Raw genomic sequence first — 112,384 nt, forward strand, 5'->3', positions numbered from 1 at the left:
GACCGGACAGAGTCGATGCGCTTAAAGCACTGAGCCGAGTGACTGAGGGCCCACGGCTCTCGGCAGACGCAGTCCGTTACCAATAATCAGCATCATCACCGCCATCGTATCGATGCACCGATTTATGCGGCCTGATGTCTTGTCCACCTTATTCACCGAAATGTAAACCCTGGGGGGGCAGAAACTGAATCCATTCTGTTGAAAAACAAAAGTAAAAAAAGGAAATCGGCACAGGGGCTAGACTATCTTAAGACTTCAATGCAAATTTGTGAAATGTGTGATTCCCGTGTACTGCGTGTAAAAAATAACCCCGTTTGCAGAGGACCAAGCGTCCCCGCCACCAGAAAACACAAGGCGTGCGGTCACAAGGTCCCACTGGCCTTTTCCACCCAGGGGCAGGATGACGAATCCAACCTCAGCAAATCCGGGATCAGCGACGATCTGGGCCTCTCTTACCTTCGCCTCCTGACCCCTCCCGTGCGTGAAGTCTCCACCGCCCACCCCACCCCCCCAGCGGGCGAGACGCCAGCCCCACGGTCTTGTGCAGCTCTGCCCTCCTCCTCGGGCCCCCACATCTGGCCAATACCATTCACACGAACAGCTATCAACATGGCCGGTGAGGGTGGGGGTGACGGCAGCCGGAAAAATATTTATTTTTCATAAATAAAAACCATCATCCTTCCTGACGCTAAGTTCTCCTTTAAACACCCCCAGGGAAGCCCGTCTGAAGGAACCATCCTGTGCTGAGACAAGAACAGAGGGAGCAGCATGGTGATTCGGGTATTTAAATCCCAACATTCATATTAATCATGCATTAATGGATTTTTAATGGTGATAATCTGTCACGCCATTTGTGTGTTACGAAAGGCAACCCCAGGCTTCTCCGTCCTTCTGGAGACTCGAATTTTGAACTTGACAAGGGACAAGTCGCACAGACAGACGTCTGCAGGGCCAAAAGGTCCTTGATCCCTAGGGTTTTCTGCATCATCAGAAACTTCCCAGCTTACTCTGGCTCTTCTATTTCTGTTACCGCTGAGGGAAAACAGAAACGATGTACTGAGTGAATCCCGCCTGCGGTAAGAGGGGAGAGCGGCCCTCACCAGGACATCAGGAGGGTGGGAAGAGGGGACGGGACAGAAAAAAGCATCGGGTCGTTGTGACACGATCAGCCTTCGCTGACCATCGAGGGGGACAGAAGTGGCTCCGGCAGATGGAGTCACGTCTGTGTAGGTGCAGCACGCAAGTTGTGTCTCTGACGCCTGGACCCTCCGTACCCTGGCCCTGAGGCCAGGATGTTTTTTCATTGGCGGAGGTGTGCAGGCGCTGGGAGCCTGGTGTCCGATGGGTCATGACATCAAGGGCGCGACCTACACCTTCAGCCTGGTTTATCCCAATTCAGTCCCAAAGCATACACCTCCCACGAGGCAAATGCTGTTCCTCTGCCCAGCCCCCAGGTCAATGACGCTGTGCCGCTTGTTTCCTATGTATTGTTGGCTAAATGTAGCTTTTCTAGTTCACCTGGGTGGCTCGGTCGGTTGAGCATCCGGCTTCAGTTCAGGCCATGACCTCCCGGTTCGTGGGTTTGAGCCCCGGGTCGGGCTCTGTGCTGACGGCTTGGAACCTGGAGCCTGCTTTGATTCTGTGTCTCCCTGTCTCTCTCAGCCCCTCCCCTGCTCTCTCTCTCTCTCTCTGTCAAATAAATAGACATTAAACATTTTTTAATAAAAGTAAATAAAAAAATAAAAGTAGCTGTTCTTCAGTTTATCTCCATTCTCAAGCTGGATTTTCGTCCATCATCCAACCCACTCCGTCTCTCTTCCCACCTCTTTCAGTCACAGAAAAGACAGCATCTTTCTTAAGAAAACCTGCTAAGGATTGTCACTCACATTCAAGATGGACCCGCTTTCCATAGCACCCTCTGGCCTGAGTGACCAGCTATTTCATCTAGGTGCTTACAAGTATATTTCAATCAATATTCCTAACGGCCGTGCAAAGTAAGCGATATTACTATCCCCGCTTTCTAGATGAGGTGATCGCGGTTTAGGTGACGTGAACAAGGTGGAAACGGGGTCTGATCTCCGGAGCACCTGCTGCTAAAGGTTACACAACACTGCCGCCCGGTGGCAGCGTGCAGAAGTACAACTCGACCCAACAGGAACCAACCTCCAGGAGGAGGTGGGAGACCCAGAGGTGGGTCTTGCTTAAAGAGGCCCCTCTTGGGGGTCGTGAGTCCAGCCCCGCTACATGCAGGTTTCCCTGCTCAGTCTCACTATCTGGCTCTCCCTTAAGAAGACACTTCCTGATTTCATCCCTTTGCGCTCAGGACAGCTAATGCAACCCAAACCACAGGGCCGCTCAGCTTGGTTATTCAAATCCTGCAGCAGCCTGGACGAAGGCATTTCCCTGAGCCTCTGAATCACCAGATCATGACGGGGACTGGCCGGAGGCTGCAGCCAGCCGGCTGCCGGAGCCCACGACCACAGCACTGGTTCTGGCTGCCCACGGGGGGAGCCAGAGGAAGCTGCCCTGTCCCCGCCCTGGAAGCCGCCGGCAGCCAGGGGTCTAGTGGAAACTCAAAGTCCCAGCCTCCCCGACTCCAGGGAACCCAGGGAGCTTGGCCGAGGCCCCTGACCCAGCTGCACCGCCGTCCACCTTCGCCCTCCGCCCGGTCTGCCCCCCGTGCCTCCTTCCAGGGGTCGCGAGCACACCTGCTGGAGATTTCCTCCAGCAAATCTTGTCTGCTTCTTGGGGAACCAGCCTGAGACAATATTCAGCTCTGGTTCCGCGGCGTTTACAGAAACCGCCTCCTAAAATAAAGCCAGGACCGCAGCAGGAAGGCGCTTACCACAAGGGCACGTGCCAGAAGGTGGAAATAACACGAGTCGCGGACGGCGGGGGATGAGCCCTTGTCCTGCAGCGCTAGAAGCGGGCGGTGGTTTCACATTCGATGACGTCGTAATGGCCTTCGTGCCACCTGACTTGGCTGACCTCCAGTTTTTTAATCTCTCAGTGAAAGGGTCTCGTTACATGTTTTCTGTGACCACCCCAGGCCGAGTCCAAAACTGTACTTAAATCTGCACGGGGAAAACTCTCACTGTCTTTCCTAGAAGGTTGTGTGAAGGTTGTGTGTTCGTTTTGTTTTGGCCTTGAGCTGCGGATCTGGCGTCCCCTGCTGTGATTAGGGACTCGGGGCTTTCTGCCAGTGCCAGCATGGGACACGGGTAAGGCAAGGCTCAACTCTAGGAAACCCCTGGGGCAGTGACTTTTGATCCTCCTTTGGGGGGAAGCTCTCTTTTCAACGGATACTAAACACGTTCGCCAGGAAACAGTCTATTCAACCACATAGGCATGAAGGGTCTCGGCCTCAAAGCCTCCAGCTCTTCTGGAATAGTTTCCCACTAACCTTCCTTCCTTCTAGTTTCTTCTTCAATTCGAAACGCAGGCTGTGAAAGCAGCAAAGACGAATTGGTTAAGTGAGACATCTCGTTCTGAATCTTAAGGTTTGTAGAACTCGGCTTGCGACGTCCTGAGCAAAGGGTGAACTTAGGAGGGAGGTGGGGGGGAAAAAAGTAAAAGATAAAGTAATGTAAGAAATACAGTAGAAAGAAATTATGAGATAAAAGTTAAATTTGCTACATTCGGCCAGTCTTGGCCTCACAGGTGCGAAGGACAGAAAAGCTGTTCTCCAAAGGGATTATTTCCGTGTGTGGCTGCGGGACCCCTGAAAAAAGCAGGGCGGAGTCAGTTCACGGTAATACCATGTTTCCATTTTCATGTGATAGGCTGGGTTCCTTCCCACTGTGCCCTCTGGGGAAGCGGAGGAGGAGGTCTCGTGATCCCTGAAGATTCCCAAGTTACAAGAGCGCCCTGTATGCTTGAGGGCAGATGGCAGGTCACCGAGGACAATGAATAAAACTATACACTTATAAGATACAATCATTGCACGTAACCTCATTATCTCTGTACGGGGAGCAATCTGTAGGAGAGTGTGAATCAAGGCAAACGGCCCAAGGTTTCCTCTCTGGATTGCCTTTTATTTGGAAAGTACCTTAGGAGGCCAAAATGTAAAGGAAGCGTTAACCAGTGGGGTGTGTGTGTGTGTGTGTGTGTGTGTGTGTGTATGTGTGTGTCTGTGTGTGTGTGTGCTGTTCATCGAAATGCCTATAATTTCCAAACCAAAAGAAGTGGCTTTGTCCCTCTCCATTGAAAAGTTCGTCTTAAAGAGGTGGACCTTTAAACCCATCTCACCTGTAAAAATGTTCTGTCACAAAGGGGACTTCTATGGGACACATAGAACAGAAAGTGAACGGTGTCCCTGGAGTTTTGCGATATGACAGAGGCAGCGGGAGCAAAGAGGGTGCTTTGTCCAAAGACACACACGTCCTAAAGACACCCTTGCTTCTAACTCACAAACTAAGGAAGGGAACGACTGATGTGAAACCCCCAGATTGGTCTGGGTCTTACAATGCATTAAAATAAAGATTGTCGAAAAGGGAGAGCAAATGATTATAGTCTGGCAATCCACTTGTCAGTATTTAGCTTAGGAAACCCACATGTGAGCTCATACTTGAATAAATGGGTCTTCATCCTAACGTAATTTTTTAAGGTTTATTTATTTTTTGAGAAAGAGAGAAATAGAGCATGAGCAGAGGAGAAGCAGAGAGGGAGACACAGAATCCGAAGCAGGGTCCAGGCTCCCAGCTGTCAGCACAGAGCCTGACCCGGGGCTCGAACCCACGAACCATGAGATCATGACCTGAGCCGAAGTCAGATGCTTAACCGACTGAGCCACCCAGGTGCCCCCTAATACAATTCCAACAGTAAAATATGAAAACATGCCTGAACCCACAGAACTAAGAGACTAGCCCCCAAAGTGGCCGTGGAAGAATGTGACACATGTGTCACACGACTGATTTACCGTGTTGTGTTATTACAAGGTGACCTAAGTGCCATGAATATATGGGCAGCAAAGCCTTGTTGCAGCTCATAGCAGTTTCAGCCCTAACAAAACACGCCCCATATGACGTACTTTAGAGACTGGACCCCATTCTCTGCAGCCCGTCACCATCAGACAGGAGCAGGCAGGCGTTCTCTTCCGGGGGGAGCAGAAGACGTGGGGGCTGGGGACACAGCCCATGTGGGGGATCTGAGAGAGAGGGGGTGCACCCTTATGCCATTTCGGGGATTCTCCAGGCCCAACCACATCCCCCCACGGATGGCAACAATTCTGGTGTCCATGTCTAGCTGGAGAAACTAAGATGTGAAGAGATGACGTTCCCTGCCCAAGGTCACAAAGGTCTAGTAGAGGAATAAGAACTTGATCCCAAGTAGTCCTTCTCCGGGACCTGAAATCTTAACCAAATACCAGTCTGCTTCTGCACAAATAAAATACTAGGAAGATGCTCAGACACACACACCCGCACACGCACCCCCCCCCCATGTCATTCACAAATGGAAAAAATATTCGTGGAAGCATGTCTGATTCCACAGAGCGAAGCAGGTGATTTCAGCTCTCCTCCTGGCTAGGGAACCGTCAAAGGCCCCTGAATTTCCTGAGGGTCAGTGGAGTGACGGAGCCAGGCACATCAGATTCTGGGGGGAGAACTAGACTTCATCTTTGCAACAGATGACCTAGAAGAAAGTCAGTTCGTAATACTGATTAGTGAACTTGCAGGTGCTTGAAAAGGTGCACCTCTAGAGTTTTGATTAGTGGAGAGAAATCCATTTGGAAGAACAATTTGCAGAGGCTTGCCGCCGGATTCTGTTCCGATCAAGCTGTTTGTGTTTCTCTTGGAGCCGCAGAAAATACTCAACACACATGTTTGAAAACACAAAGAAGGAAGGGAAGCTTGCCTGTGTTGGTTAGCACAGTAGAAGTCTCAAATAACCTAAAAGGACTAGAAAAAAAACCAGGCACCAGAAGTTGGCAAAATCCATTTTCATCAAGTGAAGTTATGGAACCTGATCTGTGTAAGTGCTTGTCTGACCGGAGGAACTGCGTTAACAGTTCGGTGCCTATTTCCATATGAAATAGGAAGTGACACGCATAAATCCGTTTCAAGTGGATTGAAAACTTAAGAAAGACAGAGCCATAACACTTTTAGGAGAAGACATAAACCAGTAGCTTCACGGCAGTTGGGCAGTGACGGATCCAGAATGAAAACCACGGAAAAAGAAGTTGATAAATTATATGGCATTAAAATTGGCACCGTCTGTTAATTAAAACATGTCAGAGAAAGTGGGAAGACCCAGCCAGAAACTGGAAGAAGGCGTGTGCAGGCCCGTAACGTACAGAGAGGTCCCATAAATCTCGAAGAAGGCGGCCACGCAGCTCAACAGACAAATGAGCCAGGGGTGTGGGCGGCACAGGAGAAAACACAGCTGTGAGACTCACACATGAGCAGTTGTTCGACCTCAGTACAGGTCATCAAGGACATGAACGCGTAAACCACGGTGGGGCCGTATTTCCCCATCGGCAGAGACGCGAATTCAGGTCTGACAAATCCAAATATGCTGAGGATGTGGCCACACGGAAAAGCTTATAACCGCAGGCTGTATGTAACACGTCCACACAGCGTGTTTGGAGCATATTGTGGTGTTATCTATGAATTTGGTTTTTTTTTTTTTCCAGTTTTACTAAAATATAACTGACAGAGCACCTGGGTGGCTCAGTTGGTGAAGCATCCAACTCTTGATTTCAGCTCAGGTCGTGATCTCACAGTTCATGAGTTCGAGTCCCGCATCGGGCTCTGCACTGACAGCATGGAGCCTGCCTGGGATTCTCTTTCTTCCTCTTTCTCTGTCCCTCCCCTGCTTTCTCTCTCTCTCTCTCTCTCCCTCAAAATAAATAAATACACTTAAAAAGATAAAATTGACATAGTATTTATAAGTTTAATGCATATGGCATGATGATTTGATAGTTGGATGTTTTGTGAAACGATCACCTCAATAGGTCTATAACATCCATCACCTCACATGGTTACGATTTTTTTGCTTGTGATGAGAACTCCTAAGCTCTCTCTTAGCAACTTTCAGATGTACAATAGAGTATTGCGACCCATTGTCACCACGCTGGACGCTACATGCTCAGGAGGTTTTTATCTTGTCACGGCAAGTTTGACCACCTTCACCCAGTCCCCCCACCCCTGACTCCCCGCCTCAGGCAACCACACATCTGACCTCTATTACTAGGAGTTTGGCTTTTTTCAGATTCCACATGTAAGTGGGGTCAGATAATATTTCTTTCTCCGACTTATTGCAGTTAGCATAACGTCCTCCGGGTCCATCCTCAAATGGTAGGATGTCCTTCCACCGTGCATCTACACCGCATGTTTATGCATTCATCTACTGACAGACACTTGGGTTGTCTTCACGTCTTTGCTTTTGTGAAGAATGCAGCGACGAACACGGGGGGTGAACGTACCTCTTCGGGACAGTGATTTCCTCTCCTTTGGGTTTATACCCAGAAGTAGAATCACTGACTCACGTGGTAGTCCTATTTTTAGTTTTTTGAGGACCCTCCGTACTGTTTTCCCCAGTGGCTGCACCAACTTACAAACCCACCAACAGTGTATGAGGGTTCTCTTTTCTCCACATCCTCACCAACACTTGTAACCTCTTGTCTTTTTGATGAGGCTAAGTACCTGTTCAGGTTCTTTGCCCATTTTGAAATTGGAGTATGTGTTCTTTTGCTATTGAGTTGTATGAGCTTCTTATTTATTTTGGATATTAACTCTTATCAGATGTGTGGTTTACAAATATTCATTACGTATTAATTTTAAAGATACACCTATCCTCTGACGCTGCACTCCAAGTCCTAGGGAAGCTTTTTAGCAGCACTGTTTGTTAAAGAAAAAAAAAGTAACCAATGGTGGAATGGAGAAATAAACTGTGGTATATCCATACAGTCACGTAGTGGAATATTATACAACTGTGAAAAGATCTGCAGTCACAATAATAACATGAATGAATCTTAGTGAGTTGTTGAAGAATATATGTAATATTATTCCATTTATTTAAAGTCTAAAAATGTACAAATTCAATAATATTTATTGGTACAAAACGTCAAAGAAAAGCAGAGGGATAAAAACACAGAAAATTCAGGATAGTAGTTATTTCAGGGGAGCAGGAGGTAGGTGGGACTGGAGGGGCAACCAGGGAGCTTCAGAAATCAAGGTAATACTGTATTTTTATAAATCGGGTGACAGGCACATAGATATTTATTGTGCCGATATACCTTTTGCATCTTAAGCAAGTGCTGTGTGTATCTATGCAGTATTTAACAATTTTGAAAAATCAAAGGTTTTGATACTTTTTTTTAGCATTGGTGGTATGGCACACCATAACACTCTCCTGCAGCTATTTAGAAAGGTTTTTGTTTTTGTTTTTGGTTTTTTTTAACGTTTTTTATTCATTTTTGAGAGACAGAGCATGAATGGGGGAGGTGCAGAGAAAGAGGGAGACACAGAATCCAAAACAGGTTCCAGGCTCCGAGCTGTCAGCACAGAGCCGGACGCGGGACTTGAACCCACGAACCCTGAGATCATGACCTGAGCCAAAGGCGGATGCTTAACCGACTGAGCCACCCAGGCACCCCAAGGTTTCAGTTTTTTAAATTTTTCCAAAATTAAAGATTTTGCTCTGCCTTTTTGTTTTGTAAGTCCAATTTATTTTCAGCCAGTTTATTCTTATTCTAGACTGTTTATGCTAGAAAACAAAAGTAAAACCACCTGAATATCAAAAAGTTATTTTATTATTTCTTTCATTAAGTGCACGCCATTTTCTTTCTGTTGTTATTACAAAAGCAATTTGAGTCTTGACTGAAAATCAAAAAATGTAGCCCAACAAAAGTAGCAAAAAACCAACACTCATAACCCACCGTCCAGAGAGAGACAAGCCCGTAACCCTTCTGTGGCAAGGCTTTCAGACCGTTTTCCTCACTGGCTATGAGTTCCTGTAGTCGTGGGAAGAGTGGTGTTTTGTCACACGTTTTCTAATCTAATGTAATGTATTTAGTCAATCTAATTCAAAGTGCAGAAAATTCTGGACTGCCCTCTGTCTTTTGCCTCCGCGACCTGAGGGATCTGTAAAATAATCCCGTTGTTTTACCAAACTAGGGCTGAGATGGAGAAGAGTTGCCCCTGTGAGGGTCCATGCCAATCGGATGGTGGTGGTTGCCTCACTCGGTGGGGACAGAGCTGAGCCACAAGCTCTGTCTGTGCCCAGGGCTCTGGAAGTCAGAGGACAGGACAAGAGGGCTCATGCCCAGTGCTGCCGTCCCAGCCTGCAGGCCTCTGTCCACGTGACAGCTCCCTCTGCTCCGTTTTCCCAGGCTCCACTCATGATAGCCTAACCCCATTTGTCCTCTTCCTTTACAGCCCATGTTGAACCTGGTTCCTCTGATACCCAAAGTGTCTGTAACTCGAGCTCTCTAAGTACCACACTTGCGTTGAAGTAGACAGACCTACTCTTAAAATGTCATAATGGGTGCCTGGAAATCTGTAATGGCTAGAAGCATTTAAAATTTTAATAACTTAATTGGCAACGTTGTACATTGCGTACTATCAAGAACTCCCTAAGAAGGAGGTAAGAACATCGAAAAGGAAAACATCACAGCCTGGATTTGTCCTTCATGTTGATGACTATAGACGTTCCTGTTCAAACCAGGGCTATTATGGTGATCGGAAGGGCCAACCTGAGAAGAAACTGCAGAGAATATAGAATTTGGACCAGGGTTTCACATATGAAATCTCAACAAACTCTGAGCCATCACATCACACCCGTGCGTTTTTAGAAACTCTCTGTCCGTTAGCATACACAAGACTGGAACTCCTCTTGGTGGAGTAGGCCTTGGCACTAAGAAGTCTCTACTACTGAAAGAGGGGGCTGGTCCCTGATATACCCTAAGCTGTCCTGTGAACCTGGTGAGTCATCTGCTGCTGTCCACCCACAGTGTTACTGCGTGCTAGAGATATCCCCCAGAACTGGTTACCCAAGGCTTCTCACCTGAGACTCAAGGCGGACAAGCAGGTGTAGAGCAAAGAGCAGGGACTCTACAACTCTTACATATCTTCACATCCTTCCAGGGGACACCCGGGTGGCTCAGTCGGTTAAGCATCCCACTCTTGATCTCAGCTCAGGTCTTAATCTCAGGGCGGTGAGTTCAAGCCCCACGTTGGGCTCCACGCTAAGCGTGAAACCTGCTTCAAACAAACAAAAACACATCCTTCCAGTCACCAGCTCTGGGCTTTGGGGATATCTCTTAGCCTGAGTCTGTCAAGGAAGATATAACGCCCACTTCGCAGCAATGTGGGGAAGAGGAGGAAGGTAACGTGCCAACATTCCGCAGCCCAAAGGCTAGCCCACCGTTTGAGCTTAACCATTGCCCGTTGTGTCACGTATAACCAGGGAATGATCCTCCAGGATCTGATAAATTGCCCTTTATTTCTCACTGCAAACATTTTTTTATGGGTTTTGATGCAGCTTATCCATAGTGTCCTTTTCCAGCTGTAAGGGACACTTTAAACTCATTGCTGGTAAGGCAGCCTCCCCACCCTCTGCGTATGTCCATGGCCTTCTAGCTCTTCCACGAGGTGTGACCACAACCACAACAGCATGGCGGCACACTCGGGGGACGCACGCAGGGCCCCTCACTCGGGTCGCAGCTGGAGACAGGCGCGACGAAGGCGTGGCGCCTCGGAGGTGTGGCAGCCACGCACACACGCGACACCCACCCGGGACCCAGGTGCCTTCGGTCTCAGGGACGGGCTCTGAGGGGCTGTGCCGGCCTGTGGTGACATAAACAAAGGGATCCCTTTCTTCTTGAATCGCTTTGTTGCTTGCGATCGGGGTCACAAACCAGACGTTTGGTTGCCCTGATATGAAGGCAACTCGAAGGCACAGGAAATCTGAAATTACAAGAAAGCCCTCAGGCCTCTCTTTCACGCTTGAGGGGGAGGAATCCTTGAGCTGCAGGATGTAAAAAATTCGGAACTGCGCCCAAATCTTAGGTAAACCACTAAGTCCTGTAACCGTGTCATCTCCGAGACGTCTGTGGCATCCCTTAATGGCCAGTGGACCAGTGTTCCGGATTCTTCAGGATCCATCCTACCGTATGTTTTGCAGAGCCCTTCTGCATGCATGTTTTATGAAATCTCAGTAGCCAAATGAAATAAGTAATATTTCCCAGCACCTCAGTAGTACGAAACCAGAGGCTCCAATTCCAAGGCCAATTCTCTCCCACTCGACGGCAGCACCGATGGCCCGTGCCTTGTTCTTCCAGCTCCTCGCCTGCCAGGCTGTGCACAAATCCACCGTCTTTGGGAGGCTCGCCCCGCATGCACACACACAGTGTCACAGCCACACACAGTGTCACAGCCACACACAGTGTCACAGCCACAGCAAACCCCCGAGAGGTGGACTCAGTAGAGCGAGAGGGAACCAGTGATTGTCCAGGCGACCGCGATGCCTGGGTTCAAGCCCCATTCCTGGGCTTGGCTGCGTCAGCTGCGACCTTGAGCAAGTCACTTAACCCATGTTTGAATTGCCTTACCTGGAAAATGGGATAATAGCGGAACTTGAGGGTCGCACAGATGAATGCATATAAATCACTCAGATCAGTGCCTGTTGTGTGGCTCAAACCCCACTGGTTCACATCGCTACCCTGGCAAATCCGTTTTCTGTCTCAGGAACCCTAGGCACAACAGCCACCCGATCACAAAAGGCCATCAGAAGACATGCCTTCTCCCTCTGAGGTAGCGTTCCACTCCGGGGAGGGACAGCCTTCTTTGTTTGTTTGTTTTTTATTTGACAGATCGTCAGACGATTCATGAAAGTCCATTTTAAAGAATGTCTCCTGGGGCGTCTGGGCGGCTCCGTCGGTTGAGCGTCCGACTTCCGCTCAGGTCACGATCTCGCGGTCTGTGAGTTCGAGCCCCACATGGGGCTCTGTGCTGCCAGCTCGGAGCCTGGAGCCTGCTTGGGATTCTGTGTCTCCCTCTCTCTCTGCCCCTCCCCCATTCGCTCGCGCTCTCTCTCTCTCTCTCTCTCTCTCAAAAAATAAATAAACATTAAAAACATTTTAATAAAAAAAAATAAAGAACGTCTCCTAATGTTCAGAGCAGAAGCAGAATGAGCATCTTCTATCAGGAACTCACCTACCTGGGGCCCTTGCAGCTTTGCCCGCTCACGTCTGAGGCTCTTCACACACGGTAGTGACTGCATTCTCTTGAGCTCCGGGCACAGATGCCCAAGTCCCGGGAAACAGAAGTTTCTCATATTCGGCCCCCATCTCACCACAGTAGGGCTCGACCACGTCCAGTTCGTGCGGGGTCTACAGCGGAAGAGGGGCCGCTGTCCCTCGTCTGTCCCTACGGACCTCTGTGTGCTCCCCAGCGTGGCGGCCCCGACCACATGTGGCTGTTGGAACTTACAACCGAGTGAGATCAAATCAGAGTAAAAGTACTTTCCTCAGTTGCATGAACCACCCTCCCAGTGCTGGACAGATCTCCCTTCTCTTCTCGTTCTCTGCCCTCTCGGCTGCAGAAAGGCAAGGACTTCCTCCCTGAACACCAGATCGGAAAGGTGCCGTTTCCCCTTTTCCATTTCTTGCCAGTCGTCTCCCTCTCCCCAGTTCACCCGCACCGACGACGCAGAGAGGCTGTGCAGGAGTTTCGGTCATCATCAAAGGAGCTATTTTGGACTCTCCTTAAGCAGAGGCTCTGACATGCAAACGAATCTAGCTATTATTTCCACCCCGGGGGCGGGGGTGGGTGAGAGATAGTCCTACCTTGTCCTGAATTCTCGCATATGTTAAGCAGAGCTAACAGGGAAAACCAACAGTCATTTTTTTCTTAGTTTTATGATGTTGTTCGGCCTTCTCCACCCATGATGTGGGCATCTGTGTAATTCAAGGCGTTTGATGTTAATGCTAAAAATAAAGATGGGGATTATGGGCCGAATGACGGAAGATCTGAAAAGCTCAGGAGGAGATCATAGGAGCTGCTGAGGGATGGGGAAGTCGGGGCTGAGCCACAGTGGGGGGGGGCAGGGGGCTCTCCCAGAAATCAGAGCAGTCTGGCGTCAGGGGTGCGGGCCTGGGAGCTGGTGGTCCCTGCACAGCAGCCACCAACCACAGGGGCAATGGGACCCTCCACGTGTGCAGTAGATGAACTGAACTTTACACTGTATTTAATTTTAATTTAAAAACTCGTACTTGGGGTGCCTGGGTGGCGCAGTCGGTTAAGCGTCCGACTTCAGCCAGGTCACGATCTCGCAGTCCGTGAGTTCGAGCCCCGCGTCAGGCTCTGGGCTGATGGCTCGGAGCCTGGAGCCTGTTTCCGATTCTGTGTCTCCCTCTCTCTCTGCCCCTCCCCCATTCATGCTCTGTCTCTCTCTGTCCCAAAAATAAATAAAAACGGAGAAAAAAAAATTTTTAAAAATAAAAATAAAAATAAACAAAAAACAAAAAACAAAAAAAAACCTCGTACTTGATCCGGTTACTGGAATACCTGGGGTACGATTGAAGTAACTTGAATATGTAAACCTACTTTTTCAACCAGACATTTAATGAAATCTAAATACAGATTACGGATTTCTGATTAAAATTTAGAATCCAGGCTGAGACGTGCTCTAGGAGTAAAATGCACACAATACTTCGAAGACTTAGGACCAAAATGTGAACGATCATGTGAATAATTTTTATGACTGTGCGTTGAAGTATTAATTTTTTGATATATTGGGTTAAATCGCACACTTTATTAAAATTGACTTCATTTGTTTCTTTGTACATTTGCTTATTTGTTAGTGCAGTACGATTGACACACAATGTCACATTAGTCTCAGGGGTACAACACACTGAATGCACATCTCTATCCATTATGTCACGTTCCCCACGAGCATAGTTGCCATCTGTCACCCTGCAGGCTATTACGGCACCATTGAATGTGTTCCCTCTGCTGTGCCTTTCATCCCCGTGACTTATTCCTTCCAGAGCTGGAAGCTGTACCTCCCGTTCCCCTCCCCCATTTTGCCCATCTCTTCCCATCCCCCCTCCTCTGGCCACCACCGGTTTGCCCTCTGTATCGATGGGCCTGCTTCTGCTTTTGTTTGCTTGCTTTTTAGATTCCGCCTAGGAGTGAAATCACACGGTATTTGTCTTTCTCTGACTTATTTCACTCAGCGTAAGACTCCCTAGGTACCTACATGGATGTTTCTTTTCCCTTTTTAATGTAACTACTAGAAAATTGAAAACCACACAGCGGTGGGCCGCCTGGGTGGCTCAGTCGGTGAAGCGTCCGACTTCGCTCAGGTCATGATCTCACGGTTCGTGAGTTCGAGCCCTGCGTCGGGCTCTGTGTTGCCAGCTTGGAGCCTGGAGCCTGCCTTGGATTCAGTGTCTCCCTGTCTCTCTCTGCCCCTCCCCTGCTTGCGCTCTGTCTCTTTGTCTCTCTCAAAAATAAATAAACATTAAAAAAAATTTTTTTTAAAGCCAAACATGCAGCTTGCATTATATTTCAATTGGACGGCAGGCGCTTTTCTGGAGCATGGGCCACGTGGGTTGAAATCCCCTGTCCACCAATTTCTAGCTGTGGCATGGGCTCAAATGTGCTTTTGGGACCTTTTGTGGGAAATGCGCTAATAATCATGCTACACAGAGTTGACGTAAGATGTAGGCGAATTAACAGGTGCAGTGCACTCAGAATAGTCCACAACACATAGTGCTTGTTACCTGGTAAGTCTCATTATTATTGTGTGTGCAGTTGTCATGGTCCTGAGGGTAGAAAGACACTAGGAGGGGACTGCAAAATGTCCCAAGAAAGAGTCTTTCTCTGTCTCTCATGAAAATCTTGCATAAAATGTCCATTTGCATCTGGGTAGGAAACGCCCATGGCCTTGCTCCCTTGGTGTCCATCCCGGAACTGGACGACATCCTCTCACACACTGTGGGTCGCGACATGCTCTGCGTCTTGTACACTTTCCCGAAGACCCCAAAAGGCACACGTAACGCAGAGGTGGCCTGACAGAAGTTACGAAGGGACCTCAGACAGTGTGGTGTAAAGTCCCTTCACACAGGTGTGTGAAGTCCCTTTGCCACTTCACCACTCTGCCATTGAACCAGCCATATATCATACAGGAAGTCATCGTTTTCTCTGCCTCTGTTTCCGCCTGAACTAAAGAGGGACAGCAGGAAGTGCTGCGATCAGGGTTCCGTTGGATAGTGGGATTGAGAGAGCTCCATAAACCGCATGGCATGATGCCAACGTTGATACTTTCTTTACTTCCAGAACCATTTCTGCTGGTTCAGCCTGTCTTTTAGGTAAAATAGAGAGTTGCTTCTGTGGGATCGTTTCTAGGGCTCTGAAAGATCTGCCTCTCTTCCGAATTTCCCCTAAATTGGTCTGTGAGAAAACAGCCAAGCCCTACGCCATGAAAAGGTGCAGCTCCCCTGGGAAATAAAAATGAAAAAGCTATATGCAGTTTAGGGAAACTAGTAAGTCGTCATCAGCTAGTAACGCCTTGGATCTTCACAGATAGACAGTCACCTGCCACGTCTTTGAGGAAACAGAACACAGACAACGTAAGTTTTCGTTCCTTCCTTCACTCATTCATTCACCAAATGTGTATTGATGCTCACTCTGTGTGAGGCATTCTGGGATCTTCTGTTACACTGGGGAACAGAACAACACGAGGTCCCTACCCTCACGGAGCCCATTTCCTAGCGGGAAGAGGAACAATAAACATGAGGTACATGTAAAGCTATAGAAACTTACTGAGGTAAGAAACACCAGAGTGGAATGAGGGGGTCAGTGATGTAGGAGGGAGGGTTGCGATTTTACATCAGGTGGTCAGACTACGTCTCGAGGAGAAGGTAAAATTTAAGACTTGAACGAATTGATTATGCAGATATCCATGGAAGAGGGTTCACAGAAATAGGAACAGGTCCTGTGAAGGGGTGGGGGGGAAACGCATCCAGAAGCTCAAGGAACAGTAGGGAGCTGAGTGTGGCCACAGCAGAGGAGGAAGGGGGGTGATATTAGGAGATACGGACAAAGAAGTACGTCAGGAGGGGTGGGTGGATCACGCAGAGCCTGAGAGGTGGAGGAGGCATAACTTCTTGTCCAAACTGGATCCACTCAAGAGTAAAAGAGGGACTTTAATAATTGCACTGGGACATGGGGAGCCTGGGGGACTCAGTCGGTTAAGCCTCTGACTTTGGCTCAGGTCATGACCTCAAGGTTCATCTGTTCGAGCCTTGCATAGGGCTGTGTACTGATAGCTCAGAGCCTGGACCCTGCTTCAGATTCCATCTCTCTCTCTCTCTCTCTCTCTCTCTCTCTGCCCCTCCCCTGCTCATGCTTTCTCTCTTCCTCTCTCTCTGTCTCTCTCTCTCCCTTTCTCTCTCAAAAATAAACTTTAAAAATTAAAAATAAAATAATTACACTGGGACAATAGTCACAAACCAGGCAAACCAGGATGACTGAGTGGCCCTACTAATAAACCAGTCTGGCCTCTGGCTTTTCATTTAAGGCAACTGGGAAGTCACATGTAGATGAACTTCTCCCTGGGCTCAGAAACCATACTGAATGGTCAGAAAAGTCCTCAGGAAAGGGTATGTGCACAAAAGCAGTGTGCCCTCAGGCTGAGACTGGGTAGACTTTAAAAAGCCTCTAAAAATGTGGCCTATTGGGGCACCTGGGTGGCTCAGTCAGTTAAGTGTCTTACTTCGGCTCAGGTCATGATCTCACGGTTCATGGGTTCGAGCCCCGCGTCAGGCTCTGTGCTGACAGCTCGGAGCCCGGAGCCTGCTTCGGATTCTGTGTCCCCCCCCCCCCCCCCCCGCCCCTCCCCTGCTCACACTCTGTCTCTTTCTCTCTCTCTCTCAAAAATAAACATTAACCAAAAACTGCTAAAAATGTAATGCTCCAGCCAATGCCAACTCCAAAGCCAGAAGCCGTTCCTCTGATATTGTGAGCCAGGAGCCTTGAGGTGTGGGCAGGGCTGACTCTGCCTGACACGCTCAGCAAGATGGCTCCTCATAGCAGGAGAGTGAGCCCAAGGCCAGCCAACGTAGAAGAGAGAACTCTTCCATTCTTCGGGAGAGGAGCAAGGGGGCCGGCCGTGGATGGGCGTCGGGCGTCCTGACAACCAGCTCTACGCCACTGCCACTCGAGTCACCCAAAGACCTGCCTTAATGCCACGGATATTGATTTTTGTCATCATTAACTTATTTTGCTGTGTTCTCAGCAATCGTGATACAGTTCAGAAAAAAGCAAACTTTTATTTCAGTGGGAGAAACAAATAGAAAAAAATATGTGTGAGGTGGTGATCAGATCCATGAAAAAAAACTCAATGAAGCGAAGTAAAATGACTGAGCTTATAAATGAAATTCAGGTCATTGGAGCTGCCTCTCTTGTTCGGTCGCTGCCATGGACCTGCGAATACACAGGGGGCTGTGGGTGATCCCCCCTGAGAAGGAAGGGAACAGTATTGCAGAAGCTGCGAAGAAGTGAGAATTTCCAGAACCCACGGTGTGTGTGTCCTCCCAGGGCGGCGGTGACCTTGCCAAGTCATGGGACATGGCTGTGCAGTGACTGGCCCACAGGACAGAGGACACGGCGGTGACTGGGGGTTCTCCCTTCAGTCTCTTCCTGATGTCCGACCAGGTGGCTGAGACTAAGACCATGACCCTTCCTCCGCATGAAACGTGTCTTCAGAGTCATCCTAGGACCCCTTATCCAATGGAGGCTTCGGGAACAAGAATCTGAGTGCCATCAAACGTTCAGGCACCATTTATTCATGAAAGGCCCCAATTCGACAATCTTCCAGACGGCCCCCACCAACCACCATGCTGTGCCCTTGGTACCTGGGTGTATGGGCCTCAGAGTATCATTTAACAACAACAACAGCAACAACTCTGCAGATTTCCTGATGTAGCCCTCCCAACTTTCCAGTGGATTAAAGAATTTATGACGAGAAAGCCAAATGCAAAAATTTGGGAAAATAAACAACCACAATCACAAGGCTCTCATGCCGGCAGTCAACCTGTTGCCAGAGTGGGAACGCCTGACTGGAACACCTCGGCAAGAGCAGTCAGAAGCCCTGGTGTATCCCACCCAAACCTGTCACCTACAATCAGAACGTTTGGAAGACGTTTTGTCCCTCCCCCGATTCCTGCCGCTCCAGATTAGAGAAGTGGGGTCTGCACCAAACAGAAAGAGGAAATCAGACCCTTCCCCTCCTGTGTGTCTGTATTTTAGTGGCCAAAGTGCCATCTGTTCACATGCCCCTCCTTTCTGCCTATGGGGATGTCTGGAGGGCAACGGGGACAAAGTGGGGGGAAGAGGGGAGGGTGCTGGATCCCCGCAGTGTCCCATCCCACGCGTGGGAATTACATACCCTCACTCTAAAGCACGCAGCTGGGGAGAGTCACTCAGTGCTCTAGCAACAACCCTTAGTGGGCATTGTGGTTTTCTTGGAATCCAGCACTCAGCATCTATAACAAGCAAGCAGTATTATTTATTTATTTGGGGAGAGAGAGAGCACAAGCAGGGGAGGGGCAGAGAGCAAGGGAGAGAGAGAATCCCAAGCAGGCTCCGCACCGTCAGCACAGAGCCCCAGACGGGGCTCGACCTCACGAACCGTGAGATCGTGACCTGGGCCGAAAGCAAAGGCAGATGCTCAACCAACTGAGTCACCCAGGCCCCCCAATCGTATGTCAATTTCGAAAAGCAAAAACAAATTAAAAAATAAAGTCAGTAGGACAGGACTCCTCTGAGTTAGAAGAAGCCACCCTAGTTAACCCTAGCTCAGGACAACGACCACAGCCAGATGAGGTAGGATTGGAGACATTCATCTGCGTTTTGACCTCAGCTGAGATGTATGGTTATTCTAACAGCAGAGTGGACGGGGACTGAGGGCAAGGGCAGCCACCCCTCCTCCAGAAGATACGGGGTGTGCATAGATCTTTTTGAACAAAATTAGAACTCAGAATGAGGCCTAATAAAATACAGATCTTCCTCGACTTACAGTGGGGTTACATCCTGGTACACCTGTTGTAAATGGAAAACATCATAAGCTGAAAATGCATTTATAACGCATAACCTACCGAGCATCACCGCTTAGCCTCACCAACCTTACGAGTACTCAGAACACTTACGTGAGCCGACAGCTGGGAAACACCATCCACCACGAAGCCTAGTTTGTAATAAAGTGTTGAATATCTCATGTGACCTCACTGAATCCTGTACTGAAAAAAACACAAGGGTTGTATGGAGACAGAATGGTTGACACTGTTGATTGTTGACCCAGGATATCACGTGGCTACCTGTGAGCCACGGTGCCGCCCAGCATCACGAGGGAGTGTCTCCAGCCTGGGAAACGATCCAAATTCAAAACTCGAGGTGCAGTTTCTATTCAATGTAAAGTGCTTTTGCACCATCATAAAGTCAAAGAAATTGCAAGTCAAACCACCGTAAGTTGGGGACCATCTGTACATCATAGAACAGAACAAGGGGAGAGCTTGTTATAACTTGGAATGAGACAGAGGTGGCTGCGACACCTGTGATTGTACGACATGCTGTAGAATCACTCCCTTCAAAATGGTTAATTTTATGGTGTGAATTTCACCTCGATTTACAAAAGAGAAAAAAAAACTTGTTGATAAACACGTAGACAGAAAGGCTGCATCTGGAAACAACTCGGTTGGACTTTAAGAAAATGGCACATCCCCACAGAATCTGTGACGTGAGATTTAGGAAGCGGGGATCAAGGGAAATATATGAATATTGATCCTAGGAGAGGATTTTTTAAATGAAGAAAGCAAAGCGGCACCTGCGTGGCTCAGTCAGTTACGCCTCCAGCTTTGGCTCAGGTCATGATCTCGAGGTTCGTGGGTTCGAGCCCCGCGTCGGGCTCTGTGCTGACAGCTAGGAGCCTGAAGCCTGCTTCAGATTCTGTGTTTCCCTCTCTCTCTGCCCCTCCCCCACTCGTGCTCGGTCTCTCTCTCTCTCTCTCTCTCTGTCTCTCTAAAAAATAATCATTAAAAAAAAGGTTAAAGTTACCCAAGCAATGTAACAATTCTAAACATGGATGCGCGTTATTAAATAGACTCAGTAGAGATACACGCAAAAAGTGATGGTCCCTGCAGGAATAAACTGACGAATCACTGTGATAGTAGATGACAGCACAACGCTCTCGATAAATCACGCGTCAAGCAGCCAAAAGCATTCGGCAAAGACACAGAAGGGTCGAACAACGCAATTAACAACTTTCATCTGACGGCACATTTAGAAATATTTATTATATTTTCAATAGGGCTCCAGAAGATGTCTCAGCAAATTTCAGAGGGTAGTTATCACATGAATCGAATTCGTTTCCCAAACGCTGGGAACATAGCCGTGGGAAAAATGGGGTCTGGTCTTACATGGGCTGCAATAAAATGCCATCGATAGACCACAGAAAATGGAAATTAAAATGTGTAACAGAAAGCATTTAAAAAGCCACACCCCTTGCCTGAGTTTGTGGCGTGAAAGTTCATCTACTCCATTTATTGCAGGAATAACGCATCGTTCAGCTTTGCACTCTAATGTTAACCTAGTAATAATTTTCTCACGCTGCTGTTCTCATCTTTTTTCCTGGGAACTACTCCCCAGCCCTTAAACTTCTCTCTCCTTCAGCCAGAAATCAAAAGGTTCCAAATATAAACTCTTGTCATTAAGACACCTGCAGACCAGCACACCCAGAAAACTCAGAATTCCTTTCAGACTCAGTCTGGGTCACCCCCTCCCCCGCCCCACAACATATTCTAATTCCCGCCTCAGCCAAATGCATTTCCTTTGTTAAGGTCTCCATTGTGGGAACATGAAAGGTGACATCTATTCTCCCAGTCAACTGAAGGTTTTAAAGTCAGACTACCCACGGCTTTTCCTTTTCTGGAACATAATTAATACCAGTTCTTCCTCCCACCACAGAGACCCGTAACTCATTTTCTGATTAGCAACTGCGCCCCCAGAGCTTTTTCCAGAAAGTCGCACCCAGGCGCCTTACTCAACTTGGATCTCGTTCTACAGCAGACTGGTCCTGGGGCCAAAGCTTGAGGGGTGATTATTTGTCTTGTGAGGGTGGAACGACAGACTCAGTAAAGCTTTGCATTATTAACAACGGGACACGAGGAAAACCGTTCTGAAGGACGACAAGGCCAAGGCCCCACCTGCTCGCTTCACTCGGAAACTTGATCGGTGCCTGCAGGGCAACCAGGTGCTAAGCCCCAGAAGAAAGGGCCCGGTTAACGCAGGAGTTCAGGGCCCCTCCCATCAGGTTCTTCTGTTTCCTGTTTCGGTCAAGCCTGAACTGCTTTTCTCCCATTAACTTGAGACCCCAGCCAAAGACATTTTAGGGGCAGGGGAACGAAAGCAGAGGGCTCTTGCTTCGTTTCCCCAGTGTCAAGGGAGTTCACCCTTTGGTGGTTCTCAAAGTGTGGTCCCTGGGCCAGCGGTGTCAGCCTCGCCTGGAACCGTATTAGAAATGCAACGCCCCAGACCTAATAAATCCCAGACTCTTGGCCCCCAGCAAGCTGAGGCCATGTGTGATGTTTGAAACCCACTGCTCAGAACATTCCAGTCTGTCTGCCACGTGGGCCAATAAATTCCGATAGCTTTGAATGAGGTCCAGGTTGCCATTACAGTTACCCGCACAGCCAGGCCGAGCAGAAAGCTAACTGTCCTGCCGGAAAAACGGGGCAGTGAGGTGGCAGGAAGAGACAGTGACATGGCCAGGTCTACTGGGAAATCGAGATAATCTCCCAGGCCCAGGGCCTGCGGCACATAAAGTAATGCCTTGGCTCTTCTGGAACCGTCCCCTGTACCAAATGTGGGGCCTGCACGTGGTACCGTCCATCATGGTATCGGCTCAGATATAAGGTACAGGATGATCTGACAGACCGTGTGAGGAGATAATGTCAGTAGCTTCCCAGGCTGATATATGGCAGAAATAGCAGACCTACAAATTGGCTCCTTTCATTCATTCTTTCATTCACTCATTCATTCATCTATGTATTTATTCAACAGGTGTTTGCTGAGCATCTATGTGCTCAGTCTCAGTTTTGGAAGGCTATAGAAAGCCTTCTGAGCTCTGCACTTCTCCTGGGAATGTCTTGGAAGGACTCACGGTTCCTTTCGATAGTGCTGAGCTAGCCAGTTCTTGGCATTGCCTCTGACTGAGTTCTATCAACACCAATGAACACAATAGGGTAGAAAGCTTGCTTACACCCCGGACACGGAGGACTAGAATTTGGATTGTCATACCACCATGGATTTAGACCTTTGGGCCACCCATTATGCATACGGTCTGGAATTCAAATCCCTACGAGAAAAGAGCTCATCACATCTGTCAGGAACGGAGTTGTTCTTGGCCACTACAGTGATCGTACCTCGGGATTTGTCGTGCAAACCCCATCAGGGTGGAGTCTCCATGCAAATGTAAAACTAAGCAGTTATTTCCTCCATTCTGGGCAAATGACCCCAGCAAACCCAAATGAGCAAGGAAGTTGGAGATCAGAGGTTTCCCAGACACATTTTCTTGAGACAGGATGGTCCCCACTATAGGGTGTGATCTCTATCTCCAGGCATTAGTGAGGCCACGCTGTGCTAGGATAGGCTAAGATGTGGGCAAGAGAAGGTTTCTTGGAAGAGAGCTGGGACTGTAGCCAAGTTTCAGGTAAAGTTGATCTTCCTTAAGGAAATTTGACAATAGGCAATGAGGCAGTTAGTTGGGGTATGATCTTCTAAGAGTGCCCTCAAACCCCAAAATGGGTTACATTCCTTTTAGCCTCAGAGGCTAAAACACAGCGTCCCAAGCAGCCTCCAGGCTCTGAGCTGTCAGCACAGAGACTGACGCGGGGCTCGAACTCACGAACCACGAGGTCATGACCTGAGCCAAGGTCAGACGCTAAACCGACTGAGCCACCCAGGTGGCCCCAAATAAATTATTTTTAAAATGGAGGCAACAGATGTGCGTGAGAGTCTGTGTATGTGCAAGTGTGCATGCGTGAATGTGTGTGTATGTGTAAGTGCATGTGTAAGCATGTGTGTGAGTGTATCTGTGTGTGCACATGTGTGTCTGAGTGTGTGAGCATGTGTGTGTGTGTATCTGCGTGAGTATGTGAGCACTGTGTGTGTGTCTACAGGAGTGTGTGAGCATGTGTGCATGAGTGTATCTGTGTGTGTGTGCATGTGTGTGTCTGTGTGAGCATATGAACATGAGTGTAAGTGTATCTGCATGACTGTGTGAGCATGTGTGTGTGTGCATGTATGTGTGAGTGTATCTGCGTGAGTTTGTGAACGTTGTGTGTGGTGAGCGTATGTGTATCTGCATGAGTGTGTGAGCGTGTGTGCATGAGTGTATCTGCGGGAGTATGTGTGCATGTGTAAGTGTATCTGCATGTGTGCATGTGTGTGGGTGTGTGTGAGAGCATGTGTGTAAGTGTATCTGCATGAGTGTGTGAGCATGTGTAACTGCGTGTGTGAGCATGTGTGTGTAACTTTGTGTGTGTGCATGTGTGTGGCTGTGTGCGTGTGTGTGAGCATGTGTGTGTGTGAGCATGTGTGTGTAACTGTGTGTGCGTGTCTGTGGGTGTGTGCACATATGTGTGTGTTGTGCTGAAGGCTGAGAGTCAAAAGAGACTACGTGAAGTCTGAGGGTAGCACAGGAGCAGATCAGAGCCGGCGGCATCAGGAAAGGATGTGGTCTGGAGCAGAGGTGAAATTAACCTTCAAGAAGCAAGAAATGCTCAGTCCCATGAGGCACAATAGGTGGGAATACAGGAAAAAGAATAACACATCAAGTTCAAGGACATGCATCATATGTATTTAATATCATGTTGCTCTTTCTAAAACTAAGAAGCAGCAGACAATCCAGTAAGATACGGTTCCTCCAGACGGGCTGTATGTCAAGTGAAGTGCGATTATTGATCTCTCTCCCTAATCGAGGGATGGCTCTTTGTAAAGAGAAAAAGATGGAGAATGAACAAGGTCAAGGGCAACCCTTCGGTCTCAGAATCCCTGAAATAAAATGGCCCAGAAGCAGGGAAGACAAAACAAGTCACGACTGCATTTACTTTGTGGACTTTTGGACCAGGGCAACATTCTGAGCACAGATTTGGATTTCACTGCCCTCTTCCCATCTTGCTTTGTTTTGTTTCCAGCTTTTATATTATGGAAACTTTCAAATATAAATTTGACAGAAGAAGATAATGAACACTTGTATACCCATCACTTAGATTCAAGAAATGTTAACATTTCCCCTCAACTGCAAATATTATATACGGGTCTGTGTTTACCTGTGTGAATTTACTGCTGAACCATTTGAAACTGGATTCGATATCATATTTAGCCACTAAATCCTTCAGCCTGCTCCTCCTAGAATAGGGGGAAAAAATCTCCAAATGGCCTTGATACTTTTTTCACACCTAGGAATATTATCAAAAATACCTGTTACCTCCCAACATCCAAGCTACAGTCAGATTTCCCAAACCAAGTAACAAATGCTTTTGTAGTTTCTTCAAACTAGAACCCAACCAAGGCGTAAGCATGACATTTACTGGTACCTTTTGTAACTTACGAAATTTTTGTAAAGTTTATTTATTTATTTTTGTGACAGAGAGAGGGAGCGGGGGAGGAGCAGAGAGAGAGTCACATCCAGGCTCTGCACGGTCAGGGTGAAGCCTGATGTGGGGCTCGAACTCATGAACTGTGAGATCATGAGCCAAACTGAAACCAGGAGTCGGACGCTTAACGGACTGAGCCACCCAGGCGCCCCTATTTATACCTTGTGTCACTTTTAAACCAGAATAGCGCCCCCCCCCATAAAGTGGCCACATTCCCGAGGTGCTGTTTCTCGTACCGGGGTTTACCACGCTGTGACCCCTGTACTCCTCACATACTGGCACTGTGGACCGGAGTCCTGATGAAACACGCATGAAACATTTCGCAAGGGTGCACTCAGCAGGCACACACGGCCGCCAGCCGTCCACTGTCAGCGGGGCTGACTTTGATGAGATCGGCTCTCTCTGCTTCAAAGCTACTCTTAACCCTTTGCAAAGAGCAAGGAGTCCGCCGTGCGTAGCCTCACCCGAATACCTGCTTCCTACAGCCTTCCACCTACGTGTGGGCTAGCAGCAGGTGCCATGGTGTTCACGACGCCTCCTTCGTTAAGAGGCCAGCAGCACGCGGGGCACTTGGGTGGCCTCTGACTCTTGGTTCTGGCTCAGGTCATGATCTCATGGTTCATGAGTAGAAGCCCCAAGTTGGGCTCTGCAATGATGATGTGAAGCCTGCTTGGGCTCCTCTCTCGCTCCCTCTCTCTCCGTCTCTCTCTCTCTCTCTCTCTCTCTCTCTCTCTCAAATAAATAAGTAAGCTTATTTTTTAAAAACAGGCGGTCAATGTGGAAGTCATTTGGGCTCTTCACCAACATTCTGTTTTCTTCTTCTTTCCGAGTCCTTGACAGGTGTATTAGTCAGTTTGGGCTTCAGTAACAAACAATCCAAGATCATGGGGGCTTATCACAACAAATTCAGTCAGCTCCCAGGACCGAGATTCAGCCACTGCTCTGCTGGGCTTGGCTCCGGGTTCTGGATCACTGACCCGTGTCGCCCAAACCAGGCGTCCAAAGGAAGGAGCCGTGGCTCCTGGGGGCCCACTCTTCTTTTGCTGGAGGGCAGGAGTGTAAAGGAGGAAGTGAAAGCCCGACACGCCTCTTAGAGCCTCTGCTTTGGGCCAGCGTGCTGTCACAGCCACCACAGTCCTCAGCCACAACAAGTCGTACAATCAGCTCCTCGGTCCCTGGCGGAGAGGAGAAAAGTACTTCCTACAAAAATTACAGGATCTGCCACAATGAGACGGAACTTTTCCACCCTCCTAAATTTGGACATGGCCGCATAACTCACGTGGACCGATGAAACATGAGCAGACGTGTGGGTGTACTTTCCAGCACCTTCCTTCCCACCGCCTCAGAGACCAGCGGTGTTCTAAATGACGGAGTTTCTGCCACTGGATCCCTGTGGATCAGAACACCTGCTAACCCAGAAGCAACACACAGTGAAGATGAAAAATACTCTCTAGTTTTTTTGTTGGTTGGTTTGGTTTTAATTTTTAATGTTTATTTATTTTTGAGAGAGAGAAAGAGACAGAGCGTGAGTGGGGCAGGGGCGGGGAGAGAGAGAGAGAGAAAGAGAGAGAAAGAGAGAGAGAGAGAGAGAGAGAGACACGGAATCTGAAGCAGGCTCCAGGCTCTGAGCCATCAGCACACAGCCCAATGCAGGGCTCGAACTTACGAGCCGTGAGATCATGACCGGAGCCGAAGTCGGACGCGTAACCGACTGAGCCACCCAGGCGCCCCTAACCAACACCCTATTTTGAGCTGAGCTCTTTATTACGGATCAACCATGAGCTCCCAGATTTGTCAGAATTACTCTACCAAGGTAGAGGCCGCCGTCCACACCTGGTCAACCTGCACCTGTGGGCCTCCTACACGTAGCTCTCTCTGGCCTTCCATTTCCACGTGATGATGTGGCTCTGGAAGGCGTGGGCCACTTCTGCAAGCTGGTGAGAAGAAGCACGTGGACACTAAGCGTCTCTTGAAGATGCAAAACCAGTGCGGCAGCCGCACCCGCTTCCAGGACGTGCAGGAGCCCTCGGAAGAGGAGTGAGGCCATGGAAGCCGCCCTGCTTCTGGAGAACGGCCTGAACCAGGCCCTTTTGCACCTACACACCCTGGGTTCTGCAGGCAGCCCCGGCTCTGTGACTTCCCGGAGAACCACTTCTTGGATGAGGAGGCGCAAGTCATCAAGAAGACGGGCGATGCCCTGACTCACCTCTGCAGGCTGCCTGGCCCCCAGGCTGGGCTGGGCGAGTATCTCTTCGAAAGGCTCCCTCTCAGGCATGACCGGGAGCCTCTGAAGCCCCCCTGACAGCCCCTTGATGCCAGGGCTGGTGCCTGGACCTCTCTCTGCAGACAATAGGCAGCTTTATAAGCATCCTGGAGCCCTCTCCTGAGCCACAGACCAAATGGAAAAAATAAAGCTTTTTGAGGAAAAACATATATACATATATGTATATCCAAGGTTTTATACGTGTGTGTATATATATAAATTTTATAAAATATATATATACATATACATATATATAATCTTGGATTCTAACATCACCAACAGCTTTGTGTATTTGCTTTATTCTGCAATATACATACAATAAGTTCAAAATTACAACATCTACAATAAAATGACTGAATGATTTCCTGGAGCTCCTCTTACCCTCGGAAAACATGCCACCAAAATATGTTCAAGAGTCCTGTGTGCAAAAGACACCTGAAATCATTCCTTTTGCTGGGTAGTTACTTCTCTATCACACACGCAATCCGTCTGCACTGGGAGCCGCCGGCCGCCTGCTCAGCCAGCTGGCCTCCAGCGTCATCACAGCCATTGTTCTGTCATTTGCTCCCAGACCAAACTGTCTGCTGCCACAGAGCTGGCTATGAAAAATGCTAGGTATTTAACATCCCCGCATCAATTTTATTTTTTTATTTATTTATTTATTTATTTATTTTTTAATTTTTTTTTTCAACATTTATTTATTTTTGGGACAGAGAGAGACAGAGCATGAACGGGGGAGGGGCAGAGAGAGAGGGAGACACAGAATCGGAAACAGGCTCCAGGCTCTGAGCCCTCAGCCCAGAGCCTGACGCGGGGCTTGAACTCACGGACCGCGAGATCGTGACCTGGCTGAAGTCGGACGCTCAACCGACTGCGCCACCCAGGCGCCCCTCCCGCATCAATTTTAAATTAAAAATCTTTTAGTTCATTTCTTTTGAGAGAGAAAGAGAGCATGAAAGCAGAGGGACAGAGCGAGAACCCCAAGCAGGCTCTGCGTGGCCAGTGTAGAGCCCAACCTGGGGCTTGATCTCACGAACCGTGAGATCGTGACCTGAACTGAAATCGACATTCAGACCCTTAACCGACTGAGCCACCCCCCCAACACCACTTGTAACGAACTCCTTCGTCGTTATAACTCTTTTTTCGATGACTCAGTAGTCGTATGTATTGTGCAATGATCATAAGAAGTCTAGTCACACAGCTACAGACTTGTCTCTTGTGACGAAAACTTTTACGGTCTACTCCCTTTTACTCTTTCAAATATACAATACCACCTTATTAACGATAGTCCGTACATGCTATCCACGGTTCTAAGTCCTGAACCAGATCTCCACGACTGGACTGGCAAATGCAAAACTTCCAGGGGGGTGAGGACGTGATTCCAGGGAAGACGGAAAGAGCTTCAGGAGAAAAGTCTGGAAGCTGGCTGTGGCTGCTGGAAGGGGAAAGGCTAGTAATGGACATCCAGTGCTGGGGATATGTTCTGGGTCAGAACCTTCAAATGTCTGAGGGTGTGACATTCGCAACAACACAGATGGACCCGGGGCATTATGCTAAGTGCAATGTGTCAGACAGAGAAAGACAAATACGGTTTGATTTCATTTACATGCGGGATCTCAAAAACAAAACAAATGAATAAACAGACAAAAAGCAGAGTCCGATTTATAAATACTGGGGGCAAACTGGTGGTGGCCAGAGGAGGGGTGGGGAGTGGGGAGATAGCAAATTGGGTGGAGGGGAAGGGAGGCTCCAGGCTTCTAGGTACGGAAGGAGTAAGTTAAGGGGATGAAAGGCACAGCAGAGGGAACACAGTCAATGGTGCCGTAATAGCCTGTAGGGTGACAGATGGCAGCTACACTCGTGGGGAGTGTGGCATAATGGACAGACTTGTAGAATCACTATGTTGTACGCCTGAAACCAGCCTAACATTGTACGTCAGCTATATTCAACTAAAAATGTCTGAGGGCACGATCAACTGTGTTCCAGCCCAACAAAAACTCAAAAAAGGAGGAAATGCGTTTAACCTACAACAGAAAAACAAGATAGCAATGGCCAGTTGTAATTTAGCAGTTATTGATCTGATGATTTACCCCTATTAGCTCATTTAATCCCTCCAATGACTCTATGTGGTAGGTCGCAGGACGACCCCCGTTGCTGATGGGGAAACTGAGGTAACTTGCCCAAAGTCATAGAGAGAGTCAGGCCAACCACGTCTTGTCAGAATCCAGTGCATCGAGTAAGAGGCTCGTCCCCCAAGAGCCAGGCGTTTGGCAGTGGGAAAGTGAAAGGATTATTCGAGACAGGCAGGATTCTCTATTTCCTGTACAAACTGGTCATAGGGGCTGTTGGGGGAGCCCTCACACCACATTTTCAATTCCAGTTAAGCCACATAATCACTTATGTGACTGTGGAGTGACTGTCTTGCTCAGAAACCGGGCTTACCAAATTCTACTACTCAAGTTACAACCATTCTAAGTACAAACCACTTGATATTCTGAGTGCACCTGTGAGCACATCCACTCAGGGGGGAAAATGATGAGGTCTCAGGGACAAGGTTGGTGTGCTTTCGTAAGCACCTGTTTTTGTTTGGTTTTGTTTTCTAGATTTTTATTTATTTGCCGTGTATGGGTGACTTGAGCCTCTTCCACACTTGGGCTCTCAGTTTCTCTTCTATCCAAGTATTTAAACCTGGGCTCCGGGCACACAGCACGGGTTTAGGTGGGAACAACGTTCTGATCATCCGGGGCCAATTTTATAAACCAGGTAACGACCACAGGGTGTTCCACCCACAGATCCTACGTGTCCAGGGCAGTCTGACAAATGGAACGTAAGAAATTAAAAAGAAGCAAATTCCGTGGGTATAAAGTGGTGACAAATACTCTGCTTCTTGGCTGTCAATATCAAATCCTACCACCGAAATTCATGGCCTTTCCTGCCATCCCAGCACAAGACGTTAAACCAGGTGCCTGTAAACACCTGTCCCGGGCTCCCATCCAACTCCTGGGCTACAACCATGCAGTCAGGCCATGCAGAGAAAAAAAAAAGTAAATGGATGAATAAATGAATGCATGAATGAAACAACCATTATTCTTCTGTTCTGTTTGCTCTTGGTGACTGTCGTTATTCAACCGAGGACAGGACTGCCAAGGAGGGTGGAAAAAATCTGGGGAGAGAAGGGAAAGGTCAAGTTCAACAGACAAGTCCAGCCGATCCCACTTGCAGAGAACAGAATAGTCTGAGAAGGTTTGCTAAGAGCAGCGGCCATATTAATCCAAGTGATAATAGTTGCTATCCCAGAAAGCCCCAAATCCCAGCAGAGCTTCTGCTCACATTTCTGTCCCATGTAAGTGTCTTGACCAGGCAGGTCTCCTCCAGGGACTCACATGCCCCATTTCCTTCCATTTTTGTGGCCATTTCACCTTCAAGATTTGGTTTCCAGCATCGCTGTTGATATCCATGTCTAGTAAGCAGCAGACAAGAGAAAAGAAAGTGGGCAAAATGTATTTGCTTTTTAACCGCCTTGGCCCCTAGAAGACACACATCAATCCACTCATGTGCCATTAGCACCCAGCCCCATCCAGATACAAGGCTGTCTGGAAAGGTGGCCCTTGGATGGGGAGCATGAATTTTTGGTGGAAACTTATCTATGTCATAGTAGCTTCAAGAGGATTTGTCAGGATCCTGTCCTAAGAATATGTGTTTGGGGAAACATGGCACGAGGAAGGAATCCAAAAGAAGAAAGGTCACAGACTGCCGTGTCTCAAAAACCCTACATCTGAGCAGAACAAATCAACCTCTGTCACAACTGTGAAGTCAGGAGCAGAAGACCTTCCTTGTCTCCCTGAATGCCTTGCTCTGCTCTGGCATTCTCTTGACAGGCATTTGCTGCTTCCACAGTGACCCCAAGCTCTCCGGATGCCTCTAGTGACAACTCTGCTTCATTCCCTGAAGACATGGCTGGGTGACCAGCTAATCAGGAGTGGGGATGCCCACAGGTGAGTTGGGTCCTGTCCTTGATACATTGGGTTTTAATGTTTCTTGTCTTCACAACCTGAGGACTGTAGAGACTTTGGATCCCACAAGATGATTTAATCATGCTGTCACAGTCCAAATCGGCAGCAATTTGACAAGCAGTCTTTGGGAAACCCTTCAATCACAGTACACAGCCTGCGATGTATGAGCAAAGTCAACCCCAATACTGAAGCACTAGTAAATAATAATAAAACACTGAAACTAATAATATCCCTGTCACAAGCATAGTTTTTAATACTTTACAAGGCCCTTTCATACCCACGTATGAATGCAAACAATGGCATGAAATAGGAAAAAACATATTATTCCTATTTTAATGATGAGGACACAGACTCAGATAAGCTAAATGGCTAGAAGTCACATCTAGTAAGGAGTCAGGAAAAGACAAAAGCCAAGGTAATTTAACTCCTGGTTCAGTGCTCTTCCAGAATTCTGGAGAAATGAGCCTTTCTTGTGAAGTCCGATTATTTCCAGGGTCTGTAGAAATCTTTCAAGTTACCTTCTAGCAAAAAGTAGCCTGTTGACCTGTTTTCCAACCTGGTCTTGCATTAGAGGTGCCCTCCCTTGTTTTCTCTTGGACACATATTACCTCTAGTTTATGTTCTGATTTTTCTCTTTCTCCACCTTGAATATTGCTGATGATCTGGGGGGAGAAAATGGTTTTCATTTTGATTAAAGTTACCTGGTTGGTATTCCTGCCTTTATTTCTCAATCCACAGACAGCTTCCCACAGTTGCTGCTGTCCTGCCCAGCCATCCCTGCCAACCTGCACCCCATGGCAATGATTCTCTCCTTCCCTTTCTCTCTCTCTGTCTCTCTTTTATCCTGAAAGCTGTGGGAGGCGCACTAAGCCAATGGTGTTGAACAGGGCAGGAAGGCGGAGTGAGGGCCCGTGACCTGATGTGGTTGAAAGGGGACTGTACCTACACCCACAAGAAGGGAGCAAATCCTTTGTTGCATTCCCATGCAACCCAGTGAGCCACACAGCAGGGCCCAAATGGATTTGCTCCGGAAACACTCTCTGCCTCACCCGCTCTCCTTCCCCAGATTCTCAAATGTGTTCCAGAGACTCTGTTCAACCCCATCCCGTGTCCTTCCTCTTTTCCACATCCTTAATTCTTTAAACAACTTTCCATCCATCTCTGTTCTTCCTTTCCTTTCCTTTCCTCATTCTGTTTTTCCAGAAGTTATTTCCTAACTGGTCATGCTTGATCCTGAGATTTATTTCTGTTCATTGCTTCCTCCGAAACCTAGCACATTACAATTCTAGAAATTTGTCCTATGATATTTTGTGGCTCCAAAATTGAAGGTGTCCCTGTGGTACAACTCTGTGAGGATCCCAAGCTAAGGACAGTTTTCATATTTCTTTAAAGGATTACAAATCCACATAATGATGTACGTTCCACAGAGACAGAAGAGCCCACAAAACCTAAAACATTTATCACCTGACCCTGTGCTGGAAACGTTTGCCAGCCCTTGTTCTAGACTCTGGAAAACTTCTCGTCTATTGCCATCCTCGGGCAACTTGATTATTTTCTGAGGTCCTCTCCCCAGTTTGAAAGCAGAGGATACAGGGCAACCAGTGTGCACCGGAGCTGGAGCCAGAGGCCCCTGATATTTTCCTCCATGCAGCACGACCATTATGAGAAGAGTTTAGGATTTCTTTTCATTTCAACTTACTGTCTGGGGGTTGGTCATAGAGAACAACGCCTCAGATCACGGCCTTTCCATTGCCAGTGTATCTGGGGTCCACTGGACAACCAGCAGAGGAAGAGAGAAAGAGTTGATATGGTTGTGCGGGAGAAAGGTCCAAGTAACTTCCTCCTGGCGCATCCCAGGTGGTGGGATCCCCGGAGCCTCACCAGGAGACACATCGATGTTCCTATTTTGCCATTCCAGTGATGCGTCCTCGCTCTGCCCAACCCTCTGTTAGCAGGCCGAGCTGTCCCTGGAGAAGTAAAGAGCCTGGGAGTTGTGATGGCAGCGTCTCCAGGGATGGGGATGTTGGTTATGCCAGGGGGCGTGCGAATTTGTAACAGCATATCCCGGGAAAGCCTTCACTAAGAACCCTGAGCCTTAGGAGGGGAACGTGCTCTCTGCCAAATAGGATGTGAGCAAAATGGCAGAGAACCAACAATACACGGAAGCAGGTTCTATAGCCAAGACCCACCTAACTGCAGGCACGTGCTAGCTGCAGAACAGGTAAGCCCACAGATGGCGAGAGGGGATTCAAGAGAGAAACATAAAAACAATGACAACAGGGGCGCCTGGGTGGCTCAGTCGGTGGAGGGTCCGACTCTTGATTTTGGCTCAGGTCATGATCTCACGGTTCGTGGGTTCAGCCCCGAGTAGGTGCTCTGCGTTGGCAGCACGGAGCCTGCTTGGGATTCTCCCGTTCTCCCTCTCTCTCTGCCCCTCCCCCATGTTCTCTCTCTTAAAATAAATAAACTTAAAAAAAAAAAAAAGAGAGAGAGACCATAATAATGTCAAGGGAGAATGACCCTATGTGGTCCAAATGTCACTCTTACTAGAATGTAAGAGACCCCTACAGTAATTTTCACCATTACGTGAATGGTTATTAAGCCTATGTGAACTGAAAATCTTAAGCAAGTTCCATGCTGAGCGCAGAGCCCGACATGGGGCTCGATCCCACGACCCTGGGATCATGACCTGAGCTGAAATCAAGAGTCAGACACTCAACCAACTGAGCCACCCAGACGTCCCTGTTCCTCTTTCGTCTAGAGCCCTTGTTGAGGGCCATATGGTGATAGAGGACCAGACGACAGAAGGACAGGGGCAGATACTGGGAGGAAGAGCACGGATGAAACACGGCAGGCAGAACTCTGATTCCGGGCAAGTTACCCACCTCTCTGTGTCTCACGTTTGTCATCGCCAAAGTCAGAGCAACCTCCACTTTTCAGGGATCTTGTGAGGACTGGAGACTCTTTTTCTGTTTCTTTTTTTTTTTTTTTTTCTATTCATTTATTTTTGGGAGAGTGCAAGCGGGAGAGGGGCAGAGAGAGAGGGGGAGACACAGAATCCAAAGCAGGCTCCGGGCTCCGAGCCGTCAGCACAGAGCCCATGCGGGGCCCGAACCCACAGACCGCGAGATCATGACCTGAGCTGAAGTCCGACGCTCAACCGACTGAGCCACCGAGCCTCAGTCTTTCCCTAACGTCCCTGGCTGGCAGCGGACGGTCTGGAGGAAAGGGGGAGGGTGTGCAGGTGCCAGGGGCTCGCGCCCCAGGAAGCACGGTGGACTGGACCTCGGCAGTGCAAACTTCCGTGTCCCTTGGGGACGAGAGATTCCCAAACCGGCACTTCTCCCATCAGTCCCACGGTGACTATGGCAGCGCCCGGCTGCAAAACCCTCCCACTCTGGGCCAGGAAGCACCAGCACAACACGTGCCAGTCAAACTCCCCCCTGCACTGCTTGCCAGGCACCCCCCGGCGCCCCCTGCCTCTCCTGCCCCTCGCTTCAGACCTCCTGCTTGCGACAGTCTCAGCCTCCGCGGAGCCTCCAAACTCCTCCACCCACGTGGCGGGAGACACTCGGGTCTGGGAATGGGAGTCGGTGAAGGAAGAAACAGAACGTCGGGGAAAACGTGCGGCCCAAACCGCGCTGGCCTGAGAGTGTCCCCCGTTTCCTGCCCCGTGGCTGGCTCTGTGGGGGTGACCACGCGGTAGGTCTGTCCCCACCTCTGCAAGGTCTCAGACCCCAAAATTGGTAGAATCACTGTGAAAGCAGTGCCGCACACCTGGGTGATAGGAGCCCCCCCCCCCCCCCAGGACAGAGCCATCTCGTTCCCAAGCACACAGTCTGAAGACCCTTGCACGAGGAGATACGAGAACCTTCCAGCAGCACGGTTCATAATAGAGGAAGCCTGGGAACGAAGCATGTGCCCCGCGGAGGCCGGATATATTAATAAATTGTGGTGTCTTCATACCATACATCCATGAGCGTAAACAAACTGTTGTGCCTCGAAGAACGTGGATAAATCTCAGAAAACAGTCATGAGGGAACAAAGAGAGTCATGAGGGAACTGTGTATATTCAGTTTAAAAATAAGCAAAACTAGGTAACTGATTATTTTGGGCTAGCTGCGTTTGAGATAAAACATACAGAAAGCTAAGGGGACGAGGGTCACCCGTGGGGGCTGGGGGCCAAAACCCCAGTTGTCAAAATAACTGGTTGGGACTTGAGTGTTTAGTTTATGATTGTAGGTACACATTTTAAACTGTTTCTATATTCTATATACATTTGGGGGTGTGAATGATTTATTTCACGGTAAAGAATTAATGTCACCCAGGGGGCGCCTCGGTGGCTCAGTCGGTTAAGCGCCCGGCTTCAGCTCAGGTCACGATCTCGTGGTCCGTGGGTCCGAGCCCCGCGTCGGGCTCTGTGCTGATGGCTCGGAGCCTGGAGCCTGCTTCCGATTCTGTGTCTCCCTCTCTCTCTCTGCCCCTCCCTCGCTCACTCTCTCTGTCTCTCAAAATAAAGAAATAAACATTTAACTTTTTCTTTTAATATTTTTTTAAATTCAAATCCCAGTCAATACGGATGCCTGGGTGGCTCAGTCGGTTAAGCCCCTGACTTCGGCTCAGGTCATGATCTCGCGGTCCGTGGGTTCCAGCCCCGCATCGGGCTCTGCTGACAGCTCGGGGCCTGGAACCTGCTTCGGATTCTGTGCCTCCCTCTCTCTCTGCCCCTCCCCACTCACACTCTGTCTCTCTCGCTCTCTCTCCTAAAAATAAACAAACATTAAAAAATAAAAAATAATAAAAAAAGAACTAATGTCACCCAAATGAGCACGGGCCACTTGGGCAGCCCCCACTCTCCTCCACACTGCCCTGAGCACAGCAGGGGCACCAGGGTGGCCTCTACAGAAGAGCCAATTCGACCAGAAGCCTGTGGCAGATGGCAACGATGTGCAAGATGCACTTTTTGTGCAACACACAGCAGAACTTGACCTCGGCCTGTACTCACTCCTCGGGCCTCCTTTTCTCTGCACGGCGCCTACATACGCTCTCTTTCTCCCATCTCCAGCTCCTCCGGAGCCTTCAGGAAGCCCCTCCGTCAACCCTGAGGATCCACTCTCCCACCTCGGGCGGCCCACCGACCTGCCCGCTCTCGCCCCCACACAGGACAGGCCGACACAGGGAGTGACACAGAATTTTATGTCTCATCCCCAAAACAAATAAATAAAAAACCCCAAACCGGTAAAGGTCACGACTAACACCTTCCAGAAAACAAAAGCACAGATGTGTAGGAACCCACTGGGGTCATAAAGAAGCAGAAACCCAAGAAGCACTGACACATGAAGCCGCTGAAGATCTCACTGAAGAACAGAAGCCACGGCATCCTTCCCTGGTTAATGGTCTCACCTCGTTGTTCAGGAAGAAACCAGAATGGCTGGGTGTGCAGCCCTGTGTCTTCCTTGTGAACCCACCTGTCAAGCCTGCCTTTCTCCAAATCTCCCCAAATCAGTGCACGGCAATCCGATGACTCCAGTCGGAGACGTGCCCGGTTCCCATTTTATCACCGTCCACACCCGCACACCGGCTCACATCCGCCGGTCTGGTCAATCTGTATCTTTAGAACATCTCCAACCCACATCCCATTATCCCCAGACAGCAGCGTCTCCCTCCCCGCCATGATGCCTCTGGGCCAGCCCGCGTCTCTCTGAACAACCTCACTGGCCTCCCCAGCCTCCCCAGCCGTGGTCCTTCATGTGGCCCTTTTACCCCACCCCGTGGCTGGGGGGCCCTGGTGCTCCCGCTGGAGAATTCCCAGTCCCCTCCCGCCTCACCAACTGGCAAAGACTTCCTGTTCATCCCAAACAGAGTGGGGACAGCTGTCAGTCTCTTCTTTATTCCCTTCATAACACACTAATTACCAAGGCAGCCGCCCCATTTCCTGTTTCTGCCGCTTTCCCGTCGGTCCTGTCAGTCTCTGCTACCTGCACACACGCCTCACAAGGGTCAGGACCTCGTGGGTCGTGGGGATCATTATTCTCCCGGTTGCCAGCACCGTGACTGGCATGAAAGAGCTGCTAGAGGTGGTGACAAGCGAGAAAGTGACAAACCCATCAGAAGCCACAATACAATCACTTCAGCCTCAATTAATCCTTCGCATCTTCTGTGTCAGTCGTTGTGTGGGGGACGGAGAGATAAGGGACACGCAATACCGCGCGGGGAACGCCATGTCAGGATCGCACAGGATGTGACGGAGGGAGGGCACCGGGTCCCCGCGGGCCGGGTGGGGAGGGAAGGTGGGAAAGGTGACACAGAGGAGTCCGGAGCTCGGAGGATGTTTTAAGTCACCAGGTGCAGAAATGGAGGACATTCCAAATGCCGAGAAGATAAAGTGTCCCGACCTGAGGAGACGTTGCCCCTCATGGCTCTTCTCATGGAACCCCACCCCAGCTGGACCTGCGTGCGCCAAGGACAGGGATGCTGCCCTGGGGACGCTCTCCTGTCCTTAAGCCCAAAGCAGACACAGGTGCCACATCTCAGCCCTTTGCCTCCAGGGGGTCCCATCTTTATCTCCGACAAACCCAAATGTAAGACACAGGCCACCCCTGTAACACACAGGCCACCCCCTCCCCCTATAGGACACAGGCCACCCCCTCCCCCTATAAGACACAGGCCACCCCCTCCCCCTATAGGACACAGGCCAACCCCTCCCCCTATAAGACACAGGCCACCCCCTGTAAGACACAGGCCACCCCCTGTAAGACACAGGCCACCCCTGTAAGACACAGGCCACCCCTGTAACACACAGGCCACCCACCTGTAAGACACAGGCCATCCCCTGTAAGACACAGGCCATCCCCTATAAGACACAGGCCACCCCCTATAAGACACAGGCCACCCCCTCCCCTATAAGACACAGGCCACCCCCTCCCCTGTAAGAAACAGGCCCCCCCCGTAACACAGGCCACCCCCTATAAGACACAGGCCACCCCCTGTAAGACACAGGCCACCCCTGTAAGACACAGACCACCCCCTGTAACACACAGGCCACCCCTGTAAGACACAGGCCATCCCCTGTAAGACACAGGCCACCCCTGTAAGACACAGGCCCCCCCCCCCGTAAGACACAGGCCACCCCCTGTAACACACAGGCCACCCACCTGTAAGACACAGGCCATCCCCTCCCCCTATAGGACACAGGCCACCCCCTATAAGACACAGGCCACCCCCTATAAGACACAGGCCACTCCCTGTAAGACACAGGCCACCCCCTGTAAGAAACAGGCCCGCCCTGTAAGACACAGGCCACCCCTGTAAGACACAGGCCACCCACCTGTAAGACATAGGCCACCCCTGTAAGACACAGGCCACCCACCTGTAAGACACAGGCCACCCCTGTAAGACACAGGCCACCCACCTGTAAGACACAGGCCACCCACCTGTAAGACACAGGCCACCCCTGTAAGACACAGGCCACCCACCTGTAAGACACAGGCCACCCCTGTAAGACACAGGCCACCCACCTGTAAGACACAGGCCACCCACCTGTAAGACACAGGCCACCCCTGTAAGACACAGGCCACCCACCTGTAAGACACAGGCCACCCACCTGTAAGACATAGGCCACCCCTGTAAGACACAGGCCACCCACCTGTAAGACACAGGCCACTCCCTGTAAGACACAGGCCACCCCCTGTAAGACAGAGGCCACCCCTGTAAGACACAGGCCACCCCCTGTAAGACACAGGCCACTCCCTGTAAGACACAGGCCACCCCTGTAAGACACAGGCCACCCACCTGTAAGACATAGGCCACCCCTGTAAGACACAGGCCACCCACCTGTAAGACACAGGCCACCCACCTATAAGACACAGGCCACCCCCGTAAGACACAGGCCACCCCCTGTAACACACAGGCCACCCACCTGTAACACACAGGCCATCCCCTCCCCCTATAGGACACAGGCCACCCCCTATAAGACACAGGCCACCCCCTGTAACACACAGGCCACCCCTGTAACACACAGGCCACCCCTGTAAGACACAGGCCACCCCCTGTAAGACATAGGCCACTCCCTGTAAGACATAGGCCACTCCCTGTAAGACACAGGCCACCCCTGTAAGACACAGGCCACCACCTGTAAGACACAGGCCACCCCTGTAAGACACAGGCCACCCACCTGTAAGACATAGGCCACCCCCTGTAAGACACAGGCCACCCCCTGTAAGACACAGGCCACTCCCTGTAAGACACAGGCCACCCCTGTAAGACACAGGCAACCCACCTGTAAGACACAGGCCACCCCTGTAAGACACAGGCCACCTACCTGTAAGACACAGGCCACCCCCTATAAGACACAGGCCACTCCCTGTAAGACACAGGCCACCCCCTGTAAGAAACAGGCCCCCCCTGTAAGACACAGGCCACCCCTGTAAGACACAGGCCACCCACCTGTAAGACATAGGCCACCCCTGTAAGACACAGGCCACCCACCTGTAAGACATAGGCCACCCCCTGTAAGACACAGGCCACCCCTGTAAGACACAGGCCACCCACCTGTAAGACACAGGCCACCCCTGTAAGACACAGGCCACCCACCTGTAAGACACAGGCCACCCACCTGTAAGACACAGGCCACCCCCTGTAACACACAGGCCACCCACCTGTAACACACAGGCCATCCCCTCCCCCTATAGGACACAGGCCACCCCCTATAAGACACAGGCCACCCCCTGTAACACACAGGCCACCCCTGTAACACACAGGCCACCCCTGTAAGACACAGGCCACCCCCTGTAAGACATAGGCCACTCCCTGTAAGACATAGGCCACTCCCTGTAAGACACAGGCCACCCCTGTAAGACACAGGCCACCACCTGTAAGACACAGGCCACCCCTGTAAGACACAGGCCACCCACCTGTAAGACACAGGCCACCCCTGTAAGACACAGGCCACCCCCTGTAACACACAGGCCACCCACCTGTAACACACAGGCCATCCCCTCCCCCTACAGGACACAGGCCACCCCCTATAAGACACAGGCCACCCCCTGTAACACACAGGCCACCCCTGTAACACACAGGCCACCCCTGTAAGACACAGGCCACCCCCGTAAGACATAGGCCACTCCCTGTAAGACATAGGCCACTCCCTGTAAGACACAGGCCACCCCTGTAAGACACAGGCCACCACCTGTAAGACACAGGCCACCCCTGTAAGACACAGGCCACCCACCTGTAAGACACAGGCCCCCCACCTGTAAGACACAGGCCACCCACCTGTAAGACACAGGCCACCCCTGTAAGACACAGGCCACCCACCTGTAAGACACAGGCCACTCCCTGTAAGACACAGGCCACCCCTGTAAGACACAGGCCACCCCCTGTAAGACACAGGCCCCCCCCTGTAAGACACAGGCCCCCCCATAAGACACAGGCCCCCCCTATAAGACACAGCCACCCGCCTGTATAAGGCAAAGACTTCAAGCATCAGGAGTGACCTGGAATGCGTTCCCTGAGTGCAAGTTTTCTACGTGAACCTGAATGAGAAACTCACCTCAGAGTTGACCTCTCCAGCGTCCCGGCTTCACCAGCGTTCAGTGAAGCAGAGCTGTCCAGGAACCTTCTGGAACTGTGTGTCAATGAGAGGCCTCTGTGGCTGTCCTTTTAAGGTTATTCTATTTAATCCTTTATGATTAGGTGGCGGGGCGGGGGGAGGCACAGAAGTAGAGAGTAATAGCCAGACCCTGAATATAACCATCAGTTTCGAAGATCTGTGGATTCACAGGTACCATTTCTGATTTACACTCAGTTAAGATGTTTTCCACACCAAGGGCTTGGAATTCAGCTTTGAAAACAAGCAAAAACAAATTATAATTAGAAGGACCTTTAGAAATATTACTGTTCACCCTTCATTGAGACTCAGACCCATATATTAAGACTAAACACGTAATCAAGACGCTTGTGATGGTTAATTTTATGGGTCAACTTGACCGAGTCATCGGTGCCCAGATATTTAGTCAAACATTATTCTGCTGTGTCTGGATGAGATTAACGTTTGAAAGGATGAGTTCAGGACAGCGCACCGCCCTCCCCAAGGTGGGCGGGCCTCACCGAATCCGTCAAAGACCTAAGCAGGACAAAAGGCAGACTAAGGCAGAATTATTCTTCTCTGCCTGACAGTCTTGGGGTCGGTACATCAGTCCCCTGCCTTTTGAATTTCTACTTGGGCTGGAACTTCCATCACTGACTCTTGATTCTCACACTTTCGGACTCAGACTAGCATCATACTCTCGGCTCTCCTTGGTCTGAACTCGGTCTCTATCACGGTGTGAGCCAATTCCTTCTAGTAAATCTCTTCTCCTCCCCCCCCTCCCTCCCTTGTCTCTCTCTTCCCCTCCCTCTCCCTCTCCCTTCCCTTCTCTCTCTCCCCCTCCCCCCTCCCCTCCTGTCCTCTCTCCCTTTCTTCCTCTCTCCCTCTCTCAGGCACACACACACAACACACACACCCCACTGGTTCTGTCTCCCTCGAGAGCCTACCCTGTTGAACGGCCTCCCAAGGGAACCACCACACCAGCCTCCACAGCCTGCGCCATCACCCAGCAGTTCTAGGGCTGGTCGGACAGCACGCCCTTGGCCGCCTTCTCCAGCCGGCCCTGCCATTGTCCCGTGGGGCTCTGGGTCCACCCGGGAGGCCTGTCCAGACTCCTGCCTTCTCCCTTCTTTGCCTTTGCCATCTCTCTCAACCTTCTCTTTCCTTCGGCTGCAGCCAGCGTCTTTCTTCATGTGAAACGATGCAGCCCAATACCGTGCTCGGAGAATAACCGCGTATTATTACAGCTAGTTCTCCGACTTAGCCCAGGGTTTTGTCGACTTCTGACCCAACCGTTCGCCCCTTCTGACCTCACTTCCATGCACATCTGGCTTCACATCTACGGCCATCTATAGAAAACCACCACTCGCCAATATGCTAACCCCCCTGAGCCTCTGCCCTTCCTTTGCATTCACGCCCCTCTCCCCAGATTGTAACTCAGACATGTCAACGGTCAGCGCTCCCCACTCTTGCCCAGGCTGCTGGAGAAGGTCACACAACTATCAGCCAATGAGAGCAGACTCGCTCTGCACAAACACGCGTTTCCTCCTCGGCTGACTCCAGATGTCAATAATAATTACGTCAAGATTTCTCCACTGTCCTCAGATATTTGATCCCTCTACATCTGAGTTCGGTCTCAGAAAATTACTTATATTCCTACTTCACGGAAGATACAGAATCTAATTTTCTAACTGCAGTGGGTCAAATAGTGGCCCCAGAGTAGACACCCAGATCTTCAAACCTGGGAACCGTGACTTTTATTCGGAAAAAAAAATCATCTTTGCAGGTGCAATTAAGATAAGCATCTCAAGGTGAGATCGTTCTGGATTTAGGGTGAGCCTTAAACCCAGTGGCGGGTGTCTCTGTAAGAGAAAGGCAGAGAGAGGTCTGGGACGCGGAGAAACCAGCCATGTGGAGACAGAGGCAGGGATTGGGGGTGTGCAGTCCCAAGCCAGGGAACTCCTTCGGGGAAAGTGACACCTTGATGATACGTTATCGACAGACTTCCAGCCTCCAAAACTGTGGGAGAATAAATCTCTGCGGTTCGTAAGCTATCCCATTTGGGGTAATTTGTTACGGCATTTCTAGGAAACTAGCAACACTGACCGACTTAACACCTGCCTCCAGGCCACCCTGTCCTCTCTCTCTTCAGTTACAAGGACAGAGGTGGAAACATCTGTTTAAGTCTCCAGCTGGGCTGCGGATCTCACAGCAAGACCTTGGGGTTAATGGCACAAGTCTCAAGACAGATGCCAGGCCCTGACTCCCAGCCCGCACTTACCGCAGGACCTTGGTTCCTCCCACAGCCCACCCGTGCCTCAGTTTCCTCATCTCAGAAAATGGGACGCTAGCAGCAGTCCCTCTCAGCGAGGCTTTGTAAATGAGACGATGCTCTTAGAATGGTTCCCGCATACGGAAGGGCACAATAACTTTCCTATTAACTCTGGCTGCCTCCTTAGGGACTCAACCACCTACTAACTACTGCCTCTTGATCCTTCTTTGCGTGAGAACTTCCATGAGCAGCGAAACATTCTCAACCACCCCCTTTCCAAAACTGACACCTCACTCCCTCATCACACCCGCCCCTTCAGCTCCCACCGCCCACACCCCCAGACTCCAATTCACGAGGGAGAGCTTGGCTTTATAAACTCCCTGCGTCCACGTCCTCACCTTTCCCCACTGTGAACTCCCAGAACCCCTCTGCCTCGCCACCAGGACTGCACCTGACGAGGCCGCCTATCACTAAATCCCACAGAAAACACCAGTCCTTTTTTGAGCAACATTTGCATGGTGCCACAGGCACCCTTTCGAGAAGCTTCTCTCACCCAGCTCCACAGCAGCCCTCCTGGTTTTCTTCCTCTCTGACGGGCCTCATTTGCTGGCTTCTGCCTCCTGTAACGATTCCTTAAGTGATGGGGTCTTCGGGGCTCCTTCTTGGCCATTCTTCCTTGTTCGCTCTACATTCCCCGAGCCCTTGGCCACACCCCACACATCCATTTACTCTCGACAGGTGGGTGACTCCTAACTTGTGCCTCTGGCCCGATTTCTCTGCAGAGTGCCAGGTCCTCGCTGGCATACCTGCCCCCCCACGTGACAGGTCTCAAATTCAGCACATCCAAAGGGGGAACACTCGCCCCCAGGCCCTTCTGAGAATCTGCGTCTTGTCCTGTACTCCATGTTTCACGAAGTGAAGCGTCCGTTCCCTCCTCTGCCCAACACAGAAAGCTGGGTGCCATCCTGGGCCGTTCTCCTTCCCATCCCCCTCTTACAACCAATTTCCAGCAAGCGTTCTCCACCCATGCAACCTCTCTCAGATCCATCAACTTCTCTCCGGTTCCACTGCCCTAATATAAGCCTGGCCCACATCACACATACTTTCGAACTCATGTCTGATCAGGCCTCCCCTCCATCCTGCTCCAAATATCAGCTAGAATAACCTTCCCAAAATAGAAATCTGAGTGTGGTCACCATCCCCTTACACATACACACTTAAAATCTTTCATCGGTTGGTATTTGCTCTATTTTTAAAAAAATTTTTTTAACATTTATTTGTTTTTTGAGAGGACAGACAGAGCATGGGCAGGGGAGGGGCAGAGAGAGAGAGGGAGACACAGAATCCGAAGCAGGCTCCAGGCTCTGAGCGGTCAGCACAGAGCCCGACCCGGGGCTGGAACCCGGGAACCACAAGATCATGATCTGAGCCGAAGTTGGACACCTGACAGAGGGAGCCACCCAGGCACTCCTGGTATTTGCTCTTAATATAAAATCTTGGAATAAAATCCAGAGGTGGGGGCCAGGGTGAGCGAAATGGGTGAAGGCAGTGCTGAGCATGTAATGTACAGCATGGTGAGTATAGTTAATAATTATTATATTGTATATTTGAAAGTTGCTACAAGAGTAGCTCTTAAAAGTTCTCATCACAAGAAAATAAAAATCCTAGGTATGTGTGGAAATGGAGGTCAACTAGACTCATTGTTAAGGGAAAAAAAAACCCAAACACTTTAAAAAGGTTTATCAGCCTCTCCACAATCTGACTCTCAGGCTTCTGCCCCATAGCCCACCCGGCATCTCTGTGTTCTCGCCTTCGGTCATGGGTTAATCCCTCTTCTTCCAGGAAGCCCTCCATAACTCTCTGGCTTCCAGGTAGTCCGTGACACCGTCTGGACTTCTCCTAGCAGAGAACTCAGCAGAAGTCGGGATGATAATCAGTGTTTTCCACACTATACAGCAAGCTCCGTCTGCCAAGACCAGTCATGACCGCCTCGTTGCCCCCAATGGCCCCCACCGGCTTCCAAAACTTCTGTCACAGAGCAGGCACTTAATGGAGACCAGCTGAGCAAATGAACGAGCACTGCTTTTCCTGTGAATGAGTCAGTACGTCGCTCTGACTGAATTCCCTATGAGTCATGACTGAATTTGTATATGTAAAATGACCATAATTAAGAGTTATTGACTGAATTAACGGAGAGGAAGCAATTAGAGCGATCTGTCCCAGAATTCTCCCATAGTGTCAGTTAATTTGAAGGAAAGAAATTACGGAATGAAAAGCTGGACACCAGGAGCAGTTTCGTCGTGGGACCTAAGCGCCCTGGAGAAAAAACGTTAACGGACACGGCATTCTGGGCCAGTTAGACTATAAAAAAGATCACTTACAGCCGACTAGAAGGGCCCTGAAGGGCCAGCTTGGACACCATGAAGAAATGCACATCTAGTCAAGGAAACGAGGAGGGAAGTTGGGCGTAGGAAGGGCTGGAGCACTAATCCCAGATCTGAGAAACTCCGAGAAGCACATCTCATAATCTGGACAAAGCTGGCCTCTGTAGCCTAGACTTCCCACACCTCTAACCAACACTCTTTTTCTTCCCCACGCTCTTTCCAGGTAAATCTGACATTTTACTTGTCGTCTTTCAAAGATGGATCACAGATGAGGTTTACAGACGACAAATGCCCTGAAACAGGGGACGTGTGGTCTTTGGCCAAAACCAAGGCAGAAAAGAACGCATTTTGGTGTTCCTGCTTTAACACAAAAAGGAAGGTAAAGGAGCATCTACGAAACACCACTCCCGAATCAGAGGGTGCATGCCCCGGGCGAGAACGTGGACTTCCCAGAGAAGGAAGGCTGGAAAAACCCGGCTGGCGACGTGGCGAGCGCTTTCCAGCAGGTGGCACCCTCAAACAACTCATGCAAAACACAGGCGCCCACGCCCGTGAGTCACATCTACATTGGAAGCATTAAAATCACCTCCCTTTTGAGATCTATACATTCTGATCACACGCTCGGGAGATTGTGGAGTCTGTGGCCTCCGTAAAGCGCACACACACACACACACGTGCGTAGACACATTCCCCCGCCAGGCAAAAGAGTGGCAACGATACTATATTACGAAAGCAAACACTAACAAGCCCGACGTACAAATGTGCACATAGAGGTACGTGAATGGAGTCTGTTTCTCCGGGCCAATCCGTCTCCTCCAAATGAGCTCTTAAAACCGTCCAGTAAACACTCCACCTCCCTGCTGCGTTCTCACTCTCTGTTCACAATGACTAACCCAACATCGTTCCACGCTCTCTTCAAACATCCACCGTCCTCCTGGTCCCACCTTCTCTGACAACTCAATTTAAAAGAAGGAGGAGGACTTGGGGGAGGATGGCGTGGACTGGCTCCGCCATCAGGTGAGATCTCTTACCTTCCTGACGTCTGATCTGCACACACGTCCCTTTTTCACCCTCTGTCTGTGCTGGAGCCGTAATAAAGGGGCACCTGCCAGCTTCCCAGAGGTGACCCCTTCCCGCGTGCACGACATCCATCCGCCTCCACCTTCTCACAGACCCTGGCGATCATCCGTGCCTCGCTTCTCTCTCTCTCCCGAATATTCAAACTCTCCCTCTCAACAGTTTCCTTCCCTGTGGATTTCAAGGGGCTCAAGTCTCTGCCACAAACTAAATGGGTGGGGGTCCAGATACAGGCTGGCCGTGAGCTGATCGCTGTCGAGATCAGGGACGGCCCCCTGATGCTCCATCAGTTTATTTATGAAAGCGTCCATAATCGGACACCTTAAAGTAGGAAAACAAAAAAGGTTTCCTTCTTTGGCTCCCCCCTGCCCCCCAGGTCACCAGCTTCTCGGCCAAACTTCTGAGAGTGGCCTGGACCTTCTGAGCTCATCCCTGCCGCGGTCGGCTGCGGTCTGGTTTCTTGTCTTGATGTTTCACAGACGCCGAGACGGCTCCCACCACCAACTGCCACGCCACTTGACCCAACGGTTATGTTAGTTATGACCGCTCTGGACACGTCAGTAACACGTGACACTCCCCCAGACGCCTCCGTGGGCACTGCCTCCCCGGGCTTTGGGAGTGGTGCTGTTCCCGGTTCCTCTCCTCTCCTCTGTTCCTCTTCTCGATGCTGGAGTCGTCTTAGCTCGACCCCGGCCCCTCTCACGCGGCACCTTCCCCAGCTGACCTCACTGGCGCTTTTGGCCCCAAGTCCATCAACATGCCGCCGACTCCCCAGATCAGATCAGCAGGTCAGACCCGACCTCATGCAGACCCGACATCTCTTGGTCATCTCGGAAGCACCTCAAAATGAGAAGCCCAAAACTGAGCTCGCCGTTTTCTACCCCAACGTGGCCTTCTTGCCGTGTTTCTTATCCTGGTCAATGGGACGAAAGCCAGAAATCGTAGAGCCGCCCTGGACAAGGCCTTCCTCTTTCTATCATTTCCAATCTGTCACCAAATCCTGCACATTTCAGCTCACACGTAGCTCCACAACCCATCTTCTTGCCTCTCTCTCCATCGTCGTCCCCGCCAGAGCTGCCCCAGCACTCGGCACTGCTCCTCGGTGCCGCCCCGGTGGTGACTCTCATCAGCTCCCCCTGTCTCCTGGCACCTTCCACGCTGTTCTCTGACCTGCAGCCGGAGCCCGCTTCCTAAAATGCAAGTCTAATCATGCGGTTCTTTAGCTTAAAACTCCCGGTGGTTTCCCCCTGTTTTTCAGAAAAGGACAAAACCCGCTGTAGTTCCTACCGGGTCCTGTGGGGTCAGCCCCCTGCCTCTCTCTCTGGCTCTCTGACTCCACGTCGCCTTCCTTCCACCTGCTCCTCCATGGCGTGACCGCCCTCGCCTCTCTTCATCCGCTCTCTGTCACCGCAAGACCCTGGCACCCCCTGTTCCTCTGCCTGGGAAGCTCCTTCCTGCATTCTCTGCCTCATTGTTTCCTACTGACCTTTGGGACTCAACTCCAGAGTCACTGCCTGGAAGCTTTCCTGGCCTCCAAGAAGAGGTCAGCTCCTCACTGCAGACTTGCTCTGCCCCAGGGATCACCCTTTCACTCACAGCCACAATTTTAAAAAAAATTTTTTTCATTGTATTTATTTTAGAGAGAGAGAGAGAACAGGGGAGAGGGGCAGAGGGAGAGAGAGACAGAGAGAGAGAGAGAGAGAGAGAGAGAGAGAGAGAAGGAATCCCAAGCAAGCTCGGTGCTCAGTTGCAGAGCCCAACGTGGGGCTCGATCCCACAACCACGGGATATTGACCTGAGCCAAAATCAAGACTCAGATGCTCGACTGACTGCACCACCCAGATGCCCCCTTAGCCTCAACTTCATGTGTGACAATGTGTCTCTTCTGCTCGGCAGAGTATCCCAGCACCTGGCTCAATGCTTGGCACAAAGTGGTTACTAAATACACATTTTTTGAATGAGAAAATGGATTAGTGTTTATTCCCCGTCAGGTTTCTAGCTCCTTAACCTGTCTCTAGATTCTCTTCCCCTTCATCTCTGAGTGGACGCTCAGTTCATAAGCTCATTTTTAATCTGAACGTATTTCTTTGCTTTTATAACTCAGGCACGCCAGGCATCACTTTTACTGTCAGAGTTAAGACCGGCTAGTTATCTTTCGCCCTTAACAAGTGCAGATCTAACAAAGTAGAACCCAAAGTTTGCACTAGAACGTAACACAAAGCAGAAGACTTGAAGGAAATGCCGAACTTGGCCAAAGCCACCGTAGGCTCCGCTCCCGACACCTGGGGGTAAGCCACCGCCCTCCTCCGCTGTCAGGAGCACACTTAGGGACAAGTGTTTTGAAAACACTGTTAGAAGTTTGCGCATCAATAGAAAAGAAAAAAAGTCTTGTATCCCTACAAGATACATGTACTTGGTTCCACGCCGTCTGCTGTCCTGGATGGTACTATTTCTCTCCTCAAAAGCGGCCTGCAGATGTAGCAAAAGAAAGAAAAGATAACGAGGGGCTGTGAGTGATTCCCAGGTGACGCTCCTCGGAGACCAGAGGTGGGTCTTCCACAGGGAATGATCCCAGGAAGGGCCCCAGCCAGGACCCCAGTGGCCACGTTCCGGTCTCTTCTCCCTGCACCACGGGGATGGACACACCTGCCTCATCCCAGGCTTCAAGGCCGTGCATCGCTCACAAGAGAGGCTTCACAGGTCTGTTCCCCGTGCTGCACAATGACTGCTACAAGGCAGGGTCCCCACAGTGACCACAGGGGAAGACGTGCTCTTGGAGGGCAACTCTATGCATTTCTCCCCTCCCTCCCCCCCACCCAGCAATCCACTATGCCCGGGCATCTCCAAGGGACAGCAACAGGTGGCCCATGGCCAAGCCCCCCACATCCTCACCACGGTCTCCAGGAAACAAGGCTGATGGCTGTCCACAAATAAAGGAAGCTGGCATGTGTTTTGACTCCTACCGTGTGCCTAATTATCCAGACACTTTTACATTTTCCCTCGTTTCATTCTAGGTGTTACTTGGCTGCTCTCCAGATGAGGAAGTCAGGGCTCGAGACGCCTAGTGCACACCCAGGGTCACACAGACGGTAAGCAGCCAGACCTCAGACAGAGACCCAGGTCCGTCGACCTCAGGCGGTCGCCTCTTCCGCTAAGCTCCTCTTCCAGCGCCTCCTATCGTATCCCCCGTCCTCCCTCCGTTCTCTCCAGGGAGCCCTCCTCAGAGCTCTCAGTGGAACAGCATTATCATCACAGAGGCATAGAGATCCACCCGCTAAGGAGGACACTGAGAAGTTGAAAGACATCCTGTTCCATTGTAATTTACAGAAATCGCTAAGGACGTAAACACCGAAATAATGTTTGGGGGAGGAAGTTCCATTTGCTATGCCTTTTAAACACAAACAAAACGAACATTTTTGCTAGTAGGTGACAACCGTTGTAATGGCAATAAATAAAAGTAATTAGTTCTCAGGCAAAATGTAAGTGATCCAGGCCCGCTCGGCTCTCCAAAGCTGATAAATCACTTTTGTAGGTGGATATTGTTCCAAAACCCTCCTCCGCTGGTGCAACGGGCACCAGCACTTGGGAACCACCGCGCCACGCCTCCCCGCTTCCAGAAGGCTTTGCCTCCAGCAGACCTGCAAACACGCCCCTGTCCCCAACCACACTAGTCTCCATCAACAGCCAAAATTAGCCTTGTAACATGGAAACCAGATCCCTGCACTCAACTGCTCAAACCCACTGATGATTCTCTTTAACACAAAGGAGAGCCTGACCTACAAGCCTGACGTCTGGAATTGCCCCGAGGAAGTGTTTTGAGAATCTGCTGTAACTTCTGGTAACAACCGGGCACCAGAACTAGCTGTAGACGAAAGGGCCCCTGGGGTCCCACGTCCTGTAATGGGCAGGTGCACCTCACACAATGGAGATTCACCTCCTGTGGCGAGGTTCTTCTGGAAGACCTATTGGAAAGCTAGCTGATGGTATCTGGGCCTAGAATTTCACTTGCTTTTACATACAAATGCAGAGAGCTTTCTGCATGGTTTAAAGCGTCCTCAATTACGCCTGAATGCAAAATGCTGCAATCTTTGCGAGGAGACTGAATTTATCTTGATCACAAATTTATCAGCAGTGCTCACCAGTTTGAAAAGCCACAACACTGCTGGTACGTGACATCCCTCGTGATGCCTAAGTCAGCCACGAGGCGTGCCTGCATTGGTCTGTGAATACGTGATAGCTGTCGTGCCACAGGTGATTCTTCGTGTAACTGTAAGACTGCCAGTGTGCTGTATGTATCACTTATTGTACATTTCTTTCCTTTCATCTTTGTCTTATATTACAAAGACATCACACTGACTTACTACTGTGCGCAGGAAGGTTACGCTACCTATGAATTTCATCCCGGGAAAGTAAAGAAGCGAGCAAATACCGGGCGCACTATGCAAGGCAGAGTTGGGTGTGACAGGGCTGAGAACCTCACCCTCTATGACATGCCCCATAGGCAACCCTGAGCCAACCTCCCCATCTCTCCCTCCGCTCCAGCCACTGACCTCGGTGCTTTCCTCCAAAGCCATCCAGCTGGCGCCCCCCTAAGGGTCTCTGCTGTGGCTCTTTCTCTGTTTGGACCGCCCATTCTCTGGTCTAGTTGATCTCTCTGGTTTCACTCATTCTTCGTTCAATGTCACCTCCTGCGAAAGTCTTCCGTGGCCACCACGCCTCACATCACTCTACCTTCTATCATCAGTTAGGTTCTTCCAGCAGGTACATTGACCTACAATTCTTTCATAGTAATATTCGCTCACCCAACCCTTATCTCTGCCATGGGAACACGCACTCCATGCGGGAAGCAGGCAGTGCTAATGTGGATCCTGGTGGGTCATGGGAAGTGGCACGACATGGGAGCTTGATGAATATTTGTAAAGTTAATGAATTCATGCATGAAGATACTGCTTGTGCCCCTGATCCCTGAAGCTACATTTCTTTCTCTCCCATCTACATAATTTATAGCCAATCTAAGTCAGCATTAATTCTTTAAATATATCCATCAAATGCCTACCATATTTCAGGCACTGAGAATACAATAATAAATAAGACACATCTTGCCCACATACTCTGTAATTAATGACCACCCCCAGCACCTCTGAAGCATTTGAGTCCTCCAGGAAAGTGACTTTCAAAGAAACCACTGATTTCTATTGTAGAGTCTGAGGCTCTTTACAATACAGCCATTATGATATTCATAAATCAGAAGTCATCCCCCACCTATTCAGAAAAAGCTATTATCACACATAAAGAAACTTTTACCAAAGTGAAAAGTCTTGCCCCCCAGTCCTTATGATACCCTTCTTCAAGTTCCCAGGACACCCCTTCCTCAGAGACTGAGGTAGCTGAAGGCTGAGTGATGTGTGAGTAAGTGGAAGCTTCTAGTTCCCTTGAGCGGTGGAGCTAGCAGGTACCTCTACCTACCCGGCTGAGACGAAGCTCCCAGCTAAGGCACAGAGAGAACGGTTGCTCTCTGAAGGACCCCACCTGCACAAAGGTCCAATCTATCCTCTTTCTTGGGGAGCACAAGTCAATGTCGGCCCCAGATGATGGCTCACCGCCACCCTGGATGTTCTGGACAGGGGCTGACCATTGAGACCCTGACCTTTCCCTACTCTGAAGCCAGGCACACTTTCCGCATGCCAAGGGGAGACAGAAAGCAAGCCCAGAAGTGACATAGGCTATGTATTTGTGCAGAGTCGTACCATGGACTTTCTCATTCAGTTTGCCATCTGGAGGACACATAAAGCAACCTTGTCATTATAAATAAGCAGTTCAAGTTCAGATCTTCTAATTCCAAGGTAGGAAATGGAAATGGCTGGCTAAAATCATGTTTGGGGGCTGTCCACGGGCTTCAGTCCTCACCGGTATTGAGCCTCACCCGAGGGGCTGGGCTACATTGCACCCTGATCAAACATTTGAACAAATCTCGATCCAGTGCCCACTTGGGCACACGTCCCCTCCCCGTTTCCACCCCTAAACCCTCACCCCCACAATTTCATGAAGCCTTTATTCCTAGAAAACCTCTAGAACGGAGCAAGCCTTGGAACCGGCCATAATGCATGTGCACCGTTGCCCCAACTTTGAACAGTGATAGAGCGACAACCTTCCCACTTCTTATGGTGGACCAGCCATGTCCCAACAGAACGATGAAGGGGACCCCGGGTGACATAATATTCTGGACATGGGTTAAAAAGGTGACATGGGCCCCTTTGCCAAACTCTCTCCCCACCTCATCCCCCACGCAATAATTTCTCCCCTCAGAGCTTAAAGCAAAAATATCTAGGATGAGCAGGGCTAACAATAAAGAAAGACTCCAGAAGGGTCTGCCCAGGAATTTCCGGTCCACACCGGTATCCTCCGAAGGGCACGTCCGTGGGGCTGTTGGAGGTAGTGAATACCTGAGCTGGTGTTCTTCCAAAAGGACTCAGAAGGGTAAAGCCTTGTGGGCTCTTCCTGCGAGAATTCTAAGTTTCTGTAAAGCACTATCCCACTTCAAATGAAGTTCAGGAGTTTCAATTTGCTGCAGACGTGCAGGTGTCCTAAAGGCTCCCGCCAGAGTCCTCCTATCTGTCCTATCAGCTCCCACCTCTTGGCATGGTTTGGCGGCACCCTGTGTGGACTGGCCCCCTCACCCTGCGCCAGCTTCCTGGAGCCTGAGTGCAGGGCTGCGTCCGCTGGATGCCCGTGCAGAGCCCCACGTAAGAGAGATACTGACTCCCCACCCCAGCAGAGGGAGGAGAGCTGTGTGGTGTGTCTCAGGTTTCCTGGGTTCAGCTGGGGTGGAGGTCACGTCCAAGCATGGGCGGCTCGCTCTGACTAATAGGCTGGAGCTGCAGTACGCCAGGGGGAGAGAGCCCGCCCAGCCCAGAGTAGAAACCCAAGCTCCCAGCCTTGCTGAATGTGGCCATGAGATGAGGCAGGGCAGGAGAGCAGAAGGGAAAGGAGGACGAGGAGGGGTGAGATGTCCTGATGGCGACGGGGAGTTCCGGAAATAACACCCACACGCCACCCTCAGAGTCTGCCCTGCAGACAGGAAAGGCTACCAACTTTTTCCCCAGGCGCAGGAGACCTCGGAGTTTCCCGGACAAGTCCGTCTGCCACGGATAATCCGTGTGCTGCTGTGCGGTTTACTCCACGAAGACAGAGCGATGACCACATCTCACCTTGTAGACGAGAAAGTGGGTGAAGAGCTTTAGCACGGAAAGCTCCAGGAATGACAATGATGGTGAATAAATTGTCCTCTGCATGACCCCACCCGCCCCTGAGCCACCCCGGGCAAGGGGACCCTTACCATTGAGGACAGCTGGACGTTTCCTCAGGGGCATATGGGTCAGTCTGCCTGTTTGAGTTCTCAGACGAGAAGGAGGGAACCGCAGTGGTCCCCGAACCCGTGCCCTGGCACCCTGGTCCCTGCGTGCCCGTGGATGGTCCTAGGAGGCAAAGGATTCAATGGCTGTGTCAGTCGGGCCGAGCAGAGAGAAGCAGCAGACATCTGAGCCTCTGCTAGACAATGAAAATCCGTAAGGGAGGAACAGAGAAAGCATGAAGAGGGAGGGAAGGGAAAAGGAGAGGAGGTCCACGATTCCCAAGGAAAGAGGTTTCCTTTCTCTTCCCCAGAGCCTCCAGGGAGAGATAAATGTAATTATCAACCTAGCATGACAGCACGCAAAATAAAAGAGGCACCTGCCAGGTGACCATCTCTGCCGGGACTCGAACCCGGAACCTCTGGATTAGAAGTCCAGCGCGCTCGTCCATTGCGCCACAGAGACCTCACCACACACACAGCATCAGCACCAGAACTGAAAAAGCACATACCTTCTGCATCACCAGCCATCTCGGGCATCCTGCTCTCTCGAGCGGTGGGGGGGCAGGGACAGCTGGAAAATCTGGAGTGGAGATCCACCCGCAGGCTCCGTCAAAGCTTTTCCCAGTACCGTGGGTCCTGGGTCCTCAGAGGACTGGAGGACCGGGGCGGCAGTCGTTTTCAGTCCCAGAAGCTCCGATGGGGCAGGATGGAGCTGGAGCCTGGGCCCCTTCCTCTCCATCCCCAGGGAGGAGGCAGGAAAGGCTCTCTATTCTCATGCTAATTAGGCAAAGCTCACCCAGCCCAGCCAGGGAACCAGGGACCAGGTCTACCGCCACCCCTCTCCCTCGCTGTGGTTTCATCCCACCCGGATGCTCTCAGACAGGGGCTGGGCAGAGCTGGGGGATCCAGGGAAGCCCTCCTTTCCCGAGACAAAGGACCTGCTCCCGTAAAGAGACAGCGTGAAGGCGGAGGCAGCACCAGGCGGGGAAGCCGGCTCCGGGACACGGGTCCAGCTCTCAGCCCTAAGAGCCGCACCCGTCAACCTGTCAAGCACGGGAAGAGATAGCCAGGGTCTGATGTGCTATGCCTTCAGCATCTCCCCTGGAATTATGGATGAGGAAGAGACGGAAGTGTGGTGAGTGTGTGTGTGTGTGTGTGTGTGTGTGTGTGTGTGTGTGTGACAAAGAGAGAGGAGGGTGAGAGTGGCAGCTCCCTAATGAAATACAGATGGTCCTGGCACAGCCCTCGGCGATCACCTACCTGCTCCCCTCCCCCACCTTCCCTAGCTCCCAGTCTGCCCTCCTCTCTTCCCAGGACCCCCGGATTTAAAGATTGGGGCTTTCTCAGCTGCTGGGCTTGCCTGAGGCATCCGAGGACAATCAAATGGGCCAGCCCTCCGTAACCACACACAAAGACCTCCACACCCAGCCCAGATCCAGGAAAACAGTTCCTAGTTTTAAAAGGCTCCTTGGAAGGCTACAGTTGCTAATCACTATTGGTCACAGTGTCCCCCCCACCCCGGGGCTGGTTCTTCTGAATGTCTAATCCAAGTCATTCCCACCTCAGCTTCTGCTCTTTTTCTCTCGTTTGACTGCCAGACACATTCAGGGGACAGTTGCCCTCCATGCTCCCAATGGCAATGCAATGATTTAAAGACCGACTCGGTGTTCCCCACCCCACTCCCACTTAAAAGGTTACAATACAAGCAGAGAGCTGACTCCCCCACCTTCCCTGTGTGTGTGCATCTATTCCCAGCACTCGACACCACCGACTGACTCCCATCACAGTCTAAGGCCATTCTTTCTAACCCGCGAGGCCGGCTGATGGTCAAGTGAAGGACGATGTGACAACACAACGTTCTTGGACTGGAAGATCTCGGAGGGCCCTGAGAACTCTTAAGACTCACCCTCCCCTGGCCGTTCAGCTCACACAGCCCCAAGGAGGAGATCTGGGCAAGCATGGGACCAAGGTGAGTCAGTCGGGTCAGGGGGCCAGGAGAAGACCAACACCTGGGAAGAGCCAGCCACCCAACCAAGCTTGCCTTCCCCGCCCCCAGGACCTAGAGGCAGAGAACAGGCCTTTCTTAATACACCTACCCTAGACTACTCCAAGAACATGACACGCAGAACTCAAAGCTGGCCAGCTATCACAATACTTGGGTTGACCAGTGACAAGATGCCAGTCAAAGGGCTAGTCAGGAAGCCTCGGGTGCCTGTAGAGGGAAGCTCAACCTCCCAAGCCAGCCAGGAACCACGCGAATGCAAAACAGGTCCTCAGGACATTTCCCATCAGGCTCCACCAAAGTTCTCTTAGGCGCAGACCCACGCCCCCCACTCTTCATAAAGATGGCATCCTATACCCAAATCTGCCTGTCCCGAGCTTTGCCCAAAGGTTTGTTGCCTCTGAAGAGGTCACGTGTTCTCCACACCCTGAATGAAGAGTCCCAGCTCCCCAGCACTTTCCAAGGGTCCCATTCATTGCGTGCAATGCTCTTGCTTGGTGCTGGGGATACTGCGATGAGGGAAAATAATGGCACGGTCCCGCCCTCAAGGACCCTGTGGGCAAATTGCAGCATAGGAACTATTCTGAAAGATGTACAGGAGAAAAGCCAAACTCCGTCTTATGGCCCACCGAATAAGGTGTCAAGTTTTCCAAGTTCACACGAAGATCCAGCTGCAGTAGCAAACTGCAGCTGACTTGCCCCGAATCCCTGAGGAAACGAACTTCACAGCCTTCCACTTCCCCAGGGTGAGTTGGGGGCAATGATAAGTGCCATGGATAAAGATTAGCTGTGACCTCATAGAGCAAGGTGTCGTCCCCTTTCTGCCTCAGTCCCATGAGTCACAAGTCTCGCCTCTGGTGCCTGAGTTGCCCCCTGCCTCTTGAATAACCTTCCTTTAATTTTCCCTCACCCCCACAGCAATCTCCCCATTCTAGCAAAACCCCCCTCCCAGGACCCCTTCTCCTCACGATCTCTATCAACAAAAATCCTCTGGACTGTCCAAGGTTTTTCTCAAATAAGGGACGTCTCTGACTTATCTAGCTTCACTTTATCATCCATAAATCAGATAAAGCTTCTTGATAAGTGTGAATAATGTCTCCAAACTGGATTTTTAATTTAAAAATGAGGAGGGAAACCATCAAAGAAAGCGGTGGTTGCAATGAGGCAGGAAAGGTGAAGTTAAGTCATTCCCAATGATTGAGGACAGTACGTCTTCTTCTTTTAAACTAGGTACACCATTTGTGTTTATGCAGACCCTTGAGAACATGAGTCCATTCCTTTTCCAAAAAATGTTTTGCACTGATTTAATTCTCCAAAGGTCCATGACTCAAACATTACTCACGCCTCTAACTGAATACCACTCTTTGACCCCACAGACACACCGGTGATGCTCATACATTATTTCATTCATAAAGTGTTGCTGGGATACAATACGATAAATGCCAAAAGAAAAAAGAAAAAAATCTCCCATTGGCCCAGGAACAAATAAAATTAAATCCTACACCCTACTGTGGTCTTGCTCACAGCTTCCCTAGGGTGCCTGTATCCATCAGCCCGTGTTTTATTTTTTTATTTTTTTATTTTTTTTTTCAACGTTTATTTATTTTTGGGACAGAGAGAGACAGAGCATGAACGGGGGAGGGGCAGAGAGAGAGGGAGACACAGAATCGGAAACAGGCTCCAGGCTCCGAGCCATCAGCCCAGGGCCTGACGCGGGGCTCGAACCCACGGACCGCGAGATCGTGACCTGTTTTGTTTTTTTTTTGTTTTGTTTTGTTTTGTTTAACGATCAGCCCGTGTTTTAAATGCTAAGGGATTCAGATGGAATGAGACAGTTGAAATAGACGTTTGGACCATACAGTCCTTACCCATGATGGCCTCATCTTGCTGTGCCTGCTCTGTCCCAAACCTATTCCTTCACATCCACGGTGGGCCCATCCTCTAAAAGTGGTATGTCCCTACTTCAGCAACCTCCCTATTTTAGCCCCCTTCACCCCTCTGCTAAGCACCTTCCAGGGAGGCTGCAAAGGAGCTCTGAGAAGTCAGAGCTTCCTCTAAGAGGGAAGAAGTGCAATGATCCAGGTAATTAGTGGGCCTGCGAATCAAGCCAAAAGAGGACAAATAAGGGCAAATTCTACCTGAATCATCACATCCTAGATTCCAAGTCTAGCACAGCACAATGGGTTACTCTCAAGACTCCCCAAGGGGAGACCTGGACCCAGGCTGTCTGGACAATGGACCGTACCTCCAGGGACGAGTCAAGGTCAGAGGAGTCCACACAGAGGTCCACCCTCAAGGGAGTCTGAGGAATGGTGAAGAATCCGGAGATGGAATCCAGGAAACCGTAGAGAATTCTAGAGAGTGTGTTCCAAGGATATAAATTCTCTCTTCGGTCAAGAAGCACAGGGGCGCCTGGGTGGCGCAGTCGGTTAAGCGTCCGACTTCAGCCAGGTCACGATCTCGCGGTCCGTGGGTTCAAGCCCCGCGTCGGGCTCTGTGCTGACCGCTCAGAGCCTGGAGCCTGTTTCCGATTCTGTGTCTCCCTCTCTCTCTGCCCCTCCCCCGTTCATGCTCTGTCTCTCTCTGTCCCAAAATAGATAAACGTTGAAAAAAAAAATTAAAAAAAAAAAAAGAAGCACAAGGAAGCCAGCAGCATTTAATGAACAGACAGGCAGTGGGCCATCAGGCCCCACCAGCTCTTTCTGGGAATTTGGAGGGAGACGTTCTCTCTGCTTCGCCCCAATTTCCCAAAGGTGACTTACTTCCCGGGGCTACCTACCCCTCGTTCCTCCTCTGCTCTCTCTACGCCTGCGGTTCTGACCCTAAGCCACCGTTCTCATGCGTTCGGTACCAGCTCCCCGGTCCCGTCTCCTTACGGTGTCTTCTTGCTGTCGCCTCCATTTCCCGTCTTCTCCAGGGCACGTCACCCTTAGTCACGTCCTGACTTACATGCCCCTCCCACTCTGTCCGTACCTCTGCACACTCCTGTCCATGCCCTTTCTCCCCACTTGCCGTGTGCACTTGGCACTCTCCAATCTTTCCCCCACTGGGTCTACTCTGTGGCGTGCCCCGTTTCTTGGCCACACCCCCACCTGTTCTCATCTGGGGTCCATCTGTTCCAAACACTACTGTCCACACTCCCCACTCCTGGCCTCCAGCACGCTCAGCCCCCTGCTGCTGTCCCTGTCACCGCGCCACCAGCCATGAGGCTCTCTGCTCCCCAGGCCTCTGAGCTCCTCCAACCTCGCACTTGCTCACTGTGCTCTCGTCGCTTGCTCTGAAGTCTTGATATGTTCCCTCCTTCACCATCAGGCCCTCTCTTCCTTTCCTCTAGGTTTCGGTCTCCAGGCTCCTTCCCTTTCCCCCGCTGCCCAGATCTCTGCCGCCTCCTAAATCTTCGGTCTACGGTACCTGTTCTTCTGAGTCTCCTTCCAGCCCGTCCATACGGTGCCAGATTCCTGTCCAGAATGACCTGCTGGTCCTTCTCTCCACCATGACCACGTCCAGAAGTCCAAGGAGCTCCATGCCGTCCCACACACCTGTGTCTGCTTTACCTGCCTGGGACTCCGTGCTCCATGCGCTACTGGCTTTAAAACTGGGGGCCCCGATTGGGCCTGTTGATCGCCCGGCACTGAGTGGCCACGGGGACGGGCTGACAACCAGGTTACTTAATCTTCAGTTACCACAGTGACGTGGTCCCTAAGAGGGCAGATGTTCTAGGCCAGAGGCCAAAGAGTCGGAAGACGGCCCCTTAAAGCATCAATGACTCTGGTCACAGGCCCAGGGGCGGGAGAACATCAGTTATGCCCACTGTTAGGAGTAAAGGGGCTTTCTTGGTCTCTGGCCTCTACCACAGCTCCTCTCCCCGTCCAGCCAGGAAGCAGCCTTGAGGGGAACATCAAGTTCACCCTGTAGAGCAGAGCGACTCCACAGCAGCAAGAGAAGAAAGGTGTTCTGCCACCACGCATCAGTTTGCACCAAACGTGTGACCGTGAGCATTTCAATCCCAGGGACCAAACCTGCCCTCGCACAGAGGCCTCTGTCTGAGAAATCAGAAGGGTCTGCAGCTCGTCCTTACCCAGCAGCCGGTCACTGCCCACCTGCCACGCAGGACTGGCCCTTCTCAGAGCTGTCCCCACACCAAAGACGGGGTGCAGGGGAAGCATTTTGACTTTGAGTAACCCAGTCGGTTGCCCTCAGGCTCCTCCCAAAGGAAATAGTTGGATTCTCACGGTCCTCCCTCCTGCTGTCTGTCAAGAGTCTAAGAAACAGTATTAGCAGGAGGCATAATGATGATAAAAGAATTTTTTTTAATTATTTATCTCATTTTATCATCAGCACTCTCTTAGATTGTGGAAAGAGTGACGACCGTGATCTTCCTTTTACAAAAGAAAAACCTTGATCAAGGACAGGCCGTGGCTGGCCCAAAGTCATCAGCCAGGAAGTAGCGGGGGGCTGGGCTCTGCCACAGGCAGGCAGGTGTCCCCGGATGGTACCTGCTGAGAGACAGGGCACCCACGACACCGGTCTCGGACCTTCCCCGCAAGTCTCTTCCCTACCCTTACGATGGAGGGGAGGTGCCCCAGGGACAGGACAACAAGGAGGATGGGTGGGGGAAGGGCAGCACCCTAGATGGAGGGCAGCACCTAGCGAGGGTGAGCGAGCCCCCCAGCCCGTGGTCTCCCCCCAGTGGCTCGTTCTCTCTCAAGTCACCAAAGGTCAAAACAGAGGAAACCAACGTCTAGATAAATGAGATGCTTTGCCCAAGGACAGCCAGCTGGTCTTCCACAGCGCTGCACCCAGCCCCAGGCTTGCTGACCTCTACTTCAGGGCTCTCTTTTTGCTATCATGGGGTCACTCCAACGGGGGTTTCTATACAGAGTGTGGGGAAGGGGACGGTATGTTTAGCCTTCAGTCGTCCCCGGAAACGGGACAACCAAAAGGATCAAGGAGCCTCGTCCTGGAATCGCTGAGTGCTAAAAATGGAAAAAGACTTTTAAATAATTAAGTTTCATTTTTGACCTTATGTATTAGCTGAGTTTTTACCACGCGATCTTATTACTTTTATAAATTAAAAAAAAAAACTGGTTTGGAGATTAAATTGATAATGCTAAGTGGGTGAATGTTTGCTCTTTATTTTGTGTGTTTCTGTAGTCTATAATTTTTGTCAACCCTCTCCATCTGTAATTACATAGATTAGTAAACTCGTGCCCATAGAAATTAAATTACTTATCCAATATTACAAAAATAGACTAACTGCTGTGGTCCACTTGGAAAAATACAGACTTCAAAGGCAGGATTGAGCAAGGTTGGAGTCCCAGTGCGTCAGCTTACTGCGTGGTGAGGAGCACCTACATGAACCTCTCTGAGACTCAGATTGCCTGTTTATTTCAAAATGTGCACAAGTAATGCCTGCCTTCGGAGGCCACTACAAGGAATAAATGAGGGGAGGTGGCGAGAACCCCAGGGAGCCTCACGCCTGCAGTCTCTGTTTTCACGGAGACCGGGCTGTAGGCTCAAGGTCTCCTTTCCTCGGCGACTCCAACCTCGCTTGTGCCGAGATGTTCTTGCTCAGGTCACTAACCGCTTCCTGGTCATCAGGTTCAAGAGCGTCGCTTCACCTTTCTGCAGCATTTCGGGCCACACACATCTGTGCTCTCTCCTCTATACTTTTATAGGGCTCTCCTCCTATACCTTGGCTCCTCCTTCTCTGTCCCCTCACCGGGCCCTCCCCCTCCTTCTTAAATACCCGTGGCCCTAAGAGCAGAGGTTATCAGACCGCTGGCCCGACTGTCAGCAGCATTTTTATATTATTAAGTAGAAAAGAGGAGAAATGGCAGGACAGGATAGGGCAGAACAGAACAAGAAAGAGAACAGAAGAACGCACCAGCCTCTAAGGAGAGCGTGCATCATTTCCAGAATGTTCATTCCAGTACTCCTACAGGTGTTTGTGTAGACTCTTGTGTTCTAAGTCACAAGAAAATAAATGAATTGATTTCTTCTGTGGGTTGTGGTCGAAAGCACTGCCCTAAAGTATGCGTGGCCTCTCTTCTCTTCTCCTGTCTCCCCGAATGATCTGAAAAAGCACTGGCTGTGATGAGCCGAACATGCCCATTTCCACACCTACGGCCAGACGCCTCACCTGACACCCAGACTGGAATATTCTGTTGCCTAGACATAACACTCCCTACATGACTCACGGGCATTTTGATGGTAAACTGTACAAATCTGAACTTACATTTCCTCGTAAGTCCTCTGCTCTTTATGACCCCCTAATTTACTTCATGGTAGCACCATCCACCTACTCGCTTATTAATTAATTTATTCTGCAAATCCACGAATGTGTGCTATAGGCCACGACACGTGCTAGGCACTGGGAACACAAAGACGCGGAAGACGTCACATCTGTCCTCGATAAGGGCATGGTCAGAGACAGAAAACAAACAGAATCCCAAAACAAAGCTGCCCAACTATGGAGACACGTCCAGCATGCTACGATACTGGAGAACGTGGGTCCGAAGGTCTGAGGAGGTTTGCCCGAGCCACGGACGTAAGCTGCACAAAGTCAGAACAGTTGTTCACCGGAGCAAGAGGAGAGGCGGGGCCAGGGCGTGTGTGCGTGCACGTGCATATGTGTGTGCGTGTGTGCACACGTGTGTTGGGGACCCCAAGGAAGAAAGGCGCGCCAAGAAGAGAGGACAGCGTGATAAAGCTACACCTCACCCCTCGTTCCTGTGTGAGAAACCACAAGAAATGCGGAGTCACTGAAGCCCGGAGTCCCAGGCAGGGGGTGACAGCCCGTGGCCGGAAGACCAGATCGTACATCATGTTAAAGGACTTCAATTATAATCCCGCAGAAGCCAGAGGCTGTGAAGGGTTTTAAGGAAGCGAGAACTGTGTTTTGGTGTGCATTTCACATAGATCACTCTGGATGCATGTGGTAGGCAATTTCGAGAGGGCCCAGCCAGGAGGCTTCAAGGTAAGCTATCACAGAGGTCTGCACCCCAGCAAGAGAACTGGCTACACACAGTGAACTGATGGGAGAAGACGAATTTGAGAGGAGACTATGAGGGAGACAGACTGGTCATCCAGGGCGGGGTCCGCCATGACGCCTTCGCCCAAGTGCACGCTCAGGATTTCAGCAGCGGCTGTGATCAGCCTGTTCCCTCTCTGCAGCCCTGAGATGCACACACCCCCACCCCCACACCCCCACTCCCACCCGCACCCCCGTCTCCATTGCTGCTTCTGGCCCACTGCAGACAGCGCATCCTTCGAAGGCAGGGCTATTCGAGTATTTGATTATTTTTTTTTTATTTCTTTAACATTTATTTAAAGACAGAGAGAGAGAGAGACAGAGTGCAAGTGGGGTAGGGGGAGAGAGGGGGACACACAGAATCCGAAGCAGGCTCCAGGCTCTGAGCTGTCAGCACGGATTCCAACGCAGGGCTCGAACTCACGGACTTTGAGATCATGACCTGAGCAGAAGCTTAACTGACTGGGCTGCCCAGGCATCCCTGATTTTTAGTTTAATGTTTATTTATTTTTGAGAGAAAGAGACAGAGACAGAGCGTGAGCAGGGGAGTGGCAGAGAGAGAGGGAGACACAGAATCCGAAGCAGGCTCCAGCCTCAGAGCTGTCAGCACAGAGCCCGACTCGGGGCTCGAACCCACGAACTGCGAGATCATGACCTGAGCCAAAGTCAGTTGCTTAACCCACGGAGCCACCCAGGCGCCCCTATGTGAGTATGTTAATAACCCCTCAGTTTTCTCTCTGCAAGTGGCCCCTTCCCCTTCCACCCATCTGACACATGGCCGACAGAGCAATGGTGATCTTTCTGGGAGGTAAAACCCCTTGATGATCCTCTGGAGCCCCGAGAAGACCCTGACGGCCATCTACAAGTCTGATTCCTGCCCCTCTTTCCAACCTCATTTATTACCATTCCCCACCCACCTCCAGCCTCATGTTGCACAATGCCAAAATACTTACAGTTCCGTAAAATTAAAAACACAAAAACCCCCAAACTGTTCTGGTTCCACACTGATAGGCCCAGGGATGCGCTGTTTCCTCTTTCTAGAATGCTCTTCTCTTCTCCCCACTCTCGCATCTGCTGGGGAGCCGCCCCTCCTCCTTGAAGAACCAGCCCAGTCACTTCCCTTTCTGTCTTCCCCATCTTCCCCGAGGTCCACCACTGCCCTAGCAGACTGGAGTGCACCCATCATCGCACCGTCCCCGCCCTTGCACACGGGGCTCTTAAAGCACAGAGCGCGAGGGGCTGTGTCCTGCCGGGGCAGGCGGGGTGGGGGGCAGGGGGTGGTGAGGAACTCCAGCCCCTTCTATCTTGTCAGTCTGAGCAGCATCTATCTGGCAGGTCCTAGCAGCTCAATATACGTTTGCTGGGGGAAAATAAACAATTGCTAGAACAGGTCTCTGTCCTCCTGGCCCGGAGACTGTTCCAGAATACCACACTTCTTAATTTTTATAGTGGAAAATTAGAAGGGAAGTCTTAGAAGGGGACCTGAGAGCTTGAGACTTTTTCTGCTGCTCTGCCTCCGGGTGGTGTTGAAACGGCCCACTTTCTCCAGGGCTCCAGTCTCTACACGCAGGGTCCTGAATATTCCCCACGAGATGGGTCCCAGAAGCTTAACCTCAACACAGCTTCAGCAAAACTAATCTTCCTCCATCCCCAAACACTGCACCCCATGAAGACTGTCCTTACTCCGCAACCGCTTTCCGTGGTTCAGCCTTTTCCAGGTCAGTCACTCACACCCCCAAACTGAGAGCAGGCCTTGCCCTTTCCCACAACCAACACCAGCCACGGCACCTCCTTTCTGTCCCAGTGCCGCCAACCCAGTTCAGAGCTGCTGGATTTCATTCCTGGATTTCTATGAACATCGTTTCACAGATTTCCTTAGAAGAAGCTTTCCAAATAAGTTTTTTACAGTGTTGTCTACTTTAGTCATCTCTGCATCCTGCGTGGGGCTTGAACTCGCGACCCTGGGGTCAAGAGTTGCACACTCTTCTGAGTGAGCCAGCTGGGTGAGCCCCTAAAATCTGCTCACCACAGAAGCACATAGTCACTCTTAAAAAGTGAACTACAGGGGCACCTGGGTGGCGCAGTCGGTTAAGCGTCCGACTTCAGCCAGGTCACGATCTCGCGGTCCGTGAGTTCGAGCCCCGCGTCGGGCTCTGGGCTGATGGCTCAGAGCCTGGAGCTTGTTTCCGATTCTGTGTCTCCCTCTCTCTCTGCCCCTCCTCCGTTCATGCTCTGTCTCTCTCTGTCCCAAAAATAAATAAAAACGTTGGAAAAAAAAAAAAGTGAACTACATCATATAAATAATTATAGCCCCCCTCCCGTATGCCTTAAACCTCACGCTCACTGCAGATATCATAGTTTTCCAAGCTGCATATGTATCTGAACAATAAAAGCACTCATCATATAGCTACCATGTGCCAGGCTCTAGACGAAGCCCTTCAAATAGATTCATTTATTTAAGCCTCACGTGACACAACCCTAAGGGAAATGTGCTATTATCATCCGCTCTACTCGCCACGCACAGAAAATAAAGCACTGAGAGGTTAAGCACCTTGTCCAAAGTCACACAGCCAGTAGCTAGCAATTCATATCCTTAAACACACATTTACGCGTAGATGAAACGGACCAGAGGCACGTATGTTGCTGTAGGCTTCTTTCCCGTTACACAAAAGGGCTAATAGCACGCGTATTTTCTTGGTATTTTCGCCTAACAATACATCTTGGTTATCTTTCCATGTTGGTATGTATAAATTTACCTCATTCTTTTTAACTGTTATGTGTTATTACAGAGTACGGGCACAGTATAATTTATTTAACCAATTCACTATTGATGGGTACTTAGGATGTTTGCCATTTTTCACTACTGGAAACAATGGCATGATTCACATCCAGGCACATAAATTACGGCGCTCGTGTGTGACTAGACGTACAGCACAGATTTGTGGAAACGACACCACCGGTATTTTAATTTTTAATTTTGATACATTCTGCCAAAACATCTCCAAGACAACTGTACCAATTTACATTTTCACTGACAATAAATGAATTTGCCTATTTCCCCAAACACTTGCCAACACTGGATATGATCCATCATTTTAATTTTTAACAATCGGACAGGCCTTTGATACTTTTTTAACAATCTCAGATCTCTTTGTTACTTTAACTTGTATTTCTCCAAATCCAAATGCAGCTGACCGTTGTTCAGATGTTTACTGGATGACTGTATTTCTTCTGAAAATTCCCACTCATATCCTTTGCTAATTTTCTATTGGATTGTTTGCCTTTTTATGTGTATTTATTAGATACTTTGCATGTTACCATGTAATACTTTGCTGTATGTATTGTAAATAAAATGTTTCCAGTCTGTCATTGACTTTTAAATTTTGTTCATGGTTTCTACAATTAATCTTTTTTTTTTTTTTTTCTAAGAAAAACTAAGCAGTAAAACTTGTCAGTCCTTTCTTTTATGCAGTCTGGGTTCTTCGTCTGGCTTGGGCATGTCTTTGCCACTCCAAGAGTAAACATATTTTTCTTGTGTTTAGCAATGTCCTTTGGTTTGGTTTATTTATAAAATTCAGTACTTCCATCCAGCTGAAATTCATTTTTGTATACGGTGTGAGGGAGGGCTCGACCTACCCCATCCCAACTTGCAAACAGATAACTGATTATTCTAATACCACTCATTGAAACAGCCCAACCCTCAGTCATTGATTACAAACGTAGTATATGAGGTACTGTATGATTCTTCATACACTAAATTCCCACATTAGTTTGTGACCATGCTCCCTCTCCTATTCCATCAGACTATTTGTATATTCCTGGGAAATACTTCAATGTTTTCATTGCTGTCATTTTAAAGTCACTTAGCATAGCTGGAAAACCCTCTCCCCAACCTCCCCAACCTCCCCAACCTCCCGAACCCTATGTGTTTAAAAAAAAAATTGTGGTTATTCTTGATTTTTCTTTTCTAAAGGAATGTTAGGATCGATGGGGCAAGTCCCATAAAAGTAAAATACCGGGACTTAGCATGGGACTGCGCTGAATTTACAGATGACGAAGGAGAAAAAAATCAACGCCTTTGTTGTTTTGAATCTGAGGACTAATCTTTAAATACCGACTCAATCACATAACATCCTGCCACAAAATTTTTCTCACTGACATTGGGAGAAAGATAAGACTCTTCGGTATCTGATATGCAAGTCCTACCCTCTCAAATCTAGTTTAGAGCCAGGTCACCAAATGCATTTCTCCCTTTAGTCTCACCCACAAAGTTTTTCAAACAGAACAGTGCACTTACTGTATCCTGAACCCTCCGTCCCCCTCGCCAGACAAGCTACGCGATTCGAAGGCGGTAGCCCACAGACCCTTTGTTTTCTTGTCTTCACGCCACAGTCCTGGCGCTCTGGGTCTATCCAAGGTCCCCCATTACCCTGGGCAACGCAAGAATAGTTGCATTTTCCTTCACTGACTTAAAGAGATCCGAATTTAAGGGCAAAAAAGAGGGGAGATCTATGATTAAACGCCCTCCGGCAACATACTGCTCTCAGCACCCGTGGGTCAGAGAACCTGCCGTCGTGCAAAGCAACAGACTGTGGGACCGGAAGCCTGACGAGGCCTTGCTGGCACACAAGCCCTCACCACGGCTCCCCCAGAGCCTCTTACAGATGGGCCGCGTACTCGAAGGGATGTGGAAAGAACCGAGATAACATCACCTGACCAGAGAGGGCTGAGGTTAGCCTCGGATGTGTTTGATGCGTGTGCCTGAAACACGGAGGGCAGAGGAGCCACTGTGGGCCCAGACGCCGGGAAGAGGCTGCGTTACGGCAAAGCGACCACACCGAGGGAGCAGAGGATCGGGAATGGCCAGGGGTCAGGGTGGCCACACGAGGGCAGCAGAGAGCTGGCGAGACAGCCGCGCGGGGCAAGCGCCATCAAGGAATCGGAAAGGGAAAATCCCGCTCCAGGTAGCACTTTGTATTGAGTCAGTGGGCACCGACCAAGAACGTACGGTCCAGCCAGGCAGGTGGACAAAGCCCCCCACACGTCTGCTCCGGGGTGAAGGGGGCACAGGGAAAGGTAGCTTACGTGTACTGAGTTCTCAGGAGCTTCACACGAATGTCCTCCCCCTTCGCCACAAGCCGGCAGGGCAGTCCACGGTAGGTCTAACGCTTAGCAAATGAATACCCTGGTCTCAGAGAAAGGAGGTGCCCAGCTGGTCCACCGTCAAGCACAGGCGAGCCCGGCTTCCAAACCCGTGCTTCTGCTCTTCCTGCACTGTCTCTTCAATGAGCCAGGGACGGCTCCTAGAACTTGCTTAACTCTCCTAGAGCAGGACAGGCAGTCACTCCTGGCCCATCGTAGTCTGTCCCAACACTAGCCGGGGCTCCCAGGAACGGAGTGAGAATATACCCTAAGTGCATCTGCCCCCGTTTCTGGCTCAGCCACAGGAGCAGGAGCAGCAGCAGCAGCCGTGGTCAGTCTGACACATGTCCATATGTGCACCAGGGGACAGCCGCCCACAGGGCATCTGGGGGCAAATGTGGTGTCGCCTGCGGAGGCAACACTGCTCTAACCATAGCATGCTCTGGATTTCGAGGGCTGACCAAGATATTAGGACCAAAATGGACCACACGTGACCAGGAATGAGCCAAAGAGACAGCCTGAAACCAAGAACAGCAGAAAAAGCTACAAAAGAGCTAGGAATAGCCTCTCGTGTTGGACTCGCAGCCATCAGGCATGGCCTCATTCACCTACGAGGACCTGTTCGGAACCCAAGTATCTAAGGAAAAGGGATCAGAGAAGAGGTTCCAATGAAAAAAGAACTGGCAGGAGGTTAGGAGTGTGGACACGTTCATACCTGACACCCAGGAGGTTGAGGGGAGGTTGACGGACGGTCTCCGGGCCTCCAGAGGCTGGTGAAGAGGGAGAGATACCTTCTTCTGCGAACCAGAAGGAAACACTTTAAGTGGCAGAGGGAGATCTACTCTGGGCCGAAGGAAAAAGTTCTTGATTGCAAAACTCAGAGCGTAAAACCAAAGACTCTCAGCGTGATGAGTGAGACCGTTCTCTTCCATGCGTTTAGTCAAGCGTTTCTTAAGCACCTATCACGTGCCAGACATCGTCCAGTGCGATATCCTTTGGCCACTGGCAACACAACTTTGCTCCAAGCCGACAGAGCCTCCTCCCTGCTTGGAGATTCTGTCCACAGAAGAAGCGGCACAGGGGACAGAGACAAACCAAAGATGCATTATTAAGATGGAAACTGAACACGATAGGTGGTCACGAGGCAGCAGGAAGGCCCCTCTGGGGAGGTAACACGGAAGCTAATGTGTGCAAGCAGAAGCAGTTTCGCACAGAGGCAAGGCTCCAGCTCGGGAGGGGGCGGCCAGCACAGAGGTCGGGGGTGTTAGAGATAGATACTCCGGCCGGGGGGACCCGGTGTGGCCAGGAGGCTACAGGGGGTCAGAAAGACAGGACAGGGCCAGGACAGGGGCTTTGTAAACAAGGTTAGCAATCGCTGCAGAGGAAGAGTCAAGAAAACCACTTATTGAAAAACTCAGGTATTTTCTGCTTTCTACACACCTGCATTCTAATGAGCCACTGACACGTAGGGTTCGCTCACGAGTCGGCGAGGAGACACGGGCTGTGGCGTGTGGTTTCTCGGGGCCATCGGGGTCTAGGCACCATCTGGGGACACTCGTTAATAGCAAGGCGGGCAATCTTCGTTGTGAAGTTGCAGACCCAGAATCTCCCGGGCCCCTGCGGTATTTTTCACAGGCGGATATACGGGCTTGCTGGAATGCGCGGGCACTTTGGAGCCACACCTGCGTTAAGATCTCAGCTCTGCCTGTTAATGTGTGGCTCAAAGGAGGTCACCACATTCCCCGAGCCTCCTCGTTCTCATCTGTAAAACGGGAATCATAACGACCGACAAGTCGTGCGTGCGAACGAAATGATCTAGCACATGCCAAGTGTTGGACACATAGCAAGCACTCCGTGAATGTCGAGTGAACAAGTGTGTGCATGAATATATGAACTCCATGCATGAATTAAAAGCTAAATATACATGTTCGCTCTTTGCAACGCTCGCTCTTTTGAGTCTGCAATGTTCTCTACCACCAGCAGAGAGCCCAGGATCTCAGGGAGCGGAGGTGGGGTCCTGGGCAGATACCGGCCTCCACACTCTGCCTCCTACTTAGCCTTTCTTCTCTCTTCTCTGTTCCACTGGCCTAGCTATTCTGAACCACCACTACCCCCGACTCCTTCCGCCCCTCCCCTCCCCTAAAATATAAAATAACTCACTCGGCTTTTCTTCCCCTCCAGTCTGCCCTGAAGATGACCCCCCCAGCTGGTTGCTAGGGAGACGGTCCGAGTAACAGGTGCCACTGAGGTTGGTCTGTTGACCAACCCTTCTCAGTTGGTCCAGGACTTTCCCATCTTGACACTGCAAGTTCCGGAACGTGCCTCAGTCCCTGGCAGGCCAGGCCAGCTGGTCACCGTACTTAGCCCTTCCTCTACACAACCGAAAGGTGCTGTGCTTCACGGCACTGTCCACACAGCGTACGGATGGCTGGGTCCTACAGTAGTGTTCTGGGTGTTATCTCTAGCCTGCCCACAGCATCAGACAAGCCCACACTCAGTGGGTCCTACTCGATGTCATGGTGCTGTATCTGTGGTGCCCACAAGGGTCAGGCTTCTGAGTCCAACGATGTGCACCCTCCAGTCCATCCATCCACCACTGCCAGAGTTATCGCTCTAAAATGCAAATCCGGCGCTGACATTTCCCCGCTTGAAACCCTCCGATGGCTCCTCGTCTGCAGAATTAGGAACACTCTCTGGCATAAATTCCTTGAACGATCCAGCGACAGCGGGCCGTGCTGCTTCTGGCTTTCCTGCTTTCGCATCCACCGCCCCCTCTTTTGCTAATGCCTCCGTCCTTTCTATACCTGGTCAACTCCTCGTCCTTCCTTAAGGTTTCCCACAGATGTACTCTCTGCCTCTCCTGGGGTTCTGCTGGGCCACATATGGGACGGCACCATAGTATTTATCCCAGGGTGTAGCAATTATGTGTTTACACGCCGATCTTCCCTACTGGACTCTGAGTTCCTTAAAGGTTAGCTTCATACTTGCTCATCTCAAGAGCCCAGCACCAAACACTGACATTTTGTTATAGCATTTTTTAACATTCACTCCTATCTTACGATTCTAAAAAGCAAACCATTGCTGTCAGACTGGTCTTAATTATCAAGTATTTTGCATCCCTGGATACGCTCCTTTCCCTGACTTTTGCATTTTTCCCCACAGTAAAATGAGGCTCAAAAATTGGGTGGAAATTGGACATGGGGTGAGAACATCTACCGATCATTCTATTTGGTGATTGAGAAAAATAAAACCTGGGGGTTTACAGATTTTTTTTTTTTATAGACTGCAGCAAAACAGCTGGGTCAAAACACCCGATTTCAACTAGCATTGCGCGTTGGACGTAAAAAACCCAAGAAACTACAAATGAATGAAGGAAGGAAGGATCAGGGAGTTCTCTCCTTGGACATATGGTTTTTTGTGTTCTTATAGCCAAGCACCGCTGTCCACCAGGGTGAGCAGAAATTGACAACACTCTTGTTTCATTTTGTTTGTATTAACAAATAGACCAGAGAGCCACTACTCAGAAATTTTCTAGAACTCCTCTTTGAGGAAGCAACATATTAGTCAACCTGGAGGTCATTTACTCTGACTTCCCAGCCAAGTCCTGTTTTCGTATTACCCGATGTGAACCTCCACTTACCCATAAGACTTGGATCCTAAGACATTCGGCTATTTTCAAAATTAAAAGCCATCCTCCAAGGATGAAAATTTTCCACAACTGAATATACCCAAAAGGATGAGGCAAGCTCTCAAGTCAATTCCAAGAATTACAAAAATGTATCTTGAAGAAGTGGATGGAAATATGTTGCATGCCTATTAGAATCCTTCACCTTCTTTTGGACACATTGTGTCTTCGTGAACACATACAGAACTGCAGGGGATATGCTGGCGAAATGTGGTTATATACATGTATACACACCTGGAGAAAAGATGGTTTATCAAGCCTATGTGTTTATAAATACGTCATTAAGCCTACGTGTTTATCAATACATCACTTCAGCTAAATTCAGTAGAATCAACAGAGGTTCTACTATTTTCCTGTTTCTACACTAAGCACTGAGAATAACAAGATTCATGAACTATCATTCCTGCCCTCAAAGAGCTCCCAGTTGGCGAAGGAAAACATACTGACAAACCATGGCAACCCACAACGTAACAGTGGGGGTTGGGACGGGACGGGAGGGGGGTGGTTTATATCGCACGTACTGATAGCACCTAGCAAGGAGTGATTATCTCTGGCTAGGAAACTTCACAGAGGTGGTGGCACCTAATCAAAGTTTGGATAGATAAACCCCAGCACTTCATGAGATGGGCAATCCAGGTATAGGAAATAGTATGTGCAAAGGCACAGAGGCCTGAAACGACATAGCGTGTTTGGGAAATTACAAGCCATTTAATATTGCTGGGGCACAGAAAAAAGGACAAGGAGGCTGAGACATTTGTTGCCGAAGCTGCAGATACCCGTGTAACCGAAAATACGTATTTTTGTTTGCAGATGATTCTGTGTGTCTACTGTGTCTCTGAAATACATCAATCAGCCCGTCGCTGAAGCAATAGTGGCACACACATTTACGGCGTGACTTTATTTTGGCCTGAATTTATCACAGAAACCGTCCCCGGTTTCGGCTCCTACTTGTCCAGCCCGATTATGCACACCTTGCACTCGTCCCCCTCTGTGTGCCAGTTGTCCTGCTCTGTCTCCCCTTGCACTGCCTCCTCCCAGATCCGTCCGAGTCCTCCTACTGTCTCTCGGGTCGGCCTCGTCTCTTAATACCAAGCAATGCCTCCTCCTTCCTGCCGGGAGGGAGCTCTCATGACCTCTTCTGAAACAAGCCTCCGGGCTAAGTCCAGGAGCTAAACACAGAGGCTCTGGAGTAAGACAAACCAGGTTCCGAAACCCGGGTCTCTCAGCCAAGTCTCTGTGCTCTTGGGCCAGTCACTTGGCTTCCCCAGGCTTTATCTCCATCTGAGGCTCAGACACGACTGCACTTGTGCGTTCAGGGTAAGGCACGCTGCCCAGAACGTTCGGGAACACCAAAAGGAATACTAAATAGAAAGAACTTTGTGTAGCACCTGGAACATGGTTGCCCTTCTGACAGTCGCTGTTAATCATAAATTCAAATTGTCTAGTGATTCTCATGCCTAAGTCATATGCATACACAGGGCGATTTCATGGGTAGGTACTGACCTTGACTTTGTCTGTTATTCTGATATGCTGTGGGAGGCAGGGCTGCTGGACAAATTCAATGCCAACAATGTCCCCGCCGCCTGAGGTTGGGGGGTGGGGTGGAATTCAGCAAGTCTGGGAAGGAAAAGGAGGCTTTTCTTTTCAGTTTGTTTCTTTCTATAGTTTGATTATTTTAACTTTATAAATACACTGATGTTTTAAGTGTTGGTGGGGTTTCTGGGCAGGGAGATTTGGACTTTTGTTGCTTTATTTGGTTTCCATTTTATGTCACTAAATACAAAAAACAAAACAAAACAAAAAAAACCAACCACCTCAACTAATAATCCAAGAAACGCAGTATTTTAGAAGTCATTTGAGAGGCGCCCAGGTGGCTCAGTCAGTTAAGTGTCCGACTTCGGCTCAGGTCGTGATCTCACAGTTCGTGGGTTTGAGCCCCGCACGGGGCTCTGTGCTGACAGCTCGAGCCCGGAGCCTGCCTCAGATTCCGTGTCTCCCTCTCTCTGCCCCTCCCCAAAGGGGGTTTATCTCTCAAAGATAAACATTTTAAAAACGTCTTAAAAAGGAAGTGATTCGAGTCTGATTGTTTAGTCGGGATTTTAGGAAAGGGATGATCAGAACGCATTCGTGGGCAGAAAGGGGAAGAAGCGCAGGTTTTAAGGGCAAGAGGACCTTAAACGGCAGATTTGGACCCATTGTTAACAAATGACATAATCTCGTTACACCTTTGTTTCCTCATGTGTGTGAGGCAGCTGATAATTCCAACCACACGAGGGTATTTCCAGAACCTCGATCAGCTACTGGGCGTGTAAAGGACCCAGTGCAAACTGTGGCAAACGAAGGGTTCTTTCTCGAACAGCCCCTGTGATCATTACTATTATGTGTGTGTTGCTGTCCTCACTGCTGGGCTCTTAACAGGTTAGAATAAAGATGCTGCTTCAAATTGACAATTAACTTGGGGTTGGTGTTAGGATTAATAGTTAGAGTCTGTAATAGATTAGGGTTAGGATTGAAATTAGAACTCAATTAAGGTTAGAATGAAAACGTACACCAAGGTTATTATTGAGGATGGGGTTGATTAAAACTGGATAATGGAAGCAGAAAACAGTATGAGGAGCACTGGTTTAGCTGGGTGGAAAATTAAGAGGAAAAGCAACGCGGAAACCCACGTGGAGTGTACGGAAAAAGGAAAAGCCATAGCGACAAGAAGGATTCGCAGAGCAGAACCGAGCCCGGTCTTCCGAGGGGCTTCCCACAGGTGCGGTCGCCCCCTCTTGGTGAGTACCTAGTATCCACCCCACTCGGCTGAGGCCCCCTCCCATCCCATAGCAGGAGCACGAGCACAAGCAGCGTGGGGAAAGGAATGTCTGGGGCCCACGCAGCTGCGGCCGGCCCAGCACGGGTCCAGCCTCACATTCCACACCCCCAGCTCCCCAGGCCGTTGCTGAGTGGACGGGGGCATCGAGGAGCCAGAACCCGCCTTCGCTCCACCCTCCTTCCCTGCTTCCCCTCCGGCGTCCGCTGTAGCGACCAGCTCTTCAGTCCCACAGACAACCCACTCCACACTTTGCGCAAGTCTCTTAGAAGTGCACGTTGTGTGTCACCGCGTCTCCGAGTGGAAAGTCACCGTACGATCACAGTCCAGCATGGATACTTCGACTTTACCTCTTTCCGTGACGGGGATCGTCCTGGTAGGTCAGTCTTGCTCTGTGAAACTCTGCTCCTAGTGAAGGGGAGCCTGTGAGCTGCGGGGCTGTGCTTTGCACAAAGGACATTAAAATGATTGCAGGCAAGGCGTGGTTCCCAACGGAGACATCCACATCTGCGGGAGAAACTACCCTTCCGCTCAGACGCACGGGACTGAACAACTCCTCAATTCGTATACGGCTCGGAAGGACTGACCATGAGTCTCCTCGTTCCTCCGGCCCCCGAGGGCCCTGTCTGCCTCCTCGGTCCAACATGGGTAGCCCCTTTTCTGCACAGTTGTGTGAATGCAGGAAGTCCCTAAACTTCTCCGGGCCTTCCCTTCCTCATCCGTTCACCAAGGGGCATGAAGTAGGTAATCTGGAAGGTCGCTTACAACTCTCACACGCTTGCATTCTACGATTCCAAAAGCCAATGACTGCTTCGTATTCCCAGGGCCTAAAGTGCTGCCACACTGATACCGATGATGCAGAAAAGGGGAAAGGAGCCAGTAGGAAAAGAGGGTTGCATTCTCATTCGCTACCTCTTCATGCCGTCTCCAAAACGGCTCTCTTCCTACCCTTGGTCTTTATCCCACGCGGTTACGGTAGAGGGTGGGGCCAGACCAACAGCCGTTAGAGAATTAAGTGAGGACAGGCAGACGGGGATCGCGGTGGAGAACCAGATGGAAAAGACGATTAGTTGGAGGCGCTTGGGAACTAATCCCCTATCCTGCCGTCCCCATCCCGCGCCCGTCCCCTGTCACTCCTGCGACACTAACCTGTCCTCTCTTAAGCCCAGCCAGATGATCTCTAAGGCTTCTCCTAGCCGCAAAGATAATACTCTTTAGCCATCAAGACCCTTTAACCAGGAGAGCCTGATCCTTCCCTCTGAAGCCCCATTCTCTCTGAAAACACAGCCACTCTTTCTTTCTCTCTGTACGACTCAACTCATGCCAACCTGGCCCCACCACCATCTGAAAGGCCAGGCTCCCTTCCTGGCCTCTCCTCGCTCTTGCATTCTGGTCTGCACAGGCTTCAACCGCACTCCTCTCTCCGTCGTCATCTCACAGAGGCTTTTAAGATGTCAGGGAGTCACTGAAATAGGAAAGCAAGCAAGTCAGACAGCCCGTGATAGCCCCAAACTTCTGCAAGTAAGTCTAACTAACTCAGGAAACACGCAAGAGGCAGGCACAGCTCTTCCCCCAGATCACAGAGAGATTCTAGAAACAGAAAAACAGTGGGACAGAGTTCTGACCACCTTGAAGGATCTTCCCGGAGAATATGCACTGGCCTCTCTATCATCGACTAACATTTATATGGAGCTTTACCAGTTACAAAGCACTTCCCACATCCTTGTCCTTGAATTACTAGGTGACAGACATCTACGTCCATCCCAGAGGGCTGGGAGTTAGAAGACATGCACTCATGGTCTCACGGGAACCGAAGACACTTCAGAGATCCTATCGCCCCTTAACCTAACCACCACTGTGTTTTCTACTGATGACTGGCAGTATGGCCTTGGGAGGGTAGTTAATCCACCTTGGACCTCAGCTGCACCTGTACAAGAAGGGGTTGGACCAAATATTTTTACAGAACCCTAATATATCTAAAACTCTTTGATTCAGAGAGTCTAAAATTTAGGAATACCCCCAAAGCTAAGGCTGAGCAACGCTGACTTCGAGGGGCCTCTGTCTGAGATGCACCAAGACCCTTCCAGAGACACTCAGGTCACAAAGAATACGGCCAACCCCAGGGACGTGGGACTCTCTTCATCAAGCATGAACCCCCTGCCTCTCTCACCCATTCTGTATATTGGCCTCAGGGACAAGAGCCACACTAGCCACTGAGGCATTGCTCCTGAAGGGGGCATCTTCCTGAGGGTCTGCAGATCAGACCATTCACCCAAGAACCTGACTGACTAAAACTTGAGAAGGAAGGGCACGGTGCTCTGAAAGATTAAGAAAAAAGAACAAATATTGGGAGGAAGGGGGGGACAGAGAGGATGAAGCGGGGCGGGGAGGGCGGACGCTCCGAGTTGCTTTGTAGATGGCTCGGCTGGGCAAGAGTCTGAAGTGAAATCAGGTGTCAGAGGGGGAGTCACTTCCTGGACAGGGGATTGAGGGGACTGGTGGCCTGGAGGGCTGCAGGAAGAAGCCTTTCAAGGGAAATTGCCCGGGGCCGCACACTGTTGCTGGACAGAGGACTAGGGGCTCTCGGGTCAGAGGAACTGGGGACGTGTGTGTGTGTGTGTGTGTGTGTGTGTGTGTGTGTGTGTGTGTTTGGGAGAACGGTCAGGGTAACTGGCTACCCAAAGGGAGATGTCGCTGGGCACTGTTGATAGGGGATCCCCAGTCGCCAAAAGCGGGAGGGCGGGGCGGGAGGATCTCGGGCCGGTGGGCACGCCCTTGCCCGGGCCTGCAGTGGCCGCTCTCGCCAGCTGGCCCAAGGCCCTGCCCGGCTCCCCTCCCTCCGCCCCAAGCCTAAGAGGGGCGCGCGCAGGGTCCCACTGCTGAGCCAGCTCCCTCCCCGGGCTCCCCACCCGCGCCCGGCTGGCGGAGCTCCCGGGGGAGAAGGTGGAAGGCACCACGAGGGCGCGGAGGGGGTGCGGGAGGCGGGGGGAGTGGGGAATGCGGCAGCTTGGCCCCCCCGCGACCGGCCCAGCCCCCCGCCGCCCCCCCTCCACCTCCAGCCGAATGGTTCGCTCCGAGCGCCCTATTTAATCCCCGCGACTGCAGCAGCGCCCGGCTCCCTCCCGGTCCCCGCCTCGGCCCCGGGCTCCGAAGCGGCTCGGGGGCGCCCGGTCGGCCAGCGTCGTCGCCCACCGCCTGCCCAGCCCCCCCCCCCCCCCGCCCCCGGGGACCCAGGCTCGCCAGCGCGCGCAGCGGGGAGCCGGCCGGGACGCGCCATGGGGGGCCCCTCCGCCCTGCCCCTGCTACTGCTCCTCGCCAGCTGCGGGGCGCCCGGCGGGGCCAACCTCTCCCAGGACGGTGAGTTGGGGGTGGGGGCGCCGGGGCGGGGGCTCCGATCGCGGCGGGGGCGGGGGCGGGGGGCAGCCTGTGGGCTTTGTCTGGAAGCGGGGGGTTCGGGTCGCCGCCGCCGCCGCCACCGCCGTTGTAGCCGGGCGGGTCCGTCCGGGCATCCGTGCCGCTGTGCACCTGCCGTCCGCCTCGCGATGTGCGTGTGCACCGGGCCCGGGCGGCTCGCGGCCGCCCCGGGTCTGGCCGTGCCGTTGCCCGTGTGCGTGTGTCTGGGTGTGCGCGTCTGTGTTGGTGTCTGCCTGTGCGTTTGTGTGTCAGTATCTGTGTGTATGTCTGTGTCAGTGTGTGTTGGGGGCGGAGTGAGATCTGTCGCCGTTTCGGTCCGGGCGTGTGTCGGGGTTTGTGTATGTCTGGAGGGGCTGGGGAGCCGGTGCAGCCCCCCCCCCAACTGCTGTATGCAAACATCGCTGCCCCCCCCCGCCCGCCCCCACCCGCGGCGCAGCTCCGAGTGGACAGGGAAGGGTCCTGGGTGAGGCTGCCGAGGGGGGCGTGGGCAAGGAAGGGGGGGGGCTTCTCCTTGGAGCAAAACAACAACACAGGGCGGGCGGGGGGGGGGGGGGGTGCCAGGATGGCAGTGTCCCTAGCGGTGGCAGCAGCTGGGAAAAGAAGCCCAGACAGGAGCGGAGGAGGTGGGGGAAGGTTGGGCAAAAGGAAGCATCAAGATATTTGGGAAGGAGGATGCCCAGAAAACCCAAGGCTGTCCTGGGCTAAGCACGGATCTTCCCAGATTTGGGGTGGGGTAGCTCGCCCGGCCCACTTTGCCCCAGGTGGGAACTCCAGCCTGCTCGGGTTTGTAAGGGTAAGAGACAAGGGAGAGAGTGGGGGGAGCAGGGAGGCGGGGCCAGGGTGAGGGGACTTGGGGAAGAGCCCCTCCCGCCCAGGACCCGGCTATGTAGGTCAGCGCTGTGGGGGCCCCCTCAGCTTTCTTAAAGGCAGCTGACGGTTCATGGGGTGGCAGGGGACAGTTTGTGGGGAGCCCAGGAAGGGAGCCACGGCTCACAGCCTCAGGTCCCCGGAGGTGGGAGGGCAGGCAGTGGAGGTACTAACGGAATGCATCCTCAGACCAGTCAGAGGAGGGCTGGGCTGCGGTAGGGGGGAGAGGGGACGGGACCTCTGCGGAGCACAGGGATGTGGGGAGAGTGAGGGGGAGGGTGGTGGCTATGCCCGGCCAGATGCCAACGAAAAACAGAGAGAACCGCAGGGGAGGAGAAAGGGGAGGCGGCTCCTGGGCTGTGGACCCAGTGGCCAGCAGGGATGGGCACAGGGCCAGGGCGGGGCGGGGGTGGAGAGGGGAGGGGTTGAAGCTGGGGAGGATGATGTAAAGAATTTCATCTGAAGAAAACAGGCGAGCAGCCTGGGTGCTGGAGGAATCACTCCGTCTCCCCTGACCTCCGCTCTCAGGCCTGTCTGGGTCATGATGAAGGAGCTTCGGCCGGCCAGCGTGAGCACCCTGGGGGTCCATTCCCTAGGGCTGGCTGACTCCTTCCACCAGATACCCATCAACACCCTGAAGGGAGTCACCACTGAGACAGCAGCCCCTCCCCTGGGCGGAATCCCCCTTCCCCAGAGGACCACACTGAGGACCCTACTGGCTGAGGAGGTGAGGGGGGGTGGTCCCAAGGGCCAGCCGGGTGCACGGCGGCAAGGACAGGCTGCCGGGTGTATGTGCCCCAAGAAGGATCCTCTTCTAGGCCTTGACTTCCAGCTGCAGCCCCCGCCTTTTCATCCCGCTAGCTGCGTTCACCATAGACAGTGTGACCCAAACTGCACCTGCTGGGCAGTGGGGACTGACGGCCCCAGGCTGGGACCTAAACAGAAAGGAGTCACCCCAGAAAGCTGGGAGCACTCCAGCTCTAGGATGTAAACACTGGAGAACAGAGTAAATCTATATCCTGGCCAAGTCTCTCTTCACCAACCACACGATTTCGTCTTGGCCCTCGATTTGGGGGCCCAGCCCTCACCCAGATGTAAGGTTGAGAGGAAGAGAAATCCTCTGTCCTCGTATTTATAAACATTTCCTAGCAGTGCTTGAGGGGGAAGAGGGGAAGGCACTAACTTTAGAATGGAGAATTTCCAGAGGAGAGGTTGGGAAGTCAGGGATGGGTGGGGAGGGAGGTCTGTTCCCGAGGAACAGTCAAATCGAGCCTCATTTTCCTCGCAGAGCATTATCTGTCTCGATAATGGACATCCGTTTGGTGTGCAACGTCTCAGGACTTACTGATGTGGAAGACACACAGCCACACACGATCTTTATCTAAATGAATTCCACCTCTTAGTTTCCAGACCTAAGAAGGGCCTAAGAAGCTCTGATGTGGGAGGTGGGAGCACAGATTTGATGCCCATGGATGGTGGTCTGGATGGCCATTCTGACCAGGGTCATGCCAAAGATGTGCCCAGTGCCCCTGATGTGGCCTGGGTCCCCTGGCAGGGAGCCAGGCAGTACATAGCTTCCCGGATAATGTTTGCCCCGAACAAGGAGATGCGGTGTGAAAGTTTAAGGACAAGATACCCTAATACACTAATGTCTGAGTAGTCAAGGGTGTGTGTGGAGTGGCTCTTTCCATGCAGAAAGAAAAGAGACCTCATGTGCGGCTGGGGTATATAGCTCCCTAGGGTACAGCATCAGGTTTTTAGGGTTCCTAAAGCTGAACAGGGACTGAGAGGCTACAGAAGGGCAGCAGACGATCTCTGAACCTGACCGTGCGTGCTGTGGCTAGAGGCCCAGGGCCACTTTGGACATTCGGTTTCCCACCTGCTCCTTCCTTCTCACATTCCTCCACTAGCACTGGTAGAGGCTGGCAATTCCAGGTTTGCTGGATGCGACACCTGTGAACTTCATGTGTCCTGTGCTGAGCTCGGGTAAGCTCAACGTTCACCACTGTGCACAGCCTTCCTTGGGTTCTTCCTTGTCAACTTACTTCCAGCACCCTGTGAGTTGCCCTAGCATAGAGCGGATGGGTGGACAGCCTGCTTTGCTTCAGCTCATAGCAATTCAACCTTGTCCCGCACTGCCCCATACATGAATATCTCTCCCTTTCCAATGACCTTCCGTCCACTGCCATCCATTCTTCGGCCCCCTGGCCAGGTGCCCAGTGGAGAGCTCGTGCCCAATGTGCCAAGAAGTCCAGCAGGCACTCACTCTAGAGCTGCCCACGGGTCTGCCTGGCAGGCCTCTACCGTCCTGCTTCTTCCTTCTTGCAGCTGTAACTGTTCTGTTCCCATGCTCTTCCTGGTTGCAACTCCAGCCCTCGGGAAGGACAGATGTGCTCTTCCTGGCACAGAGAAGTTGAGGCCTTCAGAGAGACCCCGGTACAGCAGAACTTAGCTAACTCCACACAGAACCAGTCTGTCTGACCAGGGCCCCAAGCTGTGGCTCACTCACTGGCTACCCAGAGCCACACCCAGAACTCTACCCTCCCTGAGCCTGAGCTCTCTCTGGGGCCAAGCAGCACTGCTGTTTTCTGGGGTTCCTTCCAGGACAGTGGTTTTCTCACTTTTATTTTTAAAGATGTGAAATTCCTTCATCACGTAAGTAAAACAGACCAAAGGAGAATTACTCTTGCTGAAAGACAGAAGACAGACCTGTAGCCCTTTCACCCTTCTCCCTGCCCCCCCACCAACACTGCCTAAAATCCCTATGCCCTGGGGCTCTACCACACCCAGCCTGGGGTCCTCCGCTCTAACCTGACAGCAAGGGAGCCAGCTCGCTGGCCTCAGGCTCTCTCTCTCTCTCTCCTTCCTCTCCCAACTGAGGAAGACTGGAGACCCAAGTCTAATTTCAAGAGTGCCTTGTTGGAGATATTCCCTGTTCACTTGGAGAGTGACTCACAGTTCTGCAGCCATAAAATTTCACAGATGGCATCTTTTTGGTGTTCTGGTCACTTTGAAACAGCAGACTGGGTAGCTGTGTGATTGCTCTGTAAATCCCTAGATTTGATTTGGGGACTCCTTGCTCATACAACTTGCTTGTAGTCCACATGATATGCAGAACGGGACCAAAGGCTGCTTGTCCTTCCTTAAGTCATATGCTAGAAATAATATCTTCATAGTCATCACCAGAGAGCCCTGGGGGGCTGTGAGTAGTCACATTCTTTGTTGTTTCCTGCTCCAGTAGGCTGCACACTGGCTCTACAATCTCTGTGTTGTCATCTGCTTCTGAGTAACAGAATGTCACCCAAGGACAGTAACCTGGGTTCCAGATTCTCCAGGAAAGTAACTGGTGGCCTGGACTACCTCCTTACTGACTACTGAGTGAAAAATCCCCAGGGCGTTAGAAAGTTTGGGTAATCGTATCTTCACCTTCCATCCCTCATGTTAAAATTTAGCATTTCCTGATTCACCATTGGCTATAGGCCCATATACTGGAACATTTTGTTTCCTGGATGAAGTCATGTCCTAAAGGTCTATCCATAAACTCTGACAATAGCAATCCCCATGGGAATGCTTATGAGCGATCAAGAGAAACAGACCATCAGAAAAAGAGCCTGGAGAGGCAAGCCATCAGAGAAAGATTTGGGTCTCTAAAAACTCCATCAAATTAAGAATAAACACTCCATATGTAACTGTAAAGCAAAAAAAGAATAAGTCTCAGAGCCAAAGGCCAGCCTCCTCCTCTAGGATCAGCAGTAGTGATGAGTCTTTACAAAGTCAGAACCAGCTGATGTTCAGGGTTCCTATAACCCGAGTAAAAACCCAACCGAATCCTGTTATAACTAGCCCTGAGAAACCAAGATTTCCAGAGTCTTGAACACATGAAACCGTTGAGATTTTTGCAAAATAGAGGCTTAGTAAAGCTACATATTCTTCATTGAAGGAACAAGTACTGAAGAGAGAACCATTTGCCCCTTTACCAAAATTCCTCTAAGTGTAAAGAGACTGACCAAATGTCCCAACTAATGTCCCAAAGACAAATGCCTTCTTAAGAGGACTGATCCACCCCTCTTTTCCATGCACGATGAAGACTGGACTATTCACAGCAATTGTGGGTGCTTCAAGGCACGATGACTTTGATACACTTCATACCCCATCTGGTGATAAGCACACTTTGATTTTCTCATGCCCTAGTGTCTCTGAGGAGACACAGACTTTGTGGCACTATTTCCCTAATTAGAAGAGATACTGGTTAAAGCAAATGAAAACCCCCTCCACCGCCACTAATACCTACGTAATTGTCGTAATTACTAAGGCGCATGTTGACAAACTCAGTCTCGTGGCGGTCTTGACTGTTTATATAATTTTGGGTGTATATGTGACAGGTTCAAACAAAGCACTTAAGGAGGCCTTTTAGAGCAAGTGATGGGTATAGCATGATCCTAACAGTAGTCCTGATGTCTGTTCTTTCAGTTTGACTCCTGGAGAGCTAGCGCCTTAACCCATGATCCCTGTTCCCCTGCTCTTTGCAGAACAAACTGGAGCTTTGAGCTCTCCATGGTGCTAACCCCCCACAAGCCACCCCAGGCCCTTCTTGCTGCTCTCCGTGGTCCTGCTCTCCCTCCACCCGTCATGACCTCCACTCTCTAAGGTGCAGCTCCTTCCCTCCCCCACCAGGAGCACACACGTGAACCTGGCTATGATCCCTGACCTGCTCGACTAGAAAGAGGGGAGCAAGCCTTGAGATATAGATATGAAAGGTCCTCACAACCGTCTATACAGCTGTAGGAAGGGCACAGAACGAGCAAGTAATACTGAGGTTGAGAAGATGTGCTGTTTGAAATGCTCAGGAGACCAGGGCCTACAGTGACCTCAGATGGCCTCCAAAGAACTGGATGTTCCGCCATAAATGGAGTCACAAATTAAAAACAGAACTACACATAGTTATGCTTGAGATTGAGATGGTATTGCTCATAATCTGGTGTACCACATATACCCTATAAATGTGGGATGCAAAATGAGCCCTACTCAATTTGTTAAGTACGCCCTTCTTAGCCTGATGACCAACACAAACTGTCCTTTCATGGTGCTAATTTTCTCTTTTCCTTCAACCTTAGCAGTAAATATAAAGATAATACACACTCATGGGTTATCCAAGTAGATAACAGAGGAATTTAATATATGAGACACATCGGAAACAAATATCAAAACCCTGACTCACGCCCCCCCCCCCATCTTTACAACCATCTTGTACAGAACTAAATGGCTTTAAATGCAACCATCCTATCCCAGAGCCCAAGTCCTTGGCTGAATCTCAGGAAGCGCATCTTTAAACTGGACTCTGCTACTCTTTCGGGGTATCTGCCAATAAGCCGATGACGTCAAATGCGGCAAGGAGCCGAGAATGCTCAGCCCCTGCCAGTCTGAGACTAGACAGCCTGTTCCTCCCATAACATCAGAACTACACACGCCGATCTTCCCCTAAATGCTGATTTCCCCGTATCAATTTCTTAGTCATAGTTCATATAAGAGTTAACACTTGTGAATGACCTCCAGCAGAATCCAGTTGGGGGGCAGGCTTCCAAGATGAATCTCCAGGGCCCTTCTTCCATTTCCTCCTGTGAAACAAGGAGAAACTTCGTTCCTCAAGGACAGGTAATGGAAGTGATTTATCTCCATGAGCGAGCCTTCAGGAAGACAGACTTTGGGTTACAGTAACAGCTGGAGTATCTCCTATCTACTCTTCTCCCTGAGCCCCCTGTTCTCATGAACAGGAGACGTGTTTCAGAAAGGATTCTAACGCAGGTCTTCCAACATTTTTTTTCAAAATGCGTATCATTCTTCTACGTGAGCTCTTACCTCTGGGATTCCTTAACCCTCTCATCTCTCTGTCTCCTGAAGATCTCCAGGAGAATGATAAGAAGCTAAATAATACAAGGAACTAAAATGTAGTCTTCTCTGAGGGTTTATTTTCCCTTACCCCAGCTAGACCTGCACTAATTGTGTATTGATTGCTAATTATAAGCACCTTTGGCTCATCTACTTCCAGTTCAGGGTCAGAAGGGTCAGAAGCATCACCTTGCCCTAGGGAAAAAAAGAAAAAGAAATGAAGGCTGCTATCTCAGCCATTCATCTCCAAGCTAACCACTACCTAGCTCTGTACTTCCTTCATGTAATCCCGGATATTAGCAAGGCAGGCTAGAGAACAAGTACTTCCCATGCCAGATTTCCTTGTGAATATGCAGATCCTAGCTTCCTACATTTATTTGTCTTCTTCTGTTGCCCAGATTCTTTGCTTCCAATCCTGACTCTAGAATTCCAGCCAAACCCTCAGACAGGGTACAAAAGCTCCAGAGGGTGAACAGGTTTCTTGAGTCTCGGACTTAAATACCTGAGACTTCTTAGAAACCCAGCAAGACTCTAATAAATACATCGGTGACAAGTAACCTGAGACTTAGCACGGCCTAGATCAACCTCTGAAGAGCCCAGGGCCAAGTTCTCCTGTTATTATGAAACGATGGGCCAGTTTGGCCATCTGCTCCTAATCATTTGTCCTTCGGCAAATGCAAAAATGACAGGACAACTGTACTCATTCTTACTAACTCTTACTCTAATTCCTCAAGATGATGAAATCTTTCCAAAGATGTATTATATGTTTTCTCCTCTCATCTCTATCCTATCATCTCAAACAAATATAAAAACCACCACCACTAAGCCCCTGGGCCTCACATATTCTCATTTATCCTCCACGGCTGCTTCATGCCAACTCTCTTCTGGTTTCCAAGCCCTGGAGTCCAGTGTCAGTGACAGATGGCCTGAGCCTCAGCCCTGGGGAGAAAAGGATTCTGTCCCTCTCCTGGGGAGTCTGAGCAGAAGAGGGAGCTTGAATTCTGCTTTGGGGAGCATCTCTGAGTTTAAGCCATATGGTTTTCTGGAAGTCAGGGGTTCTGACTAATAATGGGCTTGTGAAAAGGGCTCTGTATCTGGGTCATAAGAAAGGCTGTGTATTTGTGTCAGAAAAAAAAATAAAAACAGATATGAATAGTGGAAGCTGTAGCCTGTCATGTGTGTTGAGGGGCACAGGCTGAATGAGAAAGAGGGTAACTAGGTTGGGATGTGTACACATTTTGGAGAACAAAGTTGAGTACATACCCTCGTCAGAGAGAAGATACTCAGTGAAGGCTTAAGAAAAGAACAGGAGATCGGTGGGTCCCCATTCTGGGGACTGTGAGGTCTGCAGACTCGGAAGAAAGTGTCTGTTTCACAGAAGTGTTAGAATCCCCCAGGAAGGCACAAAGTAAGGCTAATCGGACAATGTGCCACCCTCTGGAAAATACATTTTTTAGGTGAGAAACGGGAAAGGGAAAAGACTAAATCTGTTAGGATGAGGGAGGGGGCTGGAGCGGTGTAGGCGTGTGGAGCAGAGCACGGTTTTCTTTATGTCACGCTCCTCACCGCTGCCCTGAACCTGCCATCCACACCTCGACTCTGATCACCCAGTGAAGGGAAACGGTAAAAACAAGTCCGTAAAACCAGAACCAGCAGAGATGAATCCTTTCTTGCCTGACTTCTAACAAATTAAACTTTTTCACAGCATTGTTTCCCCCCACACACCAAGCCATCAGCCTGAAATATCTAAAGTAGGACATAACGAGCAAAGCAGATAAGTAAGTTGAGCCTGTTGAGAAAGGGGTCCATCCACGCCCTTGAGCAGGCACGGAGGGTCTGCGGCCGGGACTGCGGTCTCTCCTCCCCAGGGCGCCCACTCTGTTTCTCCCCCACGCCCCTGCCCTACTTTGCCCCTTCCCAGTTTACGGGAAAGCCCCTTACCTTCCCGTAAACATATTTTCCCATGAGCTAGACAGAATTCTGCCTTCACTTACCCCACACTGCCTCTGTTACATTTCCTTTCCCAAGCATTTTCTAAGATGGGAGAATGTTTCCCAGTTCTACGCCAGCAAGGTAAATTTAGGGAAGGAGCGTGAAGTGTCTGCGCTTGGTTCAGGGGGACGTGTAAGAGTTCAGACCAAGCCCGGCTTCCTGACTGCTGCATCAGCATGCAGACCCCGGGTCGCACCTGTCCTGATGTCTGTGTGTGTGAGCGGGAATGAGGAGGTGGGGTCGAAGGGCGCTCCGAAAAACAGTTCAGAGCTACCACCCACGGGAATGATGTCATGCCCCGCCTTCCGAGCTGCACAGACCCCAGCCACTCTCCCCCAAGCTCTACTGAGACATCCTCTTTGCTCTGCCCCATCCCCTCCCAGCCTCTTAGTGCAGAACACTAGACACTTGTCCAGAGAACACAGCCTAGTCCTGGAAGGACAAGAGCTAAGGCTGGGAAGGGGCTCTTTGGGGATCAGATCCCCTTCCTCTCTGTCTCCCAACTGCAGTTCTTGCTACAACACAGTATTGGCTACGGAGGGGCTTGTTTTGGTTGGGGGCCAGCCCAGGGCTCCCTCCCAGTGCTAATGCACCGAGAACACTGACTCAATAGCAAATCAAAGCAACAGCTGTCCCCACCTCCTTCTCTGCCACCCACTTCTCAGTCTCCGCTCCTCGGAATCTTAACTAAGCCTCTGAGGGGCCCCCTCAGCCTACCACAAGCCCACTTCTGCCTCCAGATTATTCTCTCTCCTCAGCTCCAGAATAGGACACGCTCCTCTGCTTTCTCCTCTCTTGGAGCCGGTTCCCTCCTCACGGTCAGCTCAGCATCCCGCAGCCGGCCCCACCAGATGCCAGCACACGCATGCGCACACAGCCTGTCCTCAGTCAGCCTTTTTAACAGCTCCGGGCATGGCAGTGCCTTCTGCCCCTTGCTGTCCTCTTTTGTGAGAGCCGGAAGCAGCCAGTCAGGCCCTGAGTCTGTGAAGATGCCCTTCTTCACAGCTGCAGGAGCCCCCACCCCACCTCACTCCGCTTCTAACCTGCCTGGCACTTAGGAGCATTTCCCTCCCTTGAGGTCTGGGGTCCTGGGGGGCTTCACTGCAATACACGGAGCCCTGGGGAGCGGGGGGGGGTACATGTCACGGAAAGTAAAATCATACTAGCTGACAACTTAACCTCTGAATTCATTGGCCCACAAGGCTGCTATCAAATGACAGGAGCCACGGGAGATGGGCTTCTAACCACGGCTCCCAGACACTGCCTGTGTGACCTTGCACGAGTTCCCTAACCTCTCTGAGCCGTGGTTTTCCTTCTTTATTTTTTTTTAAGTTTATTTATTTATTTTGAGAGAGAGAGGCTGGGGGAAGAGCAGAGAGAGGAGGACAGAGAGAACGAATCCCAAGCAGGCTCCCCGCTGTCAGGGCAGATTTCAACGTGGGGCTGGGTCTCACATACCGTGAGATCATGACCTGAGCTGAAATCAAGAGTCAGACGCTCAACCCATTGAAGTGTCCCTGATTTTTCTTCTTTAAACTGAGATTTGTGGGGCACCTGGGTGGCTCAGTCAGTTAAGTATCTGACTTCAGCTCAGATCATGATCTCACAGTTCGTGGGTTCGAGCCCCACAGCGGGCTCTCTGCTGTCAGTGTAGAGCTCTCTTGGGATCTTCTGTCTCCTTCTCTTTGCCCCTCCCTTGCTTTCTCTCCCTCTCTCTCTCTCTCTCTCTCTCTCTCTCTCAAAAATAAATAGACATTTAAAAAATGAGATTTGCCCTGGATGCTACCTCGCATTCTTATCGGCTGTAAAAGTCTATGCTTCTAAGAATGATAGAGGGGAAATATTTGGGGGAAAATTAGGCATAACAGAAGGAGGAGAGGAATAACTGAAGTGTGGCAGTAGGGAATCAGAAAGGATATCAGTTCCGTCCTCCGTCTGATGGAATCAAAAAGATCTTAGGATTACCCACCTCTGGCCATTAGGGGTCAGTAGAAAATGACCAGACATGCAAATTGATGGCTGGGTTTTCGGAAATAGACAAAATATATTTATTCATGACATGTCGAAGCTCGCTACTTTTTTTCTAACATTTGGATACAGCAAAACATTTGGAATAACTAAATTTGTCTGGGGTGGGGTTTTGTTTGTTTGTTTTTGTTTCTTTTGGGGGGCTTTTTTGGTTTTAGTGAAAAGAGGGTTAACACACAGATAAGCTTTTTGTTTTAACCCCACCCTTACGCCCACCGCAGGCCAGCTAGCCAACTAACCCAAAGATTCCCTCCTCCTCATTCAGCCTGGAAAAGCTTAGCCACACACCATTCCAAGCCCAGGAAACAAAAGCCTTTCATTTTCAACGACCTGATTAGGAATGAACCGAAAGGCATCTATCTGCCAACATTCAGCAATAAACCTACCGGAGCCTGGATCAGCCCCTTCCAAGCCCCAATCTCTTGGATTATCTAATAGTGCAGGACTCCTGGTTCTGTATGTCTGAACCTCCTGGCCACGCTTCACCAAGCCACGGGGCAAATCAGCCCGACAGGCCCCACTTCTAGTGAAGGCTCTCTTCCCCACCTCTAGTTACCATCTATTTTCACACAGATCCCGCATGCCTCCCGGGACAGTAAAGCAAAGCTGAGAGAATAGTGCCTTCCAGGCCCGGGAGGCTGCCGGGAGCCAGAGGGAACGGAGATAAACAAGGCTCCAGGAGGAAAAGCCAGACAGCAACAGAAACGGAGGGAGGCAACAAGGAGAGAGGTCCCAGGGGCCCAGCCAGAGAGAGGGTGGAGGGAAGGCCTAGGTGAGGGAGGCCGCGGGTCGCTGCAGCGGGGCCGAGCTCTGAAGCTCTGAAGCAAGCCTGAGCCCCAGCACATGTGAGCTGAGCTGGGGCACCCCTCAGGAGATCCTGCAGCCTGTGAGGGGCCAGAGGCCCCTCCCCAAGGAGCAACAGGACGAGCAGGAAATACACCTGGAAAGACAGACCGTCTCAATTGACAGAGTAACTCCCACCGCTTGCGGCCCCAGCTTCTGCCCGACTGAGCCGTGGCACGCTCGGGGCACACTCGGGGCACCCTCGGGGCAGGACAGTTAGAAAGGGATGGAAGGCAGAAGGAGAGAGCAGAATCCCCAGCAGCCGCAAGAGGAACTTGCGAGTCGAGTAAAAGTTAAGAACGAAAAGAGTTCCTCGTCTGATCAGGGTCTCGTGGTCTAAAGTGACGCTCCCCAGATCTTGGAGTGAGCATCTAAGTCAGCGCTCCGCCGGGATTGGCCCACCGTCCTCCCGGTGCAGAAGCAGACGCTCACAGTTAAGGAAAACGTGGCTCTGGGCAAAGAGAAAAGCTCCAGGGGCTTTTGAGTGCCGAATGTGATTTCGCCACGCCCGTCCTCTTGTGTGTGTGAACCAAATGTACACAGGGATTCACCGCGTAGCTCAGGTCAGGGACGAATCAGGGCAAGATCACCCGGCCCGGGGGGAGTGGGGGGCGGTGGGGGGCAGCGAAGGGTGTAGGGAAACGATCCTAAAAGTGGGTCCCCTCAGTATTTTGGGCCACAGCCCCCAGCGTGTTTTTCCCTTGGAGATAACACTCCTCCACCCACCTGTCATGGTAGTCGTGAGGAATAACAAGTAGGCTGGGACGCAGGGTATTTTTAACTCTGGAGTTACAGAAATGCTGAGTCACCATCACCATCATCATCACCATCACCATCATCAACTCCTACTCGGGGAGCTGGCTTTCTCTCAGCAGGGAAGTGGAGCTCTGGACCCAGGCACCAGCAAGGCCAGCAGCGGTCACACGAGAGAGCTCTGTCCCTGTCCCAGCACCCCGCACGTGCACCTGTGACCGTGTCACAGGCCAAAGGGCAATGCACCGTAGGTTCCCACAGCAGACGTGCAGGGGAGACATGAACCAAGCAATCAGGGGGTAGATACGCTGGCACCTTTTCAAAGACTTCCCTCCCAGCATCACTTAGAGTGGAGACACGCTACATTTTCATTCATTCGTGCCACTCGTCTATTTATTCGACAAATATTTCTTGAGCACTTACTATATGCGAGGCATGTGCTATGAGCACAACACGAGTCACGGGTGTTTTCAAGGGCATATCAGTAAGTCTCCAACAGCCACCTCAGCGGCTCTTAATGGGAACAATCAATCAGAAGGACATGGAGGGGGGGATGAAAGGGCTACTTTGTCCTTTAAAATACTATGAGTCCTAAAGATACTGGAACGCTTGGGTAAATAAAGCAAGAATTAAGGAACCCCCAAGGCAACTGAGGGCAAACAAGACACTCTTTTTGTCTTCAGCCCAGACATCAGACTGCTAGGAAAACGTGAGGGGATTCTGTTAGCTTTAACTAAACACATCTGCTGCTGGGTTAACTGAGAAGTCCCCCGTTGTAAGGCTCTTAGGGGTGAATGAAGGATCCCCCAGAGGTACAGATGAAGACACATGAAGAAACCCAATTAACAATGACATTCAGTGGGCACAAATCATCCTATCACCACACAAGCATCCGTGCCCATCTTGCTACAGTTACTCTGCTCGACCGCAGGCGAGCAGTGTGAATACTGTCTAGGTGACCCGCCCCTGGCCAGCGATGGCAGAAAGGAACCTTGACCCCATAACTCCTGCACCACCAGGACCACACACGCGAAATGCACGCTTCTGCAGAGGGCGGTGGTGCAGCAAAGCTGTGCAGAGAGTCTGGGCTTTGCAGTCGGAGGGGTCTAAGGTGGACAGCCATCCCATCCCCACGCTCTCTGGCTCCATCATATGGATGAGTTACTGAACTTTTCTGAGTCTTAGTCAACTCATCCTTCACATATGCATAACAACACCTGTTAAAAGTGTTGTTCTGGATAATGAATATAGAGCCCTAACTTGGATCTTGAAACACACAAGGTGATCAGTAAATATCGATTCGCACCAGAGCACAACATTAAAGTTTTCTAGGGCTTCAGCCTCTGGATGATCCACCCTCTTCCTTGTCCTGTTTCTTCCTATCCTGTTTGGTTTTGCTGTTTCCTCTCCACTGGCAGATGTTGAGCCTAGTTCTTACAACAGAAGATGCCAATCACCTCTGATTCATTTATTAACGATGTATTTATCAAGCACCTTCTATGTGCAGCATGCTGCATTAGGGGCAGTACTGAACGCAGAGACGAACGGACATCAACCCTACCTGCAGAATCTTTATCACTTAAGAGGGAAGCCAAACTTGGAGCACAACACAGAGTGATGCGTAATTTAAGACGAGTACATAAAGTGTTGTAAGTCAGAGGAACCAGAAAGTTTTTCCATCTGGGACAATCAGGGAAGACTGCTCAAAGGAGGTGCCACACAGAGTAGGTTTTAAGCACGGGAAGAGCTTAACGCAAGGAAGGGTGGGGAGCATTATCAGCAGGGCTATGGCAGGAAAGGAATGTAGGCAGGAAAGCCAAGGGTTTCTAGAAAGACCTCAGAATGGCATCGTGTCTGGGATACAGGTGGGGTAAAGGAAAGACAAAGCTGAAGGGCATGGTCACATCAGACTGTCCAGGATCTTGAAGGCCAGGCTAACACATCTGGATGTGACCTGCAGACAACGGGAAGGCTTGTAAGCAGGAAAACAATAAGGCACATTTGGCTGGAATTCTCCTCACTGCTTTTCCCTGCGAGGAGCCTGGGCGCCCCTCACTGGTGGCTCTGTGGTCCAGTGTCTGCATTTCCTTCCAATGACCCTGCCTGAGCAGAACGTTCGCACATTCCACTGCAAAGGCCATGCCACCCTTTCAGAGCGCTCCAGAGTTCTCCCTTCCAGTCGGGAGTCCAGGGGAGGAATTTATGCTGATGTCATAAATGGCCGGCACAATCTGAACCCAGAGGCCCAAGACTTTCGCAGCCCGGGTCATAACTTGTGCTAGTTACCCATGTTTCTGTTAATAGCATTGCAATCGCTCGTCCGCCACCAGGAGAGTGGCCATTCAGAATGTATCATTACTGGTGTACAATGTTATAAACCCAGTGAGAAAACTTTCCGGCATACCACCCGATAGGTTTCAAGAGGAGACGTGAGATCCTAAGTCCCTTTCAGAATTAGAGGGAGAAATATCATCCCAGCAGGAAAAGAAAAGAAAAAAGAAAAGAAAAGAAAAGAAAAGAAAAGAAAAGAAAAGAAAAGAAAAGAAAAGAAAAGAAAAGAAAAGAGAAGAAACACCTAAAACAGCTCTCTCTTCATCAAGTTCTTAAAACACGCTACAAACCAGACTGGAGTGAATTCCACGGACATCTGGACGACAGATGCCATTTATCGGAGACTATTCCTTTTAGTGATCAGTCCCCTCACCTGAACAATGGAGTCTGGTCTGAATGCCCCACCTGACCACTTCAGGTGTTCATCCTATACAGGGGAGAAGATGCCGGCAAAATGTAGGAGGAGGGGAGAGATGAGAAAAAGATATGCAGGGAGAAAAGCAACTGAGGAGAAGGCAGCCAGAGAGTACAGACGAAAGAAGGAATGCGGAGTGGGGACTGAGTCTACACTGTGGGCAGCCCCTCCTCTGCCTGAGGGAGAACAGCAGAGCACAGCCCCAGGAGTGACAGATGAGCCACCAGACCAGAGCCCATCGAAGGCGCTGAGAGGCCTAAGGTCACTAAGAGCTGAAGACACAAAGGTGAATACGGTCGGTGGGTTGGTGGGTCGGGCCCCAGCTGTTAACCAGCTGGAAGTTTAGACCAGGTTTAGCCTGATAGGTAAACAAGTGACGGCAATACAATGGGTGGAAATGCCACACGAAGAAAAGAGAGCTGTTGAAAAGGCTTTGAGAGCCCCAAGGGAGACAGAGCATTCTTGAGGGGTGTGCTGGTCCAGTCCCTGGATCCCTCAAGACCTCCTCTCTACGAAGCGATTCTGTCGAGTTGCCTGGGCCTCAGGGTTGTTTTGACATTAAATGAACTCGGGGCTGAAGACCCATCCTGCAGACTGAAGGTCCTGTGCCAAAGTAGGAGATGGCTATGCGCCCCCCCCCCCCCCGCCCCCGTTCACGTGCGCAGAGGCCTGGCTAGCGCTTCCTTTGTGCCCAGAGAACTGGTCCTGGGGGGCTGAGCACTGAGCCCTCCCCGGCTTTTCCCAATCCACTCCACCATCCCAAGCTTAATGCAACCAGTCTGGCTCTCCACCGTGTGTCCAAGCGCCCACAAACACGCAACCTGGAAAATAAAGAGGAAACACTCACCAGCGTCAGGGTGCCTGCAGCCTCGATGTCCACGCAAGGCGGCGGAGTCGCTGCTGCTTCTCAGGGCCCCTGAGCGGCCACCTCTCCTTCGGGCACCCTCAGCCTTCTAGCCTCTCTTCACCAGCACTTTGCGCGCCCCCTTTGCTGCCTGCTTCTCGCTAAGGGTCCCGGGTTTCCTGTCTTCTGTACTCCCCCCTCCCAATCCTGAACGCTTCTCCTGCTGGAGGAGAGTCTGTTCTCAGATCTCCTGGAGGATGTGTGTGGGGTCCGGGGAGGCCGGTGGTGACCCTCTGAAGCTCTCTCTCGGGGTCCTAGCCCAGTTTCTCCCCCTAGCCTCCCCTTCCCTCCCCTCCCCTCCTCCTCCCGCCCCAGTCCCTTCTCCCCTTTCCTTCGGACCTCGCAGTTCCCCACCTCGTCCTGTCCCCTCTCTTCAGGCCTCTTTCCCGGGCTGGGCCCCCACCCCCGCCCCGCATCCCCGGGCTGCCGTGCCCCGTCTGGTGGCCGGGCGCCCGCGCCGCCCGAGAAGTTCCCGCGACTCCCGGCCCGGGACGCGCCGCCGCTCCCAACTCTGCTCGGCAGCCGATGACGTCACCGCGCTTTGCGTCCCTGATTGGCTGCTTGTGGCTTGTGGCGGGAGACTCGGGCCAGTTCGCGTGGCGGGTTCCTTTGTCCCTCCGCCTCTTCAGGCGGCGCCGGGGACGCAGGCCCCGCGGGCTCTGTGCAGTACTCGTGCGGCGGGTCCCAGGGCCGCCGGCCGGGAAGAGAGGCGGTGACTCGGGCCCTGGGGTTTGTGCCGGGGCGGGCAGGGAGCAGGGTCCGGGAGACCCAGCCGGCAGGGGGCGGGGCAGGAGGAACACCGCGAGCTGCGCACCCCATACAGCAGGTGGCGGCCTCCAGCCCAGCGCGGCCCCGTCTGCACTGGGAGGGGCCTCAGCTGGAAAGTAACCGAGCTCTGGGCTTGGGATCCGGCATTTCACTTCCAGTCTGTGTCCTTCGGCTCGTGTGACCTTGGGCAAATCACTGCATTCTGCGTCCGCGCTGCATTACAGGAATGATAAGACCAGCGGGTGTGTTTCACAGGTTTATTAAAAGGATGAAGAGTGCAAGTATTGCCTGATTATTAAACCTGCCGTTGTGGTGTAGCAGAAAGAATCCTGGCTAAGGAATGAACAGTCTTTCATTTGCTGGCATGGCCCTCACCGAGTGACTTTTCACCGCTGTAGGCTCCATTGTCCTCACCTGCAGAGTGGGAGAACCGGACCAGAGGATCTTTCAGATCTCCTTGGGCTCTGACATTATATGGCTGACTGGTGACACTTAGCACCCTCCTGGCAAATCCCCCGCCTCCCAGAGGAAGACCTCACTCGCTTCCTCAGAAGGGATCCCGGGAGAGCCCGCTTTCCAGAGGGGCCTGTCCTCTCCCCACCCCCAGCAACCCAAGTGTCCCGAGGGCAGCAGCCAGTATGTAGGGCTCATCCTTGATGGAGATTCTCTCCCCAGGCTACTGGCAGGAGCAGGATTTGGAGCTGGGAACTCTGGCTCCACTCGGCGAGGCAATCAGCTCCACAGTCTGGAGCAGCCCTGACATGCTGGCCGGTCAAGGTGAGAATCCAGGCCCCTCGTCCCGATGTCCCTCGGTTCCCTCCACCACATCCTCACATCATCTCCCACTCATGCTGCCTCTGCCCTCTGTCCCCACTCCCCTCATTACCGCACAGCGCCTTCTCCCCTCCATCTGACATTTTAGCTCTTAGTTCCACACCACCGACCCCTCTCGCGCCTACGCCTCTTCCCTTACTCCAGTACAGAGACCTCTGCATCTCTACACCTTTTTGCAAAAATAAAATGACGCCAGGAGGCGTGTATTACTCAGGATAAACAGGTTCTGGAAGACACAACTGAGGTAGAATTCTTCAAAGGGACCCAGGGAGAACAGGATTACACGTCAAAACTTGGTATATGGCTGGCAGTAAATGAAAGGTCTCCCAGCCCTTTTCGTTCAGATATTTCAGGGATAAATCACGTCCCAGTTTACTCCGCCAGCTCCATCTCTGGCTCACTAATCTTAAAAATCGTAGTTTTAAGATTCAAGTTAGGTGGTTACTTGAGGAGCATTCCAACAGAAAGGCCACTTGCACTGAGAGAGTCAGACCGAGTTCCAGTCCCACCTGGAATCACTGATTCTAGGATGCTCATAGGCAATCACCCCACCTCCATTGCCTCATTGTCTACATCCGTAAAATGAGGGAATCGGATTCCGTGATCCCATAAGATCCCCCTCAGTTCTGTTTTGATTCCAAACACGAAAACCAGCGGCCAGACTTTGTGCTCCCGTGTGTAGACAGCCCCCCTGGAGCAGGATTCCTGTTGTCAACCCCAGCACAGGCTACCTTGACTCCTCAGGGGCCCCTTCTCTGCGAGGAGCATTCATTATGCATTTCTTGGAAATGGAGCTCCAGTAGCCAAAAAAGAAAGGAATACCAGACAGGGCAGGGGTAAGGTCAGCGCCGTAGGGAACATGGGGATTGTTTAAAATTACTCAATCAGGGACTGGAGGAAGTAAGTCTCTTGGCCTCCTAGTCAGAGAAGAATGGTGCTGGTTAACTAGGTGAGTGCCACAGAAGAGATGCTACAGAGGCTTGGGAATCAGAGCTGGAAGGCGTTGTTTATTTTAGTTCTGTGGGGGTCACTGCCATGGGGGTCACAGAAAGTCCCGGAGACGAGGGAATCCACCCTGGGAGCAGAATCCACGCCGAGGGGAACACGGAGCCACGGTGGGTGGAGGAGGAAGCGAGTGTCACGCGGGGAGGGGGCCCGGCGAAGCCAACTAGAAGGCACATTTGGGAGTCAAATGGCCCATCCATCCGATACCTTATTCGTCCTTTCTGTCGTTTTTCAATTTGACTAGAGAGGGGTGAGAAAGCGTTGCCATCGCACGGAAGGGAAAATTTTAATCCTTTACTCTTTAAAATAACACAGGGGGTGGGGGGTGATTCGGATTGGTGTGTTGAGAGGCGGGTTGTCCTGACCCTGGAAGAAATGTGAGTTACCGATGCAAGGAAGCTACGGCAGGAGGAGGGGCGAAGTCTGTGCCAAAATGTTTGGGTTCTTCTGTTTTGTTGAATCTTTTTTGTTACTTCTTGCACAGTTTTCTCAGCTCCCTCTTATGTCAACGAATGGGGGACCCGAGGCTGGCTTGGCCCCTCCTCACTTTTAGTTTCGGGGTTATTCGTCCCAAGCGCCTCTCCTGTCCTCGCTCTCACCTGCAGCCGGAGGCAGGAAGGGAGAGCCTGGAAGGCAGGTGCGTGTGCGTGCTTTCAAAGTGCCGTCTCTCAGGAAAGAGGCGTGCACAGTGCTGTGTGTAGATTTGGGCGCCTCTATTCCTCTAAATGCCGTGGCCCTGTCCGTTCACTCAGCAAACATCCAACAGGTGACTATTTCTCTGTGGATTGCAAGCAAGAGGAAATAAGGTCTGTCTCCCCTTCCCCGCCACCTCTGTTCCTTCCCCCCCGCCCCACAACGACGCCTTCAGAGAACGCAGACGCCTGGGCCTTGGACGGTCTGGGTTAGAGGAGGTGGTACTTTGGCCCGGAAGTGGGTGGCGGGGCAGGGCTTCCCCACGAGGCTAACCCTCTGGTGCTCCTGCAGATAGCCAGCCCTGGACGTCTGATGAGACAGTGGTGGCTGGTGGCACCGTCGTGCTCAAGTGCCAAGTGAAGGATCATGAGGACTCATCCCTGCAGTGGTCTAACCCGGCCCAGCAGACTCTCTACTTTGGGGAGAAGAGAGGTAGTGTCCCAAGTTTCCTGTCTCCGGGGAAGGCGGGGGGGGGGGGGGGAGGGGGGAGGGGTACTGTGGGCTGGGGCAGGTGCACCTGCGGTCCAGAGGCTGAGCACCAGGAAAGCACACTGGGCTCTTCAACTGACTCCAGAGAAATCTCGGCGTCACAGCTCTGACCTGAGCCGTGCATGGTCCTACAGGGTCTCGGCATGCCTACACCCCAGAGGAGCCCTAAGATTTAGCTGGTGTCAGAGTTGCCCTCACGGACTTGATGAGGAAGCCCACAAGATCCAAGTCTGCTGTTCTGAGCGTCCCTGAGGCCGCTGTCCCCGGCGGCTCAGCAAAGTGGCTGGGACATAAAGGCGGCTCAGTCTCTGGAGCCGTGTCCCCTGCCCTCGACCACACTAGACCCCTTCTCCCCAAGACGCTAGCCTGGGACTGGGAGGTGAGCATGACAGGTGCCAGTGAAAGCCCCGCCCCCCTTTCTGCCAATTTCCCCAGCCCTCCGTGACAATCGGATCCAGCTGGTCAGATCTACTCCGCACGAGCTCAGCATCAGCATCAGCAACGTGGCGCTGGCGGACGAGGGCGAGTACACCTGTTCCATCTTCACCATGCCCGTGAGGACCGCCAAGTCCCTCGTCACCGTGCTCGGTGAGGCTCCCCACCCCAGGGGCTCCGCAGCTCGCTGCCTGGCAAACCCAGCTCCTAGGTGAGCCCCTGAGGCAGCCAGGGGCCAGGCCAGGTCTCCAAGCATCGGGGAGAAGTTCAGTCCGTGCTTCCTTTGCCACGGAAGGAAATGCAAAGCGCTCTGGGTTCTATCTAGCCCTTTCTCCTCTACTTACTGTTTGCTCTGGGGGAAACCCCTTACCCTCTCTGAGCCTGAATCTCCTAACCTACGACAGGCAGATGCTAACATCCATTCCACGTGCCTCCCAAGACCGGAGGAGGGAAACGGGGGAAGTGCTTGCTGCGCGTGATTATAATGTCCAAGTAACCGCAGCTGCTTACGTGCTCTTCTCCGGGTCCTATGTTTCTATCTCCTTCTCTCCCCCCTGGAGCTTCCCACCAGCTCTTTAGCCACCCAGCCGCGCGGTGGAGTGTCAGGTCACGCATCTCACCTTCCCTACTGGTCCTTAGGGAGGAGGCCAGAGACAAACATGATTTCTCTAGTCTTCTACCCACTCGAAACCAAAGCAGGACCCAGGTATCCTGACCCTCAGAGAGGCCATCTCTGCAGGGAGAGCTGAGGTCACCTGAGGGTGCCTCTCCTTCCTATCTTGGCCATCCCCCACCCCTCCCGCTCCATGGCAGGAATCCCACAGAAGCCCATAATCTCTGGCTATAAGTCATCATTACGGGAAAAAGAAACAACCACCCTAAACTGTCAGTCTTCTGGAAGCAAGCCTGCAGCCCAGCTGACCTGGAGGAAAGGTGACCAAGAGCTCCACGGTAAGACCCCCCTGCTTTGGGGTTCAGGAGGAGGTGGCCGGGCGGGAAAGGAACAGAGGCGTGCGTGTCTCCGTGTCTGTGTGTGTGCACATCCGCAGGAGGAGAAGGACAGATATTCCGTGCACACTCGTGTGTGTGTATGTGTGTGTTAGGGCTACGTTCTCCCTGTGTGTACATAACCATTTCACAACTCTCTAAGTGTGTCTAAGTTGAGACTCACCATCTGTACGTCTCCCGTGGGGCCCGCACTGTATCTGTGCGTCAGGGCTCACTCTGCGCCCGTGTGTGCGCGTGTGCGTGTCTGTTCTGCACTCCAGGGGAACCAACCCGCGTCCAGGAGGATCCCAACGGAAAAACCTTCACCGTGAGCAGCTCAGTGACCTTCCAGGTTTCCCGGGACGATGACGGGGCAGACATCGTATGCTCTGTGAACCACGAATCTCTAAAGGGGGCTGACAGATCCGCCTCTCAGCGCATCGAGGTTCTATGTATGTTGTGGGCTTGTGGGTGGAGCGGGGTCAGGTATGAGCTGGGGGTGGGGAAAGGAAAGCGAGGTGGGCACAGGTAAGTGAGGAGATGACAGCACGAGGTGACAGCACGAGGCCAAGGGCGGGCAAGCTGTCCCGTAAAGGGCCCAAGAGCAAACATGTTAGGCTCTGGGGGCCGCGTGGTCTTAACTAATCCACTCTGCCGTTGCTGCAGGAAAACAGCCGTAAATGGTATGTAAACAAAGTAGCGTGGGTGTGTTCCAATAAAACTTTATTTACAAAAACACGGAGCTGGCAGGATTTGGCCCGAAGGGCAAGTTTACCAAGCCCCGATCTAGGCCAGGCTTATGCAGCCAGATTGTAAACTGTGGTGTACGTGTGACAAGTCAGGAGTCAGAAGATGCAGGTTCCAGTCTGCCCTCCACCACTTCCAGGTCATGGGGGTTGAGGAAATAGCTTTACCCCATTGAGCTTGACTCCATTTGTAACATGAGAAAATGAACATGGCGGTCACTGAGGCCCCTTCTTAGACCAACATACTGTGATTTCCCAGACTTTCCTGGCGGTCCTTCCCGTCTGCCCCAGCTGTGGTGTTCTTGGGATTCACAGTCACTACCCTGAACCTTTGCAAGGGTCCCCATCTCTCTGTGGAATCTGCCTTGAGTACGGACAGGGCACATCCACCCTCACCTCAGGAGATTTGGAACTTTTCCGAGTGGGAGGAACTAAGACGAAAGGAAGTACAAAAGCAGAAGATAGAGAATTACTCTTGTCCTAACTTATCTAGAGGCGGGCCATTTTCCTAAAATAATTCCAGTGCTTCATCTTTTTTATGGAAGATCCAGGACCGACATCGGTGCTCTTCAAACTAATTGCTAGACCCATTGCTGAAGCCCATTGCTGAACGTGAGGCAGGTTTGGGGTGACGTCACTTCCGCTGGGCAGACACGCAAGCTGGAGGCAGCTGGCCCGGATCCCAGCTGTGGTGCCACCAGTGACTAGCTGTGTGTCTTTCACCAAAGCTCGCCACCTCTCAGTGGCTTTTCCCCTTACTTCACGGAATTAATGTGAGGATCGAGGGGAAAATATATGAAAGAACTTTGTAAACTTCTATGTCGCTGTAAGGTCCCTCTCTGCTCATTAGTTATGAGCGTGGGGACCCCTGGCCTTGGGGTCGTTTCCCCCAGGCCCTGGTCCCTGTCCAGGGCTCCGAGGGACCTCCCCTGTCTGAACCCCAAAGACTTCTCTATTAGGTAGCAGGCCATCTGGCACTGACTCCCTCTAGGCCCAACTGCGATCAGCAGTCAGTCAACAAATGCTATACCCCAGGCACTGTGCTAGACTTTTCTGTGGTTTTGGGACCCTGGAACCCCCATTCTCTCATCTGGCCTGATTCTTTTTGTCCTGTTTGATCTGATGGAAACACGTCCATTAACTGGGTGTTAAGATTGGCTCTGTCCTCAGGGGAAGCTTGGCCTCTTTATCTGTTGTTCTAAACCGGCATCTGGTTGCATTGTTCTGTGAGGCCATCTGGACCTAGCATGCTAGCAGCCCGATGGTGCCAGTGGCAGATGCCATTATTCCGTCACAGAGCCCATCTATATCGTGTCAGTGCCTTTTTGCAGCCAAAATATGACCCCTGTCTCTTGTTGTTGCAAAGCTCTTCCTTCACTTTTGGGCTGACCACTAAAAATGATGCTCTGTGTGCAAGTGTCACTCCCGGCTTAAACTCCCGTGCAGAGCAGAGAGGATTGAGCGATTGTGAGCTCAATAAATGACCAAGTTCAAGTTCACTGGTTCTGTCAGAAATGTGGATTACGTCCCATTTATGTGCTGGGCACAGGTGCACCCGTGAACCCTCCTCAGCTCCCTGTTAGGATGCCCCTTCGGGTCCCACCAAGCACAGACCTTCAGAAATCCTACCTCTACGAGTTTGCAGTGCGAGTCTCACGCACGTTCAGTAGCGACAGTGGACTTGGCTTGCAAAAGGCAAAGGGCGGAGGCCCCGTCCCTGGTCCCGTAGGCTCCTGAGGGGTAAAGGCTGTAATACACGGCTTGGTGACGGTGAGGTGGCGGCCCTCTCCTGGACGCTGGGACAGTTTTGCCCTGACATCACTTCCTTCTCCACAGACACACCAACGGCGAAGATTAGGCCAGACCCTCCGCATCCCCGTGAGGGCCAGAAGCTGTTGCTTCACTGTGAGGGTCGCGGAAATCCCGTGTAAGAAGATCCACTTTCTTCCTGCCCCTGCCACACCTCTGTACCTCAGACTGTGATCTGCCCTTAGAGTGTCCCCATCTCCCTCCTCCCGTTGCTCCCCTGTCCAGCACCATCCATCCTCTGACTGTTTCTCTTACAAAGCAGCAGAAAAGGTCACCCCCTGGCTGTCCCTGAGGTCCCCAGGGGCACCAAGCCACAGTCAGACACAAGTTAGAAAATCTCCTTCATCCTCCAATCGAACCCTCCCTCCGAGCAGCTCGTGTCTGTGGCTCCTGTAACTCCTTGAGCCTTCGTCAAACTGTTCTTGACTTCCTTTGCCCAGTTATTGTTTTTGTTCCCCTTCTGTCCCCCTGGCCTGCTCTCCCCCTAACATGTGTGATTTCTCTGCCTCCACAGCCCCCAGCAGTACCTGTGGGAGAAGGAAGGCAGTGTGCCCCCGCTAAAGATGACCCAGGAGAGTGCCCTGATCTTCCCCTTCCTCAACAAGAGCGACAGCGGTACCTACGGCTGCACGGCCACCAGCAACATGGGCAGCTACAAGGCCTACTACACACTCAACGTGAACGGTGAGCCCTGCTCCGTCCACCCCGCACTCTGCCTCTCCATCTCCTGAGAGCACCCCTCACCATGCACGGGGCCAAGTGAGTGGACAGGAGCCCGCCATGGGAGGGCCTGGGCCTCGGTCTCTGGGTCCACTCTGGAATGTGTAATACAGGACAGTCAACACGATAGCGGGCTCTGGTCTGTCTCTGGTTAGCACTGGTGGCCCACATGATGTCGTCATTGCACCCCTGCGCTCCCCCTCCCCGCACCCCTACACCCACTCTGGCAGAGGCCCCAGAGTCTCTCCAGGGCAGCTGTGGGGGTTTCCCTGTCCAGTGGGCTGCCTCTCCCGTGACCAGTATGGGAGGCGTGCCGCTGCACTCCTTCCGGCAGACCTTGGCCACAGCAGAGTGGGTCGAGGCAGAACACAGAGATCCGCTTGTACTCGGCTGAGGCACAGGGCATTTCCTCTGACGCCCTGTCTTCCAGAGACGCTAGTGACGCTTCTTCTCTGAAGTTCTCCCCGAAGGTGTGACCACAAAACCCAGCTTCAGGAGGAGTGACAGGCTAGCACAGAGGTCCCTTTACTGGAGAGTTGGCAGAAGTCTGGAAGATCCCAATGGCAGTGGGGTCCCGCCAGAAAACCTCACAAGCCTTTCCTGAGAATAGGGGAGATCCGCTGTCGGGGGAACAGCAGGGACTCCCTTATTGGAAATGCCCGTTAAATCAGCGAGGTGATGGCAGTTGACGCTCCCATAGATAAGAGACCTGAGACCTTGGGACGAGGATGTTTGTGTAGATGGGGTGATTCTGGCTCCACGGGCAGACCTCAGCATGTGGGAGCTGCCTCCGCACGACAGAGCTCTTGTAGGATGACAGCAGCAAGGCTGAGGTCCAGTGTTGGCCCCCAGAGCTCCCGCAGCCAACTCTGATGGCACTGGCAGTGAGAGAAAGTTCTGGCGCCCCTGTGGTTGGTCTCCTGCTGGTCCCACCCCCACCAGTGGTCCCTCCGACATGCCTGCTTCGGTGCTGACACCTGGTGGTAGGAGGGGGTCCTGCATTTTCCTCCAGGAGGATCCTAAGCAGTCCTGATGCCACCAGCCTGGAAGGAAGAAATGGAGTTCTACCTAGAGACGGGGATCTGTAACTGATGGCCGTGGGAAGCTGTGTTTATCTAAGAGATCTCCACTTCCATAGCCCCTGGAACAATGATCCAGGATTATTATTATTATTATTTTTAATGTGGACCGTATCACCTACTGCTTGGGAGAAAGACAGGGGTAACCTCCCTCCTTTTCTTCCGCCTTAACACCCTCACACCCACCCCATCATGTCATGGAGCCCCAAGGCCCATCCTCTCCCTCCCTCCCAAGCAGAGCAGAAAAAAAACACCAAAAAACCAGAGCGTAAATGTTTTCTTTTCAAATTAGGCGTAGACAGGCAAGGAACCAAAAAGCTGCCCAGTCCAGCCTGAGGAGACATGGTAGGAAAGACAAAATACATAAGGAGTCAGTGAGGCCTCAAGACTCAAGCAGAGTCTGTGGGAAAACAGTGGCTTTCCCATGGGTGGAGGACTTATATCTACGGCTAATGCAATTTTGGACACATCCAGCCTATGCCCTGGGCCTGGGCACCGTCTCCTCAGATATTTGGGACTTGGACTAAGCTGGTGCTGTCCTTGGCATGCCTGTGGCCCAGGCTGTGCTCTGAGGATCTGTCCTCTGTAAATGCTGCAGTGGAGGGCGGTTTCTCTAATCTGATGGCGGAGACATGGGCCACCGTGGGAGGAAAGCACTGGGGGCCATCCATGAAGGAAGGTCTCTTTGCCTTTCCCATAAACCTCTGGATGCTGGGATGTGAGGCTGGAGTCCCAGACCTCCCAGATGAGACATGCTGGAGGACTGGGATGTAGCTGGAACCCCAAACTTCTCCGCAAAGAGGGAGCACTGGTCATTACACAGCATCGCCTTCTGTAAGGTGCTGCCAGAGTTCCCAATTCTTGGCTTTGTCCACCAGACAGACCTCCTCGATCTGGTCTCAGGGCAATAGGTGAACAGACTGGGAAGCCCCCCGACAGAAGCCAGGTCTGGACATCAAGCAGGCAGGAGGGGAAGAGGGCATGATGACAGGGAAGGAATACTCTGATACCTGCTGAAAGTCGAAGCAAGAGAGAGAACAAGAAATGATGGAAATGTTAAAGCTACTTGGACCAAAGCTTCAGTGCCACGGACACAATTTAAAGGGTTGAGTGTGAGCAGATTTATCAGCTTATTCGTGAAGACGTAATTTGTTTTATAATTACTGCGTTCCAGACAAGGGTACAAAATAAGGCTTATCCCCTCTGCCGTGTGACGCGCTCCATTCTCCTGATGTCGGCCCGTGTCCTGTGCTGTGTACGATACCCATGGCCGGAGATGCTCTAAGACAAGGGCTCTTCCCAGGTCTGACTGTGTGCGTCCCCTCCCTGCAGACCCCAGCCCAGTGCCCTCGTCGTCCAGCACCTACCACGCCATCATTGGTGGGATCGTGGCTTTCATCGTCTTCCTGCTTCTCATCCTGCTTATCTTCCTGGGCCACTACTTGATCCGGCACAAAGGTCAGAGGCAGCAGGGGGCTGGGGGGCAGGTGGGGAGGCAGCAGGGGGCTGGGGGCAGGCCTTTGGAGACTCAGTGGCCCCTTGGAGTGTGAGAGGAAGAAAGGAGGCAGCCAGCCCTGCGATGACTGAGCGCCACCAACCCCGCAGTAGAGCCCGATCCCTCGGTGATCTTCCCACTCAGCCAGCTGCTGCTCCCACGCCGCTCTGCCTCCAGGGTCTCCTGCTTGAAGGCAGAGACCAGCCCGAACTGCCTCTCTGTCCCATCCTGTGCTGCACTTTCTTGCCTTCTCGTCTACCTGTCCTCTGATTCTGGGGCCCCTTGTCCCCACACCATCTCTTCCCGCCTCCCCTTATCTGTGCCCACAGACCCTCCTCTCAGGCGCTCCCCTCTGCAACTGCTTTAGCCAGCAGCCCAGTGCTTGGGCGGACCCGGATCTCGGCTGCCTGCTGAAGGGCTGAGCTGCAGTTTCCCTGTCCCCATCTAGGGTGTGTGTGTGCACACGTGTCCTCACAGGTACACACATACACATGCACACATACACATACAGGTACACGTTCCACATGCAGGTGCACACACACACACACACACACACAGGTACCCACACACACATGCACACAGGATGTGTACACATACATGCTTATGCACACATGTGCAGACACACACAGGCACACATACACATACAGGTACACGTTCCACAAGCAGGTGCACACACACACACACACAGGTACACACACACACATGCACACAGGATGTGCACACATACATGATTATGCACACATGTGCAGACACACACACATGCACACATACACATACAGATACACGTTCCACATTCAGGTGCACACACACACATATACACACAGGTACACACATACACATGCACACAGGATGTGCACACATACATGATTATGCACACATGCAGACACACACATACAGGTACACGTTCCACATGCAGGTGCACACATACATGCACACAGGATGTACACACATACATGCTTATGCACACATGTGCATACACACACATGCACACATACACACAGGTACACATTCCACACGCAGGTGCACACACATGCACACACACAGGCACGCACGTGTACATACATGCGTACTCATATACACAGGTGCATGCACGCTTGAGCACACATGTGCAGACATGCATGCACATGCATACACACATACACACGTGCACACATATACTCGCGTGCACACACATGCATACAGGCACACACACACGCACCTATACACACACATACTCTCATGCACACACACGCATGTGTACATGCGTACACGAACATGCACTAACACGCACGCTTTTTTGCCTGTATTATAAATGAGATTCTAATTAAGGTTAGCATTCATTAATTCGTGGGGGCGTGGTCAGGTGATGGATGTTGACAGCAAGATGCAAACTGGGTCGGGCGGGGAAGAAGGCTCTAGGAGCAGGTGCGGTGGGTGGGCGAGGCCGGGGCAGGGGGCTTCAGAGGTGTGGAAACTGCCTCTCCCCAGGAACCTACCTGACACACGAGGCCAAAGGCTCGGATGACGCCCCAGATGCAGACACAGCCATCATCCACGCAGAAGGCGGGCAGTCGGGCGGGGATGACAAGAAGGAGTATTTCATCTAGAGGCGCCCAGCCACCTCCTACGCCCCCAGGGGCCCCGCGGGGACTGCCGGGGCCATCGCCAACCTGGACTTGTACAGAGCGACCCCAGGGCCGCCCCTCCCGCTTGCTCCCCGGCCCCCCCACCCCCCTGTACAGAATGTCTGCTTCGGGTGCGGTTTTGTACTCGGTTTGGAATGGGGAGGGAGGAGGGCGGGGGGGAGGGAGGGTTGCCCTCAGCCCTTTCCGTGGCTTCTCTGCGTTTGGGTTATTATTATTTTTATAAGAATCCCAAATCAAATCCGTCTCCAGGCTGGAGGGGCAGGGGCCCCGGGGTGAGGAAAGCTAAAGGCCCTGGAGTGTTAGGAGGAGGGCGAAGGCGGAGGGGTAAGGACAGGGCTCTGAGCCGGGCTGGTGGGGGGGCGGGTGCCCTCTCCAGCCCCGCGTCCTCCACCTGGCTTTCTCCGGGGAGGGGATGGGGAGGTGGTGGGCGGAAGCCGCAGGGGGCCCTCCCTCTGCTGGCCAGCCGCGCACACCTCGAGCTGGGGACAGGGAACCAGGCGCCGCCCCGTCGCCTCCCCCCTCCTCCACCACGGCGGGAGAGGGGCGAGCTGGGGGGGGGGGGGGGGCCCGAGGAGGCGTGACCTGCAGGTGGCAGGCAGCCAGGCAGGGACCCCGGGCCTCGCCCCGGGGCGGATGCAGGCCCCCGCGAGGAGGCGTGGGTCCTGGCAGAGGACCTCGCAGAGGCAGAGGAAGGATGGCAGAGATGGCGTGGGCCCCTGGGCCCCCTCCACGGCCGGGGAAGCCGGGCCCCTCGGGGGCGGCGCAGAGGAAGGCTGTCCCCTCCCGGCTCCGGCAGCTGTGGGAGGGGCGCCGCCCCGGGGCCCCTCGCGCTGACCCGAGCCCCGAGCCCTGACTGTCGCTCGGCAACCACTCCTCCATGGCATCGCTCGGCAACCACTCCTCCCCGGCTTGTGCCGCCTGCACCCCTTCCTGTCCCCTCAGCAGCCAGGCAGACATAACAACAAAAATACTAAAAGGAGCTTCACTGCACTGAGCTGTTTCCTGCCCAGACGAGGGGAGTGATGTGAACTCTGCGGGGGTGTGGTTGTCGTGTCTGTGCTTGTGTCTGTGTGTGTGCACGTGTGTGTGTGTGTGTGTGTGTGTGTGTGCGTGCGCGCGCGTGTGAAAGAGAGACAGAGAGAGGGCCCCGGGGCAGGCGGGCGGGTGGGAGGCGGCAGGACGCGCGAAGGAAGGGCTTCGGGGGCAGGGGAGCCCTGGTCGGGCTGCGTCCCTCGCCTGGGCTGCCGCTGCATCCCCGCACGTCCCAGGCCACCCTCGGTGCCCGCCCGTCGCGGAGAGAACAGTCCCAGAATGTGTTTTGCTCGGCTGTCCATCTCGTCTCTCCCTCAGACACGGAGCATCCAAACCCTGCCTCGATTTCCCTTCTCAGAGCCATGGAGTCAGTGCCACAGCCTTTGCTATGCACGCCTCAGGCCTGTCCCCGGCACTGACCCTGGAATGGCCACGGTCACTTCACTCCCCGCCCCGTGGGTAGTCGCTACCCTGCTCAGCGGGCGCTGGGGCTGAAGCCCGTCTCCTTCCCATCTCCACCCCTGCCTTTGATTTTCTGTCTTCCTCTGTTGCCTGGAGATGAGGTTGCGCACCCTCCCTGTCCTGCTGGGGGCGCCCTGCCTCAGAGCCAGAGCCCCTTGGCCCCGCTCCCTGCTCCAGCACGTCCTCCCTGAGGCCTGCCCACACCCCCCTCAGTTCAGGTAATGCCCTCGCGAATCTTCCAGCCGCTGGTCAGGGCCCTCGGGCACCACAGGCACCCCCACCTGAGCCGGGGCGCCCCCGACCTCACAGCAGCAAGGCGGCCCAGGGCCCCAGGCCCGTGGGCTCCCTGTCTCCCAGCACCCGCTTTTGGGAAAATGACCTTTCCTCTTTGAGCTGAACCACTCTGTCCATATTACACAGAAGCCATATTTGTACGGGGGGGCGGGGGGAGGGGGCGTCGTGCTGTGTGTGTCTGTCTGTGGGGTGGGGGGACGGGAGCAGGGAGGGGATCGTGTATCTTTATAATCTTTCTAACTCTCCTGTGCTGATCTCAGAGGGGCCACCCTCAATATATCTGGATTATCCGTGTCGTCCGGCTGCCTCCTTCTTCCTGCCCTTGCCCCCGTGGGGATGTGTGCGTGTAAGGGCTTCTGCCGGTGTCCCCTGCACCTGCCGGGCCGCTCGCCCGAGGGCATCTGTGATGGAAACAACAGAACTCTCCAAGGGAGAGAAGGGTGTTCGCCCCCCCTTGGGCTGGGTCCGTGCCTTCCAGAGTGTGCGGGGTGGGGCCCTGGACTGCTCCCCGCTGCCCTCTGCCCGGCGGTGCTGGAGGAGATGGAATCAGAGGCACCGTCAACCCCACTGCAGGAGAGACCCCCCCCCCAGCCCCCGCCAGAGCCACTGTCCAACCCGCTCACGTTGAACCTGAACTGAGCTGGCACCCTGGGGGGAATGGGGACCATCTGTGTGAGGGACCCCCCCCGTGTGTCTTTGCTTCCCCCCTCTGGCCGCACGCACCCCAATATAGATGAGAAAGAGCCACCTGGTGAAACTGAGTGAAAACATCCCATGCTTTCTTGGAATGAAATAGTGTCACCTAACGGGCCCCTATCTCATCCTTCTGACTCCGATGCTCCGTGACTCCCCCCTCCCAACGTCCGGGCCCTCTCCCCACCCAAGAGAGAGTAAAATGCAGGGGTGGGGAACGAAACAGCAGAGACCGTGAGAAGCGGCGGAGGGGAAGGGGCAGCGGAAGAACAGAGGCGTTGGCTCAGGGGGACGCGTCCGTAGAGCGAATGCTTTCCCTCTACCAGCCCGAGAGCCATCGAAGCCCCCAGCCCTGTGAGAAACTTCACATTTGGTAGGACGCCAGCCCAGTGTAGCAGCTCCAGAGGCGTGACGGCCCCCGACAGAAGTATGAACAGAGATTACCCCATAGGCAGCATTTTTAAAATCTGCTGTCCCATCCTCCCCCAGGGGCTGCTCTGACTCATCACACTGTGTGTGGTGCTTGCATGGAGAATGCATTCACCGCGCCCACAGGTGGCCAGACAGACACCCAGTCACTCCCCGAAGCAGCTTCATTGTGCAGCCTGGGCAACTGCCCCCCAGCCCTTCCCCTAGTCACACCGGACCGGCCAGACGCCTGCCTGACACCCAGCACTCAGATCCGTGCGCGGGGCACACAGCACGCAGCCAACCACACAGACAGGTGCACGGGCCCCTCAGGCTGCGAGCGCCCCCAGGATCCAACCCCAGGCCCCACTGACACGCCCCCCCACACACACACACACAAACATGTCGCCCTGGATCCAGTTCAAGGGGATGGAGCAGCAGCGAGAGTCATCGACTGTCCTTTCCCTCCACTTTCCCAGCACGTCTCTTATCTCTGTCTTGCGCGTAACCCCTGGCCCTCTCTTCCTTCCTTGTGCCTCAAGGATCCGTCCTGGCTGGAAAGCCCCCTGGCTTCTCAGCCTCCCTTTCCACCTGTGGGAAAATACCCACTATCTGGTCGCCACCTTTTTCCTTTCCCGAGTGCAGGACCCACTGGCGGAATCCAACCTCAAAACAGGAAGCCCTGGGCTGGTGCCCCCCGCGGGCCTGAGGCCGAGACAGGCAATGGGCGTGGGGCAAAGGCTTCCTGACTTTCCCGCTCCCCCCCGCCGCCTGGCCCATGGCCCTGCCCAGAACTGATGGCCTTCATTAGTCCCTGGCACTTATCTTGGAGCCACAGTCACCGACAGGACGTCCCCGGCCCTTGCCTCTGCCTGCTCTGAGCTCAGCGGCACCATGGGGAACTGTCTGCAGCACCGGGTGAGTGTGGGGCCAGGCCCGCGGCCCCCCACCTCTTGGCCCATCGTCTTTCTGTCTGCCCCTCGGTGGTCTTCATACGCCTTTCCTTCTCTCCTCGTCTCTCACCCTCCCTCTTCTTCCTTTTGCTCCTTCCCACTCTGGTCTCCTGGGGCCCCCCCACCATCATCGTCCTCACTTCCAGCCGGGTCCCGGCCGCCCCGGCCCTGACGTCGTCCAACTCTTACGGTGCTCTCCGGTCCCCTCCCCTGCCCCTCCCTCCCAGGCTCCGGGGCTCCCTGTGCCGGCCTCTCCCACTGTCCCCCCTGCTTCCACTCCACCTGTCCCCCTCTCCCTGCCCTCATTCCCCCGGACTCTTCAGTGGGGTAAGCCGATGATCTGATTGTCCCCTTTGGGGATGCCCTCCAGGTGGCGGATGAGGACGCTACAAAGTTCACCTTGGGAGAAGATATTTGGGAAGAGTTTAATGACTCCTACGACATGAACTACAACTACAGCATTGTGGAAGCCGCCGCCCCCTGCCGCTCCTGCCCCCTGCTCGATGACTCCTCTCTGCCCTTCTTCGTCCTCGCCAGCGTCCTGGGCATCCTTGCGGGGGGAGCAGTGCTCTTTGCGCTTCTCAGGCCTCTCTTCCACTGGCGGGTCTGCCCTGAGCGGCCGGTCCTCGTACAGCTGGCCGTGGGCAGCACCCTCTTCAGTGTCGTGGTGCCCATCCTGGCCCCGGGGCTCAACGGGGTGCAGAGCACAGCCCTGTGCCGCCTGGCACACCTGCTCTGGTACGGCTCAGCCTTTGCCCAGGCTCTGCTGATTGGGTGCCACGCCTGCCTGGGCCCCAAACTGGATGTGGGCCACGTCGCGGGCATCACCCTGTGGCTCACTGTGGGACTCTGGGGAGCGGCTCTTCTCCTGGGGCTTCCCGTCACGCTGGCCAGTGACACCTCCCGTGGACTCTGCTCCCTGAGCTTCAACAACAGCCCCAGGTTTCTGCCGCTTTTGCACGTGGTGGCCAGCTTTACCGCCTTCACCTTGTTGCCACTGGGCTTGATAGGTACCAAGGCGCTGACGAAAGCGTGGGGCAGGTGGCCAGGTCCCTGCGTTAGTGTCCTGTGGGTCTGGTTTGTTTTCTGGTGGCCTCACGGGGTGGCTCTGGGCTTGGACTTTCTTGTGAGGTCCAAGTCCTTGGTACTGTCGACGTGTCTGGCCCAGCAGGCTCTGGACCTGCTCCTGCACCTGGCAGAGGCCCTGGCGATACTCCACGGTGTGGCCACGCCCCTGCTCCTGGCCCTGTTCTACCACCAGACCACCCGCACGCCCCTGCCCTCCCTGCCTCTCTCGGTAAGACGGCCTTCTCATCTGGACCCCCCGGGAGGCAAGTCCCAGCTCCCTTCGCACCTGTCAACCTGAATTAAAGTCCACGCTACTTTTACCGAGCTGCTGGTTTCTCGTTTTATCCGGGGACGCAGAGGAGAGGAAGGAGAATGGAAAGGGAGAGGGAGAGAGGGAGGGATTTCACACCGGACTTCCCGGCCAGCGTCTGTTTCTCTAGCTGACCTGGGGAGAAAGTGTGCAAACACCCTCAGGGCGCACAGATGTTCTCTCTAGAGGCTACTGCTATCTCAAAGGCAAGGAGAAGAGGCACCAGAGAATGAGGGGAACCGCTACCCCTGAGAAAACTCAAAGAGATGGCTTAGCAGATGAGGAAGGAAGAGAAAGTGTTGCGGAAGAGCAGGGATAGAGACCATAGGCCCCAGAGAGAGGAAAACGGAGAAGAGTGAAAGCGAGCCAAGAACGTGACTCCCCACCCTGGCTGCCTCGTCCCGCCTTCCTCTCCGCCTTCTCTCCGACACCCGTTGGCTTTGCTTAGAGATCAGGGTGGTGGGCAAGGAGGAGAGAAGCATCCTGGGGGACCCCACTTAGTCCGGGAACGTTCATTCGAGAGAATTCCCAAAGCCACTTCCCAGGAATCATCTCTCTGAAGTTTGTTTCTCGGCAGGCCCCTAATCCCCGTGCGTGTGCGTGCGTGCGTGCGTGTGTGCTCACGTGGGTGTACATCTGTCTCTATCTGTAGGGACCCATCCATGCTGGGTGCAGGCATGAGATACCACTCGTCCGCGTGCAGCTCGCCTGCCCATCAGTGTCCGCACCACACACACCTGTGTGCCAGCTCTGACCTCTCTC

The 112,384-nt window shown here is 52.0% G+C and overlaps 2 protein-coding genes, 2 long non-coding RNA genes and 1 other non-coding gene across 7 annotated transcripts; 3 read left to right on the forward strand and 2 right to left on the reverse strand.

The window, feature by feature from the left end:
* Positions 1–7,980: 7,980 nt before the first annotated feature.
* On the reverse strand, positions 7,981–94,023 carry LOC147572252 (uncharacterized). 2 transcript variants are annotated; one of them, XR_015246038.1, is made up of 3 exons: positions 93,661–94,023; positions 18,397–18,493; positions 7,981–10,199 (listed from the first exon to the last, which is right to left on the reverse strand). It is a non-coding gene; the product is annotated as an uncharacterized LOC147572252 (long non-coding RNA). The 2 variants fall into 2 exon arrangements; XR_015246037.1 differs by lacking the exon at positions 93,661–94,023 and having other exon boundaries at positions 18,397–20,894.
* Positions 53,997–54,070, reverse strand: TRNAR-UCU (transfer RNA arginine (anticodon UCU)). The gene has a single exon. It is a non-coding gene; the product is annotated as a tRNA-Arg (tRNA).
* Positions 58,246–60,723, forward strand: LOC147572253 (uncharacterized). The gene is made up of 2 exons (XR_015246080.1): positions 58,246–58,362; positions 58,944–60,723. It is a non-coding gene; the product is annotated as an uncharacterized LOC147572253 (long non-coding RNA).
* Positions 77,432–107,392, forward strand: CADM3 (cell adhesion molecule 3). 2 transcript variants are annotated; one of them, XM_086693867.1, is made up of 10 exons: positions 77,432–77,641; positions 95,161–95,262; positions 97,309–97,449; positions 97,942–98,094; positions 98,755–98,892; positions 99,210–99,380; positions 101,511–101,601; positions 101,998–102,167; positions 104,615–104,740; positions 106,245–107,392. In XM_086693867.1, the coding sequence occupies exons 1-10, from the start codon at positions 77,560–77,562 to the stop codon at positions 106,361–106,363; spliced, it is 1,293 nt and encodes a 430-aa protein (XP_086549993.1). In that variant the 5' UTR covers positions 77,432–77,559; the 3' UTR covers positions 106,364–107,392. The 2 variants fall into 2 exon arrangements, with proteins under 2 accessions (XP_086549993.1, XP_086549994.1); XM_086693868.1 differs by lacking the exon at positions 95,161–95,262 and having other exon boundaries at positions 77,440–77,641.
* Positions 107,393–108,352: 960 nt separating this feature from the next.
* Positions 108,353–111,636, forward strand: ACKR1 (atypical chemokine receptor 1 (Duffy blood group)). The gene is made up of 2 exons (XM_025915260.2): positions 108,353–110,209; positions 110,615–111,636. Exons 1-2 carry the CDS (start codon positions 110,186–110,188, stop codon positions 111,608–111,610), a joined length of 1,020 nt encoding a protein of 339 aa, XP_025771045.1. The 5' UTR covers positions 108,353–110,185; the 3' UTR covers positions 111,611–111,636.
* The last annotated feature ends 748 nt before the right edge of the window (positions 111,637–112,384 follow it).

This window comes from Puma concolor, chromosome E4 (genome assembly GCF_028749965.1).
Source record: "Puma concolor isolate L17-30 chromosome E4, mPumCon1.1.hap2, whole genome shotgun sequence".
Lineage (NCBI taxonomy): Eukaryota > Metazoa > Chordata > Mammalia > Carnivora > Felidae > Puma > Puma concolor.

Excerpts from the sequence above, each read along its gene's own strand:
- CADM3 (XM_086693867.1), top strand. The coding sequence starts at position 77,560 with ATGGGGGGCCCCTCCGCCCTGCCCCTGCTACTGCTCCTCGCCAGCTGC. Across the intron at positions 77,642-95,160 it reads GGCCAACCTCTCCCAGGACG|GCTACTGGCAGGAGCAGGAT; the intron begins GTGAGTTGGGGG and ends TTCTCTCCCCAG. Across the intron at positions 95,263-97,308 it reads TGACATGCTGGCCGGTCAAG|ATAGCCAGCCCTGGACGTCT; the intron begins GTGAGAATCCAG and ends GTGCTCCTGCAG.
- ACKR1 (XM_025915260.2), top strand. The coding sequence starts at position 110,186 with ATGGGGAACTGTCTGCAGCACCGG. Across the intron at positions 110,210-110,614 it reads GGAACTGTCTGCAGCACCGG|GTGGCGGATGAGGACGCTAC; the intron begins GTGAGTGTGGGG and ends GATGCCCTCCAG.